The 116,088-nt window shown below is 37.9% G+C and overlaps 1 protein-coding gene across 1 annotated transcript; it reads left to right on the top strand.

Moving 5' to 3' along the window:
* Window positions 1-17,972: 17,972 nt before the first annotated feature.
* On the top strand, window positions 17,973-89,232 carry LOC120878122 (platelet glycoprotein 4-like). The gene is given in 14 exon segments (XM_040260732.1): window positions 17,973-17,994; window positions 32,731-32,918; window positions 32,920-32,943; window positions 52,387-52,547; window positions 60,982-61,129; window positions 61,873-62,052; window positions 63,713-63,804; window positions 66,016-66,062; window positions 74,949-75,018; window positions 77,565-77,752; window positions 78,911-79,029; window positions 80,007-80,080; window positions 87,443-87,497; window positions 88,342-89,232. Coding segments are annotated over 13 exon segments (1,416 nt in total). The 5' UTR covers window positions 17,973-17,994; window positions 32,731-32,819; the 3' UTR covers window positions 88,501-89,232.
* Window positions 89,233-116,088: the final 26,856 nt, after the last annotated feature.

Raw genomic sequence — 116,088 nt, 5'->3', positions numbered from 1 at the left:
GAATTATTTGCAGTAAGCTTAGCTAATGAACTAATAAGGAGTTAGTGTTGAATACTGGTATCAAATACATATAGGCATACTCTGCTTTTTCCTTTCCTATCTCAAAGGCAGCTGCAGTTTTAAATATTTGTGAAAATAAAAACTCCCTCTATTAGAAAATGATTTGCTTTCCATTTATAATTTTAAATGTGCTTTACTTCAATACTGTTTGATATGCTACTATAATTGTATATTTGCTGTTCTGTCTATATACCAGTTTTGACATATTAACTCCTGTTTTCCCAACTTTCTCAGATGCTAGTAAGCTTATATGCACATATTTCAGAAATGCTCCATTCTACACTCTCAAGAAGAGAACTGTGACATAGTTAGGACAGACATAAATGTTTTAAAGTCTTGTTTTTTAACTGTGTGAAATCTGAGTCAGGTGCATTAGCATCACCTATAAACTTGCTAAAAATGCAGAATCTCAGTTGCCAACTCAGACCTACTGAATCAGAACTTGTAGTTTCAAAGGATCCCAAAGATATATATATATATATACACACACACACACATAAGAAACTGGAAGAGTCCTGATTTAAGAAAGATTGAAGCTGAATTACCTGTGTAACAGCTTTATTTGACCTGTTCATGGTAATAGTTTGATTTATCACCAGACTGACTAAAAAGATAAAGAGAGCAAAACTACAGAAGTATAATGAGATGAGGGGAAATCCAGCAGACTTTAAAATTTTCTATAAATATTTCACTACGTTTTGCCCATTGCCTGTAGAGCTTGTAAATGCTATTTCCAAATGGTGCGATTCAGTCCAGTTCGGTCATTCAGTCATGTCCGACTCTTTGTGATCCCATGGACTGCAACAGGACATGCCTCCCTGTCCATCAGTGAGTCAGTGATGCCATCCAACCATCACATCCTCTGTCATCCCCTTCTCCTCCTGCCTTCAGTCTTCCCAGCATCAGGGTCTTTTCAAATGAGTCAGCTTTTCACATCAGGTGGCCAAAGTATTGGAGTTTCAGCTTCAGCATCAGTCCTTCCAATGAACACCCAGGGCTGATCTCCTTTAGGATGGACTGGTTGGATCTCCTTGCAGTCCAAGGGACTCTCAAGAGTCTTCTCCAACACCACAGTTCAAAAGCATCAGTTATTCAGTGCTCAGCTTTCTTTATAGTCCAAAACTCACATCCATACCTGATTACTGGAAGAACTGTAGCCTTGACGAGACAGACCTTTGCTGGCAAAGTAATGTCTACTTTTTAATATGCTGGCTAGGTTGGTCATAACTTTCTTTCCAAGGCGTAAACATCTTTTAATTTCATGGCTGCAGTCACCATCTGCAGTGATTTTGGAGCCCCAAAAATAAAGTCTGTCAGTGTCTCCACTGTTTCCCCATCTACTTGCCATGAAGTGATGGGACCAGATGCCATGATCTTCATTTTCTGAATGTTGAGCTTTAAGCCAACTTTGTCACTCTCCTCTTTCACTTTCAAGAGGCTTTTTAGCTCCTCTTCACTTTCTGCCATAAGGGTGGTGTCATCTGCATATCTGAGGTTACTGATATTTCTCCTGGCAATCTTGATTCCAGCTTGTGCTTCATCTAGCCCAGTGTTTCTCATGATGTACTCTGCATATAAGTTAACTAGCAGGGTGACAATATACAGCCTTGACGTACTCCTTTTCCTATTTGGAACCAGTCTATTGTCAGCTGTTATGTTCAGCTCTGTTGCTTCCTGACCTGCATACAGATTTCTCAAGAGGCAGGTTAGGTGGTCTGGTATTCCCATCTCTTGAAGAATTTTCCATGGTTTATTGTGATCCACATAGTCAAAGGCTTTGGCATGGTTAATAAAGCAGAAATAGATGTTTTTCTGGAACTCTCTTCCTTTTTCCATGATCCAGTGGATGTTAGCAATTTGATCTCTGGTTCTTCTTCCTTTTCTAAAACCAGCTTGAACATCTAGAAGTTCATGGTTCATGTACTGCTGAAGCCTGGCTTGGAGAATTTTGAGCATTACTTTACTAGCATGTGAGATCAGTACAATTGTGAAGTAGAGCATTCTTTGAGCATATTCAGATGGTAACAGGAATTTAGAGGTTCTATATGGCAGAGTAGAGGGTGAGGTGGCAGTAACTTTGTACTCTCAAGATTTCTGAAATGTGTTATTGCTTTGCTTTACAATATACATGACAAATATCCATGTTTACTGTATGTAAAGTAGGAGATAGGTCACGGGTAGGGCAGAGATACTAAACTCTGGAGATACTCACCAGAGTTTATCTGAGATGGAAATTATGCATTGGAATAAAGGCACTCTTGAGGAGCCTGGAGTTTTATATATCACATAAACTATAAGGAATATATTAATAGCCACAGAGCTTTAGCCCAACCCTAAAGCTGCCAGAACTTACACAGACCTGGGATATAGACTCTTGGAGGGCTCAAACAGAACCTTGCGTACACCAGGACCCAGGAGAAAGGAGCAGTGACCCCACAAGAGCCTGACCTAGACTTGCCCATAAGTGTCCAGGAATCTCCAGTGGAGGTGTGGGTTGGCAGTGGCCTGCTGCACGGTTGGGGGCACTGAGTGTAGCAGTGCCTGCATGGGACCTTTTGAAGGAGGTCCCCATTATCTTCAATACCTCCACCATAGTTTGGCTCCAGGTAAATAACAGGGAGGGAAAACAGCCCCACCTATCAAAGGAAAATTGGATTAAAGATTTACTGAGCATGGTCCTGCCCATAGGAACAAGACTCAGTTTCCCCCTCAGTCAGTCTCTCCCATTAGGAAGCTTCCATAAGCCTCTTATCCTTCTCCACTGGGGGCGCAGACAGAATGAAAACCAAAATCACAGAAAACTAACCAATCTGATCACGTGGACCACAACTTTGTCTAACTCAATGAAATTACGAGCCATGTTGTGTAGGACCACCCAAGATGGATGGGTCATAGTGGAGAGTTATGACAGAAGGTGGTCCACTGGAGAAGGGAATGGCAGACCACTTCAGTATTCTTGCCTTGAGAACCCATGAATAGTAGGAAAAGGCAAAAAGATAGGACACTGAAAGATGGACTCCCCAGATCAGTAGGTGCCCAACATGCTACTAGAGAAGAGTAGACAAATAACTCCAGAAAGAATGAAGTGACGGAACCAAAGCAAAAACAACAGCCAGTTGTGGATGTGACTGGCGATGGAAGTAAAGTCCAATGCTGTAAAGAGAAATATTGCATAGGAACCTGGAATGTTGGGTCCATGAATCAAAGCAAATTGGAAGTGGTCAAACAGGAGATGGCAAGAGTGAACGTCAACATTTTAGGATCAGTGAAATAAAATGGACTGGAATGGGTGAATTTAACTAATATAACCATTATATCTACTATTGGAGGCAAGAATCCTTTAGAAGAAATGGAGTAGTCATCATAGTCAACAAAAGTCAACAACATAGTCCAAAATGCAGTACTTGGATGCAATTTCAAAAACGACAGAATGATCTCTGTTCATTTCCAAGGCAAACCATTCAGTATCACAGTAATCCAAGTCTATGCCCGAACCAGTAATGCTGAAGAAGCTGAAGTTGAATGGCTCCATGAAGAACTACAAGACCTTCTAGAACTAACACCCAAAAAAGATGTCCTTTTCATTATAGGGGACTGGATTGCAAAAGTATGAAGTCAAGAAATACCTTGAGTAATAGGCAAATTTTGCTTTGGAGTACAGAATGAAGCAGGGCAAAGGCTAATAGAGTTTTGCAAAGAGAATGCACTGGTCATCCTCTTCCAACAACACAAGAGATGACTCTACAACATGAGCATCACCAGATAGTCAATACTGAAATCAGAGTGATTATATTCTTTGCAGCCAAAGATAGAGAAGTTCTACACAGTCAGCAAAAACAAGACTGGGAGCTGACTATGGCTCAGATCATGAACTCCTTATTGCCAAATTCAGACTTAAATTGAAGAAAGTAGGGAAAACTGCTAGACCATTCAGGTATGACCTAAATCGAATCCCTTACAATTATACAGTAGAAGTGAGAAATAGATTCAATGGATTAGCTCTGATAGACAGAGTGCCTGAAGAACTATGGATGGAGGTTTGTGACACTGTACAGGAGGCAGGGATCAAGACCATCCCCAAGGAAAAGAAATGCAAAAGGGCAAAATGATTGTCTGAGGAGGCCTTACAAATAGCTGTGAAAAGAAGAGAGGAGAAAGGCAAAGGAGAAAAGGAAAGATATACCCATTTGAATGCAGAGGTCCAAAGAATAGCAAGGAGAGATAAGAAAGCCTTCTTCAGGGATCAATGCAAAGAAATAGAGGAAAACAACAGAATGGGAAAGACTAGAGATCTCTTCAAGAAAATTAGAGATACCAAGGGAACATTTTGTGCAAAGATGGGCTCAATAAAGGACAGAAATGGTAGGGACCTAACAGAAGCAGAAGATATTAAGAAGAGGTGGAGAGAATACACAGTAGAACTATACAAAAATGATCTTCATGACCATATGATCACTCACCTAGAGGCAGACATCCTGGATGTGAAGTCAAGAGGGCCTTAGGAAGCATCACTGCAAACAAAGCTATTGCAGGTGATGGAATTCCAGTTGAGCTATTTCAAATCCTAAAAGATGATGCTGTGAAAGTGCTGCACTCAATATGCAGCAAATTAGGAAAACTCAGCAGTGGCCACAGAACTGGAAAAGGTCAGTTTTCATTCCAGTCCCAAAAAAGGCAATGCCAAAGAAGTTCAAACTACCGTACAACTGCACTCATCTCAAAAGTAATGCTCAAAATTCTCCAAGCCAGGCTTCAACAGCACATGAACCGTGAACTTCCAGATGTTCAAGCTTGATTTAGAAAAGGCAGAGGAATTAGAGATTAAATTGCCAACATCCATTGGATAATTGAAAAAGTAAGACAATTCCAGAAAAACATCTACTTTATTGACTACACCAAAGCCTTTGACTGTGTGGATCACAACAAATTGTGGAAAATTCTTCAAGAGATGGGAATACCAGACCAACTGACCTGCCCCTTGAGAAATCTGTATGCAGGTCAGGAAGCAAAAGTTAGAACTGGACATGGAACAGCAGACTGGTTCCAAATAGGAAAAGGAGTGCATTATGTCAAGGCTGTATATTGTCACCCTGCTTTTTAACTTATACGCAGAGTACATCATGAGAACTGCTGGGATGGATCAGGCACAAGCTGGAATCAAGATTGCTGGGAGAAACAGCAATGACCTCAGATATAGTGAAGAACTAAAGAGCCTCTTGATGAAAGTGAAAGAGAAGAATGAAAAAATTGGCTTAAAACTCAACATTTAGAAAACTAAATCATGGCATCTGGTCCCATCATTTCATGGCAAATACATGAGGAAACAGTGGAGACAGTGTCAGACTTTATTTTTTGGGGCTCCATAATCACTGCAGATGGTGACTTCAGCCATGAAATTAAAAGATGCTTGCTCCTTGGAAGGAAAGTTATGACCAACCTAGCCAGCATATTAAAAAGCAGAGACGTTACTTTGCCAACAAAGGTCCATCTAGTCAAAGCTATGGTTTTTCCTGTGGTCATGTATGGATGTGAGTTTTGGACTATAAAGAAAGCTGAGCGCCGAAGAATTGATGCTTTTGAACTGTGGTGTTGGAGAAGATTCTTGAGGGTCCCTTGGACAGCAAGGAGATCCAACCAGTCCATTAAAGGAAATCAGTCCTGAATATTCATTGGAAAGACTGATGCTGAAGCTGAAACTCCAGTACTTAGGCCACCTGATGTAAGAACTGACTCATTGGAAAAGACCCTGATGCTTGGAAAGATTGAAGGCAGAGGAGAAAGGGACGACAGAGGATGAGATGGTTGGATGGCATCACCGACTCAATGGAAATGAGTCTGAGTAAACTCTAGGAGTTGGCGATGAACAGGGTGGTGTGTCGTGCTGCAGTCCATGGGGTCGCAAAGAGTCAGACACTACTGAGTGACTGGACTGAACTGAACTGAACAGAACTTTACTCTGGGTAAAACAGTAGGCTGAATTGCTTGCATAGAAAATGTCTGGAGAGGAAGAAGTATTAGAGGCAAGAGAGGAGAATACAAAGACAAGGGCTTATTTCTAGGGAAGAAAGAGCACCTATACAGTAATAGAAGCATAAATAAGGCTAGTGCAGAGGAGAGAACCGAGCTTGGACCTACCTAGGCTCATAGAGCCACAGTTACAGCTACTGTTCCACTACTGCTAATACTACATTCATTCTACACAGTTGAGGACTATGTTTTATTATGGAAAGACAGGCCTACATGAATGATTGGAAATACGTAGTTGGTATAACTCCACGTCCTAAGTATTAAAGAGCAGAATTTAATTGCTTAAGAATTTAAGACTTCTTAAAATGGAAATTTGGATTGTGATAAATTATTAAATATTTTCACTTTCTGATAGAGATCAGGGAGCAGCATTCTAAAACTTTTCTTTATTTCTGAAACTTTTTTGAAATATTAACATCTGTTATGTTGTATATTTTCCACAGATATCTTAACAACCCTTTTAAACTGAAGGCCCCATAAGATTGTGAAACCTATCTGTATTAGCAGTTAACTTCCTTCTGCTTGTCCCCGTTCCCTTCCCACCCTAGCCCTGCCACCAGCACGTGAGCAGCATGTTTAGAGAAGTACAAGGTCGGGAATCAGTGGAGTAATCAACTGAACAGACAGCTGAGTGACAAGGATTCAGAAATTTTTCTACAAATAATTTCTTGCTGAAATTTGTTATTTTGCTTCATTATTTATGTTATCAGAATATTTAACTCTGGTTCCAGCTGAAGCTGGCAACACAGGAAATTCCTGAACTCACCTTCTCCTACAGACATTTCGAACCTACAGCAATGTAAAGAACAATTTTCTCCGAAAAAACTAAAAACTAGCTGAGCAAGTTTTCCGACACATAGAACAAATGAGAAAAACTCCATATCAGGGCAGGTAGAAGAGGCTGCAAAACAATCCTGCCATTGTCAAGAAATGGTCAAGGTTAAATCTAACCTGGAACATCCCCCTAAGGAGGAAAAAGTCTAAGCCCCACATCAGGCATACTAACATTTAGTAACTGCCCTTGAGAGATGAGCACACAATACAACTAGATCTGAAAGCCAATGTTTCTCTCATCCACGAGGAACTAGAAAATGAAAAAAATGAGGTTCAAAGTTAGCAGAAAGAAAGAAATAAAAATAGAGCATAAATAAATAGGGACTAAAAGACAGTAGGTAAGATCAGCAAACCTGAAAGCTGATTCTATGAAAATATAAACAAAACAAAAAAACCTTGGCTACATGCACCAAAACAAATTCAAATAAATGAAAGAATTCAGATAAAATCACAAGTGAAAGAAGAAATATTACAACTGATATCACAGAAAAACAAAGGTTAATTAATTACTATTAAACAGCTTGAATTAAAAAATCTAAAACCTTTCACCAAACAAAAGTTCAGGATCTGACAACTTCATCAGTGATTTCTATGAAACGTTCAAACAAGAATTGATATAAATTCTTCTCAACTCGTCCCAAAAACAGAAGAGGAAACATGCCAAACTCATATTACAAGTCCAGCAAAACTATCGTACCAACATCACATACGAAAGTCACAAGAAAATTATAGAATAATATCCCTGGTAGACACAGATGAAAAATTCTCAACAGAATATTAACAAGGCAAATTCAACAACACGTTAAAATGCTTATACACTGTGATCATGTGGAACTTATTTCAAGGACACAAGGATTGTTCAACATGTACAAATCATTCCATGTTATATACCACATTAACAAAATGAAAAATAAAAATCATGATTATCTCAATAGATACACAAAAAGCATTTGATAAAATTCAACACTTATTTATGATTAAAAACTTCCAACAGAACTACAGGAAACGTACCTCAACATAATAAAGGCCATTTATGACAAACCCACAGCTAACATCATATTCCATGGTGAAAAGCTGAAAAACTTTCTTCTAAGATCAGTAACAAGACAAAGGTGACCACTCACAATTTTTATTCCACATAGTACTGGAAGTCTGAGCTGCATCCATCAGATAAGAAAAAGAAATGAAAGATATCTAAATTTGAAAGGAAGAGGTAAAACTGTCTCTGCAGATGACTTGATATTATATGCAAAAAGTCCTAAAGATTCTATCAAAAAAGAAAGAAAAAAGAGAAACACAGTTAGAACTAGTAAAAAAAAAAATTCCATCAAGTAGCATGATACAAAACCAAAGTACGAAAATGTTGCCTTTCTATACACTAATAATAAACTCTCAGACACAAAACAATCCTATTTGCAATTTGTTCAAGATGAACCGTGCACATAGGAATAACGTAACTGAGGTGGTGAAAGATGAATTCCTTCTCCTAAATTCTGCACACTAAAAAATAAAATGATGAAATAAATAAGTCACAAAGATCTTCCATGATCATGAATTGAAAGAATTAATATTGTTAAAATGTTCATACTACTCAGCAAACTACAGATTCAATGCAATCTCTATCAAAATTCCAATGGCATTTTTCACATAAATAGAGCAAATCATCCTAAAACCCCCACCAAACTATAAAAGACTCTGAAATAGCTAAAGGAATTTTGAGGAGGAAGAACAATACTGGAGGCATCATACTTACTGATTCCAAACTGTATTATACCGTAAACAAAACAGGATGTTATTGGCATAAAAAGACACATATTAATGGAAAAGAACAGTGAGAGGAGCAATAAACCTATGTGTATATGATAAATTAATTTACAACAAAGTAGTGGAGAATATATAACAGTGAAAGAACAGTCTCTTCAATAAATGTTGCTACAAAAACTGGAGAGTCACATGCAAATGAATGAAACTAGACCACAATCTTACACCATACAGAAACATTAACTCAAAAGGCATTAAAGCCTTGAACATTAAGCCTCAAAACATACAACTTTTGGAATAAAACATATTCAGTAAGTTTCTTGATATTAACCTTGGTGAAAATTTTTTAAGTTTTACAACAAAAGCAGAAACAAATATATAGAACTATATCAAAATTGAAAGCTTCTGCAGAGCAAAGGAAAACAATAAAAAGGCAAAATGTGAAGTAGAAGAAAATACATGCAAATCATATATACAACAAGGGATTAATATGAAAAATATATAAAGAACAAAGAACTCAAACTGAATAGCTTTAAAAATTTGATTAAAATTTTGGCAGGTACGAACAAACATTTTCAAAGAAGACATATGAATGGCCTAACAGGTACGTGTAAAGATATTCAATATCACTAATCATCAGGTGAAAGTAAATAAAAACCACAATGAGATCTCACTGCTGCACACTTTGTTAGAATGACTGTCATCAAAAGTAAAGTAAAAACAACTTCTGGCAAAGATATGGAGAAAAGGAAACTTTTGTGTACTGTTGTTGAGAATATACCTACCATGGAACAACATGGAATAATGGACTGGATCAAAATTGGGAAAGGAGTATGTCAAGGCTGTGTATTTTCACCCTGCTTATTTAAGTTACATGCAGAGTACATCATGTGAAACGCCAGGCTAGATGAAGCTCAAGCTGGAATCAAGACTGCCTGGAGAAATATCAATAACCTCAGATACGCAGATGATATCACCCTAATGGCAGAAAGCAAAGAGGAACTAAAGAGCCTCTTGATGGAGGTAAAAAGAGGAGTGAAAAAAGCTAGCTTAAAACTCAGCAGTCAAAAAAAAATTAAGATCATGACATATGGTCCCATCACTTCATGGCAAACAGAGGGGGAGAAAATGCAAGCAGTGACAGATTTTATTTTCTTGAGCTCCAAAATCACTGTGGACAGTGACTGCAGCCATGAATTAAAAGGCGCTTGCTTCTTGGATGAAAAGTTATGACAAACCTAGACAGCAGAGAACTCACTTTGTTAATAAAGGTCTGTATAATCAAAGCTAGGGCTTTTCCAGTAGTTGTTTATGAATGTGAGAATTGGACCATAAGGATGGCTGAGCACCCAAGAATTCATGCTTTTGAACTGTAGTGCTAGAGAAGACTTGAGAGTCCCTTGGACAACAAGGAGATCAAAACCAGTTGATCCTAAAGGAAATTAACTGTGAATATTCATTGGAAGGACTGATGCTGAAGCTGAAGTTCCAATTCTTTGGCCACCTGATGTGAAGAGCTGACTCACTGGAAAAGAACCTGATGTTGGGAAAGACTGATGGCAGCAGGAAAAGGGGGCAACAGAGGATGAAATGACTGAATGGTATCATAACTCAATGGACATGAGTTTGACTAAACTCCAGGGGATAGTGAAAGACAGGGAAGCCTGACATGCTGCAGTCCATACGGTCGCAAAGAGTTGGACATGACTGAGCGCCTGAACAACAGCCAAGATGGAAAACAGGTGGAGGTTTCTCAAAAAACTAAAAATGCAGTAAGATCAAGCAATTGCACTCCTGGGTATTAAAAGAAAACAAGAACCTTGATTTTGAAAGATTTCTACATTCCCAATATTGCTGCAGGATTACTAACAATAGCCAAGATCAATCAATCAATCAACTGATCAATTGATTTATCTATCTAGAACAGACTATCATACAGCCATAAAAGGTAAAATCTTGACCTTCATGACACCATGGATGGTCCTTGAGGACCATAAGTAAAATAAGTCAAACAGAAAAAGACAAACACAGTATGATTTCATTTATATGTGGAATACAAAAGAAAAAAGTCAAGCTCAGATATACAGAAAACAAATTGCTGGTTGCCAGAGACAAGCAGTGGGGGTAGATGAGTCAGCAAAATATGTCAAAATGATACAAACTTCCAGTAATTAAGTCCTTGGTATATATTGTACAATATGACAACTCAGTAAATAATCTTGTATTGCACATTAGAAAGCTGCTAAGACAGTAAACCTTAAGTGTTTATCACAAGAATTAGGAACTGTAACTATTTACAGTGATAGTTGCTACCTAGACTTATTTTTATGATTATTTCACAGTGCATATAAACCAAATCTTTGCTGTACACCTGAAACTAAGGTAATGTTATACTGTCAGCCCTAGGTATCTGCACAGGATTGGTCCAGGACCTCCATGAATACCAAAATACAAGGAGGCTCAAGTTCCTTACATAAAATGGCATAGTGCAATTGGTCCTCCCTATCTGCCATTCGCATCTGCAGATTCAACCAAGCATCTGCCCTTCACATCTCCAGATTCAACCACACACAAACTGAATTCCAAGTTTGGTAAAACCTGCATTTAGGGGACCCAAGGATATGAAGACATGGCTGTGTGTCAACTGTACAATATTCTTAAGTGTATTTACCTCAGCTACGACAGAATAAATAACAAGGACATGAAACGAAGTGTGGAAGTTAAAGTGACTCGTTAGATATCAGGTAGAGCGCTTGTTAGGACTTCCCAGATGGTGCTAGTGGTGACAAACCCGCCTGTCAATGCAGGAGGTATAAGAGGTGTGGGTTTGATCCCTGGGTTGGGAAGATCCTCTGGAGGAGGAAATGGCAACTCACTCCAGTATTCTTGCCTAGAGAATCCCGTATAGTCCATAGGGTTGTAAAGAGTCAGACATGACTAAAGTGACTTCAAAACTCCTTTGCTCTCTTCTCATATATTATTTATGTTTATTGGACAATAACATTTTATTTTGCTTTTCTTTTTATGGTAAACATTTGCAAACTTGGGCTTTTAATATTTTTAAAAAAATCTTCAATTTAGTTTTTATTATTTTGTGAAAACATTTTTTCTATTGTGAATAAATTTAAAATTCCTATAACCTCCTTTCTCTAAATGTGATGGATAGAAATTTGGTTTTGGTGCCGGGAATTTGAATTCAAGGCCTACCACTTACTTTGGTAGGTAAGGCCTACCACTTTCATGACCTTGCAAAAATTAATTAAGCCCAGTGTGTTAGTTCCCTTACATGTAAAATAAAAATTCTGATACCTAAACCATAGAGTATCTTTGATTAATTTAATAATGTATGTCAAGTGTTTTCCACAGTGAATGAAACAGAGTAAGTAAATGCTAATTAAGACCCTGTAACTTTGGTGCCCACTTGCTCAGTCATGTCTGACTCTCTGTGACCCCGTGGACTGTAGCCGGCCAGGCTCCTCTGTCCATGGAATTTACCAGGCAAGAATACTGGAGTGGGGTGCCATTCCCTAGTCCAGGGGATCTTCCTGACCCAGGGATCGAACCTGGGTCTCTTGCATCTCATGCATTGGCAGGCAGATTCTTCACCACTGCACACCCTGGAAAGCTGTAACCTTGGTAGGTAGTAAATGTGAGTTGATTGTCAGGTAACTCATATTTCTCTTCTGTCAAAATTGTAGCCCTGGAAAAACTACTCAAATTATCTGACTTATGCAAAGAGTTGGAAGTTTATTATTACTGCCTTATTCTTATATATAGTACATCTTGGATTTGAAGTTAGCCTAGTTACAAGCTAATAAGTTGGTCTAAACTGTATATGGATGTTGGCAGAAGACACATGGTACTCCTGGGACAAAGACAAAAAGTCTTGTTACAGCTATAAAAACCAATAAATATCAGCCTACTTGCTGTCACATCCTTGGACCTTATGTCTCACAGGGGAGATATAACAGGGTCAAATGGATGCCGTGCACATAGTTAGACTGTACTGCAGCTCGTGAAGCCTAAATTTCACAGCAAGCAGTAAGCAATACCTCTGACGGTTTGGGGGCAGGAGTAAGACATTATCTCATTCTTGCAGGTTCACCACTGAAAAGATAAGCCCAAGAAAAGGCCCATGTATGAGGAGTTAGGGCCTTTCCTTCTGGCATGCCAGCAGAATATGCAGCAAACCTAAGCCCAACAGCTACTATTTCCTTTAGTTGCATACCCTACCCAGCCATGTGTGACAGGTTATTATTTTTATTCTTTTTAGCTCTATGATAAAAAATTTGATAAACTTCTGGTTAGTGATATTAAACTGATTTCTTCTTGGAATATTTTTCAAGTTCTCAATGTGCTATAAATTTCCAAGAAGAATTTACTGTTCAGCATTTCCCTAAGTTTTATGACCATGAGTTTCTTCCACTTAAGAATACCAATTGCAGTTTTTCAAAAGTACTGTTGGCTGCTGCTATTTTGCTTGCCTCTATTTACTGACCTTTTAACAAAAATCACTGTAATACACTTAATCTATCCATGAATATAATATTCTTTGGTCTAGTATTTTTCTGGTGGCAACTTTAGGATTTTCTATCTACAGTATCATGTCCATCCACATCAATGAATTTGGTAAAATTACAGTTTACAAAACTAATATACAGAAATTTGTTGCATTTCTCTACAGTAACAACAAAATAACAGAAAGGTAAATTAAGGAAATAATCCTATTTACCATAACATCACAAAGAACAAATGTCTACAAATAAATGTAGCTAAAGAGGCAAAAGACCTGCATTTGGAAAACAATACAACTCTGATGAAACAAACTGAAGATGACACAACCAGAAAGATATCCCTTGTTCTTTAACTGAAAGAATTAATATTGTTAAAATGACTGTACTCTCCAAGGCAGTCTGGAGATTCACTACAATCCCTATCAAATTATCAATGGTATTTTCCACAGAAACAGTAATTTAAACAAAAATTGTATGGAAATACAAAAAGACCCCAAAATAGCAAAAGCACTCTTGAGAAAGAAGAATAGAGATGGAAGAGTCAGACTCTCTGACTTTCAATTCAGTTCAGTTCAGTCGCTCAGTCGTGTCTGACTCTTTGTGACCCCAAGAATTGCAGCACGCCAGGCCTCCCTGTTCATTACCAACTTCCAGAGTTTACTCAGACTCATGTCCATCGAGTCAGTAATGCCATCCAACCATCTCCTCCTCTGTCGTCCCCTTCTCCTCCTGCCCCCAATCCCTCCCAGCATCAGAGTCTTTTCCAATGAGTCAACTCTTTGGACAATACTAAAAACCTATAGTCATCAAAACAGTATGGTATTGGCACAAAAACAGATACTTAGATCAATGAAATAGAATACAAAGCCCAGTAAGAAACCCATCCAATTAATGATAAATTAATCTACAAAAAATGTGGTAAGAATATACAATGAAGAAAAGATCATCTCTATAACAAACGGTACTGGGAAAACTGGACAGCTATGTATAAAATAATGAAATTAAAACACTTTTTAACATCATATACAAAAATAAAGTCAAAATGCCTTAAGACCTAAATATAATACTGGGTTCTATGAAACTCCTACAGGAAAACATAGGCAGAATATTGTGACATAAATCACAGCAACACCTTTTAGATACAATTCCTAGACTAATGGAAATAAAAACCAAAATAACAATTGTGATCTTATTAAACGTAAAATTTGTTGCACAGCAAAATAAACCATAAACAAAACAAAAAGACAATCTATGAATGGGAGAATATATATTGAAATGATGTAACTGACATGGGATTAATTTCCAAAATACACAAACAGCTCATGCAATTCAATATCAAAAAACAAAACCAAACACCCAATCAAAAAATGAGCATATCTAAATAGACAGTTTTCCAAAGAGGACAAATAGATGGCCAACAGGCAGATGAAAAGATGCTCAATATCACTAATTTTCAGAGAAATGCAAACCAAAACTTTAGTGAGGTATCAGCTCATACCAGTTAGAATGTCCATCATCAAAAATAATAAATGCTGAATAAGGTGTGGATAAAAATTCCTACACTGTTGGTGGAAATGTAAATTAATGCAGCCACTGTGGAGAACAACATGGAGTTTCCTTAAAAGAAAAAATATATTGTCATATATCCAGTGACCCCATTGCTGGGGTTATACCCAGAGAAAACTATAATTAAAAAGACCCAAGCATCCTAATATTCTTAGCAGGATTATTTACAATAACCAAGACATGTAAGCCACCTAAATGTTCATCAACATATGAATGCATAAAGAACATGTGGTATAAAATCATAATGGAGTATTACTCAGACATAAAAAGAATGAAATAATGCCATTTGCAGCAACATAGATGGACCAAGAGATTATAATACTAAGTAAGTCAGACAAGAGAAAGACGAGCTTCACCTGACATTGCTTATGTGTGAAATATGAAAAATTGATACAAATTAACTTATTTGCAAAACTGAAATGGACTTACAGACTCAGAAAACAAATTTATGGTTTCCAAAGGGAAAGGGACAAATTAGGAATTTGGGATTAAAACATATACACTACTATAAATAAAATAGATAACCATAGGGACCTACAATATAGCACAGGGAACTATACTCAGTATCTTGTAAAAATATAAAATGGACAAGAATCTAAAAAAGAATATATATATAAATATATTCTTTATCATTGTGTGCATAATCCAACCATGGTTTAACTACACAATGAAACAGCACTCAGCAAAGAAAGAAAATGCTGATACACCCAACAACATGGGTACACTTCAAATGTGTTGTGCTAAGTGAAAAATCTCATTTTCAAAAGGCCATATATTGTATGACAATATCCACTTGTATGACATTCTCAGTTCACTTCAGTTCAGTTGCTCAGTCATGTCCAACTCATTGCAGCCCCATGGACTGCAGGACGCCAGGCTTCCCTGTCCATCACCAACTCCTGGAGCTTACTCAAATTCATGTCCATCGAGTTGGTGATGCTATCCAACCATCTCATCCTCTGTCATTCCTTTCTCCTCCCACCTTCAATCTTTCCCAGGATCAGGGTCTTTTCCAATGAGTCAGTTCTTCACATCAGGTGGCCAAAATATTGGAGTTTCAGCATCAGTTCTTCCAATGAATATTCAGGACTGAAAGTTATGACCAACCTAGACAGCATATTAAAAAGTGGAGACATTACTTTGCCAACAAAGGTCCATCTAGTCAAAGCTATGGTTTTCCCAGTAGTCATGTATGGATGTGAGTTTTAGACTATAAAGAAAGCTGAGTGCTGAAGAATTGATGCTTTTGAACTGTGGTGTTGGAGAAGACTCTTGAGAGTCCCTTGGACTGCAAGGAGATCCAACCAGTTCATCCTAAAGGAAATCAGTCCTGTACATGCATTGGAAGGACTGATGCTGAAGCTGAAACTCCGGTACTTTGGCCACCTGATGTGATGAACTGACTCATTGGAAAAGACCCTGATGCTCGGATCGGAAAGACTGAAAGTGGGAGGAAAAGGGACAACAGAAGATGAGATGGTTGGATGGCATCACTGACTCAATGAACATGAGTTTGGGTGGACTCTGAGAGTTGGTCATGGACAGGGAGGCCTGGCATGCTGCAGTCCATGGGGTCGCAGAGAGTCGGACATGACTGAGTGACTGAACTGAACTAAACTGATTTCCTTTTGGATGGACTGGTTGGATCTCCTCTCAGTCTAAGGGATTCTCAAGAGTTTCCTCCAATTCTTCAGCACTCAGCTTTCTTTGTAGTCCAACTCTCACATCCATACATGACCACTGGAAAAACCACAGCTTTGACTAGATGGACCTTTGTTGGCAAAGTAATGTCTGCTTTTCAATATGCTGTCTGGGTTGGCCACAACTTTTCTTCCAAGCAGCAAGCGTCTTTTGGTGTCATGTCTGCAGTCATCATCTGTAGTCACTTTGGAGCCCCCCCCAAATGAAGTCTGTCACTGTTTCCATTGTTTCTCATCTACTTGCTATGAAGTGATGGGACCGGATGCCATGATCTTAGTTTTCTGAATGTTAAGTTTTAAGCCAACTTTTTCACTCTCCTCTTACACTTTCATCAAGAGGCTCTTTAGTTACCATATGACATTCTACAAAAGGAAAAAAATGCAAGGCACAGAGAACTGATCAGTCATTTACCAGGTTAGCACTGGGGCAAGTGGGTGGCTGATGGTACAAGGAAATTACACTGGTGCTGCCGATTTTCTGCACACTGTTTGCAGAGAAGGTTACAAGAACCTTTTCTATGAATGCTTAAAAATGCATCAAACTGTATAACAAAGTAAGATATTTTAATTGTATGTAAATGTAAAATGTTTTAAGTCCCATCAGAAAAACATAAAATATTAAAAAATATTTTGGGTAGTAACTTACAGAATTCCAATATGGGAAAGTCAAAACAGAGAAACATTAAGTACTTCTTTTCCATATTTTATTTTTGCATATTTCATATATTTTAGAAGCTCCAGAAAGTGGGTACAATATAAGGAAGATAAAGAAGTTACATGTTGGCTCAAAAAAGAAGCCTCTTTACTCCAAAGTCACTGGATGCAAATTACTGAGGATAACCCTCAACTTCATTTGGCAGCAGTGAAGCTCCAAATGGGAACAGTCAGAGAAGGTGCCTAAAGCACCAGAAACTTGTCAATCAAGACAAAAATTTCCTTTACATATAAAAATTTTGAAGCAAGTGATCAAAGTGAAGTACAAGGTGCAACACACAAAAACATGAACTGCATTCACACAAGTTTGCATGTATATACAAGGATGTACTTGAGTGTTAGTTTACATATGGATGTGTATAAAGATTGAAGTGAAGTGAAGGTATCAGTCGCTCAGTCGTGTCCAACTCTTTGCGACCCAATGGACTGTAGCCCTCCAGGTCCTCTGTCCATGGGATTTTCCAGGCAAGAATACTGGAGTGGGTTGCCATTCCCTTTTCCAGGGGATCTTCCTGACCCAGGGATCGAACCCATCTCCTGCACTGCCGGCAGATTCTTTACCATCTGAGCCACCAGGGAAGTCTTGTATAAATACTAGATCAGAAAAATGACTTCTCCCCCTCTTCTCTTATAGAGTTAAGTCAGCTTTGCAAAAGTTCAAGAGAAGTTTAGGTCTGCCAACACTTTCAGCAAGCCCAGTAAATTTACATACTGATCTGGCCCTGCCCACATGAGAACTATCTACATATAAAGAAGTGCTGCCTCTTTAATCTGTCTTTTACACACAGCTCTAAACATGGCTTCTATGAAACATTTGGGTAAGTTTATTTTATATCTTTACTGCAGTACATTTACTTTCATCTTATGGTTTGATTCATTAAACTATATGGTTTAACTCTAAATTTTAATGACACTGATATTCTACATTTTATCTATAAGGGTGTCCTTTGAATTTTCTTTTAAAGATGATATCAGAAACCTCTATTTTAATCACTCAGGCTTTCACTGGCATTATCATATCTTGCTTTGTCTTTTGTATTCAATTTTTTCTTTCTAAATTTTGCACATTTGTGTTTATTTTTAATCCCTGCAGATAAAGTCCCTCTTCGCCATATAAAGCAGATATAACCTGCCACTGGTTTAATATTTCTATAAATGAAAAAGGCAATGGTTAAAAAATAGAAGTTCTTTTATGCATATACACAGACACACAGTCATCTGTGTTATGTATGTGCATAAATATGTGTGAGTAAATCTCCATGATTAGTTACCCCAAGGATTAAAGTGATAAAGTATATTTTTACCTTATGGTCTTACATTGGTAACTAATATTTTGAGATACTTCACAGTGTATGTATACAATGTATGTGTTACAGGTCTTTAGAATGAATTTTGTTTTAATCTTAAAATAATTCTATTACTTGCCACTTAAAGAATATTGTCATTGTTTATTCAGTGTTTGCTGTATTTATTTTCTTTTCTAATAATAGCATATTTAAAATTGTTATTCAATCTATACAAAGGTCTTGAAAAGAATATGTAAGCCTAGATCCTGATCAAGAACTCATTTATATGTATGTGTGTATATGTATATATTTTTTTCTTTCCAAAAAGGTATAGGCTTCTCAGTCAGTATATCTGGGTTTTAAGCCTTGTTTTGGCACATATTAGCTGTGTGACCTCAACTAGTTGTCTAAAGAACATAGTAAGGTGATATGATAGGTCAATGAGATAACATATGGAGATATTTATGGATAAATATATGGATAGATGTGAGACACTTATTTGGACAACTGGCAGGTAGTAAGTCTCCAATATAAATCAATGCTATTACTGTATCATCATTATAATTTATAGATATTTGCTTACACATACAACCTAGAATTGCAATGCGTATGATATTAAAATTATTTTCATTTGCTGAACTGTAAAGAAGCGAATCTCTACAAATTTTTACAGCCACATAGAATCCACATATAGCTTCACATTTTAAAATTTAGATCTACCATATGATTTGATCTTCAGTTTAAGGATTAGGCAGCCAGTATAGTTATTCTCTTTGACAAGAAAGGAAATCAGGAGTATATCTGTGTACTGCCAGTTTGCAAAACCTGTTACTATTAACAGAGCTGTGGTCAGAATGTGGCCATGAGATTCCTCTTACAAAACTCTTAATATGCATCTGTCATCTGTGTTCTGGGCTTCCTGGTGGCCCAGACAGTAAAGAATCTGTCTGCAATGTGGGAAAGCCAGGTTTGATCCTGGGTTGGCAAGATACCCTTGAAAAGGGAATAGCAACCCACTCCAATATTCTTGCCTGGAGAATTTCACAGCCAGAGGAGCCTGACTAGCTGCAGTCCATGGGGTTGCAAAAGAGTCAGACACTATTGAGCAATTAACACTTACTTTTCACTTACAGTTACTATACTTTATTTTTCCTCTTTCACTTCACAAATGATAAACTCCATGAATGAGGTTCTCTAGAAATACTGTTTTATTTTATTTATTTTTTTTATTTATAAAAAGAATACTGTTTTAAAGGATTTTTTTGAAAATATACAAATGGTAGAAGAAAGCTTGTTTATTATTTTTCATATTCTTTGAGAAAGCCTTTCAAAGCATGACACAATACTTAAAAGGAATCACTGTGAAAGTTAATGGCATAAAAGTTAAAATTTCTCAGTAATTTAAAAATACAAAAAAAAATTTTAAATAGTCCAAACATTTTTTTAACTGTCAAATTAAGAAGACTGGCTATTTCCTTAGTAATTAATAAGGAAGGGTAAAACCTACAGAGGGGAGAAAAGATGAACAAAATTATTATCACTAATATTTAAAACTGTAAATGCCAATACAGTTAAGAAAATAGGTTAAACTTCACTCAATTAAATACTTAACAATTAAATACATACTTGTTAAAAACAAAGTTCAGTATAAACCAGTGTGAGTTATGTATGGAGATAGGCATTTTCAAACATTGTTTTATCTGTTTTAACTGAAATTTGGTAAAAACTCTCTATACCAAAAAATGTATATATTTTCAATCCAAAAACTTTACTTTCTGGTGTTTACTAGTGCTCAAGTACATAAACAAAACTGCATAGACACAAATTTTTAGCATTATTTTTGTAAGATTAGAGAACTAGAAAAAACAAAAGTTACATTAAACATGATAATGGTCATTCAAAAGACATTCTATATTTACTATGGACTACTTTTCAATAATGGATAAAAAAAAAAGAGTTAACACTATCCATGAGATGAGAATTTCTCCAAGGCACTTCATATTAAAGAAACAAGTTGCAAAAAATGTGACTCAGTATATACTTCAATCTGTTGTTGTTTAGTCACTAATTTGTGTCTGACACCTTTGTGACCCCATGGGCTGGCTGTCCATGAGACTTTCCAGGCAAGAATACTGGAGTGGGTTGCTATTTCCTTCTTCAAAGGATCCTCCCAACCCAGGAATCAAGCCTGGTCCTCCTTCCACAATTCCTGCATTGTGGGCGAGTTCTTTTACCGCTGGGCCACATACATATATTTGTGTGTGTGTTATAAACTGACAAGTATATGTTTATAACTTTATAATACACACACACATGTATATATAGATACACACATATATATATATTTAAAATTTATATAATTCCTAGGAGGATGTGGATATAACATTGGTCACTTCTGAAGAACTGAGTCGGTGATTAATATTTTTTTTCAACTATTTTCATTTGTTTTTTTGCTATTCCATATCACATTAATATATTCTATAAGATAAACATTTTCCAATATCAAGGTTTGTGCTAAGTCTTTCATATTACCACTCTTTATCTTTACAACTATCCTGAGAAAACCTATTTCCACTACGACTGAGAGAGAAGCAGAGTAGTAATAATAAGTCACACACTGCAGCAAGGGATGAATTCCAAATTTCAACTTATGTCCATTTACTTCCCTAGCACAGGCCTTTCATTTCAAGCATATTTGTGATATGACCTAACATTATAATAACCTCTCATTTCTGGTCATTCTCATTACTTTCAACATATCACGTAGTTATGATAATCAGGTGGGTTTCCATGTATTCAACTGATTACCAGCTACCAGCCTGCTCAGTGCTCTGGGGCTTCAGCAGTACACTAGGCAGACAAGTTCCCCCTTCCCCTCACAATAGAGCTAACATTCTAACAGACACAGAAATAGGACCAAAAAAAAAAAAAATCAATCAAATGTATGTCTGATGGAGATATGTAATCTCCATGAAACAGAGAAGAGGAGAAAATGGCCAGGGGCAAAAATGGAAAGGCAAGCATTTTGCTGGCTTGTAATCAGGTGCCTGTCAAGTGCTACACACAACTTAATTAGTTCTTATTATGATTCTTTAATTGAGTTTCCTCCATTTTTTGATTAAGAAAATAAGTTATTTAACTCCAAATCCCCAGTCAATAAAGCTAGTGGTGGTAACATCAGGAGTCAGTTATGTCTGATTCCAAAGTCTGAGTGGCCCATCAAAAAAAATATAAAAAAGTGTTCCTAAAGCACTGTTCATAAGCTGTCGTTGGCATATAGATAATTTTAGTTTTCATTCCACTAAATTTGTCTAGTGCTCTGCAGCGGTCCCCAACCTTTTCATCGCCTGCCACTCACCTCCTGCTGTGCACCCCATTCCCGCACCTATAGGAGTCCCAAGGGTTGGGGACCCCTGCAGTGGATTCCATGGGGTCGCTGAGGGTCGGACATGACTGAGTGACTTCACTTTCACGTTTCACTTTCATGCATGGGAGAAGGAAATGGCAACCCACTCCAGTGTTCTTTCCTGGAGAATCCCAGGGACAGGGGAACCGGGTGGGCTGCTGTCTATGGGGTCGCACAGAGTCGGACATGACTGAAGCGACTTAGCAGCAGCAGCAGCAGCAGTGGATTAACATAAGGTTTATCCTCATATAAAACATACTGTTAGGTAGAAAGTTAGGCATGAGCAACAGAGGGGTGGCCTAGCTGATAAAGTTTCAAGGTAAACGCTAAACCCCACCTCCACAGGCCGGGTGAGGCTGAGGAAGAGTTCACAGATATGTTACAAAACAACCACAAAAACGTTTCCAACTCCACCCAGCCTATGTGCCCCTGTGGCACAGTGGACACAAACAACCACAGGGACTTCTCCTACCCCACCACATGCTTCCTTAATGCACAGCTGTGTCCTCAAGTATGGGGAAGACATGCACAATAGAGTCTGTTATGTAACTTGCAACTGTCAATCAAAAACGTCAATCCACGCCTACCTAGATGAATACACAAAAGCCCTGACTTGAAAAACCCTATCCCTCATCATTTCAGGGCAGTGCCTTTATTGGTTTGCCCACTTCTCCTTTGAGGTGTTCTTTCTGTTTTCTTCAATAAACTTATTTCTGCTATGGGTAAGACCTCAGATTCTTCTTTGTGTCTTTATCAAGAACTGAGGCCCGTGAGGATGGGTCCTCTTAGACTCTCCTTATTATCTGCTGACACATACCCTTCAAAATATTGTACGTACATAATCTTTTTAAAATGTAAACCTCAACATAAACTACTCAGAAATGATATGGTAATTTTCTGCCTTACTATTTCAGATAAGTATTTTGCTTAAAATATAAATATATGGTTGCAGATTTTACATAGCTCTGTATTTTCCAGGTCTTGTATGCTAAGCTATTCAAGAACGTTGTTTATGGGACTGAACACTTAAGAGCTGTCTCTGGGAATGGAAATATAACTCTCTGGGCTACTCACAGAATTATGTGACATTTTTCTTTCCAGAGATAGAGAATTTGGATGGTGTTAGGCTACTGATTGGGCTTTCCAGGTGGCACTTGCAGTAAAGAACCAGCCTGCCAATGCAAGAGACCTAAGAGATATCAGTTCAGTCCCTGGGTCTGGAAGATCCCCTGGAGAAGGGCATGGCAGCCCCAGTATTCTTGCCTGGAGAAACCCTTGGACAGAGGAGCCTGATGGGCTACAGTCCAGGGGGTCATAGAGTGGGACACGACACGACTGAAGAGACTTAGCATGCACAGGCTACTGATCAAATAGTGATCCAAGGAACTTCAGCGTCAATTTAGGCATCTATTTACATGTATTTTTCTGAATTATCTTCCTCTATTAGTGGTCATACTTTCATTATAATTTAACTAACCTTTCAATATATCTAAGATATGCTGTTTTAAAATAGCAGCTGAAATTCTGTGTTAGTGGGCAAATATTGTCACACTGGACGCTGTGTATGGTGTGTGTATCTGTGAAAATTAAGGCTGAGAAGGAAATGTATCAAAGCAGCTTAAATACAATAAAATAGACATTCTTAATCAAAATAATTGTTAAATTAGCTTTTATACTACCATCTTACTAATACAACAAAGATACAGGTCTCAATTTTAAGGAAATTATCTTTTTAAAATATGTAAACTTTCTGTAAGTTATTCTTAAATGAAAAGTATAATGAGCTTACACACAGCCCACTTCTAGTTTGTCTTAATTAAGTGGTCTGACATTGGAAAAAACAATCCCAATATAATTTTTTTATAACTTACTTTTACATAAAGGTGTCAGTCAAAATACCCTGGAAAAAGAAAGAAATTCTCCAGAAAAAAAAGTGCTTTGAGTTCCTTCCCAGCTGTGTTGCAAAGCTAGCAAATGCAAGGAGCCTACACACGGTTTAAATATTATCTAAAGAACTAAATGCATTTCCGCCTATTATTGTTAGGTTGTCTTTCAAAGCTGATTGAGAACCATTTATTCAGCTGGTTTGTCCGTCAGATGAAAGCTTAACCTCTGAAGATTTTTATTTTGCTTGTAGGATTGAGAATTTCTTTGTAAAAAAATAAAATTTTTAATAGGGAGGGTCTTTTATTTCTCCCCAGTGCAATGCCTTTTCAAGTTAACTTAAGAAAATACTTTTTATATTAAAATATCATCCTAAATAGTAATTCTATTTAAATGTTATTTAATAGTTGTTTTTTTATCTAAAAAATCTAGAGAAATAATATTTTTGGTTTTCATAGAAGAATTTTGCTGTGATCACAAAACTTTTGTAAAACTAACAGAAAGTGACAAATGGTGGAAAAAAATCCAGTTAGAAAAATAGGTTTTTTCCTTTATGACTGACAGTCTCCAATTATTTTCACAAGTGTTAAGCACAACATTTTAGATTAATGCTGTATAGAAAAGAGTGTTTTATTTAAACTTCATGAAATGAGTTCTGGAAGCTAAATCATACAGGGAAGTGCAACTCTGCTAATTCTCCCTAATCTGTATTTCTGATCCCCTGGACCTAATTTTGTTGTGTTCAGTTCCTTAGTTGTGTCCAACTCTTTGCAACCCCATGGACTGTAGTATGCCAAGCTTCCCTATCCTTCACCATCTCCTAAAGCTTGCTCAAACTCATGTCCATTAAGTCAGTGATGCCATTCAACCATCTCGTCCTCTCCCTTCAATCTTTCCCAGCATCATGGACCCAGTTTATCATCTGGAATAACGACTGTGCAGTAAAACACAGCATACTAGAGCCCACTCAGCAAGTTATTTCCTTACGTCTCTCTGGCCTCTGACTTATTTGGAAAAATGGTTTAAAAAAAAAAAAAGTGCTGCTGAAGGATCTCAGATGGAGGTAATGGGTCATCACCAGAATAGAAAAACAGACCTTGAAAAACAATGTCAGTAAGAGGACGCAAGTTTCTTTCTTCTCCTTTTTAAATTTCTCTTGCAACAGATCACTCACTGGGATCCGATATATTTTTTTAAGCATATTTAAACTCACACTTTTTTTTTTTTTGTAATAAGGACTTCAGTGTAGAGTTTTTCTACAGAATAACATTTGGTCCTAAGAATAACTGTCTATTTAAATATTGGAGCATTTGTTTGAAAAATCCTTCTTAGCCTTTTTAAAAGTAAGTCATAATGATTGTTTTTAAATGAAAAGATTTATGCTTCCCAAATAATAGGAGATTACATTACTATATAAATACTCTTAATGAGTTATAGAACAGAAGCAGCAAGCAGGACATGTTGTCTTGAAGTTATTAGGCTTTTTTTAAAAATTAGGTTTTGTGTTTTCCAGGTTCTCAATCTTACTTTTTATGTTTAAAAATATTGAAACTTTGTCCAATAGTTAATGTCATTTTGCTTGATGTTTAAAATTGTACGTTTATCTGTAAACATTTATTTGTTAACATTTAAAATGATGTAGTATCCATTTTTATTACTGGGGAATTTTCATTGTCTATTAAGCTATTAAGCTATTTGTACATGATATTTAATTTAAATTATGAATGAAAATAACCATAATGAAAATAAACATCATTACAGCAGAATTAGTTCCTATTAAACAACTTGCCATACTTATACCAATATGGTTCACAATATGTAATGTTAACTAATTATTATTTTAGAGAGTCTATTAGTTTGTTTAATCTTCTATCATAATTGCACAGATTTTGGTGAACTTGACTTTGTTCACACAGTAATGCAATGTCTATTTTGGATATGCTCTTATTATGCATTTCTTAATGAACAAAGGCACTTTAATTTTTACTGGAGATAGTGAATTATATTAATTCAAATAATGATTCTGATTTAAATAAATTGTATAAATTATACACAATTTGGTAGAATAAAAATAAACCAAAATTTATATTTTTGGATATTTAGGAAGCTAATTACAGACAAAAGCAAATTACTTTCTTTAATGATGATACCAAGTTTAAATAAAGACAAATCATTCTACAGAAAAGTTTTAATTTACTTATAGTAAGTAAATTCATATATATTGTAAATAATAAATTCTCTAGAGAAAATTTCACACAATTTCTGGAATTGTCAAGTAACATACTTAAAGATGTTATTAAAATCTTTGCATGTACTTTTTTCAATTGTTTACTATATAAACTAGTAAAAGAAACATTTGTTTTAAATACTCACCCATAAGTTAACCAACAAATACATTTTAAAAAATATTTTATGTAGAAATCCATTGGCACATGGGATAAATTATAAGATAAATTCATTATGGGACAAACATGCACTCTTACGATCTGAAACTGTTTTAAAGTTTCATAGCTCACATCCCAGGAAATTTTAACTCTGGGCAATGCCTTTTCTAGGTGGAGTCTCCCAGGGACTGTAGCTCTATTCACACATGGGAATAATTACAGATTCTTTGGGAACTTTCTCTGATTTTCTGAACTACTTATTGGAGACACTTCATGAAGCTCAGCCTTAGTTCCTACCACCATGTTGCCAACATTATGCAAAGGCATAGCGCTTATATGTTCATTTTAGAAACACTGTGTAGATATGATAGCGAAGAAGAAACAGAAAAATTATATTCTTTTTTTCAAAGAAAGCCCACATATAGATACATTTTGAATTCTACAAAAGGCATAGAATTTATGATCTATGAACTGACAGGACACAGCTGATCTCCCTATAGATTCAAGAGAAGTATGTGATTAGTGATATCTTAAAACACATTATTTTCTGTTCTTGATGTTAAGTCTCAATAATTAGTTTTCTTTCCTACCCCTTTGTTTTCTAAACTTCAGTACGTTAAGCAAGCAATAAATTACTAGAGACATCGATGTTTTGTCTATTTCTTAAGATGAAAAAATAAAGAAAAAAGTTTAATCTAAAATTAGCATATAAAATTTTAACATGTAAGAAGCTGCAATATTCTGTTATTAACACTCTTGATATGTTTATATGTATAAATAATAATTTCTATCTTATGAACAAGATAGGAAAAAAAAAAACAAAAAAATTTTTGTTGTTGTTCCAGAATAGTTGTGTAATACACTGCAAACTATTATCCCTCTCAGGACCTCATTTTCCTCATTTGTTTATCTCCAAACCATCTTCAAGTATCTATGTATTTATCTCTTCTTTTTCATTTTAATAATATGTAAAATAAAACAATAGGGCTTCCCTGGAAATTCAGATAGTAAAGAATCTGCCTGCAATTTGCGAGACCTGGGTTTGATCCCTGGGTTAGGAAGATTCTCTGGAGAAGAGAATGGCTTCCCACTCCAGTAATTTTCCCTGGAGAATTCCATGGGCAGAAAAACCTGGCGGGCTACAGTCCACAGGGTCACAAAGAGTTGGACAGGACTGAGCAACTAACACACAAAATAAAACATTAACAGAATAGAATATACATTTTGGCTCCTATGTTGAATATCATTCTATTTAGCAACTATTCTTTCTTCTTTTAATAAGCCATCTTCACAAAACAGCCAGATATTTTCATCTATTGTAACCGCATTACTGGTAACTATGTTTTAGATACTCTAAGACATGTATCTATAAAATGATTATAAACTTTCCACAGAGGAATTATAGTAAAATTTGTATGTGAAATGATAAATATGGTTTCTAAAAAGAAACTGCATTATTAAGAAAATCAGGTAAGCAAGAAAAATTTTTACCTGCTACAAATAGCCACATTTGAGAGAAGAGTGGGGACAAACCACATTTTTTGAAGATGAACATAAGTGAAAGAGCTGTTTAATAGAATGTGCTGAGTAACCTGAACTTTTCTCTTCTGTATCCAGTGCATGTCTGACATAATGCCTTGTTCCTGCACTGCTTGAATGAATAAAAAAAACTACAATTGACCTTTTGGCTGGGAGGGGGGAAGATTTAAACTTCATGGTTCCAATTTTATGCAGGTTTTTTTCAATAAAAGCTAAATTACTACCCAAACCACAATGGCTGATTGGTTGAATCCATGCATACAGGACCACAGATAAGAAGGACTGATGGTATAGTTATAACCTAGATTTTCTACTGTGCACAGGATCCGTGCCTGTAACCCCTCTGTGATATTCAAGGGTCAACCAACTCTATTTCAAATTTATAGTATGAACACAAGTTTAAAGTATGACAATGACAGCAATATTTACTCATGGTGATAAGGCACTGAAGCATAACAAATGAACCCAAGCACAGCAATCCTTTCTTTACCCACGGGTGTGGGGGAAACATTCCATCACCTTCAGCTTGTGCATGAAACCACGGATAGCACCAAACAGTAAGTGGTTCCCCATTATTCAAGATTTTGCTTTGCACAGTTTCAGTTACCCTCAGTCGACCTTATTTAAGTGTGAGTAGCTGAAACCACAGAAAGCAAAGCTGCTGATGTGATAAAGGAGAAATACACTCATGTGAAATACCCTGTGTATTCTTAGAAAGAAAAAAAAAAATGGAAAACTTACATCAAGGTGACAAGAGTGAGTCAGGTAATTCAAAATATAAAAAAGTACATAAACTCAACTTCTTTCTGTCAAAAATACCAGTACATGTATTCAGGAATATTGGGCTTCCCTGGTGGCTCACACAGTAAAGAATCTGCCTGCAATGCAGGAGACCTGGGTTCAACTTCTGGGTCGGGAAGATCCCCTGGAGAAGGGAGTGGCAACCCACTCCAGCATTCTTGCCTGGAGAATCCCATGGACAGAGGAGCCTGGTGGACTACAGTCCACGGGGTCTCGAGTTGGACATGACTGAGTGACTAACACTATGCAGGAATATCAGAGCAACACTTAAATCTTGGCTTATATATCATCCAGACCAGTATTAGACTAGTAACTAACCATGCAATTCAAAAGAATAAATTACTGACATTTCTCTTTTCTGATGAACTTGACTGTTTGGGCTATGTGCACTATCTCACTTCAATATTAAGTTCAAAGCAGACAGAGTCTAGCCAGTACCCAGGTCTGCCCATGACTTGACATCTCTGGGCTCAGGGTCCTTGGATATCCTAGTAATGAGTTTTTAGGTTTAGAGCGGGAGGCAATGAACAACATGTGCCCCCTGTGTCATCCAGTGGACTTTCTCGGGATGTTTTTTTCCCTTGAGATTCTTCCCTGTAGTCCATGTGCTGCGTGAAGAAAGGAGAATGATTTTAGGAAAAATAGATTCTCAACTAGGTGATGGCATAAAATCTGAAAAGGGACAAATATACACACATAGATCCATTTTTAGCATTGACATAATTAAAGTTTTTAAATCACTTATATTCCATCTGTCAGACCTGCAAAGAACATGGAGGTTGTTTTGGGTTCCCACCACCGCTGTAATCAAAGTCACTTTGCCTGGTCTTCCATGTAAGAATTTGAGTGAAGAACCAGTTCAGCTGCTTATATTAAAAACTGCAGATATTATGTTAGCATCTTATGTTACACATAAGAAATTAAGAGGCATAGAGAGATTCAGTGGTGGCAATTCAGGCTCTGGTTTCATTGTCAGACCACCAGTCTCAATCACACAAAATATAAAATCCTTGTATTTTGATGACTATTTTAGGTATAACATGTATTTGAGAAACGGGGAATAGTCTATGAAATGGGTATTCAATAAAATATTATTTAATAACCCCCTGAATATGATCCCACTTGTATCTGTACAGAGTATCTGGATGATGTTCTCTACTTAGCAATGACAATGACTGTTTAAGAGATTATGTTCCATGAACATTTTAAGTGGCTCTAAAATTAGACTTCACAAAGGATATTCTACCTGAGAATATATAGTCATTATTATCAGGTTTACATAACTCGTTCCATTGCATTATGATAACCCTGGCCAAAGTCACAGGAAGTAGCATGTTGCTCTTCATCTTTCACCCTAAAGTTAGTAAAAAGCCCACTCTACTCGCTCAGTGACACGTAATTTCCACAGGAAAAAATAAATCACTTATTTAGGCTTGTGTGTTTTTCATTTACACTCGAAAAAAAAAAAAATGACACTAATGACCATTTAAGCTTCTTAGCCACCAGGACATCTGTGTGAATCAGTTTGTTCATCCTGATTTACAGTGGAAATATCCTAAGACAAGAAGCACAAGCTGGAATCAAGATTGCCGGGAGAAATATCAATAACCTCAGATATGCAGATGACACCACCCTTATGGCAGAAAGTGAAGAGGAACTCAAAAGCCTCTTGATGAAAGTGAAAGTGGAGAGTGAAAAAGCTGGCTTAAAGCTCAACATTCAGAAAACGAAGATAATGGCATCTGGTCCCATCACTTCATGGGAAATAGATGAGGAAACAGTGGAAACAGTGTCAGACTTTATTTTTTTAGGCTCCAAAATCACTGCAGATGGTGACTGCAGCCATGAAGTTAAAAGACACTTACTCCTTGGAAGGGAAGTTATGACCAACCTAGATAGCATATTGAAAAGCAGAGATATTACTTTGCCAACAAAGGTCCATCTAGTCAAGGCTATGGTTTTTCCAGTGGTCATGTATGGATATGAGAGTTGGACTGTGAAGAAAGCTGAGTGCCGAAGAATTGATGCTTTTGAACTGTGGTGCTGGAGAAAACTCTTGAGAGTCCCCTGGACTGCAAGGAGATCCAACCAGTTCACCCTAAAGGAGATCAGTCCTGGGTGTTCATTGGAAGGACTGATGCTGAAGCTGAAACTCCAATACTTTGGCCACCTCATGCAAAGAGTTGACTCATTGGAAAAGACCCTGGTGCTGGGAGGGATTGGGGGCAGGAGGAGAAGGGGACAACAGAGGATGAGATAGCTGGATGGCACCACCGACTTGATGGACATGAGTTTGAGTGAACTCTGGGAGTTGGTGATGGGCAGGGAGGCCTGGTATGCTGTGATTCATGGGGTCACAAAGAGTTGGTCACAACTGAGCAACCAAACTGAACTGAACTGATCCTAAGACAGGTAAAGGAAGATCTTAATAGATAAGAGCAAAAAATTAACACATTACCATGAAAATTTTTCTAACATTTTTTCTATCCACATTTTGTGAAAAGTCTAATTTCCCTTATTTTCTTAGCCACATATGTAATAATTATAAAAAAAAAAAACCTGATTTCTAAAGTGGAAAAAAAATACTAATAAATTTATAAGAATGATACTACCACAACAAAGCTGTGGAAGGGGAAATGTAAGACCACAACAAAAATATAATTAATATTATATTTATAAGCTTGACAAAAATATTATATGTACCTCTTTTTTGTCTATAGCCTTTATTCTGTTGACATTTTTGTTTTTCTTGGCTGGGGCATTTTGAAGTAGGGAATATTTGATTAAAAGTTACAAAGCACACCTTGTTTATCAATGTCAGGTCAACTCAATTTAAAAAAAAATTCTTCTGTAACCAAAATAGCTCAAATGAGTATGTTTTCAAATGTTAGAATAATAAATTATTTGTTACAATAGGACCTATTCATTCCACTAAGTATTTTCTTGCAATTTTTATGAAATATGCATATACCAAAGATGAGACTGACTAGGTAAAACACATATTGACACCATCTAGTTGATTTTAACAGAATTGGCACAAATAAGTTGCCCATGGCAAAAGAACTATATTTCACTCAAATGTTTTATATATATATATGTGTATACACACAAACACACACACATGAGATTAGTAAGAAAACAAGGCCTGTCACAGAAACTAGTCAACAATTACCTTAAATATTTCTTGAAATTCTTTTCACCATTAAACTATCTAATAGGCATTATTAAAAATGAAATTGAAAATAGTCTTAAAACTGCAATATTTTCAAGTGTAAGAAAGAATTCAAGCATGAACTAAATTATTTGTGAAAATGAAATTTTCTTTAAATAATGTTTACAATTTTGATGATAGTAGGGAGCAATCTAGTATTAATTTTCTGGACAATGTATTTTCCCAGTTCACAGATGCATTTTTGTTTTAACTGATAGCTTACAATTATTAGAAGATGATTCCTTCTGAGACTCATCATATCATTGCCTGTAAAATCTGTATTTTTCTACTTGTGAAGAATGTATAGTAAAGAAAACATTTGTCACCACACTCGCTTAGCATTTAGAAGGAAAACACATCAGTACACCCACATTCAGTTTGCAGGAGAACTCCAGGTAGGGTGAAGAAGCAAGACAAAGGGTGCTGCTGCTGCTAAGTCACTTCAGTCGTGTCCGACTCTGTGCAACCCCATAGACGGCAGCCCACCAGGCTCCCCTGTCCCTGGGATTCTCCAGGCAAGAACACTGGAGTGGGTTGCCATTTCCTTCTCCAATGCATGAAAGTGAAAAGTGAAAGTGAAGTCACTCAGTCGTGTCCGACTCTTCGTGACCCCATGGACCACAGCCTATTAGGCTCCTCCACCCATGGGATTTTCCAGGCAAGAGTACTGGAGTGGGTTGCCATTGCCTTCTCCGGATAAAGGGTGAGGTTACCTATAAGTGTCTCAGGCTGACAAAAGAAGGCAAAAGGTGAGAGAACAGTAAGCATGATTTCCTTAGGTAAGATTTCAGTATCTGAATCATCCAAAAGAAGAAAATTTTAAAAAGTAGAATTTTAAAGAAATGCTCTATGTGACAATATTTATTATTTCTATCACTGGTAGGTAGCTCAAATCAAGAAAAGAGTAAGACCTAGAAAGTTTTCTTTTAAAAAATTATTTATTTATAACTGGCAAAATGATCTGTTTCAGTTGTGTTTTCCTTATAATTTGATAATTGTACTGATATTTATGCTTCTGTTTTATGATCTCCTTCCAATGATAGAACCGGACCACTTGGAAACCACCTTCATCAGACCCGAGAGTTTGAAAGAAACAGGTGCTGAATCTTAGCTTTTCCCCTAAACAAGAGACATGGGCTGTGATCGAAACTGTGGGCTCATCACTGGTGCTGTCATTGGTGCAGTCCTGGCTGTGTTTGGTGGTATTCTAGTGCCAGTTGGAGACATGCTTATTGATTGAGAAGACAGTTAAAAAGGTACAAGTGGCATAAAGAACATGTCATTGCTTTTAAGTATGTCCAAAGAATATGTTATATGCTTTTTTTGTATACATATATACCATTTTTATTGAAAGATTCTTAAACTATATTGGGCTTTGAAATTTTCAAGTTTCACATACATGATTTCATATGATGTCATAATAACCATTTTCTCCCTGTTTCTGTATTGTCCCTCTCCTTCCTTCTCCTCACTGGTAACCACTAGTTTGTTTTCTGTATCTGTGAGTCTTTTTTTTTTTTCTTTTCCCTGGCCCCTCACCAGTTTGCTGTGTTTTTTTACACTCCACATATAAGTGACATCATACAGTGTTTGTCTTTTTCTGTCTTATTTCACTTAGGTTAAGGCCCTCCAAGTCCATCTACATTGAAAATGGCTAAATTGCTTTTTTTTATAATTGAGAACTATTCCTTTGTGCATATATACCACGTCTTCTTCATTCATTTATCTGTTGATGGATACTGAAATGCTTCCATATCTTGGCAGCTGAAAATAATGCAATTATGAATATTAGGGTGCCTGTATGTTCTCAGATTAGTGGGTTTTTCATCTATGTATCCAGGAGTGTAATTTCTGAGTCATATGATAGTCCTATTTTCAGTTTTGTAAAAAAACTCCACACTGTTTTTCTACAGTGGCTGAACCAATTTACATTATCAGCAATAATGAATTAGGGTTCCCTTTTCTCACCAACATTATGTTATTTGTGCTTTTTTACTGATAGCCATTTTGACAGGTGTGAGGTGATATATCACTGTGGTTTTGACTTATATTTTCTTGATGATTAATAAGGTTGAGCATGTTATGTGATGTTGGCCATCTATATTTCCTCTCCAAACAATAAATGCTGGAGAGAATGTGGAGAAAAGGGAACCCTCTAGCACTGTTGGTGAGAATGTAAATTGATTCAGCTACTATGGCAAACAGTATGGACATTTCTTTAAAAAACTAGGAATAAAACTACCACACAATCCAGCAATCCCACTACTGGGCATATGTCCTGAGAAAACTGTAAATGAAATAGACACATGTACCCCAGTGTTCACTGAAGCACTATTCACGATAGCCAGGACATGGAAACAACCTAGATGCTCACTGACAGATGAATAAAGAAGTTGTGATACATATATACAATGAAATATTACTCAGCCATAAAAAGCAACAGATTTGAGTCAGTTCTAGTGAGGTAGATGAATCTAGAACCTGCTACACGGAGAGAAGTAAGTCAGAGAGAGAAAAACAAATATTGTACATTAACACATATATATATACAATCTAGAAAAATGGTACTGATGAACCTATTTGCAAGGCAGGAACAGAAACTCAGACATAGAGACCAGACTTATGGACACAGCGGTGGGAGGAGAACATGGGACAAACAGAGAAGAGCACTGAAATACATATATTACCATATGCAAAACAGATAGTTAACGTGAAGTCGTGGAATAATACAGGGAGCTCCACCTGGTGCTCTGTGATAAATAGATGGGTAAAAGGTGGGAGGGAGGTTGAAGAGGGAGGAAAAATACGTATACCTGTAGCTGATTCATGTTGATATATGGCAGAAACCAACCCAACACTGTAAAGCAGTTATTCTTCAATTAAAAATAAATTTAAAAAAAGGACACAAGTACACCAACGTTCAGTTCAGTCACTCAGTCATGTCCGACTCTTTGCAACCCCATGAACCACAGCATGCCAGGCCTCACTATCCATCACCAATTCCTGGAGTTTACCCAAACTCATGTCCATTGAGTCAGTGAGGCCATCCAACCATCTCATCCTTTGTTGTCCCCTTCTCCTCCTGCCCTCAATCTTTCCCAGCATCAGGCTCTTTTCAAATGAGTCAGCTCTTGGCATCAGGTGGCCAAAATACTGAAGCTTCAGCTTCAGTATCAGTCCTTCCAGTGAATATTCAGGACTGATTTCCTTTAGCATTGACTGGTTGGATCTCCTTGCAGTCCAAGGGACTCTCAAGAGTCCTCTCCAACACCACAGTTCAAAAGCATCAATTCTTCAGCACTCAGCTTTCTCTATAGTCCAACTCTCATATCCATAACTGACCACTGGAAAAACCATAGCCTTGACTAGATGGACCTTTGTTGGCAGAGTAACATCTCTGCTTTTGAATATGCTGTCTAGGTTGGTCATAACCTTCCTTCCAAGGAGTAAGCGTCTTTTAATTTCATGGCTGCAGTCACCATCTGCAGTGATTTTGGAGCCCCCCCAAAAAATAAAGTCTGACACTGTTTCCACTGTTTCTCCATCTATGTCCCATGAAGTGATGGGACCAGATGCCACGATCTTAGCTTTCTGAATGTTGAGCTTTAGGCCAACTTTTTCACTCTCCTCTTTCCCTTTCATCAAGAGGCTCTTTAGTTCTTCTTCACTTTCTGCCATAAGGGTGATGTCATCTGCATATATGAGGTTATTGATATTTCTCCTGGGAAACTTGATTCCAGCCTGTGCTTCTTCCAGCCCAGCATTTCTCATGATGTACTCTGCATAGAAGTTAAATAAGCAGGGGGACAATATACAGCCTTGACGTACTCCTTTTCCTATTTGGAACCAGTCTGTTTTACCATGTCCAGTTCTAACTGTTGCTTCCTGACCTGCATACAGGTTTCTCAAGAGGCAGGTCAGGTGTTCTGGTATTCCCATCTCTTTCAGAATTTTCCACTGTTTATTGTGATCTACACAGTCAAAGGCTTTGGCATAGTCAATAAAGCAGAAATAGATGGTTTTCTGGAACTCTCTTGCTTTTTCAATGATCCAGTGGATGTTGGCAATTTGATCTCTGGTTCCTCTGCCTCTTCTAAAACCAACTTGAACATCTGGAAGTTCACGGTTCATGTATTGCTGAAGACTGGCTTGAAGAATTTTGAGCATTACCCACCATGTAAGATGAGTGCAATTGTGCGGTAGTTTGAGCATTCTTTGGCATTGCCTTTCTTTGGCATTGGAATGAAAACTGACCTTTTCCAGTCCTGTGGCCACTGCTGAGTTTTCCAAATTTGCTGGCATATTGAGTGCAGCACTTTCACAGCATCATCTTTCAGGATATGAAATAGCTCAACTGGAATTCCATCACCTCCACTAGCTTTGTTCATAGTGATGCTTTCTAAGGCCCACTTGACTTCACATTCCAGGATGTCTGGCACCAATGTTCACTGCAGCACTATTTACAATAGCCAGGACTTAGAAACAACCTAGATGTCCATTGAGAGATTAATGGATAAAGAAATTACAGTACACATATACCATGGAATTTTACATAGCCATATAAAGAAGTGAAACTGGGTCATTTGCAGTTAGGTGGATAAATCTAGAGTCTGTCGTTCAGAGTGAAGTAAGTCAGAAAGAGAAAACAAATATGAACACACATACACATATATATATGGAATCTAGACAAATGGTACTGATGAATCTATTTGCAGGGCAGGAATAAAGATGCAGATGTACAGGAGACTTGTGGATATAGTGGAAGAAGGAGAAGGCAGGACAAATTGAGAGAGTAGCATTCATATATATATATATATAATCATGTATAAAACAGCTAGTGGGAAGCTGCTGTGTAACACAGGGAACTCAGTATGGTACTCAATGATAATCTAGAGGGGTGGGATGCGGAGGGCAGTGGGAGGGAGAGAACAGATGTATATATAGCTGATTAACACTGTACAGCAGAAACTAATACAACATTCTATGGCAAGTGTCCTCCAATTTTAAAAAATATCCCATGATAAATAATAATGGAAAAGACTATTTAAAAAGAATGTATATTTAGGTATAACTGAATCACTATGCTCTATATGGAGAAGGAAATGGCAACCCACTTTGTATTCTTGCCTGGAGAATCCCATGGACAGAGGAACCTGGCAGGCTGTAGTCCATGGGTTTGCGGAGAGTCAGACACGACTGAGTGACTAACACATACATGCTCTATATAGGAATTAAGAACATTATAAATCAATTATACTTCAGTAAAAATAAATAAAAATTTAAAAATATACTAAGTTCTCTTGCCTATTTTTAAAATGGATTGTTCTGTTTTTTGTTTTTTGTTTTTCTATGTTGAGTTGCATGAGATATCTATATATTTTTGCCATTAACCTCTTACCCGTGGTCTTATCATTTTTAAACAGTTTCTCCCCTTCAGTAAGCTGTCTTCACTTCAACAATCTTTCCTTTGCTGTACCAAAACTTTTAAGAAAACTAGGTCTCATTTGTTTATCTTCATTTTTATTCCCTTTGCTTTTGGAGACAGAGCTAAAGGGATTTATGTCACGGAGTGTCCTATCTACCTTTCCTTCTAAAAGTTTCATGGGTATACAGCTTTGAGTTTAGGTCTTTAATCCATTTTGAGCTTATTTTTGTATATGGTATGAAGGAGTGTTCTAATTTCATTGATTTACAATGAGACTATTCAGCTTTCCCAGCACCACTTGGTGAAGAAACGGTCTTCTTTTCCTGGTAATCAGATTCTAAAGAAATTGCCTGCAAAACAGGCAACCCTGCGTTGGTCCCTGGGTTAGGAAGATCCCCTGGAGAAAGGAATGGCTACCTACTCCAGTATTCTTGTCTGGGAAATCCCATGGGCAGAGGCTCTTAGAGGATTACAGTCCATGGGGTCACAAAGAATTGGACATGACTGAGTGACTAACACTTTCACTTTCATTGTAAGTTCTTGATTGATCATAGATGTGTGGATTTATTTCTGGGTTCTCTATTCTGCTCCTTTCATCTATATGTCTGTTTTTGTGACAGTACAATACTATTTTCATTATTGCAGCTTTGTATGAGTCTCTGAACTCAGGAAGCTTGATAATTTCAGCTCCATTTTTTTTTTTTTCCTCAATACTGTTTTGGCTATTTGGGAACTTCTTGTTTCTATACAGATTTTTAAATTATTTGTTGTACTACTCTGAAAAATGCCATTGCTACTCAGTAGGGATTACACTGAATCTTTAGTCTGCCTTGGGTAGTATGGTCATTTTAATAATGTTATTTCATCCAATCCAAAAATACAGTATCTTTGTATCTGCTTGTGTGTTCTTTATTTTAACTCTCTCACAGTTTTCCAAGTACAGGTCTGTTATCTCCTGAGGTAGATTTATTTCTAGGTATTATATCTTCTTTGATGCAATTGTAAATAGGACTGTTTCCTTAATTTCCCTGCTAGTTCACTGTTAAGTGTATAGAAATGCAACAGATTTCTGTATATTAATTTTCTCTCCTGAATGTTTACTGAATTCATTGATGAACTCTAGTAGTTTTCTAGATGGCAGTTTTAAGATTGTCTACGCATAATACATGTTATCTGTAAAAGTAACAGTTTTACTTCTTCCTTTCCAATTTCCTTCTCTGATGGGTGCGGTTAGGACTTCCAAAACTACATTGAACAGAAATGGAAACAGTGTGCGTCTTTGTCTTGTTCCTTATCTCAGAGGAAATACTTTCAGCTTCTCTTCATTGAGTATGATGTTAGCTATGATGGATCATGCCTTTATTATGCTGAGGAGGTTACCTCTATGCCTACCTCCTGGAGAATTTTTATCATAAATGGATGTCAAATTTTATCTAAAAAGTTTCCTGCAACTATTGAGATTATCATACAGGTTTTATTCTTCATTAGTTAATATGGTATATCACATTGGTTGATTTGAAGATAGTGAAAAATCCTTCCATCACCGGAATAAATGCCACTTGATCATATGGATGATCCTTTTAATGTATTGTTGCATTCCGTTACCACACTGTTAAGGGTGTTTACATTTATGTTCATCAGTGATACTGACTTTTGGTTCCCTTTTTTTTCTTTTACTCGGTTTCTCTGGTTTTGGTATCAGAGTGATGCTGGACTCATAGAATGAGTTCAGAAATATTCCTTCCTCTGAAATTTTTGGGACTAGTCTCAGAAGGAGAGGTAGTCACCACGGCTCTAAGTGTTTAGCGGAGTTCAACTGCAAGGCCATCTGATCCTATACTTTTATTTGTTGGGAGTCTTTAATTTGCTGATTCAATTCATTACTGGTAATTGGTCTTTTCATATTTTTTATTTCTTGGTTTAGTCTTGAGATACTGTACCTTAGAATTTGTCTATTTCTTAGATTAGGCTGTCCATTTTATTGGCACACAGTTGTTCACAGTAGCCTCTTAATATCTTTTGTACTTCTATGGTGTCAGTGATAACTTCCACTTTTACATTTCTAATTTTACTGATTTAGATCATTTCTCTTTTTTTTTCTTGATGAGCCTGGCTAAAGGATTATCAGCTTTATCTTTTCAAAGAATCACCTTTTAGTTCCACTGATCTTCTGCATTTTTTAAGTTTCTATTTCTGATGTTTATGATTCCTTCCCTTCTACTTTTTGTTTTTCTTTCTTTAGTTTCTTTAGGTGTAATTTTAGGTTGAGATTTTTTTCTTGTTTCCTGAGGTAAACTTGTAAACTTTCCTCTTAAAAGTGCCTTTGCCGCAAACCACTGGTTTTGGATGTTTTCATTTTCGTTTCTAGGTAATTTATTATTTCCTCTTCAATTTCTTCAGTGATCCATTGGTTGTTTAGTGTCATACTGTTTAGCTTCTCTGTGATTTTTAAAGAAAATTTCTGATTTTTTTTTCTTTCAGTTTATTTCAAGTCTCATCACATTGTTGGGAAAGGTGCTTAAAAGTATTTAAATCTTCTTACATTTATCAAGGTTTCTTTTATAACCTAGTATGGAATTTCTCCTGGACAGTGTTCCAGATGCAATTGAAATGAAACTATATTCTGTTTTAGAGTGGAATGTTCATATATATATATATATATACACACATATATGTACACACACATATCAAGTAAGCCGATTTGTCTAATGTATCATTTAAGGCCAATGTTTCCAGATTGATTTTCTATATGGATGATCTATATGATGTAAGAGGGTTGTTAAAGTCCTCTATTATTATTGCGTTATTGTTGATTTCTTCTTTTATGTCCATTCACATGTGCCTTATATGTTTGTGTGCTCCTATGTTGGGCAAATATATATTTACAAATATTATATCTTCTTGGCTTGATCCCTTGATCATTATGGAGTATCTTTCTCTGTCCGTTATAACAGTCTATATTTTTAAATCCATTTTGTCTGATGTAAGTATTGCTATTCTGGCTTTCTTTTGCATTTCATTTGCATGGAATACCCTATTCCATCCCTCGTTTTAGTCTGTGTATAGATCTGAAATGAATCTCATATCACAACATGTATATGGGTCTGTTTTTGTATCCATTCAGACATTAGATTTTTTGGTTGAAACATTAAGTCCATATATATTTACTGTAATTATTGATATGTAAGTTCTTGTTGCCATTTGTTAATATTATGGATATGTTTTCGTAGGACATTGTTTTCCTCTTTCTTCTTTTTCTCTCTTCTCTTATGATTTGATGCCTGTCTTTACTGTTATGGGACTTCCCTGGTGGCTCAGATGGTAAAGCATCTGCCTACAGTGCAGGAGAACTGGGTTTGTTCCCTGGGTTGGGAAGATCCCCTGGAGAAGGGCATGGCAACCCACTCCAGTATTCTTCCTGGAAAATCCCACGGACGGAGGAGCCTGGTGGGCTACAGTCCATGGGGTCACAAGGAGTAGGACATGACTGAGTGACTTCACTTTCTGACTTTTTATTGTTATGATTTCTTCCTTTTTTATATGTATATATGTTTTAGATCTTTGGTTTGTGATTACCATGTGGTTATTGTATAGTAGTCTATTTACATATGCATTATTGTCTTAGGTTGTTGATCTCATTTTCAAATGCATTTTAGAAATCCTGCATTTGTATTCTCCTCCTCTCACAATAACTTTTTGATATATTTTACATCTACTTATTTTCTATATCTCTTAACTGATTATTAGTAAAGTGAAGTGAAGTGAAGTTGCTCAGTCATGTCCAACTCTTTGCAACTCCATGGACTGCAGCCTACCAGGCTCCTCCGTCCATGGGATTCTCCAGGCAAGAATACTGGAGTGGGTTGCCATTTCCTTCTCCAGGGGATGTTCCTGACCCAGGTATCAAACCCAGGTCTCCCACACTGCAGGCAGACACTTTAACCTCTGAGTAATTGCTTTTAATTATGTCCAAAGAATATACTGATATGTTTGAATAAGAAACAAGTAACTGTATTTTGTGACAGTACATTTATAAAAGTAGCTGACTCTGGTTAATACTGAGAAAAGTAAAATCACATTTCTTTATATAACTTAAGCATAATTGTAGTTAACATTAACACATTAATATCTGGAAAAACTGGTAAAAATCTTGTACTTGCTATACTGCTTTTTAAAATATGTGTAATATATGATGGTCTTATTTCCTTTTGATGACACTTTAAACTTGACTCCCAGAAAATACTTTCAGAAATGAAATGTAGGACATATTACATTATTTACTTAACAAAATGGCTATAGTTTTAACTAAAAATACAGTGACTTGATATACAGACTTTGTACAACAACATTTTATTTAGAGAAAACAGAGTCAGTTCTTTTTATTTATTTATTTTTAATTTTAATTGGAGGCTAATTACTTTACAATATTGTATTGGTTCTAACACAGAGACTATAACTTATATTATGGAAAAGTCTTCAGAGCAGAAAAGTCACAATAATCTTCCAGTGCATCATATTTTATATTAAGATTATTTTTCCAATATATAATTGATGATCAATATTTCAATAGTGGTAGTCTATTCTTTTATTATTCAAGATAGTATAGACATAGACTCTCATTAGATGACAAGAAAGGTGTACTATCAATTTTCTAGCTCTACGTTAGCTGCTCAGTCATGTCTGACTCTTTGCAACCCCATGACTATGAAGTCCATGAAATTCTCCAGGCCAGAATACTACAGTGAGTTGCCTTTCCCTCCTTCAGGGGATCTTCTCAACCCACGGATCAAACCCAGGTCCTCCGCAGCTGCAGGCAGATTCTTTACCTGCTGAGTCACCAAGGAAGCGCTCTGATTTCCTTAGTGTTTATTTAATATTTTCCCTCTAAATTCACAATGTTAATCCTGAGGAAATAGGAGTTTTTAGACATCAGAAATTTGCTTTTGCATAGAGACTAAGACAGAATAAAATAAATATTTACTTCAAGAAATATCTTTCAATTGGGGAAAAAGCATTTTAGTTAAAAAAAAAAGAAATTCTATCATTGAATTATAAAATATATAATACGGAAACATAAATGTAATTTATTTTTTAATATAAACTTATTTATTTTAATTGGAGGCTATATAAATGTAATTTAGAAAGAGAACTTTCTCAGAGTGATAAATAACTTCAGGAAAATGGTGAGACTTGAGTTTAATTTTGAAGTATAAAACTTTGAACATCCAAAGAGGGCTGCAAATAAAGGGGTCAAAGAACAGGCTAATATAATGGATAAAGTACTGGAAATGTAACTAAATGTTGTGACAAGGGAAGGACAAATGTAGAAAATGTGCCAAAAATATAAAAGAGAACAATGTGGGTAAGATTTAGGATGCTTTGAATATCAGAATAGGTGAAACTGAAACCCCAATATTTTGGCAACCTGATGCAAAGAATCGAGTCACTGGAAAACACCCTGATGCTGAGAAAGATTGAAGGCAGGAGGAGAAGGGGACGACAGAGGATGAGATGATTGGAAGGCATCACCGACACAATGGACATGAGTATAGGTAGGCTCTGGGAGCTGGTGATGGACAGGGAAGCCTGGCGTGCTGCAGTCTATGGGTTTGCAAAGAGTCGGACATGACTGAGTGACTGAACTGAACTGAATATCAGAATATTTAACTAATGATGGGACAGACAACAGTAGTTGGTGTTTATTTTCCATTAGATATTAGATATAAAAAATCTGCATTTAGAAATTGGTATCAAATATACTATACTATATACTAGGTATAGTTGCCTCGAGAGAACACACCGGGCATAGCAAACACCCTTTACCAACAATACAAGAGATGACGCTACACATGGACATATCAAAATGGTCAATAGCAAAATTAGAACGATTATATTCTTTGCAGCCAAAAAGAGAGAAGCTCTATGTAGTCAGCAAAAACAAGACCTGGATCTGACTATGGCTCAGGTAATTAGCTCCTTATTGCAAAATTCAGGCTTAAATGGGAAGAAGTAAGGAAAACCACTAGGAAATTCATGTATGACCTAAATCACATGCCTTATGATTACACAGTGGAGTGTGACAAATAGATTCAAGGGATTAGATTTAGTAGACAAGAGTGTCTGAGGAACTATGGATGGAGGCTCATAACACTGTACCGAAGGTGATTACCAAAACCATCCCCAAGAAAAAGAAATGTAACAAGGTAAATGATTGCAAGAGGAAGCCTTAAAATAGCTGAGAAAGGAAGAGAAGTGAAAGGCAAAGGGGAAAGAGAAAGATATACCCATCTGAATGCAGAGCTCCAGAGAACAGAAAGGAGAATAGGAAAGCCATCCTAAAGTGAACAATGCAGAGAAGTAGAGGAAAACAATAGAACTGGAAAGACTAGAGATCTCTTCAAGAAAAACAGAGATACCAAGGGAACATTTCATGCAAAGATGAGTACAATAAAGGACAGAAATGGCTAGGACTCAACAGAAGTAGAAGAGATTAAGAAGAGGTGGCAAGAATACACAGAACTATACAAAAAATACCTTGATGACTCAGATAACCACAGAGGTGTGATCACTCATCTAAAACCAGACATCTTAGAGTATGAAGTCAAGTGGACCTTAGGAACTATTACTACAAACAAAACTAATGGAGGTGATAGAATTCTAGCTAAGCTATTTCAAATCCTAAAAGATGATGCTGTTAATGTGCTGCACTTAATAAGCCAGCAAATTTGGAAAACTCAACAGTGGCCACAGGATTGGGAAAGGTCGGTTTTCATTCCAATCCCAAAGAAGGGCAATGCCAAAAAATCTTCAAACTACCATACAATTGTGCTTATTTCACATGCTAGCAAGATAATGCTCAAAATCCCTCAAGCCAAGCTTCAACACTACGTGAACCAAGAACTTCCTAATGTACAAGCTGAATTTAGAAAAGGCAGAGGAACCAGAGATCAAATTCCCAGCATCCACTGAATCACAGAAAAAGCGAGAGAATTCCAGAAAAAAAACTTCCACCTCTGCCTTCTCTGACTACATTAAACCTTTTGACTGTGGTTCACAACAAACTGGAAAATTTTTCAAGAGATGGAAATACCAGACCACCTTACCTGCCTCCTGAGAAATCTGTATGCAGGTCAAGAAGCAACAGAACCAGTCATGGAACAACAGACTGGTTCCAAATTGGAAAAGGAATACGTCAAGGCTGTATATTGACACCGTGCTTATTTAACTTGAATACAGAGTACATTATGAGAAATGCTGAGCTGGATGAATCACAAGCTGGAATCAAGATTGCCGGGAGAAATAACAACCTGAGACAAGAAGATGATACCACTCTAATGGCAGAAAGCAAAGAGGAACTAATGGCAGAAAGGCAGAAGGAGAAGGGAGTGACACAGGATGAGATGGTTTGATAACATTAACAACTCAACGGACATGAGTTAAACTCTGGGAGACCTTGAAGGATAGGGAAGCCTGGCATGCTGCAGTCCATGGGGTAGCAAAGAGTTGAACAACAACAAAAGAGCTTCATCAAATAACACTACGTTAAATTGCATTTAGTATATTTTGTTTTTCAGTCGCTAAGTCATGTCCAACTCTTTGTGACTTCATGGACTGCAGCATGCCACTTCCCTCACAGACATGCTATTTCTACTACTAACAGCTTCATCCAGAGAACAGAATGGTTACTCACCCCAGTATTCTTGCCTGGAGAATTCTACTGACAGTGGAGACTGGTGGGCTACTGGCCATGGGGTCACAAAGAGTCAGACATGACTGAAGCGATTTAGCAAGTAAGCAATATATATAAATATTCATCTAGTCTTCACAAATACCTATCAGAACATATTATTTTTCCCATTTTACAGTCACAAGAGCTTAAACTGACTTGCAGTCTCACCTAGCCAGAAAGAGGATGAGCCAATTTCCAAACATAGGCCATCTGGAAGAGACTAGATACTTTACATAGTCTCAAACTGTATAATTCTGAAATATAAAGTGTTGGAAATTGAGGAGACTAAAAACAAGAAAACCAACAAAAGTTAGGTAGGACATGACCACTTTTAAGGAGAATTTAAGATTCCCTTTTAGAAAGATCTTTGCACAGTATGCACATAACAAAATGCACTCTGTCTAGAGTGGTGGATATTTTAGAACTAATGGGTGATGAGATGCAATAGGATAAAGGGGCTAAAAGCAGAGAGAGAGAAAAGAGTAAAAATAGCAGACTGCAAGATGGCCAATTGTGTTACTGCCAGAAATGTATACCTTAGGAGAAAAAAGTTCCAAGTTTTATAAGCAATTTGAATTAGGCACTCCAGTATTATTGCCGGAAGAATCCCATGGACAAAGGAGTCTGGCGGACTACAGTCCATGGGGTTGCAAAGAGTCAGATACAACTGAGTGACAAGCACAGGACAAATACTTCCAAAGGTCAGAGCTCAGAGAGATTTAATCTTTACAATAGAGATTACAGATAAAACTAAACAGTGATTTGCTTTATAGAGAATCTGAATGCAGAGACAAAAGAACAGACAAATTGGTCAACAGTAGGTGTTATACCTGTGAATTCTGTATAATCCCAGAGCACAAAGTGCCTTACCCCTGCCTTAGGAACACTTAGATTAATTCTGTTATTTTAAAAATACATACAGTTTAGAACTTGTCAACTTTTATTTACTATTGAAGCCACTGCAGATTACTTGCTTCATATAATAAATACCAAATTGAAAAGTTATTACCTATATACAACAGCCATTTTAAAAAATAATTAAAGTGCTTAATTATAAAAGATCAGAAAATAATCTCATGTTGTTATCTAATTTTTAAAGTACAGAGTTGAGACTATATGTTATCTTCTGATTCTAAAGGATGGTACCCTTGAGGAGTTAATTCTTACATAGGTTGATAATGAGTCTGGGGCCCTCAAGGAGGAGAAACAGGTCCAGGGCTCTCAAGGAGGAGAAAAAGACAGACTTTTTTCCAAATTTCTTTGTCTTAGTCACATAAAACTTTATTTTCTTTAAGCCCAGAGCTAATGATTATACAACAAAACAACTCATGTTGCTCAGGGTATATTTTTCCTTAAGCTCTGTCCAAATGATTATATAACAATGTATCTTGCTCAAGAATGTGTTTCTCCTTAACAAGAACCTTCTGACTAATCCTGTTATCTTATGTGGGAATGGGTCTGGTTCAGTTCAGTTCAGGAGCTCAGTCCTGTCGACTCTTTGCAACCTATGGACTGCAGCAAGCCAGGCTTCCCTGTACCTTCCCTCCTGGAAGTCCACTCCTGGAGTTTTCTCAAGCTCATGTCCATAAAGTCGATGATGCCATCCAACCATCTCATCCTGTGTCTTCCCCTTCTCCTCCTGCCTTTAATCTTTCCCATTAGAGTCTTTTCCAATGAGTCAGTTCTTTGCATCAGGTGGCCAAAGTACTGGAGCTTCACCTTCAGCATTAGTACTTCCAATGTATATACAGGACAGATTTCCTTTAGGACTGACTGCTTTGATCTTGCTCTCCAAGGGACTCTCAAGAGTCTTCTCCAACACCACAGTTCAAAAGCATCAATTCTTTTGTGCTCAGCTTTCTTTACGGTCCAACTCTCACATCCATATTGATTACTGGAAAAATCATAGCTTTGATTATATGGACTTTTCTCAGCAAAGTAATATCTCTGTTTTTTAATATGCTATCTAGGTTGATCATAGCTTTTCTTCCAACGAACAAGCATCTTTTAATTGCATGGCTGCAGTCACCATCTGCAGTGATTTTGGAGTCCAAAAAAAATAAAGTCTGTCACTGTTTCCATTGTTTCCCCATCTATTTACCATGAAGTGATGGGACCAGATGCCATGATCGTTGTTTTTTGGGTGTTGAGGGTTTTTTTTTAAGTTCAAAGTCTTTTTTTTTTTTTTAACTTTACAATATTGTATTGGTTTTAGTTTTAAGCCAGCATTTTTGCTCTCCTCTTTCACCTTAATCAAGAGGCTCTTTAGTTCCTCCTCACTTTCTGCCATAAAGGTGGTGTCATCTGCACATCTAGATTATTGATATTTCTCCTGGCAATCTTGATTCCAGCTTCTGCTTCATCCAGCTCAGCATTTCTCATAATGTATTCCGTATACAAGTTAAATAAGCACGGTGTCAATATACAGCCTTGACGTACTCCTTTCTTAAGTTGGAACCAGTCTGTTGTTCCATGACCGGTTCTGTTGCTTCTTGACCTGCATACAGATTTCTCAGGAGGCAGGTAAGGTGGTCTGGTATTCTGATCCCTTGAAGAATTTTCCACATTGATGTGATCCACACAGTCAAAGGCTTTGGTGTAGTCAATAAAGCAGAAGTAGATATTTTTCTGGAACTCTTGCTTTTTCAATGATCCAGCGGATGTTGGCAATTTGATCTCTGGTTCCTCTGCCTTTTCTAAATCCAGCTTGAACATCTGGAAACTCACAGTTCACATACTGTTGAAGCCTGGCTTGGAGAATTTTGAGCATTACGTTGCTACCATGTGAGATGACTGCAACTGTGTGGTAGTCTGAACATTCTTTGGCATTAACCTTTCTTTGGGACTGGAAAGAAAACTGATCTTGTCCAGTGCTATGGCCACTGTTGAGTTTTTCAAATTTGCTGGCATACTGAATGCAGTACTTTAACAGCATCATCTTTTATGCTTTGAAACAGTTCAACTGAATTCCATCACCTCCACTTCCTTTGTTCATAGTAATGCTTCCTAAGGCCCACTTGACTTTGCATTCCAGGATGTCTGGCTATAGGTGAGTGATCACACCACCATGGTTATCTGGGTCACGAAAACATTTTTTGTATAGTTCGTCTACGTATCCTTGCCACCTCTTCTGAATATCTTCTGCTTCTGTTAGGTTCGTACTTTTCTGTCCTTTATTGAGCCCATCTTTGCATGAAATGTTCCCTTGGTATCTCTAATTTTCTTGAAGAGATCTCTAGTCTTTCCCATTCTATTGTTTTCCTCTATTTCTTTGCATTGATCAATGAGGAAAGGTTTCTTATCTCTCCTTGCTATTATTTGGAACTCTGTATTTAAATGGGTATGTCTTTTCACCTTTGCCTTTAGCTTCTCCTCTTTTCTCAGCTATTTGTAAGGCCTTCTCTGACAACCATTTTGCTTTTTTGCATTTTTTTTTCGTGGAGATGGTCTTGATCACTGCCTCCTGTAGAATGTCACGAACCTCTGTCCATAGTTCTTCAGGTACTCTATCAGATCTTATCCCTTGAATCTATTTGTTACTTCCACTGTATAATCGTAATGGATTTGATTTAGGTCATTCGTGAATGGTCTAGTGGTTTCACTACTTTCTTCAATTTACGTCTGAATTTGGCAATAAGGAGTTCATGATCTGAGCCACAGTCAGCTCCCAGTCTTGTTTTTGCTGATTGTATAGAGCTTCTCCATCTCCAGTTGCAAAGAATATAATCAATCTGATTTTGGTGTTGACCATCTGGTGATGTCCATGTGTAGTCCTCTCTTGTGTTGTTGCAAGAGGGTGTTTGCTATGACCAGTGAATTCTTTTAGGAAAACTCTATTAGCCTTTGCCCTGCTTCATTTTGCGTCCCAAGGCCAAACTTGCCTGTTAGTCCAGTTATCTCTTGACTTCCTACTTTTGCATTCTAGTCCATTATGATGAAAAGGACATCTTCTTTGGGGTCTGGTAAGACCTTTCTAGGAGAAGGCAATGGCACCCCACTCCAGTACTATTGATAGTCCTATTATCTTAAGATGGATATGGTGGGAGTGGGTCTGGTAAGATCATTCTATTGTTAGTAACCAACTGAAAAAGTATATAAGGCCTTGACAAGACTAGCAAGTGGGTCAGTCTCCAGCCCTCTTCTGATGTCTATGTCAGAAGCTTCCTCTGTCCTTTTTCATTGTAATAAACTTCTGCCACACAAAATTCTGAGTGCCTGAAGCCTGGTCCCTGGTTCCTAAGCTAAATCTTCTTCAGAAATCACAAATCCAACATCATTCACCATAAAGCTATCACCCTGACATGAGCATTTGAAATAGCCTAGAATAATCAATACATTTCATATATATGTATTTATTTACTCTTTATTTCCAATGTAAATTTTTTGGGACTTCATGCTTTTTATCCATTGTATCTGAAAATTTATTTACCAGTATTTTAGACTATGTTTCCTATTATGTTTCCTATTGTGTAGGTCTAGCAGGTTTATGCAATTTTGCTAGATGAAGTCAAGGACATGAGCTGCCATGAGTGTGGAAAGTATAAACCACCAAAAGACCAGAAAGAGGACAAAGTTTTACCAATATTTTCAAACAATAATTCATCACCTTGATGTCGTTAATATCACTTGATTAATATTTAGTGAATACTGTATAAAATAGGCAATTTAAAATAAATTTGATACTGTTGAACACCAAGAAGGGAATTAAATACTTCTCTCTTTCAGCATGCACAGTCACACATGTACATAATGCCCACACATACGAAAACATTTTTGAACATGTAAAAACTGTTTGTAACTGGTCCTAACAAAACAAATTTTAGTAGTGAGCAGAGATAATGAGAATTGTTTTCTGTATGATTCTACTTTTCAAGGAAGTTTTGATTTCACTGGATGGCAAGTCAATATTAAAATGATAGCAGAAAAAAGCAGCAGATTAAATAGCAGAAAAAGAAGTTTCACAGGGGCTTTCCTGGTGGTCCAGTAGTTAAGAATCTGCCCGCCAATGCAGAGGACAGGAGTGCCTTGTCTGGAAAGACCTACATGCCCTGGGGCAACTTAATCCATGAGCCAGGACTAAGCCTGAGAGCCCTTGAGCCCTCTGCAACAAGAAAAGCCCCCACAGTGAGTAGCCCATACACTGCAACTAGAGAAAGCCCACGTGCAGCAACACAGACTCAGTGCAGCCAAAAATATTTTTTTTAAGAAAAGAAAGAAATGTCATAGGATTTTATATGAGTTATTGCCACATGAGTGGTTTATACAGTAATGCTAAGAACAAAGTAGTTAGAGCAATCTGGGAAGTAAATGAGATGAGTGTGCTCCCACTAAAGGGTGGATAGGATTTCTATAATAATAGCAGCCAATGTTTATTGAATGCTTGCTATATGCTAAGACTATACTAAGTGCTAACATTTATTAATTCTTATAACAACATATGAGGATAAATATTTAATTTCACCATATTCACTGATTTTGACTTTCCAAAATGCTAGTTGTATTAGTTCAACCTAATATTAATACTATTACAGCCATTTTACAGATAAGGAAACTGAGGTACAAATAAATTAAGTAACCTGCCCAAGTTAAATGCTTAGAATGTGACAAAATCAGGGATCAAACTCATAGCATCTATTTCTTTATTAATCACTTTAATCAAGGCTTTGAGTAATAAAGTCAATGTAATTGGTCAGGCTGGGAGCAGGCTAAGGATATCTACTCATGGATTAAAATCCGCTATATATGATTCTATCCCTCATTACTGTGTAATATCCTTGAAAAGTAGGACTATAAATATTTTCCATATGTATTCTGAATACTTCATGCATAGGAAGATATCAAAGACATTTTAACAGTTACACTAAAGTTGCTTATCATGTTGATGAGTACCATTTTCCCATAAAAGCAATAATCAAGGGACCATGTGACTAGATAGAAGATACTATTCTCTCAAAAATCAGCTTTCAATACAATGGAGCAAAAAGAAGTTTCAAGGTAAGTGGCTTTCCGCTCAGCTGGAGACCATGACACATAAGAGCCATTTGGCTGGAATCTACTCATTACTAGGGTCTTGTTGGTGTTGTTCAGTGGCTCAGTCGTGTCCGACTCTTTGAAACACCGTGGACTGCAGCACACCAGGCTTCCTTGGAGATTGATCAAACTCATGTCTATTGAGTCGGTGATACCACCCAACCATTTTATCCTCTGTTGTCCCCTTCTCCTTTTGTGTTCAATCTTCCAGTATCAGGGTCTTTGCCAATGAGTCAGATCTTCAAATCATGTTGGCCAAAGTACTGGAGCTTCAGCTTCAGCATCAGTCCTTCCAGTGAATATTCAGGATTGATTTTCTTAAGGACTGACAGGTTTGATCTCCTTACTAGGCTGGGATAGTCTCAATGCTTAAAGGGAAAGATACTGATGTACGTATTGGCCAAGGGAGAGGATCTTATATTACTTTTGCTGTTCACATAATTACCACCTTTGTACTTTAAATTTAATGAAACATTCGCAAAATAGACCAGATAATCCAGGTCTAGCAATTACTCTCCAATTAACAATTTAAAAAATAAAATAAAAACAAAACCTCTTAAATTCACAAAGGATGTACAAACTTTTGCTACTTTAAAATTAAAGGAACTGATGATAAAATCAATCTTAGTATTCAAGTAAGCCAATACAATTTTCTAGTACATATGGTAGTGTTAGGATCAGAAGGCATTCCTATTCTGACTGCTTCAAAAATTTTTCTCTTGCTCTCTGAACAAACTGTGGTGGTTTAGAAATTACTTAAGACTGGACTAAAATACCTGATTCCATTATCCACCACTAAATTGTCATACAATATTGAAGAAGACATCTGTTTCTCTAGGACTCACTTCTGCGATTCATGGGGTCGCAAAGAGTCAGACATGACTGAGCGACTGAACTGAAATGTAATGAATTAGACTGTTGAAATTTCTGGAAATATGTACTAACATGTTGCTATAAACGTACTGAGAATTAGGGAAGCCACACTGAGCAGGATTTTGAAGGGAGAAGTCAGATTTGTGTTTTATTTAATTTAACAAATGTTAATGATTTCTTTCTCAAGTATCCAGCTTCTGAAGAAAAAGTGAAAAAGCTTCAATACCATTAGATTTTTATCTTTTCCTTCCTCAGTGCAACTCATAGAGGGCAAAAGAGAAGTTAATGTTTGACATGATAAGAACTTTTTGGAAAAGTTTTGATAAAATTTTCTTAATAATTGTATTTTAAGCTTTCACAATACTGTCATAAGGTCACTTTAAAGCTTGCCAATGGTTGGCCTTACAATCACCAGACATGTCTACAATATCACACGATTCTCTTTGTAAAATGTTGACTAAGAGAGACTGCTATCTCAAGTGCTGAAAACATTTCTGTTGCATTATATGGCAGGTTGCCAAGGTTCTCATGAACAAGATACCTGAGTTTAGTCCTTTCACTGGATAATTAAAGGTTTGCAACTCCCACAAATGCCCATACTGACCACAAAGAAATAACCCAAAGTTGTTTTCTGTTTCACAGGAAGCTGTCCTTGAAGAAGGTACAATTGCTTTTAAAAACTGGGTTAAAACAGACACCGATGTTTATAGACAGTTCTGGATATTCGATGTACAGAATCCAGAGGAAGTGGCAGTTCACAGCAGCAAAATTAAAGTCAAGCAAAGGGGTCCTTACACATACAGGTGAGTGAGTCCCCACAATAAGTGGCACTCTTCCCTTGAGCATATGTATTTCTGAAAATGCTTTCACTTGACAACTGTTGTTTTATTGAAACATACTCATTATTTTCTTGCCATTAATATACATTGAAATATTTGTTTCTGCCTATTTAAAACCCTAAAGATGTAATGATGATACGAAATACATATTTTATTATGAGTTTACCAGCATCAATTAACTGCCATACATTTAAGAAGCTATAGGAGTTTTACTTGTGACATATATTCTAAAGAACTCTAAAATCTGCATGTTAAATAGGAAAAAAAATCTATCCAAAAAATGTAAAACCAGAGTATTTTTAAATCCTAAAATTGAAAGTGTGGGTTATAAGAGTGTTCTCAAAGTGTGACTGCTGGACCAGTAACATCAGCATCTCCTGGGAACTAGGAAGAAATGCAAATTCTCAGGTCCCACCGTACCAAACATATCAGATACTCTGAGTTTTGGCCGAAGTAATGAATTCAACAAATACCCTGGAGGATTTCAACACCTACTCAATTTTGAGAACCTCAGCATTAAACTGATTTTCAGTTCAGTTCAGTCGCCCTATCGTGTCCAACTTTTTGTGACCCTGTGAATCGCAGCACACCAGGCCTCCCTGTCCATCACCAACTCCCGGAGTTCATTCAAACTCACGTCCATCGAGTTGGTAATGCCATCCAGCCATCTCATCCTCTGCCGTCCCCTTCTCCTCCTGCCCCCAATCCCTCCGAGCATCAGGGTCTTTTCCAATTCATCGACTCTTTGCATGAGGTGGCCTAAGTATTGGAGTTTCAGCTTTAGCATCAGTCCTTCCAATGAACACCCAAGACTGATCTTCTTTAGGATGGACTGGTTGGATCTCCTTTCAGTCCAAGGGACTCTCAAGAGTCTTCTCCAACACCACAGTTTTTACATGACCACAAAACCTGCTAAGGATTTCTATTCAAACTATTTTCCAGCTCTTAAGGGTGTTTTTACTTATTCAATGGTTTCATTCTTATAATTTACCCACTATGGAGACTAAATATCTTATATGCCTTAATAATTCAACATACTTCTGAACCAAACATTAGACTATTAGAACTAGGTGAAAATAATTAGCCAGGACATTTCAATTTTAAATTAAATAAACTGAAAGCAGGGGATATGCTGTGATTTATACAAACTTGAGAATTAGTAACTCTTACACTGTTGAGTAAATTTCTCCTATCTAAATTATAGACTATGTTTTTTCTAACTATCAAAGTAAGAAAAGGAGGGGCAGAGGTGCCAAAAACACTAACTTTATTGTGATATTAGGAATATACTTATGGTACCCATATGGGAACAGAGTTAAGTCCTGCTGTATCATTTGTTATAAAAATTTTTATTGTTCCTCAATAATAATTTCAACTAGTTATATGCCACGGTCAACTACAAAATATCACATTTTCAATAGTTTCCTCAATTCATAATTTTACTTACTTGTTTTAGATAGTCTGTAATTGCGTAATTTCTTTCCTTTCCATGCATTAATATATTTCTTTTTTTTTTTTTCCTTGGTGTGTATGCCCAGCAGTGGGATTGCTGGGTCGTATGGCAGTTCTATTTCCAGCTTTTTAAGGAATCTCCACACTGTTCTCCATAGTGGCTGTACTAGTTTGCATTCCCACCAACAGTGTAAGAGGGTTCCCTTTTCTCCACACCCTCTCCAGCATTTATTGCTTGTAGATTTTTGGATAGCAGCCATTCTGACTGGCATGAGATGGTACCTCATTGTTGTTTTTTTTTTTTTTTTTTTAATTTATTTATTTATTTTTAATTTTTACTTTACAATTCTGTATTGGTTTTGGCATAGATTGACATGAATCCACCACAGGTGTACATGCGTTCCCAAACATGAACCCCCCTCCCACCCCCCTCCCCACAACATCTCTCTGGGTCATCCCCGCGCGTCAGCCCCAAGCGTGTCATATCCTGCATCAGACATAGACTGGCATTTTGATTCTTACATGTTATTATACATGTTTCAATGCCATTCTCTCAAATCATCACACCCTCTCCCTCTCCCTCTGAGTCCAAAAGTCCGCTATACACATCTGTGTCTTTTTTGCTGTCCTGCATACAGGGTCATCATTGCCATCTTCCTAAATTCCATATATATGTGTTAGTATACTGTACTGGTGTTTTTCTTTCTGGCTCACTTCACTCTGTATAATTGGCTCCAGTTTCATCCATCTCATCAGAACTGATTCAAATGTATTCTTTTTAATGGCTGAGTAATACTCCATTGTGTATATGTACCACAGCTTTCTTATCCATTCATCTACTGATGGACATCTAGGTTGTTTCCATGTCCTGGCTATTATAAACAGTGCTGCGATGAACATTGGGGTACATGTGTTTCTTTCAATTCTGGTTTCCTCTGTGTGTATGCCCAACAGTGGGATTGCTGGGTCATAAGGCATTTCTATTTGCAATTTTTTAAGGAATCTCCACACTGTTCTCCAGAGTGGCTGTACTAGTTTGCATTCCCACCAACAGTGTAGGAGGGTTCCCTTCTCTCCACACCCTCTCCAGCATTTATTGCTTGCAGATTTTTGGATCGCAGACATTCTGACTGGTGTGAAGTGGTACCTCATTGTGGTTTTGATTTGCAATACAACTCACACTCAAATATAATGAAGTAGAGTAGCTGGGAGGGGATGCCTGCTGCTACAGCACGTAATGTAAGCTGTGGAGTACCGTAGTGTTACTCTGTCCTAGCAATTATCCCCATGTGTCCTAGCTCCAGGCACATGCCTATGACTATTCACAGCTCTCTCAGAGATTACCTGGTTTTCATTGTTACAGAAATAAAACCTTACCTTCAAATAAAATTTTATCTTTTTCAGAGTCTTACAGTTCTTATGTCGTTATCAAAAGCCTATGTGAATATCTTGTTTCAAAAAAAATGATGTAGCTATGATGTGTGCATTTGAAAATCTAGAATTCACATATGACCTACTAAGAACCTAAGCATAACTTTAACAATCAGAACTCAGTGAACTGATAGCATGTAAGAAAGGAGAATAGTTGTTAGAATTTGACAACTTACCACAATTTTTGTTTAACTTTTTGTTTGTTTGGAGAGGTTATGTTTTGACTTTTAAGGATACTAATTGTGGTATAGAAAAACAAACACAACACTGACTCCTCTCCTAGTCCTGCTCTGATAGGTGGCAGTTAATATATATTTTATTTTTAGAGATGCGGACATCTCTCTCTAAGGGATAAAAGTGAAATGAGTAAGATGTAATTGATTTACTTGGAGAAGCAAAGAGGTAAGAGTTGGAAAAGAGAAGTTAGTTTGTGACTAAAGTACACAAAAAATAAATCTGTACATATATATAACATGGAAAAGAAATGCAAAAAAGCAAAATGGCTGTCTGGCTAGGCCTTATAAATAGCTGTGAAAAGAAGAGAAGCAAAAAGCAAAGGAGAAAAGGAAAGATATAAGCATCTGAATGCAGAGTTCCAAAGAACAGCAAGAAGAGATAAGAAAGCCTTCCTCAGCAATCAATGCAAATAAATAGAGGAAAACAGAATGGGAAAGACTAGAGATCTCTTCAAGAAAACTAGAGATACCAAGGGAACATTTCATGCAAAGATGGGCTCGATAAAGGACAGAAATGGTCTGGACCTAACAGAAGCAGAAGGTATTAAGAAGAGGTGACAAGAATACACAGAAGAATTGTACAAAAAAGATCTTTACGACCAAGATAATCAAGATGGTGTGATCATTCACCTAGAGCCAGACATCCTGGAATGTCAAGTCAAGTGGGCCTTAGCAAGCATCATTATGAACAAAGCTAGTGGAGGTGATGGAATTCCAGTTGAACTATTTCATATCATGAAAGATGATGCTGTGAAAGTGCTACACTCAATATACCAGCAAATTGGAAAACTCAGCAGTGGCCACAAGACTGGAAAAGGTCAGTTTTCATTCCAATGCCAAACAAAGGCAATGCCAAACAAAGGCAATGCCAAAGAATGCTCAAACTACCACACAATTGCACTCATCTCACATGCTAGTAAAGTAATGCTCAAAATTCTCCAAGCCAGGCTTCAGCAATACGTGAACCGTGAACTCCCTGATGTTCAAGCTGGTTTTAGAAGAGGCAGAGGAACCAGAGATCAAATTGCCAACATCTGCTGGATCATGGAAAAAGCAAGAGAGTTCCAGAAAAACATCTATTTCTGCTTTCTTGACTATGCCAAAGCCTTCGACTGTGTGGATCACAATAAACTGTGTAACATTCTGAAAGAGATGGGAATAACAGACCACCTGACCTGCCTCCTGAGAAACCTGTATGCAGGTCAGGAAGCAACAGTTAAAACTGGACATGGAACAACAGACTGGTTCCAAAGAGGAAAAGGAATTCGTCAAGGCTGTATATTGTCACCCTGCTTATTTAACTTATAGGCAGACTGTGTCATGAGAAATGCTGGGCTGGAAGAAGCACAAGCTGGAATCAAGATTTCTGGGAGAAATATCAATCACCTCAGATATACAGATGACACCACCCTTATGGCAGAAAGTGAAGAGGAACTAAAAGGCCTCTTGATGAAAGTGAAAGAGGAGAGTGAAAATGTTGGCTTTAAGCTCAAGATTCAGATAATGAAGATCATGGCAGCTGGTCCCATCACTTCATGGGAAATAGATGGGGAAACAGTGTCAGACTTTATTTTTGGGGGGCTCCAAAATCACTGCAGATGGTGACTGCAGCCATGAAATTAAAAGACACTTACTCCTTAGAAGGAAAGTTATGACCAACCTAGATAGCATATTGAAAAGCAGACACATTACTTTGCCAACAAAGGTCCGTCTAGTCAAGGCTATGGTTTTTCCAGTGGTCATGTATGGATGTGAGAGTTGGACTGTGAAGAAAGCTGAGCGCCGAAGAATTGATGCTTTTGAACTGTGGTGTTGCTGTCCAAGGGACTCTCAAGAGTCTTCTAGCACCACTGTTCAAAAGCATCAATTCCTCGGCACTTGGCCTTCTTTATGGGTCCAGCTCTCACATCCGAACATGACTACTGGTAAAACCATAGCCTTGACTAGATGGACCTTTGGTGGCAAAGTAGTATGTCTGCTTTTTAATATGCTGTCTCGGTTGGTCATAGCTTTTCTTCCAAGGAGCGACTGTCACTGTCAAGGTTGCGGTCACCTTCTGCAGTGATTTTGGAGCCCAAGAAAATAGTCTGTCACTGTTTCCATGTTTTCCCCCTCTATTTCACCATGAAGTGATGGAACCAGATGCCACGATCTTAATTTTCTGAATGTTGAGTTTTAAGCCAGCTTTTTTTCACTCTCCTCCTTCACCTTCATAAAGAGGCTCTTTAGTTTCACTTTGCTTTCTGCCATTAGGGTGGTGTCATCTGCATATCTAAGGTTATTGATATTTCTCCCAGCAACCTTAATTCTAGCTTGTGATTCATCCAGCCTAGCATTTTGCATGATGTGCTGTGATGTAAGTTAAATAAGCAAGGTGACAATATACAGCCTTGATGTACTCCTTTCCCAATTTTAAACCAGTCAGTTTTTCCATGCTGGGTTTTTACTGTTGCTTCTTGACCTGCATGCAGGTTTCTCAGGAGGCAAGTAAGGTGGTCTGGTATTCCCATCTTTTAAGAATTTTCCACAATTATTTGTGATCCACAGCCAAAGGCTTTAGTGTAGTCAACGAAGCAAAAGTAGATGTTTTTCTGGAATTCCCTTGCTTTTTGTATGATCCAACAGATGTTGACAATTTGATCTTTGGTTCCTCTACCTTTTCTAAATCCAGCTTGTACACCTGGAAGTTCTTGGCTTAGGCACTGTTGAAGCCTAGATTAAAGCATTTTGAGAATTACCTTGCTAGAATGTGAAATGAATGCAATTGTGTGGTAGTTCGAACATTCTCTGGCATTGCCCTTCTTTAGGATTGGAATGGAAACCAACCTTTTCCCGTGGAGAAGGATGTCCCTCCACAAACAGAAGCACAGGCTTATTTAGCTTTGGCTGCTAATGTGAAGTTGATGAAACTCTGGCAGGATGTGACATGGATCAAAGAATAAAATTATCTAGTTTGAGATCTTGCTTATGTCTATTCCGATCTACATCAATTCTTTGAAGACCTGGTTAATTCCTTCAGAATATTCTCAGATCCAATATAATTTTTTTTAAAATTCCTCTGCTTTGGTAGGTGTACACAGAAACCAGTCTTGGGCTAAAGTAAAGGGGAACTCCTCCCTTTGATATCATTAACCAACACTTTCTAAAACCTGTATGTAGTCTAATTTTTAAACCAAAATTGAGTGATTATGTTCTCTTACACAATGGAGTATTACTCAGCCATTAAAAAGAATACATTTGAATCAGTTCTAATGAGGTGGATGAAACTGGAGATTATACAGAGTGAAGTAAGCCAGAAAGAAAAACACCAATACAGTATACTAACACATATATATGGAATTTAGAAAGATGGTAACGATAACCCTGTATGTGAGACAGCAAAAGAGACACAGATGTATAGAACAGTCTTTTGGACTCTGTGGGAGAGGGAGAGGGTGGGATGATTTGGGAGAATGGCATTGAAGCATGTATAATATCATATAAGAAACGAATCACCAGTCCAGGTTCCATGCGTGATACAGGATGCTCGGGGCTGGTGCACTGGGATGACCCAGAGGGATGGTATGGGGAGGGAGGTGGGAGGGGGGTTCAGGATGGGGAACACGTGTACACCCGTGGCAGATTCATGTTGATGTATGGCAAAACCAATACAATATTGTAAAGTAATTAGCCTCCAATTAAAATAAATAAATTATATTTTTAAAAGAGTACATTTTAAACACAGACCTCAGTTTAAAGGATTTTTCTCTTAGTGATTCCCATCTACTGGTATAGTGTTGTAACTACAACTAAGAAAACAATCTGGGTCAAAACTATGTTGCTACTATTTCAATTATTATACGTATATAAATCTTCCTGAAAATTAAAGTATTTTAACAGTAAAATTTTAATAATATGTAATCTAAGTTTAAAATATAATGTTCTAAGAGGAAATAATAATTGAGTAGTAATAGACTATCCTGGCTGCTGTTTTAGATTTTTGTATTCTGTGTCTGCAGTACTCCAAGAATAGTGAACAATAAAGCTTTAATGAAATTATATTAGAAATAAGATATATTTCTATATTTTTGTTAATTCACTCTTTAAAGAATATAAACCATTATTTATTCATTCTAAAATATTTACCAAGAAATTACCATTTACCAGATACTGCTTGGGCATACAAAACATACATAATACCTATCCTACAGGAATTTACAATTTTATTATACCTGATTGAAATCAAGTCAGGTTTTCTCTGGTTTATTTTTGTTTCCACACTTCAGTTTCACGTTTTTTCAGTGTTTACCTTAGTCAGATAACAACAGATATCTACTATAACCTCACATAATAGATGATCAGGTAAATGATAGAGCAATGAATAATGTATACCTTATTTCATCTCACTAAATATCTTTTACTTGCAAAAGAGTTTTCCCCATAAAACCACCCTTCATCTCTTTCCTAAAGGTAGATGGTACTTTGCTAGAGGTGTTAGAGCAAGACGCTTAGATGTAAAAAGTTTAACAATATACGGGGCAAGGATTGAGGGGAAATGATCTGTAAAGTAGAAAGTACATTTCACTAGCATCTTTAATTCTCATGAAAACATTGCAAACTATGGAAAAGCCAATCCAGGAAAGTCTGTGCACTTTGAACCATCTTTCTCTTATGTGAAAACATGGTCTTACTATTCCCTTGTTTAAAACTCTCTTTCTTCTCCTCACCTTCAGGATAAAAGCTAAACATTTCATTATGGGATGCAACCCTTTTAAGTCCAGATCTTACCTATTTTAATCACTTTATTTCCACCACTCTCCTTGCTCCTTAAACCAACCATATTGAAACATCTGAATTACTAAAACAACACATTTACCTAACACATGCTATTTTCTATCTCATTTTACCTAAGCTTCTATTTGTCACTCGGAACATTTAATATGGAACTGCTGTCCATTATCCCCACCATAATCCCTAGCCTGAGTTTGTACCTGTTCGATGTTTTCCCACAGAACCTGTGTAAACTCCTATAATGACACATATTCCTTCTCCTCTGCTATGCACACCCAAGATTCCTCTTCTCTAGTTTGCTGGAGGCTAAGCATTGGCTTATTTATCATTTTAATCCACTTGTTTACCCTAATTTCTGACATAATCTATGTACTCAATAATCGCTGCTTAAATGAATGGCATTTGAGAATTAACGTTCATTTGAATAACTATTTTGAATTTTAACTTCTGTTAAAATGAATGACATTCATTTGAAACAACGGTTTTGAGTTTTAGTTCCTGTTTTTCAGAGTTCGTTATCTAGCCAAGGAAAATATAACCCAGGACCCTGAGACCCACACGGTCTCTTTCCTGCAGCCCAATGGCGCCATCTTTGAACCCTCGCTATCAGTTGGAACTGAGGATGACACATTCACCATTCTCAACCTGGCTGTAGCAGTGAGTAGACAAACCGCAAAATTACTGGTTTTGAAATCCTCTAGAATCCAACTGTAAATAATCTCACAATTAAAACTACAATTAGATATATTTTTTATTTTTATAAAAATGCTTTCTTATGCTATTATTTTGAATTATGATCATTTGGAAAGATGACAAGATCATAGAATGATCAACTGAAGACTGATTAGAAGACCATTTAGAGTGTATCATTTTAAAAAGGATTTATGGGGCTTCCTTCATGGCTCAGTGATAAAGAATCCGCCTGATAATGCAGGACACATGAGTTCCATCCCTGGTCCAGGAAGATCCCACATGCCTCAGCTACTGAAGTCTGCACACCCCAGAGCCCATGCTCTGCACCAAGAGAAGCCACCACAACGAGAAGCCCAGGCACCACAGTCAGAGACTAGCCCTGCTCAAGGCAACTAGAGAGAAGCGTGCCCAGCAGTGAAGACTCAGCACAGCCAAAATAATCACTCATGAAAAAAATAAGTACAATTTGTCAAAAACTAGGACTTAACTATGAAACTCTTCTTCCTGTGGCCCACACAACCACAGAGAAATGTAATCATTAAGAGATGAAATAATATACTTTTAGTCCTGGCTAGATTCGGCAGTCATTTTAAAGATAGCTGGAAATTGTTTTATTCAGTTTAATTCTTCTATTTATATTTATTTGTTAAGAAAGTGATATTGCAGTTGGTGTCTTAAACCATGATTATTATTTTTTTTTTTTGCAGGCTGCACCACATCTCTATCCAAATTCATTTATTCAAGGAATACTCAATTCACTTATCAAAAAGTCCAAATCTTCTATGTTTCAAAACAGAACTTTGAAAGAACTATTGTGGGGCTATACAGATCCATTCTTGAATTTGGTTCCATATCCTGTTACTACTACAGTTGGTGTGTTTTATCCTGTGAGTAACAATTATAAATCTTGATACTGTTAGACTTTTAACTGGATAAATATAATCACATTGACAATTCATAAGTTTATCATTTAGTGTGTCAACTGTGTTTCTGATCTCAGAGTACATACTCTAAGTTCTTAAAAGTCACTTTTAAAAATTTAAAAAGTGAATTGAATACTCAACTCACTTATCAAAAAGTCAAATTCTGATGTTTCAAAAGAGAACTTTAAAAAAACTATATATACTAGTGGGCCTATAAGGATCCATTCTTAAATTTGGTTCCATACCCTACTACTACAGTTGGTTCATTTTATCCTATAACAATATAAATGTCAATATTATTAGACTTTAACCAGATAAATATAATGGCATTGGTAATTCACAGTTTTATTATTCAGTGTGTTAACCCTATTTCTTAACCCTATTAATGTATTAACCCTAATAAATAGGGTTAAGATAAACTTTGTTTCAAAGTTTATCTCACCTAATTATATCTTTCCTAGCTGGTAGGGTGGTGGGAGGGGAGTTCAGGGTTGGGAACGCATGTACACCTGTGGTGGATTCATATCAATGTATGGCAAAACCAATACAGTATTGTAAAGTAAAAAAATAAAAAATAAATTAACATTTAATCAAGTTTCTGTTCTTTGACAAGTTGTCTAAATAATTGTCTATATAAATTGTTTAAAATTAAGTTGTAGGGTGGAAAAACTTTGAACACTGTCAATTTTGGTTTTCTATCTATGCACAATCAAGTTGAATGCCCAGTTTTTATATGAAATGTATTCATCATACCATTCTTCCTTCTCTAGACCTCCTACAAGTTTGTTTTAATGTAAATTTAAAAGTTACCTGAAATTCAACACAAGAAGGATGAATCAGCAATGTCATATTTTCATAGAGTTAGTTTATAAGAACATCTAAAAATGTCGTGAAATGACATATAGGAAATTTAAGAAGATGTGAACTTGGTGGTGTACTTATTGTTTAATGTTTTGGGCCATGAAAAGAACCAGTTGATTACTGCATTTAAAAACTGAATATGAATTCATTTGGCACTTTATTAGATATCAGTTATATTCTTTAATTATTTTAACTGAGATGATTTTTAGGATAGCAAGGTTATATATCAACTAAATGTAAGTATAGAAGCCTTAAAGGATAATAAATTCAGTTATTATTATTTACCTAAAATACTCAATTCTTTCCTTGGCTAATTCTGTTTTTCATTTTGTGTACCTAAATTTTAGTAACCACATATTAGAGATCATAACATTGAGAAAACTTCAGGAAAGCTGTCATATTTCACATAGGTTTTGTTAACTATCTGTTCACCTCAATATAACAGGACTAGTGATCAAAATGGCCTTTCTGGCTTAATTACAAGAGTACTGGAGTAGGATCATGTCAGCTTCTGATTATTGTTTTCTTCCTTTTTTTCAGCATCTAGCACTTATTTCTAGGTACTTTTTATATCTTGTTTTTATAAAATATTAGAAATCAGTAATTTTAAAAATTAATCACTTATATATTTCAAATCATATAAAATAATTGTGAACAGCCAGTGTCTGAGAAATGCAAAAGTGAATTAATTACATACTTTATAATTTGGAAAGCATGGCTTGTTATAGAAGTTATTTTTTCTTGTATGTATTTATTTCTTTAGTACAACAACACTGCAGATGGAGTTTATAAAGTTTTCAATGGGAAAGATGACATAAGCAAAGTTGCCATAATTGACACATATAAAGGCAAAAAGTAAGTATACAGACAAAGTAAGGTGTGGGTGGGTGTGGGTGTGGGTGTGAGTCACTAGGATGCTTTAAGGCAGGCAAGAAACTTATTTACCGACTGGTAAGGCACAGGCACCAATCTATGGAACAGAGTTGCCTGTATCTCAGCCCTTAGAAACTCCTGGTCTAGCAGGCATTAACCTTTTAGTTGTGGTGACTGGTCACACCGGTTCATAGCTGCTGAGTACCAGCCCCACTGGAGGGCTCACCTTTATGAACAGGTCTCTTCTATACAGAAATCTAAAGGGGCTGCTTTTATCTGTGTTGCATAACCAGAGTTTTCATGCACACTTCAATTACATAACAGCAAATTAAAAGGAAGAATATCAATATGTCAACTCACCATCCAGGAGCTAGGAAAATATACATTTTTTTTTTTACTGAGCATGAAATAAAAATATTGTTCATTCCAGTGACATGACTAAACATGTCTATAAAGATGGAAGCTTAATGAATCCATGCCACAACTTTAATGACTTTCCCCTTCCAAATGTTCTTAAAATAACTCAGCTTTTTAAAAAAGCCTATCATTATAAAAATGGAATTATTATTTCCTGTTTAAAACTGACATATTGAACTTGAACATAAAGAGCACATATTCTGTGAAGTAGTGGTAAAATGAGATATGTTCACATGGCCACAATTTCCTACTTTTCTCTAACTCCTGCCTGCTTATCTGGAGTACGTCTAATCTGTCATATGTCTAAAATAGCATAGAACCCCAATAAATACCAAGGAAAAAAAGACTTTTCTCCTCAAAGTTAAAATGAGTTTTAGATCAGTGATTTCGTGACAAAGAATAATCAAAATCAAGAGATGAAACATTTTTATTAATTAAGCAAGCATTACCTCACACTGAGTTCCTATCTAAAATTTGCATAAAACAATTAAATAATTACTCATATTCCTTTTTCATCTACAGAGTCCATAGTCACATTTTTTTTTCCACAGGAAAATCTAATGGAGGGAAAAAACACATCTAAATGCTCATTTTATGGGATATCATATCAGTGTTCATATATTGAGTACAGTGAGCATTTCTTTAATTTCAATATCACAGAGAGGTTTTGAGGAGTTACTGAGTGCTCCTCATTGGAATAAGAATTTCACATGAGTTTAAGGTTAAGATAAGGTTAATTTAACTGATCATGGCAAGACTGAGCATGATTGACAGCTTATTGTGTTTCAAATAGAAGCAACAGCTTGCCTTGACATCTTACGTATGATATGTTAGGAGGGTGGAAAACCCATTTTCTATCACCAAAAAGTGGCTGAGACTGCAGAGAAACAATCACTACCATTGTTTATATTGTTTCCAGTTATATGTATATGTCTATTTCATGAAAATACCAGAGTATAAATTAATAAACTCCATTCTAGTTTAATGTCAATTCATGCAAAGTTAAAAGAGGGGAAAAGTATAAATTGATTGTTTACATTTCCGGTCACTTCTGATCAAACATCTGCTTCTTTGCTCCTCCACACTCCCCTCTTTCCCTCATACTGAGTTTACATCAGTTACCTACTTAATATTTTCATCCTTTCAGTTAAACACTCAATATACTATGCAATAATCCACTTCTCCCATCAGAACACAGAAATTTAATCCTAAACAGAGATCTAAATTTCTAATAAATATTTCTCAAAAAATGTTTAAGAACTCGGTCTGCTCCAAGTTGTTCCTAACAAAATTTTTCAGTTTTTATTTTATAATCTGGCCACTTAATGGTATCAGGCACTTCATTTACCTCGGCAAGATGAAAACTTCTAACGAAACATAGACCAAATGATTTAGAATATTTCTTAAATTTAGCATCTGTCACAACTGCTCTCATCAATGTTTATTACTTTAGCAGAATTAGGGCTTTCCTGGTGGCTCAGTTGGTAAAGAATCCACCTGCAATGCAGGAAACCCTCTGCAATGCAGGAGACCCAAGTTCAAGCCCTGGGTCAAGAAGATTGCCAGGAGAAGAAAATGGCAACTCATTCCAGTATTCCTGCCTGGAAAATCCCATGGACAAAAGAGCCTGGTGGGCTACAGACTCCTGTAAGAGTCAGACACAACTTTGCAACTAAACCACCACCCCCACCACTTGAACCATAAAAGACCAATTAATGTGAGATGGTGCTCTTGGAATGCGAATGTTCATTTCCTTTTTCTTTTTTCCCCCCTAAGGCATCTCTCCTATTGGGCAAGTTATTGTGACATGATTAATGGTACAGGTAAGGGTATTTGTTTTGTGATAATACCACAATGAAACCCCCTCCTTTCTCCCACAAATCTACCATCATACCGACGATGTTCTGGATAGGTATGTTTTTACCTATCTTTGTATCCCTACAACATAATTCAGAGTCTCAATTCTTATACAGGCTTCAGTTCAGTTCAGTCACTCAGTCGTGTCTGACTCTTTGCGACCCGATGAATCACAGCACGCCAGGCCTCCCTGTCCATCACCATCTCCTGGAGTTCACTCAAACTCATGTCCATCGAGTCAGTGATGCCATCCAGCCATCTCATCCTCTGTCATCCCCTTCTTTTCCTGCCCCCAATCCCTCCCAGCATCAGAGTCTTTTCCAATGAGTACTCTTTTCCAATGAGTACACCTCACTCTTCACGTGAGGTGGCCAAAGTACTGGAGTTTCAGCTTTAGCATCATTCCTTCCAAAGAAATCCCAGGGCTGATCTCCTTCAGAATGGACTGGTTGGATCTCCTTGCAGTCCAAAGGACTCTCAAGAGTCTTCTCCAACACCACAGTTCAAAAGCATCAATTCTTTGGCGCTCAGCTTTCTTCACAGTCCAACTCTCACATCCATACATGACCACTGGAAACACCATAGCCTTGACTAGATGGACCTTTATTGTCAAAGTAATAGTAACTATCTAATTTGATGGAATGTCTCAAGATTAACCACTAAGGATAAACCATTACTGCATTCCTAGGGAAATGTTTGCTTTGTAAAGACTAATTAACTGACTTACTGGTCACAGAAGTAAAGAGGTTAGTAGTTACTTTTCACATCTATTGTACATACTGTGTAGACAATAATTTAAAAGTGAAAGAATTTAACAATCAACATAATTATAAAAGGTAAAACATGTCCAAGTGGAGGTTTCAATATGAAGAAGAATCAGTAACCTTCCAAGGGGAGCCATCTATTTTGAATAGGATGATCATAATTACAGAGAAAAGAACAACAGTAGCAACAAAAATAAGGTTATATATGTGTTAACCAATACATAACTGTACTGGATATTGTTACCAACCATGATAAAACATGTAAAAATGAACATTCTAAACTAGAGTTGGGAAGAAATCATGAGGTTAAAAGTATCTAAGAGAAAAACAGAAGTAAAAATACTAGGAGTAGAGGTATATTGGGCAGACCAAGGACTCTGATGGAATCTCTTTGAGACAGATTGTTGGCTACACACTAGGAAAAGAGTATAAAGAAACAGAAAACATTCCAATGTTGTTAGCATGATAGAAGTACTTACTATACCTTCTCCAATAAGCTTAAAGAAGTATAAAATTAAAATACTGATTTACACTTGAATGTGTTTAAAAAAAAAAAGGTCCTGCTAGTATGCACAATCCTGAGGTTATGACACATGGTAATTGCTGGTATCATTATGACAGAATCTTTGATGATATTTAAAGCTTTTCAATGTATTCTTTTCCTTTAATGTTTATGGTGTTGGGAAGGCAGTTGTAGGCAATGCCCATTCAGAGACCCATCTGGGCATTTAAGCTAATCTTCAATAGCCCATTATCTTAAAGGCAGGATCGAGTTTACTGATTTTCTGTTATAAGTGAAATGTAAGACTACTCCAAAGTTGGTGCTGTTACTAGAAAAAGAAAGTGGTATTCATAATTGAAGGCTAGGTCTTACTGTTTTGAATAAACACATTCAGCAGCGGCTCATTTTGCTGATACTCATTTGTGGAGTAAATGGAGGAAATTATCTAGTTATTTCCTCTTATATTCAATGTGTGCCATGGATAATAACCATTGTAGGGGTTCAATAAACTCAACAAATGCTTTTTTTGTTTTGATGTATACAATTTCAAACTATTTGCATGAAATTCTGCTTAGAGAGAAAACTTCAAAAAATGATTTTAAAAATGTTAATCAGCCATAAGGGTAGGTGAATGAATCACAATCAAAAGTAAGGACAACATTTACCAAAAGGACGTGTAAAGGAACCTCAAAGTAAGGAAATTGCCACTCTGCTGATAGGGTAGAAAAACAATCATAGTTGTAACAACAGGTGATTTGGTCATTAAAAAAAAAAAACTCATTTATTTTTAAACAGTGGGAAAATCTGATACAAAATTGAATACCAATGAATGTGGACAGTATACAGACTTGTTGAATAAGGTAGCAGCTAGTCACCTGTCCATATTAAGTACTTGAAATAGGGTTAGTACAAACCAAAATGTGCCACAGGTACACAGGGGATTTTGTTAATTTTATATTGATTATGTGTAAAATTATGTTATTTTGGATATAATGGGTTAAATATAACTGATACTTTTATCATTTTAAAATGTGGCTATTGGAGGATTTAAAAATTACATGTATACAAATTTCTGAATCAACTGGCCAGTAAGACGGCAAGGCAGAAGAGTTTGAGTTCATCCCTTCTTTCAAAAACACCCAAATCACAACTAATTGCTCAACAACCATCCACAACAACATCAGCAAAATGCTAGAATCATCTAAGGAAAAAAAAAAAGATACTCTACATCCAAAGACAAAAAACCACAAGACAGAAGGAGGGGCAAAGTCATGATCACAATGAAACCAAATTCCATACCTGCCAGGTGGTATAATTATTTTTCACAAACTGGAAAAACAAACAAACAAACAAACAGTAGTAGAAGTTCTGGTGAATACCATTTCCTCCCCAAGATCTAGCCCCACCCAACATCCTATAGGCTCCAGTGCTGGGATACCTCATCCAAAACAACCAACAAGGCAGGAACACAGCCCCATCCATCAGCACACAGGCTTTCTGAGTACAGCTCTGCCCACCAAAAGGACTAGACCCAGCTCCACCTGCCAGTGGGCAGGAACAAAATCCTCCCACCAGGAAACCTGTGCAAGCCTCTCAGACTCAGATAGTCTTATCCCAGGGGACAGACAGCAGAAACAAAAAGAACTACAATCCTACAGCCTACAGAAAAGAAATCACAATCACAGAAAATTAGACAAAATGAGGTTGCAGAAGAATATGTCCCAGATGGTGGAACAAGATAAAACTTAGAAGAACATCGTATTGAAATGGAGATAGGTGATCTACCCAAAAAGGAATTCAGAGTAATGAAAGTGAAGATGATACAAGATCTCATAAAAAGATCAAGAAGATGTAAGAAATGTTTAAGAGACCTAGAAAAACAAAAGAACAAAAAGAGATGATCAATTCAGTAACTGAAATGAAAAAATCACTAGAAGCAAGCAACAGTAGAGTAACTGAGGCAGAAGAATGGCTAAGTGAACTAAAAGAATGGTGGAAACCACTGCTGCAGAACAGAATAAAGAAAAAAATAATAAAAAGAAATGAAGAGGTCTAAAAGTCTGGGACAAAGTTAAATGCACCAGTATTCACATTTATATGAGTTTCTGAAGGAAAAGAGAGAGAAAAATGAATGCAAATTGCCAAAAATTTCCCTAACATAGGAAAGAAAAGAGTGAGTGTAGTACAGGAAGTGCAGAGAGTCTCAGGCAAGATAAACCCAAGGAGGAATATGCCAAAACACACAGTAATTAAATGGACAAATATTTAAGACAAAGAAAAATATTAAAAGCAACTAGGGTAAAACAACAAATAACATACAGGGTAACTCCCATAAGATTATCATCTGATTTCTCAGCAGAAATTCAGCAGGCCAGAAGGGAGTGGCATGATATATCCAAAGTGATGAAAGGGAAGGACCTACAACCAAGAATACCCTGTTCAAGAAGACTATCGTTCAGTTGCAACAGAGAAATCAAAAGCTTTACAGAGAACTCATTACCACCAGACCAGATCTGCAACAAATCCTAAAAGAAATTCACTACTAGAAACAAAGAAATTAAGAATGGAAAAGCTTACCAGTAAAGGCAAAAAAAGTAAGAAAGGAAGTCATCTGCACAAAAATATGCAAAATATGCTATCAAACCAGTAACTGTGAGAAGAAGGGAGCACAAATGCAAGATATTGGAAATGCACTTGAAATTAAAGCATCAGCAACTTACAACAACCTTGTTTATGTATGGACTGCTATATCAAATCCTCATGGTAACAGCAAACTGAAAATCTACAGTAGATACATACACAAAAAATAAAAACAAATTCAACACTGAAGCTAGTTATCAAATCACAACAGAACAAAAGAGAAAGGGAAGAAAAAAGACCTACAGAAACAAATCCAAAACAATATAGAAATAGGAACAGACATTGCTAATTAGCTTAAATGTAAATGGGTTAAATGCTCCAACCAAAGACACAGATTAGCTAAATAGATACAAAAGCAAGACTTGTATGTATACTGTCTACAGGAGATCCACTTCATATCTAAGTACACATATAAAATGAAAGTCAGAGGATGGAAAAAGGTATTCCATGCAAATGGAAGTCAGAAGAAAGCTGCAGTAGCAACATTCATCAGACAAAAAAGACTTTAAATAAAAACTTTCCCAATAGACAGAGGACACTACATAATCATCAAGGGATCAATCCAAGAGGAAGATGTAATAGCTGCAATGTACATGCACCCAAAATAGGAGCATCCTAATATATAAATCAAATACTAACAGCCCTAAAAAGAGAAATCAACAGTAACACAATAATACTGGGGGACTTTAACATCCCACTTTCAGCAATGAACAGATATCATCCAGACAGAAGACCAAAGGAAACACAAGCCTTAAAAGGAAGACCAGATGGACTTAATTTATAGTGCACTCCATCCAAAAGCAGCAGAATATACATTCCTTTCAAGTTCACATGGAACATTCTCCAGGATTAATCACAGGCTGGCCCACAAAGTGAGCCTTGATAAGTTTAGGAAAACTGAAATCATATCAAGAATCTTTTCTGACCACAATGCTCTGAGATTAGAATTCAACTTCAATAAAAACACTGAAAAAACACAAAGGGGTTGAAGATAAACAACATGTTATCAAGAAACCAACAGATCACTGAATAAATCAAGAATAATAATAAAAGAAAACACCTAGAGACAAATGAAAATAAAAGCATGATGATCCAGAACTTATGGGAAGAAGCAAAAGCAGTTGTAAGAATGAAGGTTACAGCAATACAATCTTGTCTCAGGAAGCAAGAAAATTTTCTAATAAACCTAACCTTACACCTAAAGCAATAGAAAAAGAAGAACAAACAACACCCAAAGTTAGAAGAAGAAAACAAATCATAAAAATCAGAGCAGAATCAAAAAGAAAAAAAAGGGGGGAAAGATCAATAAAACTAAAAGCTTTTTCTTTAAAAAGAATCAAAATGGATAAACCTTTAGCCAAACTCATCAAGGAAAGAAAAAGGGAGAGAGTTCTAATCAAAAAATTAGAATGAAAAAGAACAGAAGTTACAACACCACAGAAATACAAAGGATCATAAGAGACAACTACAAGCAACTGTATGTCAATGAAATGGAAAACCTGGAAGAAATGTACAAATTCTTAGAAAGGTATATGTTCCCATGAATGAATTAAGAAGAAATAGAAAATATGAACATACCAATCACAAGTACTGAAATTGAAACTGTGCTTTAAAAACTTCTAACAAAAATTGTCCAGGACTAGATGGCTTCTTGAGAGTCCCTTGGACTGCAAGGAGATCCAACCAGTCCATTCTGAAGGAGATCAGCCCTGGGATTTCTCTGGAAGGAATGATGCTGAAGCTGAAACTCCAGTACTTTGGCCACCTCATGTGAAGAGTTGACTCCTTGGAAAGACTCTGATGCTGGGAGGGATTGGGGGCAGGAGGAGAAGGGGATGACAGAGGATGGGATAGCTAGATGGCATCACTGACTCGATGGACGTGAGTCTGAGTGAACTCCAGGAGTTGGTGATGGACAGGGAGGCCTGGCGTGCTGCGATTCATGGGGTCGCAAAGAGTCGGACACGACTGAGTGACTGAAATGAACTGAGATGGCTTCACAGGTGTATTCTACTAAAAACTTACAGAAGAGTTAAACCTATCCTTCTGAGACTACTTAAAAATTTGCAGTAGAAGGAATATTCTCAAACTCATTCTATGAGGATACCATCACCCTGATACCAAAACCAGACAAAGATACTACAAAAAAGGAAACCATGGGTCATTATCATTGATAAAATCAGATGCGAAAAGTTTCAACAAACTACTAGCAAACCAAATCAAACAATACATTAAAGGATCACACAACATGATAAGGTGGGATTTATACTATAGATACAAGGATTTTGCAATATCTGGACATCAATCTGTGTGATATATGACATCAAAGAATATTAAAGAATAAAATTATATGACCATCTCAATAGATGGTAGAAAGAGCTTTTGACAAAACTCAATATCCATTGAGATTAAAAAAAAAAAAAAACAACTCTAGAAAGTGGGTACAGAGGGGACCTATCTGAACATACTAAAGGCCATATATGACAAAAATATAGTTAGCATCATATTCAACAGTTAAAAGCATTTCCTCTAAGACCAGGAACAAGAAAGGATGTTGACTCTTACTATTATTATTCAATATAGTTTTGGAAATACTAGTCATGGCAATCAGAGAAGAAAAAGAAATAAAAGAAATCCACATTGGAAAAGAAGTAAAACTGTCATTGCTTGCAGATGACATGATACTATACACAAAGAATCCTAAAGATGCTATCAGAAAACCACTGAATTCATTTTTGAAGAGCTGTAATATAGTTGCTGAAGAAGGAAATGGCAACCCACTCCAGTATTCTTGCCAGGAGAATCCCGTGGACAGAGAAGCCTAGTGGTCTACATAGAGACACAACTGAGCGTCTGAGCACAGAAAAGTTGCAGGATAACTAAATTTGTAATTATTATTATTACAAAATTATTACACAGAAATCTATTCCATTTCTGTACACTAACAATGAGGGTTGCAAAGAGTCGGACACGACTGAGCGACTGAACTGAACTGAAGTAAACAAAAGACCTATACTCTGAAACTATATGATGATGAAAGAAATCAAAGATGACACAAACAGATGGAAAGATACATCACATTCTTGTATTCAAAGATCAATGCTGTTAAAGTGACTACATTACCCAATGCAATCTAAAGACTCAATGAAATCCCTATCAAATTACCAATGGCATTTTTCACAGAATTAGAACAAAAAAATTTAAATGTATATGGAGACATAAAAGACCTTGAATAGCCAAAGCAATCTTGAGAAAGAAAAAGTTGGAGGAATCATGGCTCCCTGACTTCAGACTGTACTACAAAGTTACAGTCACCAAACCAGTATGGTAGTGTCACCAAAACAGAAATGTAGATCACTGGAACAGGGTAGAAAGCCAGAAACAAGCTCACACACATATGGCCAATTAACGTACAGCAAAGTAGGTAAGACTGTACAATGGAGAAAAGAGTTTCTTCAATGAATGGTGCTGAGAAAATGGGACAAGTACATGTAAAAAAATGAAATTGAACATTCTTTAACACCGTGTACAAATAAACTCAAAATGGATTAAATAACTAAATTAAATTAAATAACTAAAGACTGAATACTATAAAACTCTTAGAGGAATACATAGGCAGAACACTCTCTGACATAAATCACTGCAGTATCTTTTCTGAGCGACCTCTTAGAGAAATAGAAAGAAGAAGAAATATAAACAAATAGGACATAATTGAACTCAAAACCTTTTTTACAGCAAAGTAAACCATAAACAAAGTTAAAAGACAACTCACAATGGGAGAAAATATTTTCAAACAGTGCCACCAAATAATTTCCAAAGTTTTCAACAGCTCATACTCTCTATATATACATATTTAAAAAATCAAAAAATGGGCAAAAGACCTAAGTTGACATTTCTCCAAAAAGACATACAGATGGCCAAGAAGTACATAAAAATGTGCTCAAAATCACTATTTACTAGAAAAATGCAAATCAAAACTACAATGAGGTTATCACTTCACAACGGTCAGACTCCATTACCCCAAAATCCACTAACAATAAATGCTGGAGAGGATGTGCAAAAAAGGAAATCTTCCTATACTGCTGGTAGGAATTTAAACTGGAAACAGTCACAATGGAGAACAGTATGGAGGTTTCTTAAGAAACTAAAAATAGAGCTACCATATGAGATAGCAATCCCACTCCTGGGCATGTATCTGGATTAAAGTGTAGTTCAAAAGGTTATATGCAGCCCAGGATTCATTGCAGTGCTGCTTACCATAGCCAAGACATGGAAGCAACCTAAATGTCCATCAACAGATAAAGAAAATGTGGCACATATATGAAACAGAATATTACAGCTGTTAAAAAGGATGAAATAGTGCCATTTGCAGCAATATGAATGGACCTGGAGCTTATCATACTAAGTGAAGTAAATTAGACAGAGAAAGACATGGATCATGTGATATTGCTTTTATGCAGAATCTTAAAAAAGTGATACAAATGAACTTACCAAACAGACTCACAGACTTAAGACAATGAACTACAGTGACTGAGGGAAAAAGCTGGAGGAGGAGATAGATTTGGAATTTGGGATTGACATATATACACTATTAATGCTTAAAACAGATAACCCACAAGGACTTACTGTATAGCACAAAGCATGCTACTCAATATTCTTTTTTAACCGAGATGGGAAAAGAAATTGAAAAAGAATAGATACATGTGTATGTATAACTGAATCATTTTGCTATACTCCTGAAACTAACAAAACATGGTTAATCGACTGATCCAACATAAAATTTAATGAAAGAGAAAGGAATGAGAAAAATAAATTTGTTTAAAAAATTACATGTACAATTGCTACAGTTCATATTATATTTCTGTCAAGCATTTTGTAATCAAGATTTCTTGATTTAAGACACAAACTGCATCTAATCCCTTGATACTGGCTCAACTTTTAAACAGATGCAGCTTCATTTCCACCATTTATTGAGAAGACCCGGGTATTGCAATTCTTCTCCTCGGACATTTGCAGGTAAGACAAAGACAGTAATGTATTTCTCTAAGTCAGAATTACTTCCCCAAGTGACAAAAGATAAATCAAGAAGACCACACTCAATAGTAGTATATTAGAAAAATGAAATAAATTTAAGGACGTTTTTTGATATATTAATAAATACAATATAGAATTCATAATGTTTATTATATTTCTGAAAACTAAAAGATGTAGAAGGGTATTTTGCATAATACAAATCATTTTCTTCTTTGTCATTTATAAGCAAGAGCTATTTGTTCCTCTTTTTTACTGAAGTAGTAGTATGCTTAATAACAGTCAAGAAAGACATGCCCAATCTTTCTTAAAATGTCTAAAATGATGATATTCCAGGCACAGATCTATGTTAATGTGCTCTGCTGACACTACAGTATCCATTCAAATTGGCAGGGGTGCAGAAAATTTCACATAAGCATCAGCACCCACACTGGGCACTGGGTATGCTTGATCCTTTAGTTTCTAAATTCTGTGTGGTTGAGAAAGCTTTGAAGATCTCTGAAACTTTTCTTATCTGTAAAATTGAAGAGAGCAGAATTTCTTCAAATAAGGTCAGTTCAGTTCAGTCGCTCAGTCATGTCCGACTCTTTGCAACCCCATGAATCGCAGCACGCCAGGCCTCCCTGTCCATCACCAACTCCTGGAGTTCACTCAGACTCATGTCCATTGAGTCATTGATGCCATCCAGCCATCTCATTCTCTGTCATCCCCTTCTCCTCCTGCCCCCAATCTCTCCCAGCATCAGAGTCTTTTCCAATGAGTCAACTCTTTGCATGAGGTGGCCAAAGTACTGGAGTTTCAGGTTTAGCATCATTCCTTCCAAAGAAATCCCAGGGCTGATCTCCTTCAGAATGGACTGGTTGGATCTCCTTGCAGTCCAAGGGACTCTCAAGAGTCTTCTCCAACACCACAGTTCATAAGCATCAGTTCTTTAGCGCTCAGCCTTCTTCACAGTCCAACACTCACATCCATACATGAACACTGGAAAAACCATAGCCTTGACTAGATGGACCCTAGTCGGCAAAGTAATGTCTCTGCTTTTGAATATGCTATCTAGGTTGGTCATAACTTTCTTCCAAGGAGTAAGCGTCTTTTAATTTCATGGCTGCAATCACCATCTGCAGTGATTTTGGAGCCAAAAAAATAAAGTCTGACACTGTTTTCACTGTTTCCCCATCTATTTCACATGAAGTGATGGGATTGGATGCCATGATCTTCGTTTTCTGAATGTTGAGCTTTAAGCCAACTTTTTCACTCTCCTCTTTCACTTTCATCAAGAGGCTTTTTAGCTCCTCTTCACTTTCTGCCGTAAGGGTGGTGTCATCTGCATATCTGAGGTTATTGATATTTCTCCCGGCAATCTTGATTCCAGCTTGTGCTTCTTCCAGTCCAGCGTTTCTCATGATGTACTCTGCATAAAAGTTAAATAAGCAGGGTGACAATATACAGCCTTGACGTACTCCTTTTCCTATTTGGAACCAGTCTGTTGGTCCATGTCCAGTTCTAACTGTTGCTTCCTGGCCTGCATACAGATTTCTCAAGAGGCAGGTCAGGTGGTCTGGTATTCCCATCTCTTTCAGAATTTTCCACAGTTTATTGTGATCCACAGAGTCAAAGGCTTTGGCATAGTCAATAAAGCAGAAATAGATGTTTTTCTGGAATTCTCTTGCTTTTTCCATGATCCAGCAGATGTTGGCAATTTGATCTCTGGTTCCTCTGCCTTTTCTAAAACCAGCTTGAACATCAGGAAGTTCATGGTTCATGTATTGCTGAAGCCTGGCTTGGAGAATTTTGAGCATTACTTTACTAGCATGTGAGATGAGTGCAATTGTGCAGTAGTTTGAGCTAAGGTCATCTGGGTATCAAAAAAAAAGAAAAAGTATATAGTGGGATTCAATACATTGCCAAGTTTATGGTGGATAGCTGTAAATGATGGGAGTGTAGAAGGCAGATATTAAACACCAGCATGCACACACTCAAGCAGAACTTCTCTCCATGATTAAGTTTTGGGACATTGAAACTTTATTTTTATCTCATTGAAACTGGGCACAAATTAAGGATTTGAGAGAGTCATCAATAATTAATCCACAGAAGAAATGAACCATGAGAAATGTCTGCTGTATAAATACTCTATGTGGTTACTCGCTCAGTCATGTCCAACTCTTTGCGACTCTGTGGACTGTAACTGTGGCCCACCAGGCTCCACTATCTGTGCGATTCTCCAGGCAACAAAACTAGAGTGGCTGCCATTCCCATCTCAAGGGATAAATACTCTATTGCAGTTCACAAACAAAAATTAATTTCAGAAGCTTTTGAAAACAAAGGTAAGAATAGCTCATATCCAGGTATTGAGTTCTGGTATACCTTAAAATCTCTCAATATTTTTTTCTTAAGAATTAAACAGGAATTCTAATAAGATTACACAATTTTCCTAAGTTAACACAATAATATAAATTTAAAAATAGGAGAAAATGGATCTCCAGAACGAAGTTCAGTTTCCCAAAATGAACCTCTTTTGTATCTGTGTTTAGGTCATTTTATGCTGTGTTTGGAGCCGAAATTACTCTAAAAGGAATCCCTGTGTATAGATTTGTTCTTCCATCCAGGGTTTTTGCATCTCCACTTCAAAATCCAGACAACCACTGTTTCTGCACAGAAAAACTTCTCTCAAAAAATTGTACCTTATATGGTGTCCTAGACGTTGGCAAATGCAAAGAAGGTGAGTTTACAGGTTCTTAATGTCACAATCCATGGCATAATTCGCATTATTCTTTAAACTGGGTAAACTTAAGCCAGGATTGTTTTCTGCAAGAAATTTAAAGTGAGAAAGCAACAATGGCAGAAGGTGGTAGGCTGTTTTTGTTCTGATTTTCACTGTTGCAAAATTTAGTTGTTATTAGGTAAAACCACCCTGATATTTCTCTGTGCTACTTTGGAAAATAAATTTTAAGGTTCTTTGCTCATTTTTTAACTGATTATTTTTTTGAGTTGTGTGAATTCCTCGTATATTTTGGATGTTACTTACTTATGGGATACAAGTTCTGAAAATATTTTTCCCATCCCATAGGTAGCCTTTTCATTTTTGATGGTGTCCTGTGCTGTGCAGAATCTCTGTGCTCTTTTTAGATTTAGGATAAAATTAGTTACCAGAATACTTTAAACATCCCAACTTATCTAACATTTTTCTAACTTTTCTATCCTAGAAAATGGTAAATAAAAATAAGTGTATTTCAGGAAGTCTCCAAAACAAGAATTGACTCAAAATCTGGAGTTTATCATATTTTGTTCACCTATTTCATATTGGTGTAGGTGTGAAGAAAGAAAGAAGAATCTCTTTTCAAAATGATCAGTCCATAGACATATTACTACCTGAAACATGAAGGTATATGGTTGTAACTTTGTGTTCAGCAGCTAAGCTTTGCCGTTGTTGCTTAGTTGCTAAGTCCTATCTGACTCTTTTCAACCTCATGGACTGTAGCCTGCCAGACTCCTCTTTTCATGGAATTTCCCAGTCAAGAAAATGGAGTGGTTGCCATTTCCTCCTCCAGGGGATCTTCCTGACCCAGCGATCAAACCTGCATCTCCCGTATTGGCAGGCGGATTCTTTACCACTGAGCTACCAGGGAAGGCCAGCTAAGCCTTACTTATAGGAAATAAACACCTAAGGGATGACTGGTTACCTTTCTTTTTTGTTATTATTCAAAAGTGATTAGATGCTATAATCGTCTCTAACCCTCACCATCCAATTAGTAGTCAAAGCAAACTTTGCATTTCATTTTTAACTTAAAAAGCTTTATCTTCAAGGAAATCTTTTCTGAAAGAGATGTATAATAAGAAAAAGTATTTATATCATTTGTCTTTTAAAACTTGCTTGCAGGAAAACCTGTGTACATTTCACTTCCTCATTTTCTACATGCAAGTCCAGAAATTGCAGAACCTGTTGAAGGCTTAAGTCCAAATGAAGAAGAACATAGCACATACTTAGATGTTGAACCTGTAAGCAACTACATTATTGACCTGTTTGGTTTAACATTATTTTTTTAATGAAAGAAGAATTAAATTCTCTCCATTTTCTCAATCACATTTATTGGTTATATTTATTGCATCACAATCTTGATAAATTACTTACTTTTATATCAAGGAAAATTACATTTATTTTCCTGTTGTTGCTTATGAGATGAAGTAATTCTGTTTTAGTTTTTATAGCATGTGGAATTTTATAGACTTTTTAAATTGTTCATAGGTCAGAGAAAGCAATGACAGAAATGATTCTACTTAAAACAATTTGGTATAAAGTACGATTTTATGCTCATTTTATAACTTAACTGCAAGTACTGCTCTCACGAAGGAACACTGTAGATTACAAGCAATTAAAAGATTTTACAGATATATATGCATTTGAGGTAAGATTCAGTATACTCAGTGTAGGGAAAAATCTATTAAATTTCCTATAGAGTAAAATTTTCAACTTTTCATTTAATATTCTCCTTTTCAAAGTTTAAATGATATGCCAGAATTTTAGGAGTCACATTTCAGTTTAAAGAATAATAAGTAGTAGTATAATTATACGCATGATATATGGGTTCTGACTGATATATACTTAATCATGCAAAGTTCAGGATTTGTTTACAGTGTATGAGTTCTGGGTTTCAGTACTATTGTGAATTCCTCAAAACCAGTTCAAATAAATATCATAAATTTAAATAAAGCCTAGACATTAGGATGGGCAAAGGAATTTTGTGTGCATGTATATGCATGGGCATATATGTCTGTATACACCCATTCGTGTACACACAAAGTTTAACTACGGAGAATTATGTGTGCATGATGCAATATGTCCAATTATTATTTAATAAATTTCAAGTAGTAGAGTTTCACCTTAGGTTCTATGTAACAGTAAAAATAAATTTTGGATTTATAAAATACTTTTTTTTAAGGAAGTGGATAATTAATTTAGTTTGTTCTGTCTTTAGATAACTGGATTCACTCTACAATTTGCAAAACGGCTGCAGATCAATATATTGGTTAAACCAGCAAGAAAAATTGAGTGAGTCTCTTGAACAAGTTTCATTATGATTTTTAGTATTTTCTTGTAAGAATGAGAATATATCTATGAAAAGAAGGGGAAAGAATATAAAATTCAACTTCTCTAAGTCAGAAAAATATCATATATTAACACATATATATGCAATCTAGAAAAGGGACGCCAATGAACCTATTGGCAGGACTGGAACAGAAATGAGGATGTAAGAATGGATGTGTGGACACAGCGAGGGAAGGAGAGCGTAGAATGGATTGAGAGAACAGCCCTGACAAACACACGACCATGTGTAAAACAGGTAGTGGGAAGCTACTGTATCACACAGGGAGTTCAGCTCAGTGCTTTGTGATGGTGTAGAGGGGTGGCAGGGAGGCTGAAGATGGAGGGTATTTATGTATACTTATAACTGATTCATGCTGTTGTAGAGAAGAAACTGACACAACACTGTAAAGCAATTATATTCCAATGTAAAAAAAAAATCTGTTTTTTAAAGAAATGTAGATGATCAGAGTTATTTAGCCCAAGGAATTGACCAAACACAGATAATAATGGGAGTCATGAAAGTAAAAATCTACCTGTCCCTCAATAAAACAAAATGTTGGTAAATAGAAATAAAAGAAAGTCTACTGAAATTTAGGTAGCTGGACTAGGAAGACAGGCAGTGAGTGGCCTCTATAAACAGATTTGTATGAGGAAAATATATATGCACAGAAAAAATGTAAAAGGAGATATGAAAAATTGTATCAGTTCAGTTCAGTTGCTCAGTCGTGTCTGACTCTTTGCGACCCCATGAATCACAGCACGCCAGGCCTCCCTGTCCATCACCAACTCCCGGAGTTCACTCAGACTCATGTTCACAGAGTCAGTGATGCCATCCAACCATCTCATCCTCTGTTGTCCCCTTCTCCTCCTGCCCCCAATCCCTCCCAGAATCAGAGTCTTTTCCAATGAGTCAACTCTTTGCATCAGGTGGCCAAAGTACTGGAGTTTCAGCTTTAGCATCATTCCTTCCCAAGAAATCCCAGGGCTGATCTCCTTCAGAAGGGACTGGTTGGATCTCCTTGCAGTCCAAGGGACTCTCCAGTGTCTTCTCCAACACCACAGTTCAAAAGTATAAATTCTTCAGTGCTCAGCTTTCACAATCCAACTTTCACATCCATACATGATCACAGGTAAAACCATAGCCTTGACTAGATGGATGTTTGCTGGCAAAGTAATGTCTCTGCTTTTCAATATGCTATCTAGGTTGGTCATAACTTTCCTTCCAAGGAGTAAGCGTCTTTTAATTTCATGGCTGCAGTCACCATCTGCAGTGATTTTGGAGCCCAGAAAAATAAAGTCTGACACTGTTTTCACTGTTTCCCCATCTATTTCCCAGGAAGTTATGGGACTGGATGCCATGATCTTCGTTTTCTGAATACTGAGCTTTAAGCCAACCTTTTCACTCTCCTCTTTCACTTTCATCAAGAGGCTTTTTAGTTCCTCTTCACTTTCTGCCATAAGGGTGGTATCATCTTCAGATCTGAGGTAATTGATATTTCTCCAAGCATTCTTGATTCCAGCTTGTGCTTCTTCCAGCCCAGTGTTTTTCATGATGTAGTCTGTATAGAAGTTAAATAAGCAGGGTGACAATATACAGCCTTGATGTACTCCTTTCCTATTTGGAACCAGTCTGTTGTTCTATGTACAGTTCTAACTGCTGCTTCCTGACCTGCATACAGATTTTTCAAGAGGCACATCAGGTGGTCTGGTATTCCCATCTCTTGAAAAATTTTCCACAGTTTATTGTGATCCACAGAGTCAAAGGCTTTGGCATAGTCAATAAAGCAGAATTAATGTTTTTCTGGAACTCTCTTGCTTTTTTGATGATCCAGCAGATGTTGGCGATTTGATCTCTGGTTCCTCTGCCTTTTCTAAAACCAGCTTGAACATCTGGAAATTCACGGTTCACGTATTGCTGAAGCCTGACTTGGAGACACTTTAGCATTACTTTACTAGCATGTGAGATGAGTGCAGTTGTGCAGTAGTTTGAGCATTCTTTGGCATTGCCTTTCTTTGGGATTGGAATGAACTGACCTTTTGCAGTTCTGTGGCCACTGCTGAGTTTTCCAATTTGCTGCCATATTGAGTGCAGCACTTTCACAGCATCATCTTTTAGGATTTGAAATAGCTCAACTGGAATTCCATCACCTCCATTAGCTTTGTTTGTAGTAGTGCTTGCTAAGGCCCGTTGACTTCACATTCCAAGATGTCTGGCTCCAGGTGAGTGATCACACCATCGTGATTATCTGGGTCATGAAGATCTTTTTTGTACAGTTCTTCTGTGTTTTCTTGCCACCTCTTCTTAATATCTTCTGCTTCTGTTAGGTCCAGACAAGTTCTGTCCTTTATTTTGCCCATCTTTGCATGAAATGTTCCCTTGGTATCTCTAATTTTCTTGAAGAGATCTCTAGTCTTTCCCATTCTGTTGTTTTCCTCTATTTCTTTGCATTGATCACTGAGGAAGGCTTTCTTATCTCTCCTTGCTATTCTTTGGAACTCTGCATTCAGATGCTTGTATTTTTCCTTTTCTCCTTTGCTTTTCGCCTCTCTTCTTTTCACAGCTATTTGTAAGGCCTCCCCAGACAGCCATTTTGTTTTGCATTTCTTTTCCATGGGGATGGTCTTGATCCCTGTCTCCTGTACAATGTCATGAACCTCAGTCCAAAGTTCATCAGGCACTCTATCATATCTAGGCCCTTAAATCTATTTCTCACTTCCACTGTATAATCATAAGGGATTTGATTTAGGTCATACCTGAATGGTCTAGACGTTTTCCCTACTTTCTTCAATTTGAGTCTGAATATGGCAATAAGGAGTTCATGATCTGAGCCACAGTCAGCTCCTGGTTTTGTTTTTGTTGACTGTATAGAGTTTCTCCATCTTTGGCTGCAAAGAATATAATCAATCTGATTTTGGTGTTGACCATCTGGTGATGTCCATGTGTAGAGTCTTCTCTTGTGTTGTTGGAAGAGAGTGTTTGCTATGACCAGTGCATTTTCTTGGCAAAACTCTATTAGCCTTTGCCCTGCTTCATTCCGCATTCCAAGGCCAAATTTGCCTGTTACTCCAGGTGTTTCTTGACTTCCTACTTTTGCATTCCAGTCCTCTATAATGAAAAGGACATCTTTTTTGGGTGTTAGTTCTAAAAGGTCTTGTAGGTCTTCACAGAACCATGCAACTTCAGCTTCTTCAGCATTACTGGTTGGGGCATAGACTTGGATTACTGTGATATTGAATGGTTTGCCTTGGAAACAAACAGAAATCATTCTGTTTTTGAGATTGCATCCAAGTACTGCATTTTGGACTCGTTTGTTGACCATGATGGCTACTCCATTTCTTCTGAGGGATTCCTGCCCGCAGTAGTAGATATAATGGTCATCTGAGTTAAATTCACCCATTCCAGCCCATTTTAGTTCGCTGATTCCTAGAATGTCGACGTTCACTCTTGCCATCTCCTGTTTGACCACTTCCAACTTGCCTTGATTCATGGACCTGACATTCCAGGTTCCTAGACAATATTGCTCTTTACAGCATCAGATCTTGCTTCTATCACCAGTCACATCCACAACTGGGTATTGTTTTTGCTTTGGCTCCATCTCTTCATTCTTTCTGGAGTTATTTCTCCATTGATCTCCAGTAGCATATTGGGCACCTACTGACCTGGGGAGTTCCTCTTTCAGTATCCTAATATTTTCTCTTTTCATACTGTTCATGGGGTTCCTAAGGCAAGAATACTGAAGTGGCTTGCCATTCCCTTCTCCAGTGGACCACATTCTGTCAGACCTCTCCACCATGACTCACCCGTCTTGGGTGGCCCCACGGGCATGGCTTAGTTTCCTTGAGTTAGACAAGGCTGTGGTCCTAGTGTGATTAGATTAGTGTGATTAGTTTTCTGTGAGTATGGTTTCAGTGTGTCTGTCCTCTGATGCCCTCTTGCAACACCTACCGTCTTACTTGGGTTTCTCTTACCTTGGACATGGGGTATCTCTTCAAGGCTGATCCAGCAAAGCACAGCCGCTGCTCCTTACCTTGGAGGAGGGGTATCTCCTTACCGCCACCCCTCCTGACCTTGAACGTGGAATAGCTCCCCTAGGCCCTCTGCCTGCACAGCCACTGCTCCTTGGAGGTGGGGTTGCTCCTCCTGGCCGCCGCCCGTGGCCTCGGGCGTGGGGTAGCTCCTCTCAGCTGCTGCCCCTCACCTCAGACTGGGGTAGCTCCTCTCTGCTGTTCCTGCGCCATCACAGCCTGGCACTCTCAGCCGCTGCCCCTAACCTTGGACATGGGGTAACTCCTCTCGGCCACCGCCCCTTAGGCGTGGGGTCCTCCTGGCTTCTGCCTCTGACCTCAGACTGGGGTAGCTCCTCTCAGTCATGCTAAATGCGCCTGTCGTAGCCGCCCACGCTAAGTGTAAAAGCATGGTTATATCCTTCCATGTTGGCACCTAGGAGGTTTGCATCTCAACTCTTGCTACCAGCTTTATTACTGATACTCTTGAAGATTTAGAGATAAAATTTTCTAATTTCTACATAAATTTAGAATATCTGTCCCTTTAGGAATGTCAAAACAGGCTACTAAAGAAAACTATGACCATTAAATGATTTGAAGACCTATGCCCAAGAATTTCTGACTGAAGAAACTGTAAGCTGTGGATTAATTCTTTGTCACCATCAGTTCAGTTCACTTCAGTTGCTCGGTCATGTCTGACTCTTTGCAACTCCATGGACTACAGCCCGCCAGGCCTCCCTGTCTGTCAACAACTCCCAGAGTTTAATCAAACTCATGTCCATTGAGTCAGTGATGCCATCCAGCCTACTCATCCTCTGTCTTCCCCTTCTCCTACCTTCAATCTTTCCCAGCATCAGGGATTTTTCAAATGAGTCAGTTCTTCACATCAGGTTACAAAAGTATTGGAGTTTCAGCTTCAGAATCAGTCCTTCCAATTAATATTCAGGACTGATTTCCTTGAGGATGGACTGGTTTGAACTCCTTGCAGTCCAAGGGACTCTCAACACCACAGTCTTCTCTAACACCACAGTTCAAAAGCATAAATTCTTTGGTGCTCAGCTTTCTTTATAGTCCTATTCTCACATCTATACATGACTACTGGAAAAACCATAGCTTTGATTAGATGGACCTTTGTTGGCAAAGTAATGTCTCTGCTTTTTAATATGCTGTCTAGGTTGGTCATAACTTTTCTTCCAAGGAGCAAGTGTCTTTTAATCTCATGGCTGCAATCACCATCTGCAGGGATTTTGGAACCTAAAAAAATAAAGTCTGTCACTATTTCCACAGTTCACCCATCAATTTGCCATGAAGTGATGGGACCAGATGCCATGATCTTTATTTTCTGAATGTTGAGCTTTAAGCCAACTTTCACTCTCCTCTTTCACTTTCATCAAGAGGCTCTTTAGTTCTTCTTTGCTTTCTGCCATAAGAGTGTCATCTGCATATTGAGGTTATGGATATTTCTCTTTGCACTCTTCATTCCAGCTCGTGCTTTCTCCAGCCCAGTGTTTCTCATGATGTACTCTGCATATAAGTTAAATAAGCAGGGTGACAATATACAGCCTTGACATACTCCTTTTCCAGTTTGGAGCCAGTCTGTTGTTCCATGTCCAGTTCTAACTGTTGCTTTTTGACCTGCATACAGGTTTCTCAGGAGGCAGGTCAGGTGGTCTGGTATTCCCATCTCTTGAAGAATTTTCCACAGTTTATTGTAGTCAACACAGTCAAAGGCTTTGGTTTAGTCAATAATGCAGAAATTTTTCTGGAACTTTCTTGCATTTTTGATGATCCAAAGGATGCTGGCAATTTGGTCTCTGGTTCCTCTGCCTTTTCTAAAACCAGCTTGAACATCTGGAAGTTCATAGTTCATGTATTGCTGAAGCCTGGCTTGGAGAATTTTGAGCATTACTTTACTAGCATATGAGATGAGTGCAATTGTGAGGTAGTCAGAGCATTCTTTGGCATTGCCTTTCTTTGGGATTGGAATGAAAACTGACCTTTTCCAGTCCTGTGGCCACTGCTGAGTTTTCCAATTTGCTGCCATATTGAGTGCAGCACTTTCACAGCATCATCTTTTAGGATTTGAAACAGCTCAACTGGAATTCCATCACCTCCACTAGCTTTGTTCATAGTGATACTTCTTAAGGCCTACTTGATTTCACATTCCAGGATGTCTGCCTCTAGGTGAGTGATCATACCATCATGATTATCTGGGTTGTGAAGATCTTTTTTGTATAGTTCTGTGTATTCTTGCCACTTCTTAGTTTTCTTGAATAAACTCATGCAGTAATAATCCAATATGATGAAAAAATATATATAAAATAAAATTTCAACTTCTTTGGCTTAATTCATTAAATTGTTAAATGCTAATAACTTTCATTTGCAATTTAGAATTGTATCTAGTATGTATTGAAATGGTATTTACACACATTTTGGAATGAGTGTATGGTGGTATTGCTCATTCCACTAGCTGTCCAAATATTTCTATGACAGTAGTTTCCAGAATTCAAAGTTTAGTTTTGAAGGGTTGTTGCCGAACCACAAAAGACACTGGGATTCTTGGCCTCTGGAGGAGAAGAATTCAATCCAGGGCCAGAGATACAGCTTAATTGCTCAGAACTTTTGTGTAATAAAGTTTTTTTCAAAGTATAAAAGAGGTAGGGAAAGCTTCTGACATAGACATCAGAAGAGGGCAGAAAGAGTACCCCATCACTAGTGTTAGCAATGGAGTTATATACTTTTAATTAGTTATTACAGTGAATCAAAACAATGTCTGGAGGTCGTAAAGACCTTACTAGACCCACTCCCATAATTTACATTTTATGATAACAGGATTAGCCAGAACGTGTTTTTTTTTTTTTTTCCCCAGAAACTATCCTCAAGCAGGTTACATTATTGTTATATAATCCTAAGGAATATAGAGGATAAAAAGTTTGTCCTTTCCTCCTCCTTGAGAATTCCAGACCCCTCTCTCCTTGGGGACCCCGACTTCTTATCAACCTGCCTAGGAACTGACTCTCTCAGTTTCCTGGGCATCACTTGTTGAAAGGGAAAATAAATGATTAGAAAAAGTGAATCTAATTAGAAATATATATTAGAAAGATTCCTAAGAGTGATTATAAAACTCAGAAACAGACATTAAAATTTAAATTATTCATCACATCGAACAAAAATCAAGGAATTTAACCAAGACACAAGAGCAACTAGCTTCTGAACATTCATGTATAGAGATAGTTACTAACATTTCTGTTATGCATGTATAATATATATTATTTCCATAATTATTTAATATTTTATACTTATTTTCAATGTATATTACAGAGCATTAAAGCACCTAAAGCAGGACTATTTGGTGCCTATTCTTTGGCTTAATGAGGTTAGTATTTTTATCTATTAGTCACTAAAATAGTAAACATCTTTGTATATAGAAAAAACCTTGGATGATTGAAAACTGAGTAAGTGTGCATAGTATTTGAAGTTGTATGAGTTTCCATTACTCACGTGGGCAAGTTTATACTTTATTAATTATATAATTAATTATTGTGAGAGAACCAAGACATGCAGAAATATCAGGATTATGTTAGATTTCAGTTTTTATTTTAGAAAGTACTTCCTATCATTTAAGATTATTTCCATAATGCATCTATTAAACACTATCTCTTGTCATAGTGCTTGTCATGGGGAAGAGTCATGCAAAAGTGACATTCCAAATAACTCAGTGTGAATATTGTAGTGTTAATAAAAACCAATCAAGTTTATAAAGATGAGATTATAGTAAATGTAGGCAGTTTATATCCTGCTGAGACATTTTTAGTGTAAAAATCATGGAGTGGATTAGCCACAGAATTAGGAAATGCATTTTATAAGCCTTTAGGGGAAGAAAACTACTGACCCCTCATATTTCCCTCTGTCACTAGAAACATTCTTTGGGAAACTGGAAAATATTTCTGTAAGACTAGTGTATTGAACAAGAAGTCAGTGTATTGAAGAATGCTATATAACATGTTTAAAGGGAAATGATTGCATTTCTCTAAATATTTCACCTGGGCATTTATTACCTTCTTTGACATGCAAAGAGACTTCCATTAGCTCCTTTTACAGAAAAAAGTAACTAAAATTTATGCAGTGTTTTGAAAAAAAAAAAAATGATACATAAATTGAAGGTTTTGAGTATTTTGCTTCACTAAACTACCCCCAAAACACTATTAACTTTATTACAGACTGCCACCATTGCTGATGAGAAGGCAGCAATGTTCATAGATCAAGTAACTGGAAAAATAAACCTCCTTCGCCTGGTACAAATAATCTTACGGAGTATTGGTACAGTGATGTTTGTTGCTTTTATGATTTCATACTGTGCATGCCTAGTGGGGTGTTAAATAAGTAAGTATATAATAAAAATCATATACAGCTTCTATAACATTAGTTTATATATTACTTGTTTTCATTTTATCAAAAAGAGGTTATAGATTAAGCTACAAATATTCCTGGATCTGTCTAGTCAACAATTGTTTTTAATTTATCTTTGCAGTTTTGAGATGTTTTTCCAGTGGTCATGTATGGATGTGAGAGTTGGACTGTGAAGAAAGCTGAGCGCCAAAGAATTGATGCTTTTGAACTGTGGTGTTGGAGAAGACTCTTGAGAGTCCCTTGGACTGCAAGGAGATCCAACCAGTCCATTCTAAAGGAGATCAGTCCTGGATGTTCTTTGGAAGGAATGATGCTAAAGCTGAAACTCCAGTACTTTGGCCACCTCATGCAAAGAGTTGACTCATTGGAAGAGACTCTGATGCTGGGAGGGATTGGGGGCAGGAGCAGAAGGGGACGACAGAGGATGAGATGGCTGGATGGTATCACTGACTCAATGCACATGAGTTTGGGTGAGTGGTGATGGACAGGGAGGCCTGGCGTGCTGAGATTCATGGGGTTGAAAAAAGCTGGACACAATTGAGCAACTGAACTGAACTGAAATTAAAACATAAATGAAGGCTGAATGAATAATAAGCCCTAGTAATACCAACCAGATCGCTACATTACATCTTTCTTCTGAGAGGAATAGGCTAAAATATGAAATCACTTTTGAAAAGTTAAAATGTTGCACAAAAGCTAAATGTGTTCTAACTTTTCATTTCTTGATTATTTCTAGCTAATTACTTTAAAATGATAAATAATTAATACAATCACAGACTGGGAAAGTTTATATATAAATGAAAATGGTAGATATTTGGGGAGACTGAAATTTACAAGAGAAAAGAAAATAGAAAGGTTTATTAAATAAGCTAGGAATTAAGGAGAAATAGAAACTCAATAAATGATAGTAAGAAAACAGGATAAATATGCTATTTTAAGATGAAGATAACATATTAATATAAAGGACTGTAGCATAAAAATATGCTACAATCACAGTACAAAAGCACAGTGTGTATGCTACATGTTTAATGTTGAAGCCTTGATGAATTATTATAATTCATGAACCAAAATTGAATACAATAGTATAAAAAATAGAAAAACAAGTCAATACAGTAAAGCCAAATTACTCAGAGTTTACAGGAAAAATCAGGTAAATGTGGACAGTAGGAGTTTAAGCAAAATTGTTGTGGCTCAGGTCTCTGTGTTTTACTTATTAGTGCCTATGCCCCCTTGTAATTAGAGGAACATCTGACTCAATCTTCCCTAAATGAAGCCTTTAATAATCATATATGGCATTGGTGTGGCCTGGTAGGGTGCGGGGAGGATTTTCCACTTACATTAGGTTCCATCCACCCTTCTTCAGGGAAATCAAAAAATATATACAATCAAAATAAAAGCAATATACTTGCTATGAAAAATTACAACTTCAAAACAAGTCTTCTTACTCTCCTTTCAATCAGATTGTTGACTGTACGCTGTCTTATACAGGAATTCTGGAGCTGCCACTGATAATGACTGACCTTCTATTATGCACCAAAATTATGATAACCATTTTACATGAATTATCACAACTAATCTCTAAGAAAATTTTATATTTCCAGTAGCCAGGGATTCACCAGCATTCATTCTATCTATCTTTTTGAGACATTATAGAAAATTTTAACAGTGCAAATCTGTTCATTTTTTAAATGTGACATCAGTCAAACTGAATTATTAAAAAAGTGAAACAGGACATGCAACAGTATTTTCTGTATGTAAGAATGAGAACTTGGGCCTAGGAAGACCACTCAATCTTTTGTTCTGATGCTTTCTGCCTATATTTATTCACTAAAAAGACTGAATACTCCTGCCTACAATCCATCTGAACAGAATATTCAAAATGCTAATCTAATATATTCACATTGTAACGAAGGAAATATTGCATCACCTTTAAGACCTGTCATTAGTCAAGTAACAAATAAGTTATGATTAAACAAAGTAATGCACATGTAATTTATACAATAGACAGAAAAGATTATCCACTTAAAAGCCATATCACAACAAAAACTTGTTCTAGTGGGAAAATATGCTTTTAAAACTGAAGTGTAATAGTTGTAAATTCTTCTGTATTCTTCCCTGTAACTGTTACATGATATATTTCATCAATGCTTAATGAACCCTGAATATCCAGTATCTTGGGTCTCTATGTGGCTAAATTGAGGTGAAAGATGGAGAACTCTCTAATTGTCACTGTCAACAAGTATATTGATTTTTCTTAAACATCTGATTGTTGCAGTGGAAAGCTACTGCTCTTTACACAATGTTTTTTTTTTTTTTCTTTACAAACAGAGAACACTGTTCTCTATAGATTACTTGATTTACTAGATTTAGAAGACTCACAGATATAGATTTCCTTAAACAGGCCTCATGTTGAATATCTAATAATTATGCCTGCAGGCAGATTTATAAACAATTGAAACATAAGAAGATGGATGTACAGAAGGGAATAAAGCAAAGATGGTAGACCTAAGGTATGGTTTTATTCACAGAGAGAATAAACCAATAGTCTTTTTGAAAGTAACAGTACATATACCACTAAACGGAGGATGGTCTGAAGGGACAGCAAGGAGTGGAAATGCTCATGCAGAGATTTAATGAGTGACCCTCCTCATCTGACTGCATGCAGCTCTTGAGATCTGGAAAGGAGGCTTCCATGTTCCCTGGAATGGAAAAATAACTGCCTTATTCATGAAGTGCATCAGAGAACTTTTCTCTCCAGCTTGAGAAGCTGGGCTAATTACTAGAAAATATGACATCTTCAGTATAAAGAACATCAGAATTATCTATTTTTTTCCACAACTTTCTGATAAGTACTAAGTACTTACCTTTCTTCTTTCCAGGGAGCAAATGAGTCTTCACATTCATACATCGGCTACGTTAGGACCATTCTTAATATCGACCAACAAAATGAAGATTTGATATGCTTTATCTTTGCAAGCACACCTTATCTTAATAGTTGAAGAACTCATGGCATTTTTTGTTTTGTTTTTGTTTTGCACTGAGCATAAGCACATTGCTAAAGGATCACTAAGATGCCATCCACACTTTGAACAAAAATAGGTTTTAAAATTCAACATACCTTTTAAAATTCAACATACACACACAATTGAATTAAATTTCTACAGACCTCACTTATTCATGCTACACTTATTTTTATTGGGTATTGATTTACTAATTGGTTCCCTGGTGGTAAATATGGCAGAGGACTGGACAACCTAAACAAATCCTGGATCTTGAACACCTGTCTTCCTCAAAGAGGAAATATCATTACCCTTATCAGTGTCCCTGAAACAACCCAGACCCCAAAACTGTTGATACATTGCATTTCATGAGGATCAACTATTTTGAAAAGCATTTAAGAATGGTCACCAAATGCTTGGCCTCTGAACCATTTATTATACATTATTTCAGTTTCTTTCTTTATGGAATCGTTCGTAATCATGCTCTCCTTAACAATATATGCTTATATTTTTGTCAGTAGTTATGTAAATGGGTATGTAAAAGGATTTGGTCATTTTCCATGTTCATCAGCTCTTCTGGAAAACTGAGTACATTTTGATCTCTTCACTCAGCTGCATACAACTTATGCTTGGCAATTTCAGAACGCTGTGCTAGAATTCTCTGGTGGTCCAATGGTTAAGAATCTACCAGCCAATGCAGGGGACCCAGGTTTGAACTCTGTTCCAGGAAGATTCCACATACAGCAAGACAGCTAAGCCCAAGTGCTACAATTACTGACGCCCGTGCACCTAAAGACCATGCTCTGCAACAAGAGAAGCCACAAGGAGGAGCCCATGCATCACATTAGCCCCTGCTTACCACTACTAGAGAAAGCCTGCACATAGCAATGAAGACCCAGCACAGCCAAAGAGTAAATGAATAAAAACAAAAAGAATTCTGTGCTAGTGTTAAGTGATGTAAATGAAAATAAAAAGTATTGCGTGAAAGGGTACAATCAGTAGAACGTGCATTAATGGTTGCTTACTGTAATATTTCTTGCTTTCACAGTCACTGCAGAAAGACTGGTTTCATTCATTAAAAAATGCCCTTTCTTATTCCTGTGCTTTGCCTCGTTCCTGTTGTATCACAAAACATTTAGTCTAATATTCTGTCTGAAGAAGTCTATTTGAATTTTTATTTCTTTATCCATTTGTATTTCTTTCTGAAACATTCTTTCTAAATTCAATCTTCACCACATTTTCCTAAATTAATTTTTATAAGGTTTTTCATTTTCTTTTCCTTTTTAAAATGTATTTCTTCAACTTTTTTAAAAATTTATTCATTGATTAATTTTTGGCTGCACTGGGTCTTCACTGCTGTCCACAGGCTTTCTCTAGTTGTAGTGAGCAGGGGCTAAAGTTGTGTGTGAGTTTCTCCTTGTGGTGGCTTCTCCTGTTGCAGAGCTTGTCTGCAGCAAGAGAAGCCACAAGAAGCAGCTAGTAGCCCCTGCTCACCACTAGCTTGGGCCATAGGGCATGTCTCAACAGCTGCTGTTTGTGGGCTCAGTAGCTGTAGCACGTGGGCTTGGTCGCCCTGCGGCATGTATAATCTTCCCAGACCAGGGATCAAACTCATGTCCCCTGCAGTGGCAGGTGGATTCTTATATACCAGGGAACTCCCATTCTAAGTTAATTTTTAAAGCAAGTTAGAAGAAAAGAAAAGGATACTTGGTTTCATCTTTTTCAGCAACAGGACTTCTAGACTGTGAAGGATCTTTTCTTTTTATTAGAATACATATTGTTAGGTAATCCTGCTTTCCTTAGCAGGGGTTCATTTATGGCAGAGAGCACGAGTTCCCCCTAAAACAGCTTTCCACAGAAAGGGAAGACAGACCACACTCTGTCCTATAAACTTCTTTGGGTAAAGCACAGACAAAGTATTAGTAACTGCAGTGTTCACTTAGGAAGGCTCTCTTATCTCTCCTTGCTATTTTTTGAAACTCTGCATTCAGATAGGTATATCTTTCCTTTTCTCCTTTGCCTTTCACTTCTCTTCTTTTCTCAGCTATTTGTAAGGCTTTCTCAGACAACCATTTTACCTTTTCACACTTCTTTTTCATGGGGATGGTTTTAATCACTACCTCTTGTACAATGTTATGAACCTTCATCTATAGTTCTTCAGGCATTCCATCTATCAGATCTAATTCCTTGAATCTGTCACTTTCACTGCATAATCATAAGGTACTAGAGATCTCTTTGAGAAAATCAGAGATATCAAGGATCATTTCATGCAAATATGGGCACAATAAAGGATAGAAATAGTATGGACCTAACAGAAGCAGAACAGATTAAGAAGAGTTGGGAATAATACACAGAAGAACTACTCAGAAAAGATCTTACTGACCCAGATATCCATGAAGCTGTGATCACGCACCTAGAGCCAGACATACTGGAATGTGAAGTCACGTGGGCCTTAGGAAGCATCACCACAAACAAATCTAGTGGAGGTGATTGAATTCCAGCTGAACTATTTCAAATCCTAAATGATGATGCTGTGAAACTGCTGCATTCAATATGCCAGCACATTTGGAAAACTCAGCAGTGGTCACAGGACTGGAAAAGGTCAGTTTTCATTCCCATCCCAAAGAAGGGCAATGCCAAAGAATGCTCAAACTACCGCACAGTTGCATTCATTTCACACGCTAGCAAGGTAATGTTCAAAATACTACAAGCTAGACTTCAACAGCATATGAACTGAGAACTTCCAGATGTACAAGCTAGATTTAGAAAAGGCAGAGGAGCCAGAGATCAAATTGCCAACATCCATTGAATCAGAGAAAAAGAGAATTCCAGAAAAACATCTACCTCTGTTTCACTGACTATGCTAAAGCCTTAGAAACACACAAATTGTGGAAAATTCGTCAAGAGATGGGGATACCAGAGCACCTTAGCTGCCTCCTGAGAAACCTATATGCAGATCAAGAAGCAACAGTTAGAACCAGACATGAGTAATGGACTGGTTCCAAACTGGGAAAGGAGTATGTCAAGGCTGTATATTGCCACCCACTTATTTAACTAATATGCAGAGTACATCATGCAAAATGCTGGGATGGATGAAGCACAAGCTGGAATCAACACTACTTGGAGAAATGTCAGTAATCTCAGATTGCAGATGACACCACTTTGTTGGCAGAAAGAGAAGAGGAACTAAAGAGCCTCTTGATGAAGGTGAAAGCAGAAAGGGAAAAAGCTGGTTTAAAACACTACATTCAAAAAATGAAGATCATGGCAGTGGGTCCCATCACTCAATAGCAAATACATTGGGAAACAATGGAAACAGTGACAGACTTTATTTTCTTGGACTCCAAAATCACTGCAGATGGTGACTGCAGCCATGAAATGAGAAGATGCTTGATCCTTTGCAGAAAAGCTATGACAAAGCTAGACAGTGTATTAAAAAGCAGAGACATCACTTTGCCAACAAAGGTCTGTACAGTCAAAGCTACGTTTTGTTTTGTTTTTTCAGTAGTCTTGTATGGAAAGAGAGTTGGACTGTAAAGAAGGCTGTGCATCAAAGAATTGATGCTTTCGAATTATGGTGTTGGAGAAGACTCCTGATGGTCCCTTGGACTGCCAGGAGATCAAACCAGTCAATCCTAAAGGAAATCAACCCTGAATGATCATTGGAAGGACTGATGCTGAAGCTCCCATATTTGGCCACCTGATGTGAAGAGCTGACCCATTGGAAAAAGCCTCTGAGCTGAGAAAGATTGAGGGCAGGAAGAGAAGGGGACAACAAAGGATGAGATGGTTGGATGGCATCAAGTCCACTGAATTGATGGACATGAGTTTGAGCAAACTCCAGGAGATGGTGAAGGACGGGGAAGTCTTAGGACTCACAAAGAATTGGACACAACTGACTGATTAACAATTTTTAATTGCTTTGTTTGCCTACTAAAATCCAAGAGTAATTCAGTCTCCTCGCATGAGGTGCAACAGTAAACACTGAAAACCTCAAACTGAGATATCACTGTTTCTGAAGGATCTTTGAAAAATCCAAAGATACTCAAAACATACTGACAAAATGTCTTTTAACTGGGTGGGTTTAAAAGATATTTTCCTAAGCTACAGTAACACATCAGTGTGGCTCTGGCACAAAAGCAGAGATATCGACCAATGGAAGAAAACAGAATGCCCAGAAATAAACCCATGAACCTATGGTCAATTAATCTATGACAAAGGGAGGAAGAATATCCAATGGAGAAAAAACAGTCTCTTCAATAAGTGGTGCTGGGAAAACTGGACAGCTACATGTAAAAGAATGAAATTAGATCATTCTCTAACACTACACACAAAAAGATATTCAAAATGGCTAAAAGACCTAAATGTAAGACCAAATACTATAAAACTCTTAGAGGAAAACAGGCAGAACACTCTTTGACATAAATCACAGAATTTTCTTCTTGGATTCACCTCCTAGAGTAATGAAAAAAAAAGGGGACCTAATTAAACTTGAAGACTTTTCACAGCAAAGAAAACCATAAATAAAAAGACAACTCACAAAATGAGAGAACATACTTGCAAATGAAGCAATTATCAAGGAATTAATATCCAAAATGTATAAACAGCATATGTAGCTCAACATCAGAAAATGAACAATCAACTATGGGCAGAAGATCTAAACAGATACTTCTTTAAAGAAGACATACAGATGGCCAAAAAGCACACGATATGATGCTCAATATCTCTAATTACTGGATAAATGCAAATCAAAACTACAATGAGGTATCACCTCACATTGTCAAAATGGCCATCATCAAAAAATCTATAAACAGTAAATGCTGGCGTTAGTGCTGAGAAAAGGGAACCCTCCCACACTGTTGATGAGAATGTATTGATACAGCCATTCTGGACAACAGTATGAAGATTCATTAAACACTAAAAATAGAGTTACCCTATGATCCCAGCAATCCCATTCCTGGGCATATACCCAGAGAAAACCACAATCTGAAAGATACACACACCCCACTGTTCACTGCAGCACTCTCTAGCTAAGACACGGAAACAACCCTAACAATCCAGTGATTGAGGAGTGTAAACAAGATGCGGTACATATACACAAAGCAGTATAACAAAGCATGAAATAGTGGCATTTGCAGCAACACGGATGGACCTAGAGATTCTTACACTAGCGAAGTCACAGAACGACAGATATCATATGGTGTCACATACATGGAATCTTAAAAACAAGGATACAAATGAACTTCTTTACAAAATAGACTCACAGATTTCAAAAACACATTTATGGTTACCAAAGGGGAAGGTGGGGGGAAGGATAAATTGGGAGTTTGGGATTAACATATACATACTTCTGTATATAAATAACTAACAGAGACTTACAGTACAGTATAAGGAACTCTACTCATTCTGTAACCATTCATTTAAGAATTTTTTATTTTTTATTAATATAAATTTATTTATTTTAATTGGAGGCTAATTACAATATTGTATTGGTTTTGCCATAAGATAAACTAAGACAAACTAGACACACTCAGTTGTGTCCGACTCTTTGCAACCCCACGGACTGTAGCCTACCAGGCTTCTCCATCCATGGGATTTTCCGGGCAAGGATACTGGAGTGGGTTGCCATTTCCTTCTCCAGGGGATCTTCCTGACCCAGGAATCAAACCCGGGTCTCCTGCATTGCAGGCAGACGCTTTACCCTCTGAGCCACCAGGGAAGCCCATACATCAACATGAATCTGCCACGGGTGTACATGTGTTCCCCATCCTGAACCCTCCTCCCTCCTCCCTATACCATCCCTCTGGGTTGTCCCAATGCACCAGCCCCAAGCATCCAGTATCATGCATCGAACCTGGATTGGCGATTTGTTTCACATATGATATTATACATGTTTCAGTGCCATTCTCCCAAATCATCCCACCCTCACCTTCTCCCACAGAGTCCAAAAGACTGTTCTATACATCCGTTTCTCTTTTGCTGTCTCGCATACAGGATTATCGTTACCGTCTTTCTAAATTCCATATATATGCGTTGCTGCTGCTGCTAAGTCTCTTCAGTCATGTCCGACTCTGTGAGATCCCATAAACAGCAGCCCACCAGGCTCCCCCGTCTCTGGGATTCTCCACGCAAGAACACTGGAGTGGGCTGCCATTTCCTTCTCCAATGCATCAAAGTGAAAAGTGAAAGTGAAGTCGCTCAGTCGTGTCCAACTCTTTGCGATCCCATGGACTGCAGCCTACCAGGCTCCTCTGCCGATGGGATTTTCCAGGCAAGAGTACTGGAGTGGGGTGCCATTGCTTTCTCCATATATGCGTTAGTATACTGTATTGGTGTTTTTCTTTCTGGCTTACTTCACTCTGTATAATAGGCTCCAGTTTCATACACCTCATTAGAGCTGATTCAAATGTATTCTTTTTAATGGCGGAGTAATAAATATATCTATATTTATAACTGAATCACTATGTGGTACACTTGAAACTAACATGTTGCTAATCACCAACACTCCAATTAAAAATAAAAAGCTAAAAATAAATTGTGATACTGACACGCACACAAAAAAAGACCTTGCAACTTTGGAAGATCACAGCATCTGTGAATTGACTGCCCAGTAACTCTTATTTCTCCTCTGTCAAAACTAGTAGCCCAGGAAAAATTACTCAAACTAACTTATGGAAATAGCAAAACTTTTATTATTACTATGCTGTACTATTGTATTTTAGACTTTACATTACTTACAAGCTAATACATTGGCAGGAGACACATAAAACTCCTGGGACAGAGACAAAAGACTTTGTTACAGTTCAGTAAAAAGCATGAGTATCAGCCTATCTGCCGTCAGTCTCCCCTGATCTTAAATCTCACAGGGGAGTTGCAACAAATTCAGACAGACTATGCACATGATAGGTTTACATCACCGCTGAGGAAGGCTGAATTTCAGGAATCAACCACTCTGAAAGCCAACTGGCAGGAAAGCCTCTTCCCCCCCCCCCCCAGTGGTATGCCAGGCTGAGCAGGGCATGGCAGATTAATTTTTCTCTATTCTTTTTACCTATATGATAAAAAGCTTGGTAAACTTTGGTAAAAGACACTGATTTCTTCTGGAAGGCTTCTCAGAGCTCTTACTGTGATAGAAAATATCTAAGAGGAAAAATTACTATTCAGTGTTTCCTTTAAATTTTATGACCATGCATTCATTCTACTTTAGAATAACAAATGCCGAGTACATTTTTTTAAAAGTACTGTTGGCTATTGCTATTTTGCTTGCCTCTCATAATTCATTTCTTTGTCTTTAAAAAATACTGTACTATACTTAACCTATGCATGAATATGGGCTTCCCTGGTAGCTCAGCTGGTAAAGAATATGCCTGCAGTACAGGAAACCCTGGTTTGGTTCCTGGGTTGGCAAGATCCCCTGGAGAAGGGATAGGCTACCTGCTCCAGTACCCTATCCCTTGGGCTTCCTTAGTGGCTCAGAGGGTAATGAATCCAAATGCAATGTGGGAGATCTGGGTTCGATACCCAGGTTGAGATGATCCCCTGGAGGAGGGCATGGCAGCCCACTCCAGTATTCTTGGAGGAGCCTGGCAGGCAACAGTCTATGGGGATGCAAAGGGTTGGACACAACTGAGCAACTAAGCACAGCACAGCACATGCATGAATATAAAGTACTTAGTGCAAAAAGAGGTATGTATAAAGTGCTCTGTATTTGAAATGGTTGTTTTCCCTATTCTGTGGCTTTCACTGACATGCTAACCTTAATCACATGATCATGGTAGTAGCTACACTGTTTTATTAAGTTTTTGTACCACAATGTACTACATTCCTGGACTACAGAGCTACTTACGTAAGTGTTAACATTCCTAACTCCCTGATGTAACTTTCTAAAATTCTTTGCTTACTCTTACATGTGAGATATCTTACTATTAATTTAATACTTCTTTATATTCAATATACTCACATTCTGTGCAAATTCTATTCACCATCTAACTATAGTTTGTGTTCCCTGAATTGTATGATACATGAATCTATCTGTTAATGCCATGGATATTTTGCTTAAAAGGGGGTGTTGTTAGCCATGGCACAGATAGTGGTGGCTCCAAATATACTGTCCACTCCCCTGAATCTCTCAGAGACCTATAATTAGGAGCAGTTATACAACAAATTCTAGCAGACTAGATGGAAGTGCTATGCAAGACTTCCTCAGAAGCACTTCCGAGCACTCACCTGCTGCTATGCCTGACAACATGCAGATGAGATGCTGGCTCCCATCAGCTTGACTTCCTGGGTGACCTTGTGGAACACAGCCCCATCACTATCAAGTCTGAAGCATGCGGTATGAGAAGGATATTCACAGATTATCCGGACTAGGGCACAGTCAGTTTTGGAGGGCCACACTGCTTATTGCAAATGCTAAGTCCTTATAGAGGTCTTCCCTGATTGCACAATATAAAGGAAGTACTCAGCCACTTTATCACATCACCTCAATTCTTTATACATACTTTTTTCAAAAAGTGTTTTATCACAGTGTAATGTAAGCTTAGTAAGAAATGAGAACTAGAATCTGATGATCCTGGAATAAGATTTGGCACTTTGTAGGTGTTCCGTAAATATTTTCTGGCTGAATTTTAAGCCACTAGGTTTTCTGAACTCTTTGTTTATAAAATTCAGGATATATCCTTGTTTCAGAAACCATTCTGTAAAGAAGACAATTCTTATATTTTTACACATGTACACAGACATATGTAAACATACACACATGCACACATATATACATGTGTGCACACACATGTATTTCTGTGTGTGTGCACTTGTACTTCCCTTAGTTTATCTGCTTCAAAATTTTATATGTAACAGGAAATTTTTCTTATGACTGACAGGTTAAGGTTCAGGGGCTTTAGGCACCTACTTACATAATCTATTCACATTTTGAGCTTAAGTTCCGTGTCATCCTCATTTACTTCCATTCAGTCACTTAGGGGTAAAGGGGCTTCTTTTTTGAGCCAACATGTTCCTTCATTCCTTTATATTGTACACATTTCTCTGGAGCTCTGGAATATGCATAATCCCTCTGTAACTTAGCAGCTCTACTGAATCGAAGTACTGAACATTTTTTTATGTTAGCTTTCCCAAATTAGACTTCTGTGTTGTTACCCTCAGTATTTTAATGGAATGGAATTATTCTTTGGTTACATTAAGAAACACTGGACCCCATGAACCACAGCATACCAGCCTCCCTATTTCCTTTACTATCTCCTCGAGTTTGCGCAGCTTCATGTCCAGAGGTGAGAAGTTAGATTTCTTTTTTTTTTTTTTTTTTTAATTTTGCCCGGGCCCGGTGTCTCTCTCTGACGGCAGTTCCTTCCCGGCCTGGGGCGAGAAGTTAGATTTCTCAGTGTAGATTAAGGATTTCCCAAGAGTTACCAAGAACAAGCTATGTTATTCAGTATTTCTAAAAAAAAAAAAAAAAAAAATTTTTGAAGAACAACCTACTGTGTAGAACGTGGTTCTAGGAAATGGTCATCCAGACAAATGGGAAATGGGAAAGAATAGCTAGTTGAAGAACAATAGACCAGCCCAGAAACTTAGTCCTGGCAATAACTTTGAGTGGATTTCATTTGCTTCTTCTATAAACTGAAGCAACTGAGCTAAACTAGTGCTATTTATCTTGAAAACACGACTTTTTTTAAAAAACAAGAGTATATGACGTATCATACACTGTTACATGAATACACTAAAAAAGTTGGTAAACAAGAATCACATTGATTATATTTTGAAAACAATCTGACTGCAATTATTCAGGAGAGAAAGGCCAAGAAAATAGAAGGTCCCTGAGCTCATAGCCCCTAGAAAAAACCCAAATCACAAATGTTTGTAGAAAAACCATCATTGAGAAGATCACAATCTGTGAGAAAAGATCTTACAGAACTAGAGATTTATTTTTTAAAAAAGACTAAACAACACAGGGAGGAAAGGCATACCTGTGATATAGTCAACTAACACACATTGGCAGGGGCTTCCCCATCAGGCTAATGATTAAGACTCTGCACCACCAAACACCAAATGAAAACATGATCAGCATCACACATAATTAGGGAAATGCATATCAACACTACAAAGTGATATCACCTCCCAATGGACAAGATGGCTGTCATCAAAAGATTACAAACAATAAATGCTGGAGAGAGTCTGGAGAAAAGGGAAGCCTCTAGGCCACTAGGGGAAATGTATATTGGTAACAGTGCTGTGCAGAACAGCATGGAAATTCCATAAAAACCTAAAGACAGAGATACCGTATGATCCAGCACACCAGTTCTTAGAACTCTATCCTGAAAATAACTGTAATCTGGAAGCAAAACAAAACACATGCACTCCGATGTACACTGCAGCTCTGTCTACAGGAGCCAACACCATGAAGTGACTGTGATGTCTAAACAGAGATGAACGGATAAAGAAGTTGTGCCAAGTTTATAAACAGACAAGGGAATGTTACTCAACCAGAGAAAAAGAGTGAAATAATGGCTCGCAGCCACATAGTATTATGATGGCTAAGTCCTTCTAAGCGATGCAGGTAAGAGAGAAAAAGATAAACGTCACATGGTATCACAAGTAAAATCTCAAATTTGACACAAATGAACTCATTTACAAAACTGAAACAGACTCACAGACTTAAGTTCAGTTCAGTCGCTCAGTTCAGTTCAGTCGCTCAGTCGTGTCCGACTCTTTGCCACCCCATGAATCGCAGCACGCCAGGCCTCCCTGTCCATCACCATCTCCCAGAGCTCACTCAGACTCACGTCCATCGAATCCATGATGCCATGCAGCCATCTCATCCTGGGTCATCCCCTTTTCCTCCTGCCCCCAATCCCTCCCAGCATCAGAGTCTTTTCCAATGAGTCAACTCTTCGCATGAGGTGTCCAAAGACTCCATAGCGTAGCGGTTAGGGAGGCAGGTAGGCAGGCAGACTAGGGTCTGTAGGTCAGGAGTTCAAATCCCCAGTCTAAGTCACAGACTTAGAAAACCCAATTTAGAGACACTGAAGTGGAAACGTCGGGGTGAAAAGTAAATCAGGAGATTTGGATTGACATATATACATCTGTGTACAGAAACAGATCATCCACAAAGACTGACTGTATATAATGGGGAACCCTATTAAACACTATGAAATAACCTATAGGGGCAAAGCCTCTGAAAAACACTACATGTTAGGTCTATGAATATCTGAACCTCACTGCTGCTGCTGCTAAGTCGCTTCAGTCGGGTCCGACTCTGTGTGATCCCATAGACGGCAGCCCACCAGGCTCCTCTGTCCCTGGGATTTTCCAGGCAAGAACACTGGAGTGGGTTGCCATTTCTTTCTCCAATGCATTAAAGTGAAAAGCGAAAGTGAAGTCACTACAAAACCAACATTGGAAATGAACTATACTCCAATAAGAAATATCTACCAATCTGGTAAATAAAATGAAATTCCAACTATATCACCCCCAGTCCTTGGTGACCTGATCTGAGGTTCACAACCCTGTGCCCTGTCCTAGGGCTGAGGGAGCTGAGAAGGATGTGCCAGCAAATGAGCCCCTCATGGACCTGTCATGCTTGTCCCTCTGTACGAATAGACAGTCTCCCCTCCAGGGTCAGCCCTGAATAGACCAGAATAATGCACCCAAAGGATGTTGGGACCTTTGGGCTAAAATTTTGAGCTTTGAAAATTTATCTGGACTCAACAACTCGCAGTGGTTGGGTTCCCACCTCTAGTCTCTTTCTTTAGAGTCGCCCCAATCACGGTGTGCTGCAGTTCATGGGGTCACAAAGAGTCAGACATGACTGAGCAACTGAACTGAACTGAATCAGAAGCCACCGCATCAGCAGCACAGTGGGTTTGAAGGTTTCAATCCTAAAGGAAATCAACCCACAATATTCACTGAAATATTCATTGGAAGGACAGAAGCTGAAGCTCCAAGACTTTGGCCACCTGAGGCCAAGAACACACTCACTAGAAAAGACCCTGATGCTGGGAAAGATTGGAGGCAGGAGAACAAGGGGATGACAGAGGACGAGATGGTTGGATGGCATCACCGACTCAATGGACATGAGTTTGAGCAAGCTCCAGGAGATGGTGAAGGACAGGGAAGCCCTGCCTGCCACAGTCAACTCGGTTGCAAAGAGTCAGATGCAACTGAACAACAAAGGTTTGAAGGGGCTGGGATTTGTCCTAGGCATCGGGGGTGGGAGGGCTAATGAGGAAGAAATAATGAGATACAAATGCTTGTATATGTGCTCTGCCATGTGACACTCATTGACAAATTAGAAACAGGACTTTTCACTAAGGCTCTGGTGCTCTAATAACCAGAGCTGAGGAATGAAAAAATCCTGCCACCTTGTGATCATTCCTCTAACACCTTTACAACCTGTGCTGATGGGAACTTTATCCCTCACAAGACCTGAGGGCCTAGAAATGACTGCTGTCCTCAAGAAAAAGTTTTGGGTAGTTAATACCATAAGAATTTGAAACAGGGCAGGCTTTCAAGAAGGCAATTCCACTGGGTAAGTTGTATTCCAACGGATTTTTAAAAAATCACACATGTAAAGATCCTCAGTATCACTCCATATTGCATGCGAGTGGGCTAAGTCGCCTCAGATGTTTCCCGACTCTTTGTGACCCTATGGACCAGAGCTCTCCAGGTTCCTCTGTCCATGGATTCTCCAGGCAAGAATAAAGGAGTGAGTTGCCATTGCCTCCTCCAGGGTATCTTCTTGACTCAAGGATCACACCTTTACCTCTTACATCTCCTGTACTGGTTAGCGGATTCTTTACCATTAGTGCCACCTGGGAAGCCTACTATCAGAGAAATACAAATCAAAAATACAAGAAGGTATCACCGCTTCCCTAACAGCTTGGTAAAGAATCTGCTGCAATGCAGGAGACCCTGGTTCGATTCCTGGGTCAGGAAGATCTGCTAGAGAATGGATTGGCTACCCACTCCAGTATTCTTGGGCTTCCCTTGTGGCTCAGCTGGTAAAGAATCTGCCTGCAATGTGAGAGACTTGGGTTTCAATACCTGGGTTGGGAAGATCCCCTGGAGAAGGGAAAGGCTACCCATTCCAGTATTCTGGTCTGGAGAATTCCATGGACTATATAGTCCATGGAGTCACAAAGAGTCAGACGCAACTGAGTGACTTTCACTACACTATCACTGCTCATGGATGAGAATTATCATCATTTAAGTCTACAAACAGTAAAAGTTGGGGAGAGCCTGAAGACAAGGAAACCCTCTCAGGGTTCAATATAGAGACAGAATATGATCCAGCATTTATACTTTGGGGACTCTACAAGAGAGAACTACAATTTCAAAAAGTCACATGCAACCCAATGTTCAACAAAGCACTATTTACAGGATACAAGACACACGAGCAACCATAATGTCCATCCATAGATAAATGGATGGAGAAATTGTGGCATATTTATATAGATGAGGGAACATTACTAAACCACAGAAAGATTGAAATAATGCCATTTGTAGCAACATAGTAGGATGATCACTAGATCCCTCTAATGGAAGAACTAAAAACCTCAGAGGAAGAAAGATATCATATGGTGTCAATTATAGGGAGAATCTAAAAATTGATACAAATGAAATCATTTACACAGATGAAAGAGATTCACCTACTTGGAAAACTGAGGGGAATACTGGGGATGAGGAACGAATCAGGATGTAGGGATTAACACCTACACACTCACGGACAAAAAAAATACATCATTTACAATGGGCTACGCTAAGCGCGGGCGGCTGTGACCCGGCGCACTAAGCGTGGGCGAAAGGAGTTACCCCACGTCGGAGGTCAGGAGCAGCGGCCGAGAGTGCCAGGCTGCGACGGCGCAGGAATGGTCGAGAGGAGCTACCCAAGTCCGAGGTCAGGGGCGGCGGCTGGTAGGAGCAACCTGAGGAGCCGTGGCTGCGCAGGCGCAGGAGGGCCTAGAGGAGCTATCCCACGTTCAAGGTCAGGAAGGGCGGGGGTAACGAGATACTCCTTGTCCAAGGTAAGGAGCAGCGGCTGTGCTTTGCTGGAGCAGCTGTGAAGAGATACCCCACACCCAAGGTAAGAGAAACCCAAGGAAGATGGTAGGTGTCGCAAGAGGGCATCAGAGGGCAGACACACTGAAACCATACTCACAGAAAACTAGTCAATCTAATCACACTAGGACCACAGCCTTGTCTAACTCAATGAAACCAAGCCATGGCTGTGGGGCAACCCAAGACGGGCGGGTCATTGTGGAGAGGTCTGACGGAATGTGGTCCACTGGAGAAGGGAATGGCAAACCACTTCACTATTCTTGCCTTGAGAAACCCATGAACAGTATGAAAAGGCAAAATGATAGGCTACCAAAAGAGGAACTCCCCAGGTCAGTAGGTGCCCAATATGCTACTGGAGATCAGTGGATAAATAACACCAGAAGGGATGGAGGCAAAGCAAAAACAATACCCAGCTGAGGATGTGACTGGTGATAGAAGCAAGGTCCGATGCTTATAAAGAGCAATATTGCATAGGAACCTGGAATGTCAGGTCCATGAATTAAGGCAAATTGGAAGTGGTCAAACAAGAGATGGCAAGAGTGAACGTCGACATTCTAGGAATCAGCAAGCTAAGATGGACTGGAATGGGTGAATTTAACTCAGATGACCATTATATCTACTACTGCGGGCAGGAATCCCTCAGAAGAAATGGAGTAGCCATCATGGTCCACAAAAAAGTCCGAAATGCAGTACTTGGATGCAATCTCAAAAATGACAGAATGATCTCTGTTTGTTTCCAAGGCAAACCATTCAATATCACAGTTATCCAAGTCTATGCTGCAACCAGTAACACTGAAGAAACTGAAGTTGAATGGTTCTATGAAGACCTACAAGAACTTATAGAAATAACACCCCCCAAAGATGTCCTTTTCATTATAGGGGACTAGAAAGCAAAAGTAGGAAGTCAAGAAACACCTGGAGTAACAGGCAAATTTGGCCTTGGAATGCGGAATGAAGCAGGGTAAAGACTAATAGAGTTTTGCCAAGAAAATGCACTGGTCATAGCAAACACCCTCTTCCAACAACACAAGAGAAGACTCTACACATGGACATCACCAGATGGTCAACACCAAAATCAGATTGATTATATTCTTTGCAGCCAAAGATGGAGAAGCTCTATACAGTCAACAAAAACAAGACCAGGAGCTGACTGTGGCTCAGATCATGAACTCCTTATTACCAAATTCAGACTCAAATTGAAGAAAGTAGGGAAAACCACTAGACCATTCAGGTATGACCTAAATCAAATCCCTTATGATTATACAGTGGAAGTGAGAAGTAGATTTAAGGGACTAGATCTGATAGATAGAGTGCCTGATGAACTATGGACTGAGGTTCATGACATAGTATAGGAGACAGGGATCAAGACCATCCCCATGGAAAAGAAATGCAAAAAAGCAAAATGGCTGTCTGGGGAGGCCTTACAAATAGCTGTGAAAAGAAGAGAGGCGAAAAGCAAAGGAGAAAAGGAAAGATATAAACATCTGAATGCAGAGTTCCAGAGAATAGCAAGAAGAGATAAGAAAGCCTTCTTCAGTGATCAATGCAAAGAAATAGAGGAAAAGAACCGAATGGGAAAGACTAGAGATCTCTTCAAGAAAATTAGAGATACCAAGGGAACATTTCATGCAAAGATGGGCTCGAGAAAGGACAGAAATGGTCTGGACCTAACAGAAGCAGAAGATATTAAGAAGAGGTGGCAAGAAAACACAGAAGAACTGTACAAAAAAGATCTTCACGATCCAGATAATCATGATGATATGATCACTAATCTAGAGCCAGACATCCTGGAATGTGAAGTCAAGTGGGCCTTGGAAAGCATCGCTATGAACAAAGCTAGTGGAGGTGATGGAATTCCAGTAGAGCTATTTCAAATCCTGAAAGATGATGCTGTGAAAGTGCTTCACTCAATATGCCAGCAAATTTGGAAAACTCAGCAGTGGCTACAGGACTGGAAAAGGTCAGTTTTCATTCCAATCCCAAAGAAAGGCAATGCCAAAGAATGCTCAAACTACCACACAATTGCACTCATCTCACACCCTAGTAAAGTAATGCTCAAAATTCTCCAAGCCAGGCTTCAACAATACATGAACCATGAATTTCCTGATGTTCAAGCTGGTTTTAGAAAAGGCAGAGGAACCAGAGATCAAATTGCCAACATCTGCTGGATCATGAAAAAGCAAGAGAGTTCCAGAAAAACATCTATTTCTGCTTTATTGACTATGCCAAAGCCTTTGACTGTGTGGATCACAATATACTGTGGAAAATTCTGAGAGAGATGGGAATACCAGACCACCTGACCTGCCTCTTGAGAAATCTGTATGCAGGTCAGGGAGCAACAGTTAGAACTGGACATGGACCAACAGACTGGTTCCAAATAGGAAAAGGAGTACATCAAGGCTGTATATTGTCAACCTGCTTATTTAACTTATATGCAGAGTACATCATGAGAAGATGGAAGAAACATGGGCTGGAAGAAACACAAGCTGGAATCGAGATTGCTGGGAGAAATATCAATAACCTCAGATATGCAGATAATACCACCCTTATGGCAGAAATTGAAGAGGAACTAAAAAGCCTCTTGATGAAAGTGAAAGTGGAGAGTGAAAAAGTTGGCCTAAAGCTCAACATTCAGAAAATGAAGATCTTGGCATCCGGTCCCATTGCTTCATGGGAAATAGATGGGGAAACAGTGGAAACAGTGTCAGACTTTATTTTTGGGGGCTCCAAAATCACTGCAGATGGTGACTGCAGCCATGAAATTAAAAGACACATACTCCTTGGAAAAAAAGTTATGACCAACCTAGATAGTATATTCAAAAGCAGAGACATTACTTTGCTGACTAAGGTCCGTCTAGTCAAGGCTATGGTTTTTCCTGTGGTCATGTACGGATGTGAGAGTTGGACTGTGAAGAAAGCTGAGCACCAAAGAATTGATGCTTTTGAACTGTGGTGTTGGAGAAGACTCTTGAAAGTCCCTTGGACTGCAAGGAGATCCGACCAGTCCCTTCTGAAGGAGATCAGCCCTGGGATTTCTTTGGAAGGAATGATGCTAAAGCTGAAACTCCAGTACTTTGGCCACCTCATGCCAAGAATTGACTCATTGGAAAAGACTCTTATTCTGGGAGAGATTGGGGGCAGGAGGAGAAGGGGACGACAGAGGATGAGATAGCTGGATGGCATCACTGACCTGATGGACGTGAGTCTGAGTGAACTCCAGGCGTTGGTGATGGACAGGGAGGCCTGGCATGCTGCAATTCATGGGGTCGCAAAGAGTCGGACACGACTGAGCGACTGAACTGAACTGAACTGAATACTACACAAAGGGGAATCCCACTCAAATCCCTGAAATAGCCAACAGAGTCAAGGACTCAGAAAAAGGCTAGAAATTGGTTTATGTATACCTGAAGCTCATTACTGAGCACCTTCAAAAAATACAACACTGGAAATGAAGTATATTCCAATAGAAATAGTGATGGATTTCACGTGTGAAACGGCTGCTGTGTTTCCCTCAGGCCTCGGTGTTCTGGGTTAAGGTCACCTCCTTCAGGCATCTCTTGAGGGATCCAAAACAGCACTGTGCCTCTCCAGACAGAGCTGAGGAGGAGGTGCCGGTAAATGACCCCAAATGGACCTGTGGTATTTGTCCACTCTGAATGAAATCACAGTCTGGAGATCAGAGTTAGCCCTCCACAGGTAAACAGGATTTGCCCACGTAGTCACTCAGTCATGTCCCATGAGACCCCATGGACTGTGGTCTGCCAGGCGCCTCTATCCACGGGCTTCTCCAGGCAAGAATACTGGAGTGGGTTGCCGTCTCCTTCTCCAGGGGACCTTCCCGACCCAGGGATCAAACCTGTGCATCCTGAGTCTCCTGGACTGCCCATGGGATCTTTTACCAGTGAGCCATCTGGGAAGAGTAAACAAATGAACCCAAAGAATGCCTGACCTGGGGCTACAAGAGCTTTGAAAACTGATCTGGTCTCCTCCTCTCCAGGTGGCGGGGTAGCCACTGGCGCCATCCTTCCTCTGTCATCCCACTTTCAGATCGCCCCATCAGCAGGGTGGATTTGAAGGGGTTGGGATTTGTCCTGGGGGTCAGTGGGAGACTAATAGTGGGGAAGGAATGAGAAACAAGCCCTTGGGTGTGTGATTTGGCACTCATCACTCTCTGCAAGTCAGAAACATGACTTTTACTAAGCCTCATATAACCAGAGTGTGGAATGAAGACACGCTGCTGCCTTCTCACCATCTCATGTAACAACAGCTTTAGAACTGATGCTGAATGACACTTATTATTCACAACGACTGTGGGCGTGTAAATAACTCCTGCCCTCATTAATGGCCTGTAGTAGGTAATCCCGTAAGAATTCCAAACAAGGCAGGACTTTAAAAAGCCAATTTAAGTGGGAAAATTTTACTCAAACACGTTAAAAAAAAAAAAAAGTAAAAACTCAGTATCAATCATTACTAAAGAAACGAAAATCAAAAATACATGGAGGTATAACCTCCCACCAGTCACAGTGGTCAATTTCAAAACTTTATAAACAATAAATGCTGGAGAGGAACTAGAGAAAAATGAACATTCCTAAGACAATGATGAGACTGTAAATGAGTAACAGCCACTGTGGAGAACAGCATGGAGATTCCTTAACTGTAAGATCCGGTACTTGCACCTGTGGGCCTTTACCTGGAAAGAACTGTAATTTGGAAATGTTTATGCTATTTACACTATTTACCGTATACAGATACAGAAAAAAACAAACTGTACAACCACAGATGCATGGATAAGAAATTTTGGTACATTTATATAAGACAAGGAAATGCTCAGTTTAGTCACTCAGTCATGTCTGACTCTTTGCGACACCGTGGACTGCAACACGCCAGGCTTCCCTGTCCATCACCAACTGCCGGAGCTCGCTCAAACTCATGTCCATCAGGATGGTGACGCCACCTAACCATCTCATCCTCTGTCGTCCCCTTCTCCTCCTGTCTTCAATCTTGCCCAGCATCAGGGTCTTTTCCAGTGAGTCAGTTCTTTGCTTCAGGTGGCCAAAGTATTGGAGTTTCAGCTTTAGCATCAGTCCTTCCAATGAATATTCAGGACTAATTTCCTTTAGGATTGACTGGTTAGATCTCCTTGCAGTCCAAGGGACTCTCAAGAGTCTTCTCCAGCACCACAGTTCCAAACCACAAAGGAAATGCTACTCAGTCATAAAAAAGGTTTGAAATAATGCCACTTGGTACAACATATTAGGAAGACCACTAGGTCATTCTAACTGAAGGAAGTCAAAGAGAAAAAGACAAATAGCTTATGGTATCACCTAGGCAGAAAATGTTAAATTGATACAAAACTGGAAGAGACTCACAGACTTCAAAACCCAACTTAGTGACACTGATGGGGTAACACTAGAAGTGAGGAATAAATCAGAAAGTTGGTCTTAACAGGTGTAAGTGCATGAGAAGTCACTTAGTCATGTTCAACTCTGCAACCCCATTGACTGCTGCCTGCCAGCTCCTCTGTCCATGGTATTCTCCAAGCTATAATACTGGAGTGGGTAGCCATTTTCTCCTCCAATTAACATATAACACACTCATATAGAAAAACAGAACATCCACAAGGGCCTACTGTATAAAATGGGGAAAACTACTCAACACTCTGAAATAAGCTAGCGCGTGAGGGTATACAAAAAAGCCTTGACACTGGCCTACACATACTTGAAATTTGTTGCCTCCATCAAAAAAAAATACACAACTTGGAAATGAACTATACTCCAATATAATTAATGATTAATTGCTCAAGTGAAATGTCCACTATATTCCCCTCAGCCTTGGGTGACCTGAGCTAAGGTCACTCTGAGGCCTGAGCAATGTTGGAACCCGAAGTTTACTGTCCTGGGCTGACAGAGCTGAGAAGGACGTGCCAGCAAATGAGCCCAGATGGATACGTGGTATTTTGTCCACGCTGAATGAAACTACAATCTCCAGACCAAGGTCGATCCTCCAAACTAAACAAAGACTAATGTACTCAAAGAACTCTATACCTCATGGCGAAAAGAGCTTTTAAAACATATTTCACGCCCTCATCTGCAAGTACTGGGGTATCCACTTAACCATTTGAAGAGGTTTGGATTTATCCTGGGGGTAATGCAAGATTAATGGAAAAGAAATAGGAAATACAAGCCCTTGGTTGTGTGTTCTGGCATTTTCCACTCGTTATTACAAGCCAGAAACACTACTTACACTCAGCCTCAGATGCTCCAATAACCAGCGTGCGAAGGAGTATATCCTGCCACCTTGTGGCCATTTCTGGTAACAACAACTTTAGTGCTGATGCTGACGGGCCCTTACTACTCACACGACCTGTGGGCTTGTAAATGAGTCCAGCCCTTAAGAAATGGCTTGGGGCAGGTAATGGAGTACGATTTCAAAACCAGGTAGGATTTTAAAAAGCCAACTTCAATGGGAAAATTTTACTCGACATTAAAAAAAAAAACCCATGTAAAAATTCTCGCTATCACACAATATTAAAGAAATGCGAGTCAAAAATACACAGAAGTATCACCTCCAACTGGTCAAAATGGCAAATCATCAAAAGTCTACAAATAAAGGCTGGATAGAGCATAAGCAAAGAGAACCTCATAAGACACTAGTGAGAATGTAAATTTGTAACAGCCACTGTGGAGAACAGCATGGAGTTTCCTTAAAAACCTAAAGACAAAAACAATATATGATCTGGCATTCCTCTCTCAGGCCTCTAGCTGAAAAGAACTATAATTTGGAAAAGACACATGCACCCCAATGTTCAACAGTGCCCTATTTACAGTCCGCAAGACACAGAAGCAAACATAATGTCTAACCACAATAAATGGATGAGACATTTTGGTACATTTATAGACAGACAAGGAAATCTTACTCAGCCATAAGACATGTTTGAAATAAAGCCATTTGATGAAACACAGTAGGATGATCACTAGGTCTTTCTAAGTGAAGGATGTCAGGTAGAAAAAGCATATATACCATATGGTATCATCACTTATAGGGAGAATTTAAAGACTGATAAAAATGAACTCAATTACAAAACCAAAAGATTTGTAGACTTCTTAGTGTATCTCAGTGACACTGCTGGGGAAACACTGGAGGTGAGGAATAAATCAACAGCTTGAGATGAACACATATACACTCATTATACAAAACATATCCACAAGGGCCACATGCATAAAATGGGGAAACATACCCAACACAATGAAACAAGCTGTAGGAACAAGGCCTCAGAAAAAGCCTGAGACTAGTCTATGTACCTCTGAAACTCACTATGTACCTTCAACAAGCACAACATTGGAAATGAACTATACTCCAGTGGAATTAACAATTAATTTACAAGTAAAATCTGTACTATATTCCCCTCAACCCTGGGTGAGCTGAGCTAAGATCAATTATATGAGAAGTGAGGATTCTTGGGACACAAGGATACACTGTCCTTGGCTGACAGAGCTGAGGAAGATGTGCCAGCAAATGAGCCCAGGTGGATGTGTGGTGTTTGTCCACTCTGAATGAAACCACAATCTCCAGACCAGGGTCAGTCCTCCATAGCTAAACAAAGACTGCGGCTGCTAAGTCGCTTCAGTCGTGTCCGACTCTGTGCGACCCCATAGACGGCAGCCCACGAGGCTCCCCCGTCCCTGGGATTCTCCAGGCAAGAACACTGGAGTAGGTTGCCATTTCCTTCTCCAATGCATGAAAGTGAAGTCGCTCAGTCGTGTTCGACTCTTAGCGACCCCATGGACTGCAGCCTACCAGGCTCCTCCGTCTATGGGATTTTCCAGGCAAGAGTGCTGGAGTGGGGTGCCATTGCCTTCTCCAAACAAAGACTAAAGCACCCAAAAATGCTAGATCTTGGGGCTAACGGAGCTTTTAAAATTGATCTCATCTCCTAACCACTGGCGAGTGGGTTACCTCCTTACACCTTGCTTCCTAAGTGTCAGCCCATCTTCAGACCAACTAATCATTAGCAGTGTAGATTTAAAGGGGTTGGGATATGACCTGGGGGTCGGCAGGAGACTAATGGCAAAGAAGTAATGAGACAGAAGACCTTGGGTGTGTGTTCTGTCATTTTCCACTGTCTTACAATCCAGAAACACAACATAGCTCAGACGATGGGGCTCTAATAACCAGTGGGGAATGAATATATCCTGCCACCTTGTGGCCATTCCTGTAATAACAGTTTTACTGCTGATAACTGATGGGCACTTATTATTCCCAAGCCCTGTGAGCCTGGAAATGACTCTGTCCTCAAGTAATGGCCTGGGATAGGTAAACTGGTAGGAATTCAAAATAGGGCAGGATTATAAAAAGAAAATTTTAATGAGTAAATTTTACTCAAACGCTTAAAAAATCCACACGTAAAATTTCTCAGCATCACTCTATGTTAAAGGAATGCAAATCAAAAATTCATAGAAGCATCACCTTTAGCTGGTCAGAATGGCCATATCAAAAGTCTACAAACAGTAAGTGCTGGAGAGGGACTGGAGAAAAAGGAGACCCCCTAAGACACTGGTGAGAATGTAAATTAGTAACAGCTACTGTAAAGAACAGCATGGAGTTTCCTTAAAAACTAAAGACAGAGATACCATACAATCTAGCACTTATACTCTTGGGCCTCTACCTGGAAAGAAGTACAATTTTGAAAAGATGCATGCACCCCAATGTTTATGCAGCACTATTTACGGTTCACAGATACAGAACTGACATAATGTCCATCCATATATAAATTGATAATAAATTGTGGTACATTTATATACAGAGAAGGAAATCTTCCTCAGCCATAAAAAAATGTCTGAGAAAATGCTGTTTGCTACAACACAGCAGGGAGATCACTAGCTCTTTCTAAGTGAAGGCAGTCAGACAGGAAAAGACCATCCGGCAAAATGAATGGTTTAATTTATTTGAATATAATTGTCTCCACTCTTCCCTGTTAACATATATGTTCACTGAGGTCAGGTACCATGTTCCATCCAGTGCTATGTAGATCTGAACTTGGCCATGAAGTTAGACAATAAATACTGAACAGTGTTTAAGCTAAAAAAGAAAAGAATAAGCCAAATATGCCACAGTATTATTTACAGGGAGAATCTAAAAATTGAAATAATTGAACTCATTTACAAAAATGAGATTCACAGACTTCAAAAAGCAACTTAGTGACACTGATGGGGAAACACTGGAGGTGAGGAATAAATGAGTAGGTTGGGATAGTGTGCATGAGAGCGTCCATGCTCAGTCGTGTCACACTCTTTTTGATCCCATGGATTGCAGGTCACCAGGTTCCTCTGTCCATGGGTTTCTCCAGAAAACAATACTGAAGTGGGTTGCCACTTCCTTCGCTGATTAACACATACACATTCATTAAAGAAAAACAGATCATCCACAAGGGCTTACTGCATAAAGTGGGGAAACCTACTCAGCACCCTGAAATAAGCTACAGGGTCAAGGTCTCGGAATAAGCCTAGGCATTGGTCTTGGTATACCCGAAACTCATCGCTGTGCACCTAAGATAAACACAGCGTTGGAAATGTACTATTCTCCAGCACAGATGGGCTTTCCCTGGTGGCTCAGTCGGAAAATAATCTGCCTGCAATGCACGAGACCTGGGTTTAATGCCTGGGTCAGGAAGAGAGGGGAATGGCAACCCACTCCAGTGTCCCTGCCTGGAGAATTCCATGCACAGAGGAGGCTGCCGGGCTACAGTCCATGGGGCTGTAAAGAGTCAGACACGAGTGTGAAACTAACGAACACTCCCAGTCTCTCAGTACAACTAACAAATGACTGCAGAAGTAAAATGAAATATCTACTATACTCCCCTCAGTCCTGGGTAACCTGGGCAAAGGTCACATCTCTGAGGACTGAGCATCTTTGGGATCCAAGGATGCACTGTCGGGAGAGGGGTGTACCAGCAAATGCACCCCAGATGAACCCAATGTACTTGTCCATACTGAATGAGACTACGACCTGCAGACTAGGGTCGGTCCTCCAAGGCTAAAACAAAGACTAATTTCCCAAAGATGTCTATATGTTGAGACTAAAAGAGCTTCTAAACTGATCTGACCTTCTTGACACTGAGTGGTACTGTATCCACATACCCCTTGCTTACTCAGTGTTGGCCCACTTGCAAACCATTACATCACTAGCAAGGTAGATGTGAAGGGGCTGGGATTTGTCCTGAGGTCTGTGGGAGACTAATGGTGAAGAAATAATGACACACGACCCCTGACTGCATGGTCTGACATTTTCTACTCTCCATTACAAGCTAGAAACATGACTTTCCTTCCGCTTCTGATGCTCCAGTGCCCAGAGAGGCAATAAAGACATCCTCCCACCCTGTGGCCAATTCTGGAAACAACAGCTAAGAACTGATACTGATGGGCACTTACTACCTTGCAAGGCCTGTGGGCCTGCCCTCAAGAATTGATTCCTGCCCTCAAGAATTGTCTT

The sequence above is a fragment of the Oryx dammah genome, unplaced genomic scaffold (assembly GCF_014754425.2).
Source record: "Oryx dammah isolate SB20612 unplaced genomic scaffold, SCBI_Odam_1.1 HiC_scaffold_18, whole genome shotgun sequence".
NCBI classification, from domain to species: Eukaryota; Metazoa; Chordata; class Mammalia; order Artiodactyla; family Bovidae; genus Oryx; species Oryx dammah.
The sequence above is the reverse complement of the archived record's forward strand: the minus strand, read 5'-3'. Positions and strand labels throughout refer to the sequence as shown.